The sequence below is a fragment of the Symphodus melops genome (assembly GCF_947650265.1).
Source record: "Symphodus melops genome assembly, chromosome: 5".
Lineage (NCBI taxonomy): Eukaryota > Metazoa > Chordata > Actinopteri > Labriformes > Labridae > Symphodus > Symphodus melops.
The window spans coordinates 12,646,779-12,748,726 of record NC_136695.1 but is presented as its reverse complement, the minus strand read 5'-3'; the positions used below and the strand labels follow the sequence as shown (position 1 = coordinate 12,748,726).

General features: G+C 41.0%; 11 protein-coding genes and 1 long non-coding RNA gene across 17 annotated transcripts; 7 read left to right on the top strand and 5 right to left on the bottom strand.

The window, feature by feature from the left end:
• Positions 1–430: 430 nt before the first annotated feature.
• On the bottom strand, positions 431–7,928 carry sdha (succinate dehydrogenase complex, subunit A, flavoprotein (Fp)). Its single transcript, XM_079343728.1, has 15 exons — positions 7,822–7,928; positions 7,131–7,211; positions 6,787–6,948; positions 6,474–6,617; positions 6,141–6,305; positions 5,878–6,026; positions 5,609–5,733; positions 2,973–3,141; positions 2,647–2,842; positions 2,388–2,559; positions 2,069–2,187; positions 1,824–1,935; positions 1,585–1,715; positions 1,221–1,334; positions 431–1,116 (listed from the first exon to the last, which is right to left on the bottom strand). The coding sequence occupies exons 1-15, from the start codon at positions 7,882–7,884 to the stop codon at positions 1,030–1,032; spliced, it is 1,989 nt and encodes a 662-aa protein (XP_079199854.1). The 5' UTR covers positions 7,885–7,928; the 3' UTR covers positions 431–1,029.
• A 196-nt stretch (positions 7,929–8,124) lies between these two features.
• ccdc127a (coiled-coil domain containing 127a) lies at positions 8,125–11,440 on the top strand. 2 transcript variants are annotated; one of them, XM_079343733.1, is made up of 4 exons: positions 8,125–8,232; positions 8,862–8,999; positions 9,405–9,649; positions 9,738–11,440. In XM_079343733.1, the coding sequence occupies exons 2-4, from the start codon at positions 8,870–8,872 to the stop codon at positions 10,182–10,184; spliced, it is 822 nt and encodes a 273-aa protein (XP_079199859.1). In that variant the 5' UTR covers positions 8,125–8,232; positions 8,862–8,869; the 3' UTR covers positions 10,185–11,440. The 2 variants fall into 2 exon arrangements, with proteins under 2 accessions (XP_079199859.1, XP_079199860.1); XM_079343734.1 differs by having other exon boundaries at positions 8,148–8,232; positions 8,865–8,999.
• LOC306823860 (uncharacterized protein) lies at positions 11,084–13,130 on the bottom strand. Its single transcript, XM_079343737.1, has 2 exons — positions 12,859–13,130; positions 11,084–12,389 (listed from the first exon to the last, which is right to left on the bottom strand). The coding sequence occupies exons 1-2, from the start codon at positions 12,990–12,992 to the stop codon at positions 12,053–12,055; spliced, it is 471 nt and encodes a 156-aa protein (XP_079199863.1). The 5' UTR covers positions 12,993–13,130; the 3' UTR covers positions 11,084–12,052.
• A 1,237-nt stretch (positions 13,131–14,367) lies between these two features.
• On the bottom strand, positions 14,368–15,803 carry mrpl32 (mitochondrial ribosomal protein L32). The gene is made up of 3 exons (XM_079343416.1): positions 15,596–15,803; positions 15,251–15,441; positions 14,368–14,852 (listed from the first exon to the last, which is right to left on the bottom strand). The coding sequence occupies exons 1-3, from the start codon at positions 15,690–15,692 to the stop codon at positions 14,601–14,603; spliced, it is 540 nt and encodes a 179-aa protein (XP_079199542.1). The 5' UTR covers positions 15,693–15,803; the 3' UTR covers positions 14,368–14,600.
• Positions 15,804–16,986: 1,183 nt separating this feature from the next.
• On the top strand, positions 16,987–20,351 carry psma2a (proteasome 20S subunit alpha 2a). The gene is made up of 8 exons (XM_079343736.1): positions 16,987–17,096; positions 17,573–17,649; positions 18,116–18,248; positions 18,526–18,648; positions 18,751–18,832; positions 19,177–19,250; positions 19,459–19,516; positions 19,626–20,351. The coding sequence occupies exons 1-8, from the start codon at positions 17,056–17,058 to the stop codon at positions 19,740–19,742; spliced, it is 705 nt and encodes a 234-aa protein (XP_079199862.1). The 5' UTR covers positions 16,987–17,055; the 3' UTR covers positions 19,743–20,351.
• Positions 20,352–20,641: 290 nt separating this feature from the next.
• On the top strand, positions 20,642–34,623 carry atad2 (ATPase family AAA domain containing 2). 4 transcript variants are annotated; one of them, XM_079343711.1, is made up of 30 exons: positions 20,642–21,206; positions 22,065–22,198; positions 22,712–22,767; positions 22,888–23,059; positions 23,187–23,274; positions 23,390–23,462; positions 23,750–23,929; positions 24,878–24,998; positions 25,221–25,235; positions 26,275–26,376; positions 26,583–26,691; positions 26,917–27,032; positions 27,355–27,529; positions 27,659–27,747; positions 27,923–28,082; positions 28,262–28,352; positions 29,042–29,219; positions 29,326–29,462; positions 29,690–29,798; positions 30,082–30,268; positions 30,751–30,936; positions 31,050–31,185; positions 31,327–31,523; positions 31,676–31,835; positions 31,961–32,083; positions 32,486–32,659; positions 32,759–33,448; positions 33,596–33,732; positions 33,920–34,048; positions 34,419–34,623. In XM_079343711.1, exons 1-30 carry the CDS (start codon positions 20,997–20,999, stop codon positions 34,449–34,451), a joined length of 4,467 nt encoding a protein of 1,488 aa, XP_079199837.1. In that variant the 5' UTR covers positions 20,642–20,996; the 3' UTR covers positions 34,452–34,623. The 4 variants fall into 4 exon arrangements, with proteins under 4 accessions (XP_079199837.1, XP_079199838.1, XP_079199839.1 ...); XM_079343712.1 differs by having other exon boundaries at positions 20,643–21,206; positions 23,753–23,929; XM_079343713.1 differs by lacking the exon at positions 25,221–25,235 and having other exon boundaries at positions 20,643–21,206.
• A 98-nt stretch (positions 34,624–34,721) lies between these two features.
• On the top strand, positions 34,722–47,012 carry zhx1 (zinc fingers and homeoboxes 1). Of its 2 annotated transcripts, none has more exons than XM_079343727.1 (8): positions 34,722–36,291; positions 38,154–38,461; positions 39,376–39,827; positions 39,980–40,177; positions 40,280–40,492; positions 40,942–41,106; positions 41,248–42,450; positions 43,324–47,012. In XM_079343727.1, exons 2-8 carry the CDS (start codon positions 38,269–38,271, stop codon positions 43,576–43,578), a joined length of 2,679 nt encoding a protein of 892 aa, XP_079199853.1. In that variant the 5' UTR covers positions 34,722–36,291; positions 38,154–38,268; the 3' UTR covers positions 43,579–47,012. The 2 variants fall into 2 exon arrangements, with proteins under 2 accessions (XP_079199853.1, XP_079199852.1); XM_079343726.1 differs by having other exon boundaries at positions 41,245–42,450.
• A 2,897-nt stretch (positions 47,013–49,909) lies between these two features.
• Positions 49,910–53,415, top strand: cUnh8orf76 (chromosome Un C8orf76 homolog). Its single transcript, XM_079343732.1, has 8 exons — positions 49,910–50,163; positions 50,536–50,637; positions 50,856–50,999; positions 51,506–51,556; positions 51,671–51,815; positions 51,989–52,115; positions 52,767–52,899; positions 53,014–53,415. The coding sequence occupies exons 1-8, from the start codon at positions 50,053–50,055 to the stop codon at positions 53,188–53,190; spliced, it is 990 nt and encodes a 329-aa protein (XP_079199858.1). The 5' UTR covers positions 49,910–50,052; the 3' UTR covers positions 53,191–53,415.
• Positions 53,416–57,820: 4,405 nt separating this feature from the next.
• On the bottom strand, positions 57,821–63,856 carry LOC306823932 (protein FAM83A-like). The gene is made up of 6 exons (XM_079343869.1): positions 61,875–63,856; positions 61,559–61,693; positions 60,440–60,552; positions 60,117–60,284; positions 59,193–59,317; positions 57,821–59,006 (listed from the first exon to the last, which is right to left on the bottom strand). The coding sequence occupies exons 1-6, from the start codon at positions 62,161–62,163 to the stop codon at positions 57,926–57,928; spliced, it is 1,911 nt and encodes a 636-aa protein (XP_079199995.1). The 5' UTR covers positions 62,164–63,856; the 3' UTR covers positions 57,821–57,925.
• Positions 63,857–67,405: 3,549 nt separating this feature from the next.
• LOC306823697 lies at positions 67,406–68,249 on the top strand. Its single transcript, XR_013779038.1, has 2 exons — positions 67,406–67,695; positions 68,100–68,249. It is a non-coding gene; the product is annotated as an uncharacterized lncRNA (long non-coding RNA).
• Positions 68,250–82,926: 14,677 nt separating this feature from the next.
• tbc1d31 (TBC1 domain family, member 31) lies at positions 82,927–93,583 on the bottom strand. The gene is made up of 23 exons (XM_079343719.1): positions 92,411–93,583; positions 90,072–90,212; positions 89,238–89,353; positions 88,933–89,111; positions 88,605–88,756; positions 88,311–88,470; positions 87,956–88,156; positions 87,567–87,740; positions 87,386–87,465; positions 87,137–87,283; positions 86,871–87,004; positions 86,437–86,570; positions 86,169–86,348; positions 85,839–86,071; positions 85,665–85,737; positions 85,456–85,535; positions 85,226–85,361; positions 84,937–85,029; positions 84,483–84,611; positions 84,156–84,350; positions 83,853–83,922; positions 83,597–83,758; positions 82,927–83,278 (listed from the first exon to the last, which is right to left on the bottom strand). The coding sequence occupies exons 1-23, from the start codon at positions 92,479–92,481 to the stop codon at positions 83,124–83,126; spliced, it is 3,195 nt and encodes a 1,064-aa protein (XP_079199845.1). The 5' UTR covers positions 92,482–93,583; the 3' UTR covers positions 82,927–83,123.
• A 498-nt stretch (positions 93,584–94,081) lies between these two features.
• Positions 94,082–99,856, top strand: derl1 (derlin 1). Its single transcript, XM_079343735.1, has 8 exons — positions 94,082–94,390; positions 95,751–95,862; positions 95,943–96,007; positions 96,573–96,599; positions 97,577–97,672; positions 97,915–97,967; positions 98,225–98,335; positions 98,974–99,856. Exons 1-8 carry the CDS (start codon positions 94,238–94,240, stop codon positions 99,107–99,109), a joined length of 753 nt encoding a protein of 250 aa, XP_079199861.1. The 5' UTR covers positions 94,082–94,237; the 3' UTR covers positions 99,110–99,856.
• Positions 99,857–101,948: the final 2,092 nt, after the last annotated feature.

Here is a 101,948-nt window from a genome sequence, read left to right as displayed (position 1 = left end):
ATGTTCCAGTTTGTGGTGATTTTCCATTTATTACGCCATCACACACACAGCTTTGTTTGTATGGAAACTTCTCTTCAAGGGCACGACTTGGAATAATTCAAAGCTTGCAGAGGAAAAGTCAAAAGTGCTCAGATAGCTTCCATGACTGGAAGTTAACATCTCTGATTAGCATTCAAAGCAATACAGTTAGAATGGATAATAGATACACTCATCACACCGTTATAATTGGAGACATTTCAAAATGAAGACTTCTAAATTGCTGAGGCTTCATCGCGTCTATCAGCTGATTATCCACGGAACATCCTAATGATGATTTATGTGATCGTTTGGACTGCACACATGAAGCATCACAAGAAGCTAAAACCATTCAAGACTGAAGGCAATAGTGAGTGAGAAAAGACTACATCATACATACATCAAGTACATAGAGTACAGTATAACTTGTCATGTTTATTTAACATTTCGGCAATATTTACATACTTATAACTTCTCTCTGTGTCTGTGACGTGTGGTTCAAATTTCAATCTCTTCCTCAACTTCTTCTCTTCTTGGAGTTTGAGCACAGAAGGAATAATTAAAGAAGCTTTGAAGGCTTTGCAAGACAAGACTATGAGACTATGTTGTCACCATGGGACATCAAGCGTGGTGGTACACGTCAACCGCTCTATTTTATTGTCCTTTGTGCGAGAAGCTGACAGTTTCTCACTTGTGTTGCATGCATTACAATATATTTATAAAATCCTCTCACGCAAAGTGAGAGGAAACAAGAACCGTGTCGAAATGCATCTGCGAAAGTTTGAACAAAAAAAAGGCAAAGCACACATGAAAGAGAGGAACAGAAGGGTAAAGACAGGACAGTTTTGTATTGAACTATTCTAGATGGATACATGTGCAGCCATAAGCATAACTTGTCACAAAATGCCATCTCTAAAACAGGAAGAAAAGCTCCATAAATAGTGGAAAATATAAGAAACTGGATGTGCGAGGAGAGCGGGGAGGAGGAAGGAAAGATGGAGTAGGAGGATCTTCTTAGTAGGACCGGATGGCAGGAGGGACGTGGGCACAGTCCTGCTCGTCAAGAGAGTGATCGATGACAGGGCGGTACTCCAGGGTCACCTGTGTTCAGACAAACATCATGTATTAACAATCTAATAACGACTCTACTACCAAAACTCCAAGATTGTGCCTTAAACACTTGAATATCACACAGGAGATCGTACCTTCCCAGTCTTGGGATCAACATAGGACATGGTGTGCTTCCTCCAGTGCTCATCGTACGGCTTCGCCTCCTGACCCTGCAGGGGCTTTGAGTAGTCATACTCATCCACACGTTCCTGGAATATATTTAAGAAAAACAGTCAGAGGAGAAACTGGCTGCAAGACAAAGTGCACGTTTGGTTGTTGTTTTTTTTAAACAATTATATGACACCAAAAAAAAGAGAGAAAGAGAGAGGATGAGGACATTTGAGAGCAAATGGCAGGAACAATTCATCTTGGTTAGGACGGGAATATGAGGAGCAAAAGACACAAGTACTGCAAGAACAACAACCAACCACATTCATGTCAACAACTAAAGTAACTGACCTTGAAGTCCTCTCTGGCGTGGGCCCCTCTGCTCTCCTTCCTCTGCTCAGCAGAGTGGATGGTCTGGACGGCATTCAGCATCAGATTCTGCAGCTCCAGTGTTTCCACCAGGTCTGTGTTCCACACGATGCCTGGGAAGGGAAAGCAGTACCGACACACTGTAAGTCACGGCTCATTGGCAGAAAGCAGAGTGGTCTGACAGAGGACAAAAACAGGCACATAAAAGTGTCATATAGTACCTCTGTCAAAGGTCTTAAGCTCCTCCATGGTCTGGTAAATGGCGTCCATCTTGTCACATCCCTCCTTCAGAACAGAGCCGGTACGGAAGACGGCAGCATGAGCCTGCATGGTCTGTGAAACACAGCATTCGTGTTTGTTAAGGGCGTTTTCTGGGTGTCTTTATAAACAAATCACTGGACCTGAAAGACCAGGTACAGGCTATAGGTGCACAGTGTCATATATAATGAGGTAGGTGTGACCTTACCTTCTGCATGTTGAGCCTGATCTCAGAGGTTCTCATGCTTCCGTTAGCAAACCTCAGCTTGTCCAGGTTGGCCACTGACTCCTCTCCAGCACTGGGCTTCAGAGGGGACAGAGACTCTCCTGAGGAGTAAAAACACAACACCAGAATCATCAGTCACTTCGCAGATAATGTGAACAGGAAAACTGAAGTTAGTTATGCACAGTTTGTAAAGGATTAAAAAAAAAAACCATACGCCATAACAAGAGGCGCTTTCTAATTTGATATCAGATCAAAACTTTTATAGACCTCAGAATTCAAACTGTGCTGTGGTTAAACTCACCAGGCTTGTTCTCCTCTGCGATGGTGAGGGCGCACGCTCTGCCGAACACCACCAGGTCGAGCAGAGAGTTAGCACCCAGCCTGTTAGCACCGTGGACGCTAGCACACGCTGCCTCACCACAGGCGTAGAGTCCAGGAACCACTTTGTCCTCTCCTTTGGTATGAGTGATCACCTGATGCAGAAAATATGCCAGATCTTAAGGGGGGGGGGGATTTTTGATGGAGAATTACCAACAACAGACTCAGAGAGTGGTTGTCACCTGTCCCTTGTAGTTTGTGGGTACTCCCCCCATGTTGTAATGAACCGTGGGCAGGACTGGGATGGGCTCTTTAGTGACGTCCACTCCAGCAAAGATCATGGCTGTCTCGGAGATACCAGGCAGTCTTGCTGCGAGCTGCTGGGGAGGCAGGTGGTGGAGCTGCAGGTACACATGGTCCTTCTCTGGACCTACACCTCTGAAAGAAGAAAGAAAAGAAAAAAAGTTAGCTGCTTCCGTTTCTTTCTTTTTTTTATCTGTGTAAGTTTAAGGGTGTAAATCATTTAATGGCTGTTTTGATAGTTTCATCACAAATGTGTTTTCATTACCTGCCCTCTCTAATCTCGATGGTCATGGAGCGGGACACCACGTCTCTGGAGGCCAGATCTTTGGCGTTTGGTGCATAGCGCTCCATGAAACGCTCTCCCTCACTGTTAATGAGGATCCCTCCCTCACCACGGCAACCCTCCGTGATCAGACAACCAGCTCCATAGATACCTGTAATAGAAAAAAAAAAAAAAAAAAAGATGTGTGGGTTTAAAAGGGACTTAGTGCAAACACTAAATGTTGACACCAAACAGATGTGTTGCCGTTTTCCCAACTCTAATCTCGAAGGAATGCAAACTCAAACCATGTTTTTTCCAAAAATTGGCTTAGGTTTAAAGAAATAAGTTTAAAGCCGTGAGTTCAGTCAGGATGACTGGAATTGCCTTCACGATTGCGTCTCTCTCATCGCTTTCCGCTCGCTCACGTTTCCACCGTTATTCTCAGCCTATAATCGTCCAGCTCCCCTTTTAAGTATCATTCTTTCTCTGCCTTAGTTGCTTCATGCTGATGTTTTGTTGGCCCCTCTACCTCCCCATCACCGCCCATCATTTTTACATTGACGCTCAGAATTTTCATTCTCCAAACACATCGACCACACCATAGAGTCTAAGAGCCAAAGCCTTTCTGTCAAGTCACATTTCCATGTTTTTGCCTGTAATAAAGAATGTTCTTAAAATCACTCGTCTCTCCTGACTCAATCTTATTTCAAACTTTAGTCCCGCATGATTTTTTTCCTCAACAGGATCCATCTTCTACGGGGTCTTTTTTTTTTTTAACACGTTTTGTTTTGTGCCTTTGCCTTTGGTGTCCCTGTCTCAAACATTCTGTTCAGGATCAATTGCTTGGTGGAAATGACATCCTGAAATACACCTGGAAGTGATCCGGATAATTCTGTAGCTCCTCTATCATCAGGTGAATCTGTCCTTGATCTTGTTTTATTTTTCCTTTTTTTAAGGAGTGAAAAAAAAAAAAAACTCAATTGCTAAATAATTCCATGTTGATTTGACTGCAAACTTTTGCAATGAATAGAGACATCAGACTGTGTGCGCATGGCTTCTGTGTGTAACAAAAACAACCAAAATAAAAATTACTGATCTAAAAAGGCATCTGAAATACACAGTCAGCGTGCATGGACCTTTAGCCTGGTTGTCACACTTAAATGACTTTTACCTAGGCCAAATTATTCTTCTGGGTTACCATGGCAACTTGTAATGAATATTTAGACTCTTCTATAAAAGGGCTTTTTATGCCTTTGGCTCTAAATGCTGATGACTGAATAATAGGAATAAAGGGATAGTTCAATAATAAACTATGAGAAAAGAGTAGTTCTCTTTACGATGAAGAACAATATCTCTACTATCAGTAACATAAAATCCACTGAGCTCTACGGTTACGACACTATAAAACACTCACTTGGGGTTTTTATGGACATTATATAAACTGTCCTGTGATAAGTGTGTTGAGTTGTATACTCATTGTTTTACTTTACTCTCCTATTCATCCAATGGATGAGCCAAAAAAAGAAAAAGACTCAATTAAGTTCCATTCATACAGAGCTCGCTGCACTTGCTGCAGGATATAAACAACCATTAAAAAAGTGGAGAATAAACAAAAGACCAAAAAAAATGTTTGGTCTTCTTTTCGGTTTTTGGTATAACGTGATTTATTTAAATAAATCTCTGAACCTTTTCATACTGAATATTCAGGTATTATTTTCTGTGCAAATTGATTGAATGGGATTAACTTAAATCCAGTACTTTAATGTTGTTCTTCTAGTCTGTATTGATTTTTGGAGTGTGTTCATGATGTCCTAGAGGACAGAAAAAAAAGGTTGCATGCCTTCACCTGTGCACATCTTTGGTGACTGTGAATGGTGGTTCAAGGGCACTCGAAGCGCTCCTGTCATCTCTCTTTTACACAAACACGACTTCCTGCTCTCACCGCCCACTGGTCAATGTTTCGAACTCTCGCAGTCATCTCGATAATGATGAAGTTATCGAACTACTGGAGGCGCTTTAACAGGCGAGTATCACAATCCTAATCGTGGAACTTCATTTGTTTTTCAAGGTTTTCTGTGTTCATGTAAACAGATCTTTTCAGAACTTGTCACCCATATATCACTCTAGGTTAGCCTTTGGTGACCTCCCACAGGTCACATGATGCAGCTGTGTTGAGCATAACTGTGGAGTCCGGTGTCAAATGTCCCACAGGGGCGGCGCCTGTAGCTAAGGATGAACACTTTATGCAAGTGAGGTCTATTATTGGAGAATTGGTCCTTCCGACTCTTGCACCAGTCCAAAAACAAACAGCACATCTAGAGAGGTAAGGGACTAACCACGCAGGAATGCAGAAGTTAAATTATCAAGAAATACTTGGTGCTCACATTGCTCAGTTTTTCCTCTTTTTTTTGGAAAGATTATTTATATAAGCTTAATGAGAACATTACTGACCACTGGATAAAAGCAGAATGTGTATAGTGCTAGAAAATCGCTCCTGGTCCTATTTGATAGTAAGTCTCAATATAAACATGCTTTTCAATAATGCATGAAGCTTCAGCAGAGCAGTCGACCACCTGTCTTTGAAAACACATTTATGTTCTACCTTAGGTTTAATAAGTTAATAAGTTTCTTTTCCTCACCAGTGGGATGGAACTGTACAAACTCCAAATCCTGGCAGGGCAGGCCAGCTCTGGTTACCATTGCATTTCCATCTCCTGTACTGGTGTGGGCAGATGTGCAGCTGAAATAGGTTCTTCCATAACCCCTGGAAGGACAGATTCAACCACTTCATCATCATCTCGGTTTCACTTTCAGACTTGAGGAAATGTCCGTGAATCTTTGTAGTTGTTAATTTCTTTGGTGTTTATTTCCTCTGAATTTGCAGGCAGTGAGCGTGTATGTCGCCTACCCGGTTGCGATGACGGTATTCTTGGCTCTGAAACGGTGAATAGAGCCGTCCTCCATACAGAGCGCAATCACTCCTTTACATTCTCCATCCTCCATAAGCAAGTCCAGGGCAAAGTACTCCACGAAGTAACTGGTGTCGTAACGAAGGGACTAAATAAACAGAAGGGGAGAGGGACACGTGAAACACAGTGTGACATGTGGTTTGAAGCTCTGATTTCTTGGTTCGTCTGTGGACTGAAAAAGTAGGATATTGTGTTCACGTACCCTTCCATAAAGTGTATGCAGCAGTGAGTGTCCAGTCCTGTCTGCAACACAACAGCAGCGATGAGCCTGGCCCCCTTTCCCGTACTTGAGACTCTGCCCTCCAAAGGCTCTCTGGTAGATCTTTCCATCTTCAGTGCGGCTGAATGGCATGCCAAAATTCTCCAGCTAGGAAAGAGGCACAGAAAAATGAAGCTGAGGGTTACAGTCGTGTCATACATTTCAGTAATCACCCCAGTGCTCTTTAAATGGTGTCACTATTTGTCTGAAATATAATTGCATTGTGACTAAAAGAAATTCATTTGACAATGATCAAGTGTTAAAAGTTGAGCCTACCTCTACGACGGCTGCAGGAGCCTGCTCAGTCATGTAGTGGATAGCGTCCTGGTCTCCGAGCCAATCAGATCCCTTCACTGTGTCATAGAAATGCCACCTCCAGTCATCCTCTTCCATGTTGCCCAGAGCTGCATTGATCCCACCCTGCGACCCAGGTCAATATAAACAAAGAGCATTCTTAGAAAAAGCATTCATGTCCAGTAAGCCAAACGATGGACTTGTTGTTAAAAATGGCAGTAAGAGTTTAGAAAAAGAACTCGAGGCTGGTTAAATGCTGTTAAGAAACCAAAAAAAAGTAAAAGTGTTGTTATACCTGTGCAGCAACTGTGTGAGATCTGGTGGGGAAGAGTTTGGTGATGCAAGCGGTGTTGAATCCAGCCTCTGACAGGCCAAAGGCTGCCCTAAGTCCGGCTCCTCCGGCTCCAACCACCACTGCATCAAACTCATGATCCACTACAGGGTACTGAGTTGAGATCTGAACAACGCAAAACAGTTACATTCCTGTTAGACTTACAATCAAGTTTTTGAGGCAATTGTTCACATGAAACTTCAAAAATATGCATGTTTACAGATACTGTTCTGTATCCTATGATGCATGTTTTCTGCTAATACAAAAACCTGATATCTACACATGAGAGCAGATATAATTTCACTTACATCATTTGACACGCTGGCATTTTTCTTGCCATAGATCGAGAAGTGAAAGTTCCTGGAGCCCTGAACTGCAGCAGCATGGACCTGGGAACAAAAGAAAAAAACATTATATGATTGAAGAAATTAAACTAATGCTTCACCTTCCTCAGATGAGTTATATTAATCAAGGCTGCTTACCTACAGTGAACACACTTTGATTCTTCTATTTCTGAAGTGATAATATATTTAAACAACGCAATATGTCCTTATTAATTGACCTCGGTGCAAACATTACAGGTCACTTGTGCTTGGTTATTCCTGTGATTACATGTGGTGATATCATAGCAGCATTTATCAGCTCTGTAGATGCTAACATGTAGCAGCTTTTCCACAAGGACAACAGAGGAAACTGATATTAATAAGTCACAAACCACAACTGTGCCCACATTTTACAGAAAACGTTAATCCATATTTTAAAAACCACACACACACAGGGATGGTGTAGCTATATGTTACATGGTGAATACACAGTATATCAATGTGTTCTTGTTGGTGTCACATTGAAACATGCTACATAACACAGGAGATTACGTCACAGTCTGCCAGTTACGAAACCAGCAACTCTTCGTTTTTTACTTTTAAACAGCACACAGACTCACAATACAAGACATCATGCAGATGATATGTGTATTACAATGTAATTATGACAACTCACTGATTTTGTTTTAGATAGGACCCTCTTGGAGAGGAGACGGGAAGCCGCACGGACACTCGCCATGTTGCCAGAAGGAGGAACGATTCTGAGAGGACGGAGGAGGATCACGTTTACCATTTCACTGGACCACACCAACTTACAAAAAATGGGGGTGTCATTTAAATTACACATTATAAAATATTGTAAAAATATTCACAATGGTTATTAATAAGGTAAAGTATGCTTTTATAAATAACAAAGTCAGCAAATAGAACATCATTAATTATAAATAATTGTCATTGTTGGTGTTTTATATAAGACTGTTTTATGAATCACCCTACATCGGCATGGATTGACTGCTGGAGCGTAATAAATTGTGTAAGCTGGGTGTGCAGGAACAAATGTATAAGTGACCTAGACTTTTCATTCAAGGTGAGACATAGCACCATATATTTAACAGATATAGAGGGTCTTGTAGTCGGACCTATGCAGCTCTTTCTTCCCGTCTCATGTTTGTATTAAATACTGTTGCGAGCATTCGCCATCAAGCAAAAACTGTTAGCTAGCATGTTAGCTCATAGCTAGCAGTGTTTGTGGTTAGCTTGACTGTCAAAACTTCAGAGACATGTTTTTTTCCTGCCTGATGCAGGGACTTGATAAATGCATACCATCTGCACACAATAAATAATAATAATAATAAGACTTTATCATCGGGTAATGTGAAACATCTCTTAAGTGAGGATGGTATACTTTTAAAAGGTTTATTTTTAGTTTCCTAATTTAGTAATGATCAGGTGTTCAGACATTTTTGTGTTGCTAAGTACAAATCCACAGAGTCCTAGGACACCCTTTGTGTTCTGAAACAACAGGCTGTGAGCATGACTTACCTACGTGTGTATATAGGCTCTATGGCTGTTATTGTTTATAACATCTAGACTTGTGCTTGCTGCAGTTTCAGTGTTTACAGACTGCTGTTTTCATCTGACTTGTGTGTGTGTGTGTGTGTGTGTGTGTGTGTGTGTGTGTGTGTGTGTGTGTGTGTGTGTGTGTGTGTTTTACAGCAGCCCCTATGAACAACTTGAATGATCCCCCCAGATGGAATATCCAACCAGACCAAAGAGGAAGGGGGGCGGGGGCTGGGGATGGGAACCAATGGAACTACGCCCTTCTGGTCCCCATGCTGGGACTGGCAGCCTTTCGTAAGTTACATAAGGAGATGTGACAGTGTTTGCTGATGAGGTAACGGAGTACACCTGCACATAGGTTTTGCTTATATAGCCAAGGACACCCTACAAACTGTACATGTTGAGTTACAAAATGTACGTTTACTGCAGCAATCATATTTCATTCTCTGATTTGCAGATATTATACATCATCGTTTTGCTCTATAAGAATGAATGCAAGACAAGATAGACACATTTATTTTATATCATACCCTAAATCAAGACATTGGTTTTATTTCATGTGCTGTGTGTCCAAGACTATTAAATACTGCATATTTTTCAAAGCATTTACCCTGCTGAGTGAAGAATAACATGAGTAAATCAAAGTGTAGGTTATAAATGTAATTTTATCCTGTGTCTTGCCTTCCACTCTGATCTTAGGCTGGATCTGGACAAAGGAATCTCAGAGGGAGATCCAAAAGGTGAAAGCCCAGTATGATAGCGATGTGTCCACAATAAAAAACAAGATGGAGGAGAAGTACCGTGAGACGCTGACAGAAAGGCGCAGGGCAGCAGCTTTGCTAGAGTTGGAGCTGGAGAAGGAGAGACAGAGGGTGAAGGGTTACAAGCAGGCACTTGTCTCACAAAGCCAGAACCTGATGGAGGAACGGAAACAGTTACAGCAGGTAAAAGCCTTCGCTCTCATCCACTGTTATTGAGCACGAATAAGCCGTTCTTTATCATACTTTAAAACACTGTCTTCTCCCTTACAAGGAGCGTGAGGCTTTAGAAGAAGAGAAACAAAAGACTGCGAAGTCTGGAGCTGCAGGGGCTTTGCTGCATCAAGCCCTGGAGCGAGAGACCAACTGGTACCATCGAGCCTCAGCCACTCTGAAAGAGCTGGAGGCTCAGCTTTTGGAGCGTCAAAATGCCTACTGCTCCCTGATCCAACCTCGAGATCAACGGCTAGAGATGGAGAAAAACATGCTGCTAAAGGCCATCAAAGACCCCCTCAGTTCAGAATTGGATCTAGAGTCTGATCTGAAGGACATTTTTAAGCGAGATAAGCACTGTGCGGACCTCTTGAATATGGACAAGAGAAAGAACGGAAGCCTGATGTGGGTTTACCTCAAGTACTGGCAGCTGCAGGTCACTGTCCAGAAACACAAGAGAGCCGAGGAAGCTTTATTGGGAGGGAAAATACAGTCTCATACAAAGTAACTAAAAAGACAAATAAAAGCTTTAGTTTTTCCTTTGACTTTGAAGAATGTTTAAGTATGTGGGTTGGGAATGGAAATGCATGTATTATTCACTCTTCATTATCTTTACTCAAAAAGGGATGTTGCTAAAACACAAAAGAGGCGATCTCAACAAAAACAGTCCAGCATCTGAAAGTCCCTGCCTTTATCAGGTTTAAAAAGTAGGGATATTTCAAGCACACTGAAATATCTACTTCCATGAGCTCACAATCCCCTAAACGCCATTAAAATGTACTGTCAATGAGCTGCTTGAAACATGAGGAAAATTCATTGGGATCATCCAGATTATATCCAAATGACATGAATTCAAAGCTAAAGTAAAATACATAAAGGTCCAAATGTTGGATAATGTGTGTTACTTTAACTCACTCTCTCTTACTGCACTAAATTACAGCAGATGTTGTATGCCTACACCTTGGGAAAGAATTTAGGGCTTCAATAACTGATGTTATTGTGATGGGACTCTCATCATCTTCAGAAAACAAACTCCTTCTCATCATAAATGCTACTATGTGGGGAAAAGCCAGGAATACAGTCTATTGTCCGGAATATTTTAGTGGAAAAGTCACTGAAGTCTTTCCACTGAGTATTCTGACCATGTTCATAATGATGTGTTGTTATGTATCGGGATGTCTATGAGGTATTATCCATTTTTACCAGCATGTTTGTCCATTGCTTTCCCTCATCTACAATAACTCTCTGTACAGTGTATGAGTCTGAAGATACTGAGTCTCTGTATTTACATTTGAAGTCTTTGTTTAAGTGTTAGGGCTACCAGGGAAACAGGACTCTGTGAGTGCATGTGATGGGACTTTAGGTGCAGAAGCAGTACCACAATTTAACAACAGAAAAACAGTCAGGTGGTATCAGTCCGTCTTTATTTGTGTAGTGCCAATTCATAACAACTGTTATCTGAAGACACTTTACAAAGCAGAGCAGTAAAGACTTTTTGTGACATTATTTGCAGGGATTCACGTGAATCCCCTGTGAGCACAGCACTTAGCAACATTCAGCAAGGTAACAGTGGTGAGGAATAGCGCCCCTACCCTTTTCCTTCCCACTTCAACTAAAGCTGTAGCATCTGCATAAGGTTACCAGACTGTTATGTTTTTGATTTGATCATACCTTGGTCAATAAATGCTGGATATAAATATTGAAATGTGCTGACGCTGACCACTTAGTAAAACCCTCTCAATAAATGTTTGTTCAAATACTTGATTTCCAGGCTGTGTTTTTACTCCTCTTTGAATCTCGACTGTTTTAACCAACAAGTTAACTAATTGATCTTTTCTCTGTGAGATTCTTTTACACGTAGGAGCAGCCATTGAATTTATGAACTTGAATTGTGTATTTGTTAAATATACCAGCTGTGTGGATGTTTTTAACGCATGCATGCAATATAGGAATACTCAAAGATCTGATGCTATCCATTGTAGTAGTATTATAAACTACAGTGGATGATAATATGAGGGAAGCAAAATAGGTTTGTACACGGTTAAATGAAGCCTTGTTAGGAAATCAATTAACTTGATTTTTCTACTAGTTTGTTTTTATAAATGTTATAGATTCTGCATAATTTCCAGTTTTGTAAGATTTGGAAAAAGATTTTTTTAAAAATAAAGAGATTTTTTTTTTTTGAAAGTGAAAATAGGAAGTCACTGAGCAGAATTTGTAATGCATAAAAACAACACGCATTACGTATATCAACTGGGAATCATTCTCCCCTAAAGCAGTGGTGAAGATAGCTCGTACCACCAGCATGCAAATCAAACTAACAAAGGCTTTTGTCATATTTTCTGAACAGCCGCTCCTATCTCCTCTCTCCTCTCTTCACACCCTCCTCTGCACACGCTCAGAAGATTCCCTCGGTGAGGACATCAGGCTCGAGGCTCTGAAGTTCACCCTCCGTGGCTTGCTGAGATCTTGGTTCGTGGCAGCCTCTTCCTGTTTAGCCTCCTTCCCCCACACGAAGGATTGTTGTTCTGAGCTGCCTAAGGTGCTCGGTCCTCTGCTGGTGTTGAAGAGGGGAAGCTGATGCTCTGTCATGGCTTTGCTGTCGCTGCCCAGCCTCAGAATCTGGCTCGGAGTCCTCTGCACCATGAAGTGGACCACCTGTTGCTGCTTGTAGCTCTCTCTTTGAATGCTGTTGGTTTCTGACAGAGTCAGCCTGGAACACATTACACATTGGATGAATTACCTTTAATCCCCTCTTGAGTGGTAGAGTGGTGCTGTGATCCTTATATCTGTTTCATAAGTATTTTAAACTGCCCATAGACTTGAGGATTGGGTCATAATTTCTGCTTCACTGCTCTCAGTGCACAAGAAAAATACCTGCAATGAGATGAGTGGTCAGTATGAGTCTGTATGTGAATCGCTGTGGTTATACCGACTAATATTACAGCAGTTCAATGTCATGTATGGACAGTAAATACATAACAAGAACATGTGCTGCTTTGTTCTTTTCTCGCTATCCTGTTGCTTCTTTCTGCACCTACCTGCTTACTATGTCATAAATATCTACATATTTTACAATGTTTAATATTACATAATGCAATATTCAGTAGTCTATGTGTGTAGGGGAACATTACATTTTGTAAAAAGAACAACCTATTTGTATTATAATAATTACAACCTACCTGTATTGTGGTCTTGTTTCAAGGACCAGGCTGAGCCAGCATGCTTCATAGCTCTCCTTCTTCCACTGGTTGTCCTCTTGAAGATCACAGTAAGAGTTCACCAGGTAGCAGCCTCCTCTGCTCACACAGTGCATGGTGTAAGTGTGAAAAAGAAAATCTCAGTGTTTTCAATCCACCCTTAAAATCCTTAAAAAAAGAAAGAAGAAGAAGCCCTGTATGAAACTAAAGGGATACGGACTCAAAGATTCATCAAATCCTGTGTACCAAGTAGTCTGAGAGGTGAGTCTTAAATAGTGAGTCTTAAATAGCCAGTCTTGTTTCTATTTATACCCCTCTGCATCACTTTGTTGTGAATGTTGTGAATGTAATCACTCCAGGCATCCTGAAGGTTGGTTTCACTTGAAAATGAGCTTCAGTTATTTTTTTTCCATGACATGAGACATGGACCCAGATGAAAGCGAAATCTGACCGCTCACTTATTTCATTTTTTGAACTTACACGTGTTATCCTGGGTCTCTCGTGGTACAAAGTGAAGCCTCCAGTTACTTGAGTCATATTTGCATAATTGAGTGTTACACCTGACACTGAGTAAGATTTGATTGTGTGCTTGTCTGTCTGAGTTGAGGGGCACTATTAGCTGCCCTTACACTGCAGTTGCCTCTGTGTTGATAGTTATTAAATGACTAATCTGTCTGAATGACATTGATACAGAGTTCACCAAAGAAAAAAAAATCATCCACACTCCTCAGATGTTTCTCACTTAGACCATGTGTCACGGGAGGGAAACAGCTGACAGAATTATCACTGAATTCAATTCAAAATCCAATTCAATCACCCCAAACTGTGCGTGTATCACAGTAAGACACAAAAGTTGTTTGTGACGAATTTTTAAGAAAGAGAAAGAAAGAAATCCCACATCTGCTCAAACTTTGAGGGTCAAACTGGTTCAGAGGGCGTGGGATGATGTGACTGAGGCAGTGGAAGATATGCTGGACTCAACACCAGAAGAAACAGTCTGTTCCTGAAACACAAGAGCCCGTGAACATGACCCCAGTTTGATGAGAAGTCCTGATTAATAGCCATTGCTTTGAAAACACTGAAAAAATGTGTCCTCTCTTTGAAAGCAGAAATGTGTTCATCCTTCACAATTATACAGGACAGTCATGAATTTAGCTGGATGATCAGTTGCAGCCGGGTTTACAATCTTAGACTACTGAGTTTTAAATAAGTGTCAAACAGATAAGTCTGTATTTTGACTTATGTAGTTGTCATGCATTTTATGCATCAGACCAAAACAGGTTTAAAAACAGGAGGAATGTGAAGACACTCGTTACCTTCCCTATAATGCAGATATATTTACAGCACAATACATCACTATGTACTATTGTTTTCTACACCCTATCATGGAAGAACCTTCAACCAAAAAATCCTTCAAAGTTGAAAGAAATAAAGATTCATTTAACGGAAACATTGTCTTTAAGTGTTAACAAAGCAAAGACACAAAGATCCTACTGTCATATAATACATTTATTGTCAAACACTTTAATTAAAGTACATTTCTCTCAGTCAATAATATTACTTGGCTACCTTTAAGTAAATTACAAAAAAATAATCCATGATGTCTGACAGCTACAACTTCAGTGACTTTTGTTGTGTGAGCCATAAATCTTTATGAGGATGAACCACATTGTCTACACAGAGAGAAGTGAAAAAAGTACGCGTCACACTGTATACATGTTACATCAGTAGCTGAACCATGCAGGCCTCTTCCTGGCCCTCTCTACGATCCTCTTGTCTTTGTCCTGTTGGTTTGGCGTCTCGCCCTCATACACTACGACGGTCTCCACACTGGGAGTCCTCAGCGGGCCACCTTCCATCGCATTCATCTGCTGACGAATCAGAGCGGTCTCCCTGCAAACCTTTTCATAACAGAAGCCGCACAGGATGTGCTTCTGCTTCATGTGGCCACATTCTGGACACGGCTCAATGTTGGTCTGCGAGAGAAGACAGAGACTGTGAGTCGGACAGTGTAACTGAAACACTGTCTCTAACAGAGGATTTAAATGATACCATATCACCAATGATTCTACTAAACCATTGATGCGCCTTGTTACTAACAGTTTTATAGCAACCACTTTGTTTTTTATGTAAAAGAGTTGGTAAAGAATCTTTATGACTTGTACAAGAGCAGAAATATGACTACAATCATGACGAGCCATTTCTGCTTGATACTATAAATTAAAGCATTTAATTTTCAAAATGCCATTGAGCTGAAATGTCCCACGGTCAGTTAGAGGTGGGGTCTGCGATCCTTTACAAATCCCTGATATTCAGTGAACACAAACAGGTGGAAATGTTGAACCTGCTCCTTTGTTGACTCTAACCACTGTACCTTGACTTTAATTAGTTTTTCTTCAGCTCTCCTCCTGGTGCGGTTGACTTCTATAGTGCGTCTCTTCTTAGGTGCTGCCATCCACAGGATGCTGTCCAAAAGAGCAGGGTGCTGCTCCTGACTCTCCTCCAGCTCCGCCTCCCTGTCGGGCTGAGGAAGCAGGCTGGGGCCATTCAATGCAAGCGCTGGAGCTACACAAAGGGGATAAAAAAAAAAGTCATCAACGTGTTTAAGCCTCGTTAAAAAGTTGAGAGCGCCCAGACTAAAGAAAAAGGTCAAACAACAAAGATACACCACACACTATCTGTGTTTGTTTATAGAGCTTGTCACGGTGATCAGACTCACCCAGCTGTCTGTCCTGCAGCACCACCTGCAGCAGTCTGCTTTCAATGTGTAGTAAAGAAGATCTCAGACTGTGCACTAAAGCGGATATATTCAACATGTTTGTTATCAGCACGATGCCACTCTCTCCAACATGCCGAACAGCTCACGGTCACAGGGTACCACACGTCATTAAACAGCGACAGAAGAACATGTTTCTTCTTCTGTGTCATTTCCGCCAGACATGACAGCTTTTAACATGTTACTACCATCTACTGGTCAACTTGTCAAACTGCACTTTAACTGGATGGTGCAGCTTGAGACCCAATACATGTAGACGCTATATATGTTTTATCATTGCAGAAAACCACAAATAAATTGTTCTATTTATTATTCTGGAAATCAAACCATTAACTGTTTGTCTCTGCTGGAGTCATTAATGGTATTTCGTTTGGTTAACCACTAGGTGGCACTGGAAACATAGTGACTTACATTGTATTTACATTCGATTTGAATTTAAAGCAGATGCGTTTATAATGTAAACGTTGTATTTATAATAGGCTTTCGGGACACACAGTGAGCGTTCACGTTTGTATTTATTAATAACTTGTAAAACGTTTGTATGTGAGTATGTCTGAAGGCAGGGAGAGATTTTAAAATAACCGAAATTATTGTTCAATTTAACTTCAGGCGATTTGTTATCAGTACTGCAAAAATTATTGCAATTATAAGATGCACAAAATACCGACATAGTTGCTCGCTCTCCGCTGATTCCTATTGACTCTGGTGCAAGAGTGAGGAGACTATACAATATATAACGTACTTAAACTTAAAAGTACTTTGATAAAATAAAATATGAAAAGTAATTACCAATATAAAATAGAATTTTTAAAAAATTCAAATATAAAGAATAATAAAAGAACACAAAATGTACAATGGGTGCATGAAAGAAAATGCATTTAAAGTCCAGTGAGTAAGTGTAGTCAGGTGAAAGTATAACAATAAAAAGATGTTTCAAGTAATAACAAATGTGTAATTTCTCCGTGATTGCCCTCTAGCCTCATCGGGAGTTGGCAGTGCAAGGACAGAGTTTAGAACAAAGGGAAAGGTAGATGTCAGCTTGAGAGTGGTCGGTGGATCAGGATCAGGAAAAATGATTACGTTTGGGGCTTACATAAAATTGTCGTTTAGGAGAAAACTATTAATCTCCTGTGTTTTTCCTATCTTCTCTTCCCTATTATCATTATTATTATTATTACTATATTTTTATATATTAAAAATACATTTTCGCATTGTTTGCTTTCAGCCTCTGATGATTACACATTTTAAATGTACTTTGCATTAAATATAATTCTAATAATAAACAAATAAAGAAGATGCGGTGTTTCAGTTGTCTTTCCGGTGGCGGTCACATGGTGGCGGTATACAGGCTTAACTGTGTTTGTGCGGCTGCAGTTATTACACAGTAGAAGAAGAAGATCAAGATGGCGGAACGAGGCTACAGTTTCTCTCTTACCACATTTAGGTAAACTTTGTCTAATTATGAATAAAACTTGATAAGAGTGTCCTAATATTGTTCCAGGAAGATGATGTGTTAACAATTCCTTTTGAAGGAGTTGATGTAAATGCTATAAATGTCTCAGAATAACCCGGATAAAGGAGCAGATGTGTCTGATGCACTGTCATTGTCGTAACCAGCTAGCTTAGCTTTTAGCATGTCGATTACAGTTTTCTAGTTAAAAGAGTGAACTGATTAATGCTTGATATATGTACACCGCTGTTTTTTAAGAGTAAGCTAATACATTAATAAGACAGAAACAGGCCTGATGATTCACTAACTTTTCCCATCTTGCTAGGCTAGCTACGTTAGCTCCGATGAGTCGGTGGAGTTATCTTTCACTTTCAGTTTCTCATCGGTCAAACAAACAGCCTAAACAATAGCACTTTATTGGAAACGGAGAGTATTTAAAGTTATTTAACATCATGTGTGTCCTCCTGCAGCCCCTCAGGTAAACTGGTCCAGATTGAGTATGCACTGGCAGCTGTAGCAGCAGGAGCTCCGTCAGTCGGTATCAAAGGTAAGTGTGTGTGTGTGTGTGTGTGTGTGTGTGTGCGCGCTTAACAAATGCAAAAACAGGAAAATATACACGCATACAAAAAAGTAGGCATGAGGAAGGGTAATTGATTACAAGAAAGATTGTCTGTACAGGTGAGTTTTTGGATACTTACTGCTTGAACATTTCCAAAGATTCAGCAGATGTGAAGGTTTGTAGGAGCTGTTCTTGATAATAACTGTTATCAGCGTTGTAGATGTTTAGTTTCTTTTAAATAAAATATAAAAGTGTAGTGCAGTCTGAAAAGTTTCACAAGTCTTCTCAAATTTCTGAGCAGTATTTATTCATAATAATGGAGAATTTAATGTAAATGCTGGAGGGAAAAAAGGCATGGTCAGATTTTTTTTGTTCCTTAAGTCGATTGTTTGATGCAGACTATCAAATAATCCTGAGGTTTGAATTTTTAAGAATGATCATCTTGTCTTTTCAGCTTCCAATGGCGTTGTCCTGGCAACAGAGAAGAAACAGAAGTCGATTCTGTATGATGAGCAGAGTGTTCATAAAGTGGAGCCCATCACTAAACATATAGGCATGGTCTACAGCGGCATGGGGCCCGACTACAGGTGAGGCTTCTGTCTTTGTTTTTTTAAAAACAAAATAATGCATCTTTCTGTGTGACCTCTAAATACTTCACATCCAGAAGAGAGGCTCACATGTGAAAGAAACTGTGCTTTGAGAAGTTGTTATTAAATAGCAATATTTCTAACTTAATCCAATCACACATTTGCTTATTATATTTGAAAAGATCATTTATCAAAGAAATCTAGAGCACACAACCAGAGTTTGTAAACACATCGAACTTGAAAAAAAAATAAAAAATGATTTGTGTTATCCTTGCAGGGTTTTGGTCCGACGAGCTCGTAAATTGGCACAGCAGTATTCCCTGGTTTACCAGGAGCCAATCCCCACAGGTCAGCTCGTCCAAAGAGTGGCATCTGTCATGCAGGAGTACACACAGTCTGGGTGAGTGTACGCACACACACACATAAAAACAATCAAATACAGTTTGAAAGCAGCCTATCCTTCTTTTAACTGTCTGAGTTAATTGATTTATCTTTTCTTTAGTGGAGTGCGTCCATTTGGCGTTTCATTGCTGATTGCTGGATGGGATGAGGATCGCCCCTACCTGTTCCAGTCTGACCCCTCAGTAAGTAACAAAGCATTTTTCAAATTATTGGTCTCTTTCAAATTCAACATTTATTCATTGTTTTATGGTCATAAATCTTTAAAAACATACAGATTTCCCCCCTTGCTAATAGTCTTACTGCTTGTTTATTGTCCTACACAACCCATTAATAACGATTTAATATTTGATTAATTGGGCTAGTTACCTTCGTTTATCCACTTGCATGTTTAAAAGTAGAACCTGTTGGTCAGCTCATGACATGTCTCTGTTCATCTGACTGTGTTTCTTGATTTTAGTCTGGTAATGATTCTCTATCAGAGGGATTTTCCTTGCTTCACCTTTGTTCCTCTGTTTCTGATTGGCAGGGTGCATATTTTGCATGGAAAGCCACAGCAATGGGGAAGAACTATGTGAACGGAAAAACATTCCTTGAAAAAAGGTATGATGGTTCAGTTATACAGGCTGCCTTATATAATCTGGGAATTATTCCCCCACAGTATTCTGTTTAAATATATCACATATCAGTCATGCTCTACTGAACACCCTTATAGCATATGGTTGATGTTTGGTATGTTGTGTTGACACTCAGCTCTCTCAGTTAAATTCAACAATAGCTTTTGAATGAGCCCTTTGTTTTTGTTCCGCAGGTATAACAATGACCTGGAACTGGAAGATGCCATCCACACAGCCATCTTGACCTTGAAGGTACACTGGTCCTTGTTAAGATATTTAAGATGTTCATATTTTGTCTCGCTGATGCTGCGTTTCTTTTTTTAATTATAATTGTTCACGTCCTTCTTTGTTCATGTTTCAGGAGAGTTTTGAAGGTCAGATGACAGAAGAAAACATCGAGGTGGGGATCTGTAATGAGGCCGGCTTCAAAAGACTTACCCCAGCGGAGGTGAAAGACTACCTGGCAGCGATTGCTTGAACATGCACTCCCTGATGATGGGGCTTTCCAGCCACATTCAAGAAGACATAACTGCACAGTAGCCCACTGTCTCATGCCACACTTTGTTAAACCACAGTCATTTAGTTTGGCAAACAGTGCTTGCCTTCAAATGTTATTGTGAAATGTGGCAGTTGGCTACTGTGCATATGAAAAGGAATGTGCGCTCTGATGGGTAAAATCTCAAGTCTTTCATTGAACCCTTCTCTGCTAAATCCTTCTGGGGGGGTAAAGGCCTCTGGTCTTTCTAGAGATATGATAGATTAAAATGCATCTTGTTATTTGGGACCAAAAAAGAGCTCTGGTCTCTGGGTGAATTAAATGTATTCATCCTGAACTCCCCCCCCCCCCCCCATTTAATCTCCCAACTGTACTTCAAAAGAAACCGAACATGGAGAATTAGAAGAAATTGAGCTAATAGAGAGGGTTCAATGACAAAAATGGAGATTTTACAGTCTGCTTCTCTTTGCTTGTACAGCAGTTTTTCACAATGTACTTCATGTTTTTTTCCCCCAGACTAGAATCAGTTCTAGAGTTTGTATTTTCTCTTCTGGTATCCATCACCCATTCAAATAAAAGATGGCGAGTTGATGCTGAGTCTGTGGTTTTGAATTTGTATGTTTTTTTTTTGTTTTGTTTTTTGTTTTCATTTATTCAGGAAAAGTCCCATTGAGGTTAAAAACTTTTTTAAGGGGTCCTCCAAAAGTTACTCTCACAACATACATGTAATGGTTTAGTAAGCTTAAATGTGAAGTCATGGTTGGAGTAGGTTGTACAGTTTCAGAATGAGCGCGCGCGGGCTGTTGCTTGTACGCCCCTTTGAGTGGAGCGCGCTCTAACATTAACCGGAACACCTTTCCGCATGTCTTGGTATTCCTTCGCCTGCGTTACGTTTAAATTAACTATATATCCATTGTTTTAAGCTATGTGCGTCTCTACCGTTAGATGTTTCTCTATATATTATTTAATCGAAATCAAGTCGTTCAGATTGTTTGACGTAATTTATCTTACAGCAAAGACCTATTTTTCCTGGCGGTAGCTTTTTAGCGTCTTACCTCACAACCTCCGATGACGTTTATGGCGCCAGAAATCAAGGGTTTAGTGAGGAGCGTGTGTACGTGAGTCAGCTGGTGCGGAGTCTCCGTTATCCGGGCTGTGTTAGCGGTACCGTAAACATTTAATGCAGAACTGTGACGGGTAGTTCGTCGCTCGTTTGAAGGCATACGGCCGGATTGGATGGTCAAGATGGTGATCCTACGCAGCAGCAGCGGCGGAGTCGGAACCGAACCGGCTGCAGCGACTCCGAAGAGGAGGTCCATGGAGTTGAATACCAGCGCTGAGTTTCTGTCGCTTCTTCCCGCGTCGCAGAGAAAGTCTGCCCGCCTGACGCGGTCCTCCCAGGCCCTGGATGACAGCTTCAGCAGCCCCGAACAAACGACGGTGAATGTAAGCAAACACACCGAGAAGGTTTTTAGACACATTTACAATCAGTAGAAAAACTTTCATGAGCTAACTTCACTAGCACGCTAAGCTAACTAGCTGTCTGTCAGCATGACAGATAAACATGAAGACTTTCTTATGAATGAACGCACACTGAAACGCACACACGCACTCTATTTCCTGATATTTACCAGAATCAAGTGCGTCTGATGGAACCAACTTTTTTGCAACTAATGTCTTGAATTCTGGGGAAAACATTACACAATAAATAAATTATATTGATGTTTACTTCAGTGATATGTGCTCGAGCATGTAAACAAGGTTAAGGAGCAACAGGTTCCAAAATGTCTCTTAAGGAGGTATTATATTTGAGTATAGGCTGTTTACTGGATGATCTAAAACCAGCAGCTCAGTTTTACATTTACTCATTCATTGATTAACCTAAACTCGTTAGTTTTTCTAATATGGTTAAGACTGTATGGCTGTTTCATGTTGACAACATTTTTCCCGTTAACTAAAGAGCACCTTGGTGTTTACATCCAGGTTTAAGAGGGTTGTTAATTTATGATGATCATACTCAATATATTCATGGACGAAACTTATAATAATATTTTGACGTCATGTAAACTATATAGTTTGAAACAATATTTTCTTACCCTACATTTTTTTTAAGATTATTTTAAAAAGTCAATATATTGCCCAGCCCTATATGAGACCATTTTTACAAAGAAAGTTGTGTAGTTAAATCTCTGTTTATCTTATTGTAAGTTAACTTCAGAATCAAGTTTTGTAGAAATCAGCAAATCTTCTCAGTCTGTGCCCATGGACTCAAACTAGCTATCCCTCTTCATTTGACTCGACCAGGGACATGCTGATATGAAGCCGGATGAGAGAAGAACCCGAGGACAGAGAGTGAAACTTGAGGTGTCTTTTAGTGAAATGGAAACAAAGACCAGCTCGCCTGTGAATGAAGACAAGATTAGAGGATGCTGCACCAGGTAAAGCAAGCCCTCCTCTTCCTGTAATGTTAGTGGGGTTTTTTAACAGCTGCTCTCTAAGGAGTCAGTTGTTTTAGTTGGATCCCTCAGTTACTTTGATTCAAACTTCCCTGTATTGAGTAAGTGTGCCAGCCTGGCCTCCTGTCCTTGCTGCATGTACCACCGTCTTTCTACAAAATCAATTTTTTCAATTTTAGTTTTTTTCTGGCAGTGAAGAGAGATGAGATGTGTTTAAGGATTGTCTGGTCCTTTTATCTTTCCATCAACATGTTCAAAATCAACCTCAAGTCAATCTCAATGTCAATTAGGAAATAGAATACAAATAATTGTTGGAATAATTTTTTAACCTCCTGTTTGGAACCTGCATGTCTTTACTGTGGTGTCCCTTCATCAGTAATAATACATTTAGGAATAAATTTACTTTTTTTTGTGGAAATAACTTTAAACAATATACACTAAAGCAATGTAAAGTGCAGTAAAGAATTTAATGTTTTTTGTCATTCCTCCTTTAAGAAAATCTTCCAGGCTGCAGCGAGATGGAAAAGCATCACTTGGCCAACAGCAAGCAGGTAAAGTACACAACTCTTCTTTTTCTTTGAGCTGCTCTCTGAAGCTTTTTGTTGAGCTGCATTTGGTCTAAAGAATAAACTATTAAACTTCAAACTGACTTTTTCCAACTGATGCTCCAGATGTCCCAGATGAAGCGGAGGGCTCCTCCACCCCTAAGAGGAGTCGCTTTAACCTTCAGAGCCCTGACGATGAGGAAGAGGAGGATAGCGCCGTGCGACGAAGTTCTCGAATCACAAGATACAGTCTGAACTCCCGGAAGCAGTCAGTGCTCTATGACAGACTCATCACCAAGTACGTTCAGCAATATTTCCTCCACTTTCTCTTTGATTCTGACTCGAGGTTTCAGGTCAATGAAAGCTAACCCAAGCTAGCCTCTCACCTCATGGCTAACAAGATCCCTCCTCTGATTGTCCCTCAGCACTGCTGAAGCTGTTCTGCAGAAGATGGACGACATGCAGAAGATGAGACGCAGACTGAGGAGCAGAGACAGAGACTCCCAAGAAGAGGTGACGGCACACACGAGAGAACCTGCCCTTCACCATGTGCAGCTCTCGGTGTTGTTTAATCCTATTGTTAGCTTTAAGCCAGTTAATTTATCAGCGACCTGTTTTGCCCGAGCAGCTCGGCGTGTACACCAGGGGCAGGATGCTGAGGACCAATGTGGAGAGTAAAGACGAAGAGGAGGAGAACCAAGGTGAGCTGGTTAGGTTTGGGTCAGGAGGTTCAGAAAATGAATGCACTCTTTTAAACACCTGGGGGAACCAGAAGAAACACCCGCATACACCATTATAGTTTCCCCATGTTAGATTGTTTTTCTTGGCAGAGATTCAGCAAAGCAGATGGGAAAAAAAAAAAAAGAATTTATGAATTAAAATCCTTTAAATAGTAGCCGCTTCGGTTTGTGTGCTCCAGAAACTAAAACATGGCTGGACAGCACTGGTGTTTGTTTCTTCATTTTTATTTCTTTTTCCCCCTCTACAACAGGAGGGGATGAGGACGGGGAGGATCATGACGACGATGAGGAGGAGGAGGAGGAAGAGGGAGAAGATGAAGAGGAGGAGGAAGATGATGAAGACGCAGAAGATGAGGAAGAAGACAATCAGAGACGTTATGACTTCAGACAGCGGAAGACTGTGGTTCGCTACCAGGCTCCACAGGATGGTACTGCTAAAGTTGAACTTCATTTGATTTATTTAAAACAAAGATGGCAGAGACGTGGAAACGAATGAATAGCATTTATTGTCATTGTTACAGGTACAAGCAAAACGAAATTACAGCGTACACCGATCCGCAGCGACTGTGTGTGCAGACACTGGTTTCTTCCCAGACATCTCGAAAACTTGGGTAGATGTGTGGGTGGGGTCGGGGGGTGTTACGGTGAGGTTGCAGGGGGGGCATAAAAAACACAACTTCCATTCTATGTCTGCAGAAGGCGGCATAGATTGGATGCAGGGGGAAAAAATACCCTTAACACAAACATGTACGCAGCAGCAGTGAGTGTTCTCATTCGGGATGTCCGGCGAAAACACTGCGTATTGCTGCGGAGACAACCTTGGGTGTCTCTCAAAGTTCGCTGATATCATTGCAATAACCATTGCCCGGGTTCATCCGGCAGATCACCAGGTGTCTGTGTGGAGAGGAGCGGGGCAGGGAGAGGGTAGCGTGAGGAGCGTGTCTTCGTCCTTGTCCATCCGCGGAGGAGAAATTTCATCGGGGGGGGGGGGGGCGAGGGGACATGGTAATGGTTGTCCCCTCTAATGTCCAAGTCTGGCTTTCAACAAATTCAACTCGCTTGCATTGCAGTGAGCTTTCCCTAGATGCCATCCATCCTTCCATCCATCCTGCAGCATATGTACACCTCAACATCTTCCAATGATAGCACTGCCAAGCACATGATTCCCCATGTGTTCCATCAATCCGCCACGTACCCAGCAGGGAAAGTTCCATCCGGCCCAGTGGATCTTGTAGAAAAGATCTTGTCAATTGCGTTGAGAGACCAGCTTATTAGCTTCTTCTTCTTTTTTTTTTTTCCCCAAACACTTTTTAGTTAGAGATTTATTGTCCTGTTTATTAACCTAATAAATCAGAGTTGTTGTTGTTGTTTTTTAGAACCAAGAGAGCCCAGAAAACGCAGCATGTACTTCAAGGATCACTCGTCTCCGACCAGGCGCAGGTTTCGATTCAGCTCCACAGCCCCCAGGAGCCCCTACAACAGAAGAAGAACCAGCATGTGAGTGTGACATTCAGCTCTGCTTTTACTCTCAAACGTCACATCGTTCTTCAGAAACACTTAGACAGTCTGATTCATACATTTGACATTCTTTAAAAAATGACTTTGAAGTCAGCGGCCGGGGTCTGAGACTGATGCTGTATTCAGAACTGGATCACCCACTCACCATGGTTACTTAACGTGTAATGTTTTTCCCCCTGACTCTCTTCTAACCAACCTAAGGAGTAGTTCTGAGAGGTAAGACACTAACTACTTGTCCTTGTCTGTCTCATTGTTAGTCTGTGGTTTGCTTTGGGAGGCTGACACTGTGGTTGTTGATGATTGGCACCTTTGGGAGACACTGGGGTTGAACCAGACCTCACTGGAGTCCTTCTTTAAGACAGATTTTTTTAATTGTTTCAAAGTCTTAGTGAGTATTATCACATTAAAAACAACAAGAGTAGAAAAAGAAGTTTGAGCCTCTGTCCTTTCCATTTTATTTATTTAGAACCAATTCCGTTTTTACAGAGCGAGACCGTACTGTGTGTTGTTATTTACAGAGACCTAACCGTTAGCCCCATGTCCACATAGCGTTTTTCTCCGAGCCAATGAGGAGAGAGCGTTTTCAGCAGCAGCCAGCCAGAGAGCAAGCACGCTCTGGCTTTTTTTTAATGTGCGGCCACTCCGAGCGCTTCTTGTTGAAAATGTTTCAACTTTTGAGACCGATCTTTTTTTTAAAAATATATATGTTTCTCTGCTATGGATCGTCACCTGTACTCGTGTAGGGCAAGCATCCTCCTAGTGAAGGGGAAAAGATTATCTGAGATATGAAATGTGTAGCAAAAAGCAGCGGTGTCGGTCATACAGCAACAGCCCTTTTTAAAGGAACCCCACGCAGCAGAGTGACCATTTTCAAAAAATGCGAGGTGGACTCAGGTCCTTAGAAAGCAAAGGCCAAACTAAAATGAATAGACCTCATAATTAAATAAATATAGATGCATAATTGTATCCAACCAAAAGCTGAAATAAGTGAGGAGAGTCCTGTGTGTTTCTCACCTGGTGTGTCATTCATGCATGGTGGCATTGTCATCTTAAGTTGTTGGATGCATTATCAGTCACAAGCTTTTTTTTTTTTTTGTCTCAGATTACTACTGTATCAGCAACATGTATTTACATAAAACATTCATACCTATAAACTACTGACTGGTCTCGCCAGCATTGAGGGTTAAATAACAACGGATACAAACACTGTCGCTTATAGGAATCACAAACTAAATAGAGCTTTGATTGTTTGCAGGAGGAGACATGCCATCCACAGCAGCGACTCCACCTCCTCATCTTCAGACGAGGAGCAGTTCCAGAGACGGAGAAGTAAGAACAGGAGCAGGCCGGTCAACAGGTGAGAGCGTGAGGGAAACGCGAGGCTGTATTTGTTTACTGACGTGCCTCTGTTAATGTAAAGGTGGAGGAACAGATGACTCCAACAGGCCTTAGTCAAACGCTTTCCTGTTAAACTGATACATTTCATTGAACTCCATGGATAGTGATTTATATTTTTATTTCTTTTGTTATTATAAATATTTTTCTAAAAAAAAATCCCTGCAGGTGTCTGCCTATGAACCTTGTGAAAGAAGACCTGCTGGGGATCCACAAGGACAGGATGAAGATCGGAGCGAGCCTCGCCGATGTGGACCCCATGCAAATAGACAAGACGGTAACTCGACTGGCCTAAATATTTCACTGACAGTACAGCATCCGAGCACTACAGAGAGGTTAAAAAGTCGGTCGACATACTGACATAAATGTGCATATTCACACTTAAAGTACAAAAACTGTTCACTATAAGCCCTCAGATGTTTCTGACTGGGAGTGAAAGAGGAGAGATCTAGTTTGTCTTCCAGTGACAAAACAATCCGAACACGACTCTTCTTTCATCCAGGTGCGATTTGAAAGCATCGGAGGTCTGAGCAGGCACATCTCAGCGCTGAAGGAGATGGTTGTCTTTCCTCTGCTCTACCCAGAAGTCTTTGAGAGATTCAAGATACAACCTCCGAGGTAAATGATGTGTTTGCAAGGATTTAAGATCTCCATCGCTTCTTCTTTCAATTTCCTTCTTATAATGTTATTTAAGGTCAGTGACAATCAGATCTGACAAGAAATATAGCAAGGAACCGGAGAGTAGCTTTTGTGTGTGTGCGTGTGTATATAATATAAATATATATACACGGCCAAACACACAGAATCCTCTCTTGTGAATTTGAGGTTAAAGCTTGAGTCTTCATGTCTTGGTTTACTTCCTGTAACTCTCTGTGACACATTTACACAGACCACTAATACCCACTTTCGGCCTTTGTCATGTTTCCTCTCGTCTCTTTAGGGGTTGTCTGTTTTACGGTCCTCCAGGCACAGGAAAAACTCTTGTAGCCAGAGCGCTGGCTAATGAGTGCAGTCAGGGTGACAGAAAGGTGTCGTTCTTCATGAGGAAAGGAGCCGACTGCCTCAGCAAGTGGGTGGGAGAATCTGAGAGACAGCTACGCCTGCTTTTTGATCAGGTGAATTAAACGAAGCTCCTCATCCAAACTATTCATTTACGTTAAACCGAGTAAGAGTCCTTTCATTTCAAATGTCAGCCGTGCTCGAGGGAATGAAATGTGTTACTGATGCTATTGAACGGTCCATAGGCTTTCCAGATGCGCCCGTCCATCATATTCTTCGATGAGATTGACGGTTTGGCTCCAGTCAGATCCAGCCGTCAGGACCAGATCCACAGGTGAGCTGCACTCTTACTGTGTGTGTGTGTGTGCGTGTGTGTGTGATGTAAGGAGTGGGACAGTAACATCTGCATGGGCAGTATTATTAGAAATGAACCACACTTTGGGCTTCAGTGTGTTGCCCTTAGACGCTTGAAAAGAAGAAGTTAAAACAACATGTTTCTGTTTCTGTAGCTCCATTGTGTCGACACTGCTGGCTCTCATGGATGGACTGGATGGAAGGGGAGAGGTTGTTGTGATCGGAGCTACAAACCGACTGGACTCCATCGACCCGGCTCTGAGGAGACCCGGACGCTTCGACCGAGAGTTCCTCTTCGGCCTGCCGGACAGAGAGGTGAGGACCTGGAGATGCCCTTTCAAGCCAGTCAAAGACAATAAAGCAGACGGACGGGCATGTGGGTCGCCATCCAATCGGAGGGGCAGCCAAATAATCTTATTGGTCTTGACATGTAGAAGGCTTTCATCTTTTAACTTGTCGCCCAAACCAAAAACTGATCTTATTTTGTATGGCAGGCAAGGAAGGACATTCTGAAGATCCATACCAAACAGTGGACTCCATCCCCCTCTGACATTTTTCTGGAAGAGTTAGCGGATAAATGTGTTGGTAAGTTTGTTCACAAAATAAAAACTGTTTCAAATCTTCCTATAAAACATGGACAACTATAGAATTTGATCTGAGCAATTTACAGGTCGTGATAAGCATTGACAAAAAAAAAGAGGGAAACATCTATGTTTTAAAGGATATCTTAAAATGAATTGATCATACAGGCAGATTGTTTGTGAGTGTGTCTCAGAGCACAAGCCAGTCCAGGCTTGTTGTTGTTGTCTGAAGTATTCTGGCTCAGAGTCGTTCTACACGTGTACATTCAGCCTACAAGTCAGTGACAACTATTAGACATTAGAGTGAAGAAACACAAGTGTGAAACCCCTTCTCTATTGCAAACATGCTTAGCACCTTAAATATGACGTTTTTTTTGCAAATCTGTGAGTTATGTTATGATGGTTTCTTTAGTAAAAGCAGAATCTTCCTTTTGTCAATGGTTTTATTGGATATAAGGAATGTGAACACAGCTGCCTAAACATGTTGAATATTAAATTATTCAACTTTTGTAAAGTCGTTTACTGTTCATAAAACACAAGCATGTCCCTAATGAAGTCTCGAGTGTGAAATGGAAAATAGGTGGGGAGCTCTTTTAACCTCCCAGTCCAAATAGAAATAGTAAGTGAAGCACAGACCGATCTCCTCATATGATCACAGTGTAATCACGTCGCGTCCTCCTCTCCTCATGCCAGGTTACTGTGGAGCAGACATTAAGGCAGTGTGTTCAGAGGCTGCTCTGTGTGCACTGCGACGCCGCTACCCACAGATCTACGCCTCATCACAGAAACTGGTGCTCGATGTCAACTCCATCGCTATCACAAACAAAGACTTCATGTGCGCCATGTCCAAGATGGTGCCGGCTGCTCAGAGGTACGAGCAAATAAACGGAAGTCATGTTTTTATTCAGTGACGTCTCTTGATATGGAATGTAACATTTGTCCTACGTTGTAAATACTGTGCTGATTTTGACCCTCAGGGCAGTAGTGTCACCAGCCAAGGCCCTGATACCGGCCATTCGTCCTCTGCTGAGCGCTGCCCTGCAGAACATCCTGAACACTGTCAGCAGATTGTTTCCGCATGCTGAGCAGGGCTTGAAGAGGAAGAGAGAACAAGGTTCAGTCTTCTTTGGTCTGTTAGCTTTCACACATGGCCTCGATCTGTTTTCTTCATGATCATGTTTTTCTTTCATTTAATTTTATGGATAATACTCAATTTTCCAAAGTGTGTGGAAAAGATTAAAATAAAAACGTTTGGGTGTGTTTTGTTTTTTTTTGTTTTTTTTCCTTTTTGGAGCATGAGTCAGCGATCAGGACTAACAGCTGTAATGTGTCTGTGTCCAGATGTGGGCTGCGGTGTGTCCGAGGATGATCTGATGTTCAGTGAGGATGAGGAGTCGGGGCTCCTCCCTGGTGGACAGACATCTGCCAGAGGACTCCTAAACCTCAGCAGGTTGGTGAGACAATCACAAGGGAGTTCTTCCAAACTCTTCATTCTTTGATATTTGATAAATCATAATCTGATCTAAGGCGTAGTTCTGTTTATGAGTAACACTTACCTTTACCTGTGTACTTTACACTTTGTAGTCCTGGTCTTGTAGTTATTAAACGTTGGCCCTCCTAGTCATCCTATGTCCCAGTGACTGATTAATGAGTCCTGAAAAGTTCAATAAAATAGATGTGAATGTTTCCATCACTTCAACTTCCCATGCATCTCTGTCTTTCTCCTTGTGTAGGAGTGTCCTGAGCCATCCAACCTCTTACAGACCCAGACTGCTGTTGCAGGGCAGGCCGGGCTCAGGTCAGAGCTCACACCTGGCTCCGGCTCTCCTTCATGCTCTGGAGAAATTCACTGTGTACACACTGGACATGGCTGTGCTGTTTGGAGCCAGTGCTACTGCACCAGAAGAGACTTGTGCTCAGGTAAACAAGACACAGATTGATTAAAAATTAAACACAGCTACATTATTCACTCATGCACATTTTTTATCCTACATTTCATCTCAGGACTTTATTGCACAGAACTGAGGTGGACTCCTGGAAGTTACTCTTGCAGCCTTGTCAAATTCAGTGTGTTCTCTTTTATGGACCTCACTGGCCAAAACGGCTGCCACAGAAACTGTAGTTCATGGGCCCCACCTCCTTACATTGTGGGGAGTGGGGATAAATATGTACTACAAACACAAATCAGGATTTTTATTTTAAAATGTACTCTGATATTTAAAAAAAATTGTATTTATTAGTTGCTTTAAAAAGACTTAAACCACTCATCAATGTGTGAGGTCAAACAAGTTAGCTCTTTCACTTTAGTTCTCTGCTTTTCTGTGTGTGTGTGTGTGTGTGTGTGTGTGTGTGTAAAATAATTTGATGTATGTTTCATGTTTAAATCTTGAATGTTTTTTCAGATTTTTGTTGAAGCCAAGAGGACGTCCCCCAGCATCCTGTACATCCCTCACATTGGACAGTGGTGGGAAACTGTGGGTCCGGCCTTAAAAGCCACCTTCCTCAGCCTGCTCAGCTCGATCCCTGCCTTTGCACCAATATTGCTTCTGGCTACATGTAGCCTGCAATATGAACAACTCAGTGTGGAGGTATGGAAAAAAGAGTCATACATTGAAGACTACCAACTACGATGTCTTACATTGGCGTATAACAGGGCTCCCTGTGGTACTTGAAAATGTTGTCTTCCTTTTTCTCAACTCAGGTGCAGGAATTGTTTCGAGTAGAGTATGGAGAGGTTTTCCATGTCCAGGTTCCAACCAATAGAGAAAGAAGAAACTTCTTTGAGGATTTGATCCTCAGTCAGACTGCCAAGGCCCCTCCATCGAAAAAGAAAGCTGGTGAGAAATAGCTGAATGCTTCTATAAAATACAGATCCAGGCCAGCGTCTTGGGACCTGTAGATGTAAATGCAGTATATCTTTATTTATATCAACTCCTTCCTCAACTGTGTACATCTACTAACGCTCATATTCGCTTCAGTGCTCAGAGCATTGGAGGTGCTTCCTGTCGCTCCGCCACCTCCCCAACGTCAGCTGACAGAAGAGGAGGCTCAGAGACTGGAGGAGCAGGAGGAAGATACCCTCAGGGAGCTCCGCCTCTTTCTACGCGATGTCACCAACCGCCTGTCGCTCGATAAACGCTTCAAGGCTTTTACGAAGCCTGTGGATTTAGAAGAGGTAGCTGTTACGCTAACTTAAGTAAATGGTGATGTCTCTCTCTGTTTGCTCACCTGAGAATAATGTCTGAATTTAAACTGGTTTCATGTTGTGGGTCAGATTGATCACATAGTTTTACTCACAGCCGCCCCGCCTGTGTCCGTGTGTTTCAGGTGCCAGATTACGCTGAGGTGATCAAGAAGCCGATGGACCTGTCGACAGTCCTCTCCAACGTCGACCTCCATAAGTATGCGACGGTCAAAGAGTTCCATCAGGACGTGGACCTTATCTGGCAGAACGCCCTCGAGTACAACCCAGACAGGGACCCCTCAGGTTTGAACTCCGAGAAACCATGCTCACAGCGAGCGTTTACAGTATTAATACCCATCATTCCTGATCAGTAGAATTAGACGGCGTGAGTAAGTTTCCTGATCTGTGCCCTTGTGCTTCTCCTCCAGACCGTCAGATCCGTCACAGAGCCTGTGCGTTGAAAGACACGGTGCATGCTATCATTAGAGATGAACTGGATGAAGATTTTGAGAAGATTTGTGAGGAGATCAAAGTGTCCCGGAGCACAAGAGGTGAATGTTTGTGTGTATTTGTGCATGCAGTTAGAAGATTGTTTTTAACGTAACACTGACACCCTGTGAATTGTAATATATGAACCAGAGTAGATCATTGTATTTAACAAAAATTAGAAATTTAATAGATCACATTAATTTGAATTTACTAACAATTTTCCTCTTCACTGATTGACCTGCTTTGTTATTCAGATCACATCATATTAGACTGAAGTAATCCAAGCTCATGTCTCCTCATCGACCACGCCATTTTATTAGATAACAAGACTGCACCATTAAACCCCCTTCAACAAAGACTTTCATTGTAAAGTTTGATATTTGTTACTGTGGAATAAAACAGTTTCATGGTGTAGTATGACAATTAAAAAAAAAAACCTTTGCTTTCTCTTTGGGACACCACAGAATGCTCTACTGTCCGGTTTGCTCCGTCCTTTTACCACGTCCTCCCCAAACAGGCCAAACCTGCTGCTGAGGCCAAGATGGATGAAATGACCCCACAAAGAGAGCAGGCCAAACCCACAGCTGCTGTCACTCCAACTACAAGTGCCTCCATTGCTGCAGTTCTTAAAAACTCAGGTAAAGACTACAAGAGTAGACAGAAATGGTAAAAAAAAAAATAATAAAAGATATCTGCAAAGATATACTCATCCCTTTTTCTTTTTTTGGTCTAATTAGTGCAAAAGAAGAAAAGGCGGAGGAGTCGCTGGTCCTCAGGCGTCTACGCTAAGAAGAAGTCTTTGTCCTCTCCTCACACGTCCAGAGAGGATGCACACATGGGGTCTGATGATGAAGAGGAAGATGGGGATGATGAAGAGGAGGTTGAGAAAGGAGTAGAGGTTAAAGAGAGGGATCAGGAGGATCAGATGGTGGTTGATGCCGAGCCCAGGTCTACACCAGCTCAGGAGGGAAGTGAGGAGAGGAGTCAAGCTGCTGAACATGAGGTTTCTGTGTGTGAAACAGGGAAATCAAAAAATGAAGACAAGATGCAGGATGAAAGAGAAAAGCAGGAGGAAACTGTTAGAGATCAACAAAGACAGCCAGAGGAGAACAAAGTGTTGAAAGAGGCCGAAAATGAGAGAAGTGAAACCATTTCAGTGAACACTAACAAGGTCAGGCACACTGAGGCAGAAGGAGATACTCAGGATGAATCCATCACAGAGCAGAGAGCGGAAACTAGTAGCCAAAAGCTGACCAAAGCTGAGACAGACAAATGTATAACTGTAACAGAGACAGATGATGGGAACAACCATGAAGTCACTTTAGAGGAGGTAGAGCTGAGCAGTCCAATGGAAGTGGAGGCAACAGAAACTCCGGCTGGAAAAGACACATCTGCAGCTATCGGAGGAGAGGAGGACACGGGAGCAGGTTTGACATTTAAACTTTGATCAAGACTTACACTTAACATTAAAATGGCAGTTGTTTTTTTTCATCAGATAGTGTCAAATGTACGTCAGCAGATGGTCATTTATTTATCGCAGTTTGAACACTTGGTGTGTGTTTTTTGTGTCTCAGAGCGGAGTGTAAAGCGCATTACTCGGGCCCTAAAAAACACAGTGTTGCAGCAGCAGCAGATGATCGATGAGGACAAAGCTCAGCAGATCCTGGACCAGGAAACTCCTCCTCTGGTGGTGGATAGAGACAAATTAAAGGTGTGTAGGATATCATGGTCGTCAGTCTTATTTTTCAGATTATTGTCATTGTCTTGTCCCTAATTTCTCCGATTTAGATGTACTTTTTATTATCTTATCCTGCACTGAGACTGTTTCTCCACAGGAGAGTCATAATTTAGACAAGCAATAATGTAAGCTGCTCATCTGTTTTCTGCCCGACCTTCAGGAGCTGTTGGAGAAAGTAGTGTCAAAGACTGAAGGCTACGAGGTCTACAAGCTGGAGAAACTCTATGCTCTACTCTGCCAGAGTGTCTATAGACACAGACGAGACTACAACAAAACGGCACTAACACAGGTCGGTATTCGTTTGAACTGGCACAAAGAGGAAGTCTGTTCTTGTATTAATTAGTGTTATTATTAATGTATAACCTGGTTATCACAACGTCAATAAAGTTGTGCTCCTCGTTGGCTGCCTCTAATCAAAGAGGCCTTTAATCATCTAGTTTTACTTTTTAATATTTACATTTTATTTAAAAGTGAAAGACAATGATTATTTAATGCTTTAAAATAAATTACAATATTGGTAGTATTTTTACAATATATAATGTTTTGTTGTAACTACCAGTAACTCAAATGTGTAATACTTTTTGTGTTCATTAACATTAGGTTTGTTTGCTAGAACTGCTTGCATGTATCTAATCTATTGGTCTTCTCGTCTGAATTAGGAGCTGGAACAAGAAATTGAAGACTTCTATTGACCCTTCTTGAGGAAAAAAGTGACCATTTTTAAATGACACTCCTCCCCCTCTTTGGAAATACATAAACACTGGTTCTATTTTCATAGATATCCACAGGCATCTCTATTTGTGCATTAGCTAAAACTTCATATTACCTCTTTACTCTATATTTAATTAAATGTTTTTCTCTGAATATTACCGGGTGTCTTTTTTTTCTTCTTTTTTTTTTTTTTTTTTAGATTAAGACTACAGCTGTTCAAGTCGACATGAGTCCGTGTCAAGTGATATTGTCCAGAGTGTAGGAATCCTTGATTAAATGGACCTCAACAGTGCATGACACTTGTAAATGAAATCTTCATGATAATGTTAATTTCCTGTTGTGTCCCGCAACAAGTTCTCCCCCTCTACTGTACTTGTGTACGTATATATACATGTGTTGTGCTTGACTCTGAAAGACGCGCTTACATGTGCAGAGTTTGATAGTTTGAAGCCTCAACTGTTTGAGAAAACCCTGGTGTGGTGATAAAAGACTGAACATACATCCCTGGACTAGAGCCCATCATTTAGGATTTTGTGAAAAAACTAACTTGTTTCCCAGTTAAGAGTACCTATATTAGGTGTGTAAATAGTATAAAATGAAATGAAATCGAAGTGGCATCTTTTCAGGTCTCTTTTGTGAAGTGACCGCTATTTTTTTTAACAACCTTAACTTTTCTTTTTTTTCTTTTCTTTTTTTTTTATAAATCTGGGCATATTTGGCATCAAATGCTTTCTTTAAATCCTACCAAATCAAGGGACTTATTGTTGGTAAATGTGTATAGCCTGTAGTTTTTGGCCTTTTCAAAATTTGCCCATACACCCCAAATATTTATTATATTTAATAAATACTCATAAATCATAAACTACTCCTTCGTCTACATTATTTCAGTGTTCTTATTAGTGCTGACATTTATACCTAAAAATGTTAAATCATTTTCTGATTTTTGGAAGTGTTACTCAAACTATTGTAACCAGGTGACTGAAATAACTAATTAAAGTCGACCTTCATTTACGGCTTCACGTTTAACTCAGGTCTTAATATATCATGAGACAGAATAAAGTATTACATTTAATAACGATAAAGTATTGACAGTGAGTCTTCACAACATGACTGAACTTCATAAAGTCCGTGTTGTCCTCGTGTAGCCTCTCGCGCTGCCTCGAGAGGTCACGTAAGGACATGTTGGCAGTCGGCCGGCACGTGAAGCACATTAGTTTACAGAACAAAATGACAGCAAAGTTTCAAACTTCATTATTTTTCTGACCAGAGTAGAGTTGTACCTTGTTCATATTGAGCATAACATACCGGTTCAAAATATCTTGCATCTTATTTTACGAAATGTTAGCGCACCGACAGTCGCCGAGGAATGACGTCAGGGCGTAGCACATTGAATGATGTCGCCGTTTGATCATCAAAAAAAAATTGCCGTTAAAAAAAAATAACAGAGAATTAGGTCAGCAACTTATCTGCACCGATTATGAATGTTATTTTAAAACTTTCACAAAGACTGGGCCTAGGAGTGAAATAAACTGCTTCAACGAGGACAGAGATGTCCGGTGATTCCAGCCTCTGCAGACTGGGGCCGTAGCCGTCAGACCGGTCTGTCTGTCTTTCTGTCTGTCTCCCTCCGCCGGCTTCAGGAGACCCGCAAGCCCCAAAAAACATAACTCTACCGTAGTCCCGTCCCGGCTGGGGCTGAATGATGAGCCGGGGGTAAGGAGAGGAAAACGACAGACTCCATAAAACTGAAGCTGAAGGATCATCTGCAGGAAATCACTTCTCGTCTGGGCTGCCTGGTAGCAACACATTTCAATAGTTCCTGTAAGTTTACCGCCATGCATGATCAATAACAAGAACTACTGCGGCTAACACTGGCTAGTAGGGCCACCTCATAAACATGCTAAATGCTAGTTACCCTTTGTTTCAGTTTATGTCTTAAACCTGAACTTGCATTGTGTTAAATAAGATCTCTAACACCCTCCACATCGTTGTTTAGATGCTTTCTGTGATCTCATGATGGCAGTCTAGCAGCACAGCATGCAGATCACCTTATTGTTAATCAACCTGCCAGGGACAGCACAGGAACATTAGCCGGTATGGCTACATCTTACACATCCACATGATGGACCAAATGAGTGTTTACAGTATGTGTTGACCATCTGTAGTTAAACAAAAAACAGTTTGAATGTGTCTCCTGGGTCTCTACTGGCTCCCAGTGTTTGTAGTGTTGCTTTAGACGTGCACATTACAGATGATCATTTGTAACACCTCTATCAGAATGAATGGTCACAAACAGACAGAGCCTGTCCTGGGGGATCAACGTAAAGACACAGGTGAGAGGTGTAGCCAAATGTGTGCTGTGACCAGACAATGTGGGCTCAGTGTAGTTAACAGTCTTAATAGTATCAAGGTCAATCAATCAATCTTTATATGTATAGCTTCAATTCACAACACGTTATATCTCAAGACACTTTACAAAAAGCAGGTGATCTTACTCTTTGTCTGTTAACATTACATAAAGAGCAGGTAAAACGACCATGATCATCGTTATGTTTACAAAAAGCAAGTAAAAGGATCTTACTTATTCAGGTGGGATAATATGACACTTGAACATTGAGTCTATGTGTTTTACTTTTTTTAAACCTCCATTGTATTATATATTAAAGGAAATAAGACATGAGTGAATGAAGGGCTGCTTTACAATTCAGTGTTGTACTTTTATTTGTCGTTAACAATTTTGCAAGGATTTTAAAAATCTAATATTTTGAGTTCAAGCAGGACTAGTTAGCAGAATGTCTGAAAATGACTAAAAAATCACAACTTCCCACAGCTAAATGTATGATCCATCTTCTACTAGTTAGCTGTACCAGAGCAGCAGTCCTTTTTTAATTTAAGTTTTATTAATAATATTATATTCATAATAATAAATACAAAAAGCATGTTTTTGAAAATATGAGTCTAGATTGTATTTATTTAATAATTATAAAAGCACATTTAGTTATGAAGAGGAAAACAAATACTTTCTATAATAAATGACTCCAAACACACTTCACTGTAAAATATGTATCATTGTATAACAATAACCTGTGTATAACTGACCGACAAGTATCATTTTGTTTCTTGTAATTCTGAATGAACTGCAACATTATATTTCCTCTCACGGACCATCTGACGCCGTGCTCACCTGTGTGTGTGGCATCATTATCAACAGGCTTACGCACATTTTTCTATTCAGCTGAGTTCATTTTCTGGAAATGAAAAGAATGCTGAATGGAAATTATACTTAAGAAATTCAAGCAAATACAATTGTAATTGTAACTGAATAATAGTGACTTTACTACTAACTGTTTGTTACTCTGATAAGTACTCTAAGTTACTGTCTAGTCTTGTTGAGGATCTATATCATATATCGATATATTGTTAAACAGCAGAGCTTGAAATGCTTCCTTTGTCTTAGTAACACATTATAAAGGTATCCAGTTCCCACTGAAACAAAGCAGAAGAAGACAAAGTTCTCCTCGGAGGTGTGAAGCTACTTTTTTTTTTAACTTATAAAGATAATGGAGCCACAGAAGGCTAATCGTTGAGAAAAGACTCTTAGAATAAATTATTCTAACAACATTATCACTTTACTCTCTAGTGGCACATCCCTATCATGACATTTCTCATGTGTCATCCTCCAGAAACGCAGCACGGACTCTATCCTGTGAGCACAACCACCTAAGACATGTGAGCCCTGATCCTGCTTTCTAAGATCATCTTTGTCGAAAGCCAAAGTACACAGAGCAGAGTTTGACCATGTCGAGCCGCAGGAAATCAACCACACCTTGCATGGTGCTGCCCTCCAATGTGGTGGAGCAAGAAGAGGGAGAGGAGAAAACCGAGAGGACAGAAGATGAAAAGAAAGAGGATGAGGAGGGCAAGGTGAAGGAGGGCCCAGATGAGGAGCTGGATAAGGCAGTAGTGGTCGTGCCGACACCTCCAGAAACGGGTAAGACTTTTACTTACGCCTTCTATTACATTAAGATAGATGGGTAGATTCATTGACTCAGAGGGGAATATAAAGCATCCAGTAGGAGACACATGACAGGAGACAATTGTAATATCTCAACACTCACTGTCCCGTTAAAGTAACCTCTACACAGGTCAAAACAAAACCTGTCCAATGAAAAATATTCTAAATTTGTACATAACCCATGCAGGCATGAGAATAGAAACCTATGTACAATTTAAAAGAAAATCTGTAAAATGAGACCTGTACACATTCGAGCAGACCTACAGCTTTACAGCAGCATATATGCTGAACTGCACAGCAGTGTGTGAGAGGGCAAAGTGCCCTTTTAAATGAGTCTGTGCATACTTAAAGGGGAAATTTTGTTAATATATTATTTTTCAAGATAAAAATTGAAGTGTCTAGCTTGAAGTCACTATACGCCGTTTTCACATACGCACTCTGGATAAGATCTAGATTATTACAGAAGAACTGCTCCGGAGATTCTCTCGACCGGAGACTCTCCCTGTCAGACGGGAGGGGGAACTTCTGAGGTTTGATGTGATGTAAAAAAAACCACAAAAAAAAACCAACGCAGATTTCCCCCCTCCTATTGGCAAATTTTCCGAAGAATATGCTGCTGCATTCTCACATCGGCCCACTCGGACGTGCTGCGGAAAAAACAGGAAGGGACATGCAGCCCCTGCAGATAATCTCCAGAGTTTTTCAGGAGATTTCTGTATGTGTGAAAAGGGTTACTGTGTGCTTTCCTTCTGCAATAACAGTGAGGGGTTGTCCACTATTATGGCCAGATGACACATGAGACCCATGTATTAAAATGTTCTGTAAATCTGAAATAATGCTAGATAACAAAAGGATTTATCAACCTAAAGGATGTTTTCTTTCAATCATAGATGAGCCCAGTGTGTCTGCTGAAGACCTCGGCCCCTCACTGAAGCACAGCGCTACGAGCTCTCCTGAGGTCCCGAGCAGCGACCAGCCCGCTCAGGAACCACAAAGCGATACACCCGAGGAAGGGGGCTCGGACCCTGCTGCCGTCGCTGCCATCTCTCTCAGCAAGACTCCAATCATGAGGATGAAGACCAAATCTGAGCCCAAGAGGATCGCCGTGTCGCTGAAGGCAGCAGATGAGGGGGTGGAGGGCTTTGGAGGGGGCGGAGAGGGAGAGGTGGGAGGAGAGCAGGAGCCCATCGAAGCTCCTCTGGGGCCGATGACGCCTGTCGAGATGCTGCTGCATGACTCCATGAAGCTCGGGGGAGCCGGCCTGCTGGTCAGCCCAAACTCAGAGCAGCATAGGAAATCATCCACTTTGAACCCCACAGTGCTTTCTGCAGGCCTTGCACAGGTAAAAAGTCGTAACATCTATATTGAGGGTAGAGAACTAATAACACTCCATCCCTGTCTGTAATGGACCGCTGGAGAGCAGAGATTAACCTTGGCCTTGATGCAGCATCGTCTGTTGAGACCTCTCTTTTCTCCTCCCTCTCTTTATTTCAGGTTCTTTCTGCTTTCAACACCCAGCAGAGTGCAGCTCAGCCACAGCTACTGATTCCCCTCAGCAGCATCCCCTCCTACAGTGCAGCTATGGACACCAACCCCCTCCTGGGCAACACATATAAGAGGTTTCCTTACCCATCGATGGCTGAGATCAGCAGCCTGGCAGCACAGACGCAGTTCACCGAGGAGCAGATCAAGGTAGAAGAAAGGCTGTTCCTTTCAGGGTCGGATTACCCCTCATTTAATGCTCTCTTTGCCGTTTGTCGTGATTTGCTCCAAATGTGTTTGATCCACTCCCAGGTTTGGTTCTCGGCACAGCGGCTGAAGCACGGGGTGAGTTGGACTCCAGAGGAGGTTGAGGAGGCCAGGAGGAAACAGTTTAATGGAACGGTGCACACGGTGCCTCAGACTATCACAGTCATACCTGCTCATCAACTGTCAGCTGCAAACGGCCTGCAGTCCATCCTTCAGACTTGCCAGATAGTGGGCCACCCCGGCCTGGTGTTTACACAGGTGGGTAAGGAAGGAAAAGATGCTGTAAGACTCGGCTCTGGCTTCCCCTCGTCTTGAACCCCCTGAGTGGAGGAAAGTACAAGATTTATGTGACTTTTATTTCAATTAATTGTAATTGTTAAAGAATTAGCTGTTCCTTGACAGGACACAGCTTCGACTTCTCCTGCCTGCTACAATATTGAACCAATTTAAATAGGCAGTACTGTTTATTACATTGCACAAGGGAGATACAAATGCCTTGTGACATCATTGATCGATAACATCAATAACAAGCAGATGAGTTCTTTTTGGTTGGTCTTTTGTCCCTTGTCCTTTGCTTCAATAACGATTTTTTCTAAACAGGGTGTGAAACTTTAAAAATCATAAGACACATGGCTGCAAAATCAGAAATCCCCAAACCAGTGTGTATTTCTGTCCTTAAAAAGACTCTTTGTTTGATCTCCGTGTAGGTCGGCCCAGGCGGGAACCTCCCCGTGACCAGTCCCATCACTCTGACAGTGGCAGGTCTGCCTAGCCAGTCTCAGAGCTCCAGCAGGGGTTCCTGCCAGCCCACCCTGACAAACAGCGAGCTGAAACGGGCCACCACGGTGCAGCCCCCCTCTCTTTCTCCACAGGTGGGGATAGAAGTAGTGTGCTTTGTCTGTTTTATATGGAAAATGTGTGTCAAATGCTTTTGGTATTTCTGTGGGTGATGAGAAGAAAAGTACTGATGAAACACGAGTTTGATGTATAACTCTCCTTCTGTGTCCAAGGAGAACTCCGCCCTCAGCGTCGACACTTTCAGTTTGCGACCAAAGAAGTCCAAAGAGCAGCTGGCGGAGTTGAAAGCCAGCTACCTGAAAAACCACTTTGTCACTGATGCAGAAATTGCCCGGCTGATGAAGATCACAAACCTGACTAAGGGAGAGATCAAAAAGTGGTTCAGCGACACCAGGTACAACCAGCGGAACTCCAAAAACAGCCACGTCATCGTCTTCCATGACGGAGGGGGCAGAGGGGGGGGCACCTGTAGCAGCAGCGCTACCACCACCATCATCATCGACTCCAGCGACGAGACTCCCACGTCTCCCGTTCCTCCTCGGACTCCTCCTGTGAAGGAGAAGGAGTCGCGGCCAAAAACGTGGAATCCGTTTCCGGATTTCACCCTCCAGAAGTTTAAGGAGAAGACCCCTGAGCAGCTGGTGGTGCTGGAGGAAAGTTTTGAGAAGAGCAGCACTCCTTCGGATGACGAACTGAGCCGCCTGAGGACAGAGACTAAACTGACGCGGAGGGAGATTGACGCCTGGTTCACTGAGAGACGGAAAATGACGTCCGTCAATACGTCCTCGCCAGAGTCTTCAGAGGGAGGAAAGATGGAGGCGGATGGAGCGAAAGCAGGGGAGGACGCCAGCTCTTCTCCTCCTTCTGCGTCCTCATCTCGCAAAGGGAGTCAAACTCCTCCAGGCAGTCGCAGTAAGCAGCTGCCCACCACCAGCAGCCACAAAGACATGAAAGATAAGACGAAAAAGACTCCAGAGCAGCTCCACATTCTGAAAAGTGCCTTTGTGAGGAGTCAGTGGCCCACATCTGAGGAGTATGACCAGCTGGTGGAGGAGAGTGGCCTCCCTCGCTCCTACATTGTCAGCTGGTTCGGGGACTCCAGGTACTCGTGGAAGAACAGTAACTTGAAATGGTTTTTCCAGTACCAAAGCGGAAACGTTGAAGGGCCGAATGGCGGCGGAAGCAATAAAATGGGAGGCAGAAAAAGACGCGGCCGGAATCGTGGTTGGGGGCGTTCCCGAACTCGAAGGCAGCCGAGGAGGTCGGCCTCCTACAGTGCAGATGTCGACAGATCTCCCCCAGCCAAAAAACCCAAGAGCGGGAGGGAGATCCTGAAGGAATACTACCTGAAGTATCACTTTCTCAACGAGCAAGACTTGGATGACCTCGTCACCAAGACCAATATGAGCTACGAACAGGTAACGCTTTTCTTCGTTGTAGTCATAGGAATTGGGAAAGCTTCAGAATCCTGCTACAGCCATTTTGGGTCCAGGGTCCCTAAAGCTGCGGCTGGCCATGAGATCCAACCTCAGGACATTCTTAATTCAAAAACATGCGAAACAGACCGAATCTGGCCCGACAGCAGGTTTCATCCAGCCCACGAGACGTTTTAGGGTTTTGTCTCTGATGAACCTTAAGGAGTGCAAACGGTGCTGTGGCCTGACACACACACACACACACACACACACACACACACACACACACACACACACACACACACATCGAAGTATCTCTCTCTCTGCCTGACCTGTTTTGTTGCTGTTAACATACAGTTCTCTGAAGTAGCTTATTTAAATTTTTAGAAACCATACAGAAGCTTTTATATTCATGTGTTGGGTTACAGTGATTAGTCCGGCCCCAACTTGAGTTTGACACCCCGCCTCTCAGTCATTTTCTGCTGCCCTCAGAAAACAGCTGATTACCAGGTACTTGAATAATGGAAGTCTTGATTATATTAGACATCATTACATTTTGCTGCATTTTGAAGCGCAGCAGGTAAAAAAAAAAAGAATGACTTGGATAATTTTTGACTTCTTACCCTCCAAGTTCATTTCGAATGCTGTTTATGAAACATGCTCATTATTACCACGAGTAATGAGGTCATACCGTGAGTCAGGTATCTTCAACCACCAATGAATTCATGCTTGATTGATTGGGATTATTTATCAGTATTGGTTCTGTAAAAGATCCCTTTCACTCGCTTTATTCTCTTTATTCTATTCTTTCTAATAACCAGAAATATGACTTGTGACATATCCATGCTGCGTTTCCCTTCCTCTGTCCATCACAAGGTGAGGGAGTGGTTCGCCGAGGTCCAGCGTCGCTTGGAGGCGGGGGCAGATCCTTTCAATGAGCCGACTGCAGGCGGGGGAGAGGAGGCGCGGGGAGAGGCCACCACGTCCACCAAGGGCCAGACCGCCGCTGAGCCGGGAGACGAGGAGGAAGATGAAGGAGATGAGGAGGAGGAGGGCGAGGACACCGACGACAGCGAGGTTTGGGAGCCGTCGCGTAGCGTGAGGAAGTCCTTGTCGGTTTCTGAGGATTGACGATGGTGAGGCGCACGGGGGGAAGCACTACAGAATGTCATTAGAGAAATCTGCATCTGATCGACGCTGGTGGACGCTTAGCTCAGCCAAGTCTTTTTGCCACTGATTTGCATGTTTACAAATGAGCATCAATCATTCACTGTTTTTCAAACTCTTTCTGACTCAAGTCTACGTGAGACTAACTGATGGACTATTAGCTTTAGCCCTTTGACTGTAAATGATCTGTAATAGTATTGACGCGGAATCAGTCATGTAGAAAAAGTTCGAGGCAATCCCTGCTAATCTTACATGACACGGCAAACTTTGAGAAAGCTAAAAACGTTGTGAAGTGCAATCTTCGGAGCTAAGCTGAGGATTGAAATCCCCAAAAAGACGTGTCCACTCATGTTTCTTTAGAAGCAGCGGATCAACTCTGGCTGTCGGAGAGGAGAGAAGTTTAGAGGAGGAGTTTTAACGTCACCTTGCCCTTGTGAAATTTGCACTCCTTGCTGGCTTAAGTTAAGCCATTGTTGGAGATGTTTTAACATGTTTATGCTGCATTGCTTGAGGATTAGTGTTTGTCAAACTGCTGTGAGCACAGGCCTAATATCAAACCTTACATCTCCAGTGTTATGAATGTCCCCCCCCCACTCCCCCTTTTAAAGGACTTGTATTGTTTACAAAGTTGCTCTAAAATGTTTCACAACTGGATGAACCCCTGAGCAATGTCACCAATAACACGAGCCCTCATCATTTCTAGCATCCCTCATTTGTGGGGCTGCTAGAAATAATGACTTTTCTCCCAAACACCTGTAAAGAAAATCACAAGAAGGACCTGCAAGGACCGTGCTTTAATCAGTCAGAGAGAAACGCCAGGAACAATGTGTGGCGGGCACCTTATTGTTGACTGAATGCCAGTGCCATGAATCTTTAAACAAACTTCAAGTCTTCCCTTTAAAGTGGCTTGTTGTTGTATTAGTATTATGGGTTTTGTAGATTTTTAACCGACAGATCTGTTCAAGAATGGCCACCGTATGGGTTTGATATGCACTGTTTTAATGTTTTTAAACTAACTTCTCACCTTTTGATGAAACACATCATTTGCTGTTAGTGACTTTTTATAGACACTATGAGGCTGTCGTCCCAAAGTTGAATGTGCTGTCTCCCGTTTGAGGCGGAGGCACCGTTTATGAAATCCAGAATCAAGTCAGACATGTTGCTCCACTACGATAAGAAAAGAAACAAATGGATGGACTGAATTGGAAGGTGAAGATGCAGATGAAAATAGTTGTTTTGGTTTTTTTTCTCCTAAAACTAGCTGCAGCCCCAGTGCAAACGTTGAGGAAGTCAGTCCACATCTTTACAAGGCTTGCAGTCTCCACCAAATCATCGACCCCTTGCCTTTAGATTCAGGCTCAAAAACGATGCTTAAGAATCATTTTGGGTCTCGACCCGTTCCTTAAAGAAAGACTGTTCGACAGAATTTCAAGAGAAAAACATGAAGCACCTAAACTAAACTTTTTTTTCTTTTTTTTTTTATAAAGTTGCACTTTGTCCACTTGTTATCATAGTGGACTAAATCATGATTAGGCACCTTAATCTCTTATACCATGAAATGGCTCTGAGAGAACAATTCTGTTTTGTATGAATACAAACTAAACCAATATTTTGCCTTTTTTGTCCTCCGTCGAGGAGGAATTAGTGTATCCACCTTCTAATCATATGTGTTGTTTCATAGTGGAATGTTTGTCGGGCTCATCGAAACGAAAGAACATTAACGAACGCTTTCCTTCGCAAAATTGCACAATATGAGCCTCTCTCTTGAAATGCACGAGTTCTACTTGTTATGTTTTGTGTTGTTGCTTTAAATCATGGAGGTTATCTCTATTGCTCCTTTCTCCCCTGTTTGACTCTTTACCCTTCTCCTGCAGTCCATGTTTGTCAAATGAATGCCTATGTTCTTCTCGAGACATGTTTCTGTCAAAGCTAAGACATCTTCAAAACACTGACACTGTTCAGAAAAGCAAAAGAGACATTCTTGGAATATTCACTTTCTCTCATGGAAGGAAGTGTTGTGATGTCTAAAGAAACTGAGCTGCTTTCCCTCTGTGGTGGGAAATCAACCAAATAACCCTCCTCTCTGTGAACGGTTTTCTTCACATTTTACTGCCGAAAAAACTGACCTGATTTCAAACTGGAAACTCTTCACACAGTTCAACACAAACGGGGGAGAGATACCCTGAAGAAGCTTTGCAGACAAACCTCTGTGCCTACATGGCTCGTGTGCTTGTTTTGAACAGAATCTCAGCAACTTTGGACAGAAGAGGACGAGAGCGCGTCTTTGGAAATCACCACACACTGTGGAGAGTTTTCTTATGGAAGACTTGTTCAAACTGAGTTGCGTTGCATGACCGAGCTCTGCTTTCTGCTGACGTTTAAAGATGCCTACTTACTCTGAAGTTCACAGCTTCTGTTGTAAGACCTTAAAGTGATCCCTAGGTGTTGCCAGTTTTGTTGTATTTTTTCCACCAGGCACTTGTCACACTAAATGTTGACACCTTGTGCTTTTTAAAAGCAGTCTTTGAAGCAAACTAATCTGCTAGGGTTAGTGTAAGCTAACTGTGCTAGCGAGCAAGTGAAGGGGAGTAAGCTAACTGTGCTAGCTAGCAAATAAAGGGGAGCTGAAACTGTGAGACATTTTGTCATTACTGTATGTGACAGGTGCTTGGACAAGAGAAAAAAACAAATTCAAACTGTAAAGGTAAACCTTTGTCTGATATTGCATGCAATAACCAAGATGAACAACTTCTCATTTTGTACATACCGTGTTCTGGGTTGGTTTTCTTGACAGAGAATAAGCCTACTCTGATTCTTTGCGTAGCTAGGATAATACCAGTTTCTTTCGCCTGCAGCATGGACCTGTTTTGTTTTTTTTCATTAATGATTTCCAGGAAACATTTTGAATAAGCCTTGTCGCTATTAGCTAACACAGCCTAACATCTACATTTTCTTTCTGCAGAACTTTTTAGCCACTGCGGTTTTTAAGATTTGATGGCGGCCATTTTCTGCTCTTCTTTTAAACCTCTAAATCCTAGTACTTCATGTGCTCATTCCTGCACATGCTACAGACCGGCTGTCAGTAATGAGTTTTATGTTAGTCCCTGGGTTGGATTTACACCCCACCCCAAGTATCCAGCTCACAGTTTTTAACAGTGTGCTCTTTCTTCACGTTAGTCCGTCTGTTTTTCAATGGTTTTATATGTTTTTATTCTATCTATGAAAACTGTGTCATTACAAGTCTTTCCGGACATCAATGGATTGTTTGTTATCAGGACAGACTCATTAAATATGTACAATAGAGTAGTGTTTTTGAAATAGAACCAGTTTTAGAGTTCAGCTAGTGTCGCCTTGAGGGGCTTTTTGGTACTTTGCTAAAAAAAAAAAAAGATATAAAATCAGAACTCATTGAAAAAGACGCTAAGATTAATGTCTTTGAAGCACTTGGGAATCTTTTCCATTATTTTTTTTGCCAATATGTGTGTATTTGATGTTTTGCAAGCAACCTTTTTTTTTCTTTTTACAATACATGAAAACAAATCTAGAAACACAGCCGCCCAATTCCTTTCAAACATGGCGTTTGAAGCTTTTTACACTCCGTCTGTAAAAACCCAGTTGAATCATGTCTGTTTTAACCATGACATGGGAAGAAAGGGACCAAAATGTGTTCCTTTTGTAGGAAATGATGATTCTGGGTTTTTAGAGATTGACTAGTTTTTAATCAATTAATGAACATTTTAATTGTAAATCCGGAGCCTACAATCAGAATGATTTTCTATTCATTTCACTGGTTTAAAATGAGAGGATTATAAGGTGTTTGTAGGTGTACACATGTGCATGTGACAATATAACATGTAATATTTAGAAAAAGATTCAAAGTGATGTTTCAAATATGAATCATGCGTTGATTCATTTTCCCAATTTGCTGAGGTGCTGCGTCCTCTCCTCGAGTTGTGATTTTATATTCCTCACCGTGTATCCCAGTTAACCTCGTGCCGTAGAGCTAAGAGCTAACAGTGTGATCTAAATAGTTAACCTGCTGTCCTGTCGTGCACATCTGTCATATCTGTATCCTGCGCTTTCCTTCTGCTATAGTCCTCACTTTTTCTCTGTCGGTAAGAATATTTCATAAAGCAGTCTTAGATTCAAATGTTTCACAGTGCAACAGAACAGTGTTGTCAGTGTTGTGTTATACTGTACTTGTAAATGGCTTCAAGGTAAAATTTCACCTTCTAGTATTCCCAATCTCATTTTCATCTTTGGACGGTTTTGAACCCATCTTTTTTGACTCATTGCTCTGATATTAAATGTCCAATTAACAGTTTTCTGTTTGTTCCTGCTTCCGTACGTCTCATATTACCAGATCTGTGTTACCGAACGATAACAGTGATTTCACCTTTTGTATTCAATGAATGTTCTGTAGACACAGATACTGAGGGTACAATGATGAAACTGTTTACGCACCAGAAGACAAACTATATGTAAAATAAACTGTTTCTCAGTTCTGTAAAAATCCAACATGACCTGCAACAACTCACTGATCATCCTGACAACTTTTACAAACTCAAAAGAAGTAACCATCTGTGTCTACAGACCTGACACCACCATCTACATTAAGTTATTTCTTCCCCGTCTGTACATGTGAACTGTGTTACAAACTGAGAGTGTCTGTCATAAAGTCTGAAACATACCGTAGTATGTATGGATGTATGTGTGTGTTTGCTTCTGCACGCTGCTATAGAAAGCTTTGTGTTCCCTCATCAGCTCGTAGCTTCTCGCTGTGAGGCAGACACTTTGTGCAATGTTGATTTAAAATCCCAGCTTTTATTGCTTTGGCTCCATTTAGAAAGAGTTCTATTTTACTTGTTTTGAGGACTAAACCCAATAAATTTTGATCAACATTTGGTGTGTTTTGCTTTAAATATTGAGAAATGAAACCGTGTGGACTAAATACAATTACAGTGTGGAAAGTAATGAATAGAGTCCTGTTATTATTGGTGTCCTCCTATTCATCACTATACTGTATGCTCCTACTGACATTGAACTCGTCTTTACATTAGCTACTCATCATTTGTTTCATGAATGATTGAGATGTCTTTTCCAGACACCTACTGCGTACAGGGAGGAATTTATGCACACCATGAACACTATAAATGAAACTATGAGTGGTGCAGTCAGTTGTTGAGAAGATGGGTTAGAATTGCTTTCTTTTCATGCCATGTATGAGTTGATAACACTTGATCTGGAAATAAATCAAACATTACTTGACTGCAGCAGGGAAATAGATTTGAAATGTAGAAATACATTTATTGTCACAACACTTTCAGTCAAAGCAAGGACAGGGAAATCCTTTAGTGTTAAGATCAGAGAGCTTTTCAGTCATTGTGTGACCAAAGATTCAAAGTAGGTTGGTACTATGGCCAAGTGAATGCACACAAAAGACGTCCTCATGGCTTGTAGTTCACAGGGATCTCGGTGGCAAGGCTCCCTATGAATCTTCAAGAAGTCCCCAGAAACACCAATGGACCATTTCATCCTCTACTCACAGACTAAGACCAGGGACAAGCCCCCTCTGTGTACCTCAGCCTTCATACTACTCAAATTCTGCTGTGGAAATCATGTCAGAGGTAAATCAATACAGAAACTGTCCTGCTTGTATTCATGCATATGAGTGTGCCTTTTTTTTCACTTTTAATTTATTTTTAAGATGTCAAAATTGGGTAAACAAAACATGTTGACATAGTTTAGCTCTACTCTGATCTGTGTCTGGAAGCACCATTTGTCCATTTTATTTTTCCAGGCTTGAGTGACCATATATAAATCACTGTTTACTCAAATGTCCTTGTTCTAGTCCTCATAGATGTTTTAAGAGTGAATTTTGACTGAAAATGTTTGTATATGACGATATCATAAACGCAACACCTACTAGGCTAACAGGCTTTTATTATTTTCAAATAAAACATAGATTGGAAAGATTGTGAAAACGTTGAAAAGTAGGATATCGACATAACAAATGAAATGAATCACTAATTTAAACTGCTTTGTAAAGCAGCGTGCAAACCTGCTTCTTCATGGCCTGTACACAAACGGGCATGTGTGTGGTGCTGCTTTTTATCCTTATTGATACGTACATTGATCAACAATAATGCATGTACACCTCTTATTGAGACCTGCTTTTCTGTGTGAAAACACACTGTAACGCCAGGCTCGAGGAGGGAAAACCCCTTCAATTGGGATGAGCATTTATTGAGAGTTTTACGGTCGGAATCTTTCTCGCCGGAACCTTTAAACACTCAGCCGTGTTTTAGTCGTACACTATATAGTAAAGGACCGTGTAACCACGAGGGTGTAACACGTAAACAAACATTTCACGGGCTGCACGAAGCTGCTTTTCGTTGTTATTATTGGTTGATTAACAGTGTTTGATTTGGGCTTCGGATGGAGCTGTTTGGGAGCACGTTCGATGAGTCGATGTTTTGTTGCTCGGAGGTCAAAGAGCGAGTCTCCGTGCCCCTGTCTTCATACAACGCCAAACTGTGTGAGCCTGAGGTCAGAGTTTCTACATGAGATGATCCACACGGTTACATGATCAAACACATCGGTGATAGGTGTGGATGAGGAAGAATGTGCCCGAGGCTTTATTACTGAATAAATCTATCAATCTAAATGCACAGATTACTTTCGCTTGAAATATATATGATGATATATGATATATGAATATTATATGTTTATATATATATATGAATATATGTTTTAATATAACAACAACGTGTACAATGTAACACAAACAAGGCAATACAAACACGGTTAACATGTGTTTATAGCATGTAAAACTTAATCAGTTATCCTACTGCTGTGATCAATGAGTACAATGATGAGGATGGTTTTTAGAAGGTGATCTTTTCTCTTGTGTGTCTGCAGTGGTTTTGTGAGAGTGCTGCTCTCGACACAGATGATCCTCTGGAGACTCAGAAAGTCTTTAAGTTCAGAGGAGACTTGGCTCTGAGAAAGGGGAACTATCAGGTAAATAAATAGTCTCTTTTTTTATTGAGGAAATTAATGTTGATGAGCTATATTTTATATTCCCCAGCTCATAAACAAATGTAATTAGTTATCTAATAGTTACATTTATGGTAATACTGTAAATATTGTAGTGACTTGCTAAGCTTTGTTCCTATGTTGTGTTCATGCTGTCTCTACTTGTCTGGCATTTGCTTTGTACATATGTGTGGTGGGTGTAGAAAGCCTTGGATGCGTACAGTGTTTGCCTAGAGTGGATCGCTGACAACAATATGACCATCAGAAGAGACGTCTTGGAGGGAATGGCCCGATGCTGCACCAAACTGGGACAGAGGGACAGAGCACTGGAATTGGCTGACTTACTGGTAAATCTTCCTCGAGTTTAATTCTGTCCAGAACAGTGTAGCAATGATTCACCGTAGATGGAACAACCTACTGTCTCTGTGTAATTCTTCAGATATCACATGATGTAAAAAAAAAACATACAAAGGCTGCTATAAGTTACCTAGTATTACAGTTACTTTCTTTGGAAATCATTTTGCCATTTAATTGAGCTTTATGATCCAGTGCTCAAGATAAACATGTTCATGCTGTCATGTATTGGTCGGTTACAGTATCAAAAATACCCTGTCTAACAAGTCTGCCTACAAATCTTTATCATTTGCAAAGATAATAATGTGCCATTGTTGTTCAGCGTTGTGGGTGAAATTCTTCACTGTTGTAGCTCATTACTGCTGATGTGTGGACAGATTCTTTCAAAACGTCGATGTGACTATTTTTAAGCTGGAAATAGTTGCGCAACTAAAGCTGAAGTTACTCAAAATCTCTCAGAAATCCGTCTGGTTGTAAAGTGTACCCGATCTTTCCGCAGAGCAAAGACGCCTCTAACACCTGTCACATGACCAGCCTCCTGCTGCTCAAGGTCAGCGTTATCCAGTACACATACTGATATGAAACATGACACATTTTAAAAAAAAATAATTGTATTGAAATGTCTACCAATACAATTTAACTGAAATCTAAACTTCCACTTCAGGTCAGCATCTACCAGCACTTTGGATTCTTGGGCTCGAAGGTGTCGTCCCTGCAGCAGCTGTGCAGCCTGCTGCCCTTTAACCCCTGGCACTGGAACAACCTGGGACAGACGTTTCTGCAGCTACTGGAGAGGAACACAACTACAGGTTCACTGCTCCCTTATACTGGGTCTAACTTTTCACCCAAATTCATTATGCATTACTGCTGATCATTGATTCACTTTACGGGCTAGGATTAAAAAAACAAAAACACGTCACTTTGATGTGAAGTATATCGTTTTCGCTAAAGGTCTGATGTTTTCTGTGTTTATCTTCACCAGGATCGTGTTGCCTTAAGGAGTGTGAACCAGCAGAGCAGGAGCAGAGTCACACAGATTCTGAGGAAGAAGTCGAGTTCAACAAGGACGAAGTCTGGCTGAAAGCTTGCATGTGTTTCATCAGAACGAGGTACAGCATAGTGACGTCAATCACATGCACAAACTATCAGACATACTTCACTACTATTGTAGGTATAAAACATGCTTATAAACATTGTTAATATTTCAAAGTTGGAAGTTCAGTCTGCTGGTAAGGATAAACATGGTAAGAGCAGGGGCCACGTAGGCTAACAATCCTAGATTTTAATAATAAACACATTTTTACAAAGTCAGAAATTTAATCTTGGTAAATTTAAAGTCCCCAAAAAAATGAAAAATAGATTTTCCCTAAATCCAGCAGTATGTTAAATGTTTATTGATCTGCCAATTATATTTCAGTAAAGCCTTATCTGAGTATTTCTACTCATTACTTTAATTTCTCTTCCTGTAAAATTTTTCAGATGTCTGATGACTCATCCTGCACTAAGGGGCATAGATCTATGTTTTGACCTGTTAAAAAGCTTTGTCTAAACTAAAGATCCAATCAAATTTATCCCAACGTTATGTCCCGCCTTCTTTCTTGTGATTGGTTCTATCCCATTTTAATTAAAATATGTCAAAGTATAGTACATACCTAATCTTCTTTTCATGATGACTTTAAAATGACACTTCCACTTTAAATATTTGTTGACATGTTTGAAATAAATGACAGTCCCTGAATGTCACCATTTTTCTCTGTCAGACATCTGTTGTGGATCCTTTGTCAGCAGCAGTCCTCATTTGTTCTGCAGCGTACTAAAAGCACTTTACAGTCAACTGATGAGACGTTACGACGGCTCAATCCTAAAGAAACAACACTGAAAGCTGTCACTGAGGTAAGGACACGTTCCTGGTTCTTTGTATACAGGCCTGAATATCATGACAGAGTTGTTGCAGATGTACCATTTGTCACAGTAACCGACTGTTAGCTGCTCTGTTTGATTTCCTAGGTGATGTCTGAGGACTTGAAGCCGGAGAAGATGAGGGAAGACTACCAGGACGGCGAGAGCCTGCACAGTGTGTGTGTGCAGAGCTTCAGAGAGCGCTGGTGGAACAAGATCTTACTGACTGGAGTGCTCGAGAATGACGGCTGTAAACGTCATACACAGACCAGCATTAAGTCCTGACACTCCAGTGATGCCTTTTCATAGACAAGTTGGAAGAGACGGCAAAAACAGACTGAAAGCCAGGTCCAACTCATAAAAAGGATGATCAACTCAAGCTCACTGACCTGATAAATCCCCTGACATGGGGATATAAACATGTCACAAATACATGATGTGAATGTTAACTTTTCATGTGGATCATTTAAAAAATAAAAAGTTTACAAATAAAATATACTGTAAATGAAACTGTTGAATTGTGATAGAATTCTGAATGTTCACATAGGGAGAACTGGAGAGTGAATAGTTAATCCTTCATTTATGTTTTATCCACTTCCAGTGTTTTACTCATCGAGGGGGGGCAGGGGCCAGTTGCCCCCCTGATACTCGAAAAAAACAAACGGAGAAGGAGCTCTCTTGGATGCCCCCTGTAGTAAACTAAAAATTATAGTGTCCTAAACAATATCCACCAATGGGTATATAGTCATAGAGTTCCCTCTCTGGTGCTTTAACATTGTTACATTTTTGATGAAGTGTAATCTCTTATATTATAACAATATTAAGTTCCCAGTGGCCCTTTGCCACTGTACGAGTTCTGGCTTAAGTTTGGATTTTTAGTTCACACTTAATGCTAACTGAGTTTTGCTACTTAAGTTGTGTTTATTGCATTATTTGGTTCCACCACAGAGACACGAGGTTCATCTCAACAAGCAGAGCGTAACGTCCAAATCAAAATATCGTCTTCATGTGACCAATCAGTGACAACCAATGTTTCATAATACATGGTTTGTTACAGTGTTGCTTTTTCTACCATGTTGCATCCAGAGTATGATAAATGTGCTGTATCTAAGTGCAAGAACGCCTCGAGTCATTTTTTAAAACTTTGGCAGTGTGTGTTGTGACGTTCTCCAAAGTGTAGGACACAATACAAGGATGTGAAAGTTAGAAAGTTATGTGAAAAAAAACTCAAAAATTGGGTAATGAATTTGTATGAATAAGAATAAAGATGACACAAAGAAGACGGACAGAAAGCTGTGAACACTTAAGAGGGCGTCACTTTGTTTAATCTTCCTCATCCAGAACCAACAACACATTATAGGCCTACCTGTTTGGTTTTCTATAACTACACATATCCCAATTCAAAGAGCTCCTTAAATATATACGATTTGGTTCCAGGAAGGTCTTTCATACTTTTTAAAAAGTTCTACATATATGTATGCAGTATGTATATATATGTGTGTGTGTGTGTATGTATATATATATATATATATATATATATATATATATATATATATATATATATATATATATATATACATACATACATACAGTATAATTTTTACTGATACTGTGTGTTCTCCTGTGTTACTGTTTCTGGACTTTTGCATCATGAAGTCATGCTACACCAAGCTCAACTACAAGAAGCTTCATGGCCATTTATTTTATTTAGAAGATAATTGCTGCATGTATGAAGAAAAGTGTTTTTATATTAAGATATTTTGCACATCATTTTTGGTTTTAAAGACTATTACTAAATCCATTACCCTGATTTATGACTCCTCTGAAATGTTTCATTTGTTTTGGATCTTTGTGTGCAATGCAGATAAGAAAAGATTAGTTCAGGTTTCATCAGTGATTCAGATGACTCAGTGTACCTGATTGTTGAAAAGAAACTCCTGGAGGCAATATTTAAAAAAAGTTTAGGCACTACCGGTTTTGTAACACTTTCAACTGATTTACTTTGAAAAAACTTCACATTAACCATATAACCCAATAGTAAAATTAAATCTCCAAATACATGTATCTTTTTAGACTTCTGAGTGTTATATTAAATAAATAAGCAAAATAGCTAAGTTGAGAAGGAGATCAAAACACAGTCTTTGTCTTGTTCGGTTGACATCCAATCACAGGTTATATAAGACACAAAACAAGTCCCGGTGTAGTTCACTGAAACAGATGAGCTCTGCTCTGCAGTTTGTCCTGGGGTTAGCTTTTCATCTTAACTGATCTGGTGTGGAGTAAGCATTCGATTTTCTTGCTCACTTAACCCTGGACTCAATGCAATCTAGGTCTGCAAATAAGTCTGTCAAATAAATGAAGAGAATAAGGGATCAATCCTCAGATTTGTTTTTACATATAAACTGTTTGGAAATGTATGTTGTCATAGAAAAGTTACCATACCTGTCTGTTCGCCAGCTCTTCCTGCAGGTCTGATGTGGGTGTTTTCGTCTTTGTCATCAAGGAAATGGTGAATGTACTGTGTTTTCTGTCCTTCCAAATTCTATTTCCTGGTTTTGACTCACAGAGAACAGAAGCGGCTCAGGTGAGAGAGCCAAGTGAGAACAAATATAAAAATAATGGTCAGAATTATGTTGCTGTTTACAGAAAACCGTGGTTTAACCATGTTTAAAGTAAGTACTGATTCAGAGTCCTGTTCTTGTTTGTGTTGAACACTGTTGGGTCTTCAACAGGTTACAGGTAGCTCGGGAGCTATCAGTAGCTCGCCTATAGGTTGACCGACTGTGTCAAAAAACAGTGAATGCACCTCTTCCCACATTCTTATCTTTGGCCCATAAAAACAAGTGTAAAGCTGTTATGTCTTTTTGGACATTGATGTGAACTTTTAGTAACAAAGTTTAGTATGTGGCAGAATAGGAAGTGTAAAATATTCCCTTTTTTTTTTCTTGGACCTTGATGTGAATTTAAGATTATTGAAAAGCATTGGCTTATTGCAATTTCACATCTGTACAAACCGTAGCTTAATCAAACTTAAGTGTGCTGTGTGAATAAATACAAGCGATGTGGTCACTTTCATTTTTTCAAATTAGATCTAAGAGGATGGTAAGGTTGGAGACCTCTGGTGTTGAACATCAGCAGCTCAGGTGGAGTAAGATGAAAGCAAGAAGAGTAAATAATGGTTAGTTAGACTTATAATTTCTGAATTTGTAAATGAGTGGTATCACACAAGTAAGACACCTTTTTAAGACATTTCAGAAGCTCATACTTCAACAGTCGCCGGAGGGAAATCAGAGGCAGGGTGAGTGTCATCAGGTGCATCATAAGGTAGTGTTATCAGATGCTCTGACTCTGATTCTGACCTGGCAACTCAATGACCACGTATTAAAATGTCTGCACTTCAAGAGTACAACGTTGGGATGGCTGTGATGATGAATAGGAAGACACAGCTGTACTAAACAAATCTTGTAAGTAATGCTCAGTCTGTTGCTATCAAATCCTGAAACGCTACAACCTCTTCACAAAAGACTATGATAAAGGATAGAAGTTCCTCCTTCCTCTGCCTGTGACACAGGTAGCCTGTGAGAGAGATCTCTCTGTTCTCAAAAACACCAAAAGTCAAATATGGCGCACACAGTCACAAGAACACCATCAGAGCATGGAGAAAGACATCCTCTATGTCCCTTGACAATGACTTAAAAAGCCACATATCATCTCTGGTTTGGTTTTTTAAGGTTAGCATTCAACCTTCATGACTTTGAGTATTCAAATTAAGCTGTATATTTGCCGCCTCTTTACACATTCATCATAACTCATAGTATTTGTTTCAGATACCTGTTTTGTATTGATTCAACGTTCAGCCAGAGGAACTGCAGTGTGATAAGATATATTCAAGAAAAACTAGAGTACTGTGCTCTTAACACAACATCTAGTCAACATCAGTGCTATTGCTTCAATTTGGATGGTATAGTGTCATCTGTCATGATTAAAGTATTGTGACACCCGTGCCAGGCGTTGATTACTTTCCGCGTACTGATTGTTGTGGGCCGGCCGAGTCAAAGTCCAGGGCTGTTTGGGGTCCCAGTCCATCCCATTGAATATTACTGTTGTACGTTCTTGTGTGCTCCTGAGCATAACATTGCCAGCTGTAAAGTTTCAGCCACCCTTTAATTGATAACATGAAATAAACTGTCCTGTCAGCTGCCTTTTCCAATTCATGAAATGTGATGGATTAACCCTTGGGTGCCATTACAGTGTTATTATAAAAGGTCATTAAATCCCCACCAGGTGAACATTAACATAGATAAAACTTGATTAAGTGACATCTCAGGTAGCCTATTGAATCAAAAGTGTGTTTTTAAGAAGAAAATATACCTTCTTTTTTTCTTTAAGAATTATTTTGGGGCTTTTTCTGTCTTTATTTTAGAGACAGGACAGTGGATAGAGTCAGAAACCAAGGGCTAAATCTAAAATGTATTTATTTATTTTATTTGATATACTTTATTAATCCCCGAGGGGGAAATTCAGGTTGGCACTCTTTTCGCGACATGCTTCTTACACACACAGGCCTGAATCACACACACATGCACAAGCAGGACCAGGGGACAAACATTAATGGAGAGACGTCATAGTGCGGCAGCTGGCAGCTGCATTTAATGATTACATTTTACTACATTTACTGCAAGTTTTAAAACATTTAGTATGCAAAAGTCCTTGGTTAACTTCTTTTTTTTTGTGTGGAAAAGAACACATAATGTCACTACACACAAATACACATATGGTAGAACTGGAATAGATGCATATCGTTTACAATTTGCAGATTCATTGGACTTGTTCTAAAAAATCTTAAAGTATAATATTTTCAAATCTGTCCAAACTACAAACATATCTCATGTATTGATAACCACACTGGTTGTCATTAACCTGTACAGTTGTTGGTGTAAACGGTTCTGTTCATCCTCAGTCTGCGTTTCTTTCATATCTAGCTCATGTTTTGGTTAAGCCCTGATCCTGTGAACCCTACTTAGCGTCTTTCAAACATGCTGTTGCTCCTTCCTAATCCTGGATTCCTGTTGTTGTGAGATGGCCTCCAGCCCTGCTGTGCGTCTCTGTTCTGTTCTGTCCTGTAGGTGCAGTTAAAGGAGTGTTGGCGAGTGAGACTCCGTTGCATCCAGTTCGATTCAGGAGTAATCTGTATGACTTCTCTAGGTGATATTGGAGGAGAGAGGACTTTGGGATGACCTGGTTGAAAGTCCACATTTGGTTTGAAGTTCAGTGAGCAGTTCCAGTGTCTTCTTTGTGCGTTCAGACCTGCAAAACGTTCTCCTGAAGGTTTAGTGAACCTGTCTCTATTCTGCTGAAAGAAATTACCTTCAGTACCCACATTATGTTGCTGCAGATTCGAAGCTGTTGCCAGAATTGACTGATACCGTGTAGTCCTGTGTTGAGGAGGCCCAAATGCAGTTGAATCAGTTTGCACTGAGTTTGATTCCTGAACCCTCACAGTTCTTGTAGCTGCTGTGGTGGCGGTGAGGCTGTTTTGCTGGGACTGAGCGTTTGTAAATTCAGTCTGTGCCTTGTTTAGATTTTTCTCTGAAGGTTCCACATTTGGTAGTGTATCATGAAGGTTGCTAACAGCTTCCTCCTTTTGCTTTTGCATCCCCACAGCTTCACTCTGTAGTAGTTGCACTGGAGGTGTTGGTTCCTGTTGTGGAGGTATTTCATGCGATTGTGGACCAGTGTCATCTCTGTGTAAAATCGGGGCATCTCCTTTGCTGCTCTCTGATGTGGGGCTTTGGATTTCAGATAAAATTGGCTCTTTTGGTGTTGTAACTGTCTTTGGAACATTCTCATCCAAGGCTATGTTGCACATTGTTTTGGTGTTGCTCACTTTGGACTTGCTAACAAGAGGGTTTTTATCCTGCACTGACAGCAAAGGGCTGTGCGGAGAAAGAGGACAGGGCTGGGTGTTATAATCGATAAAGCCAGGTACGGGTTTGGAGCTGGAGTACAGTCGTTGGAATTCCTGATCAAAACGTTCAACCATGCTGCCTTTCACGAGAACAACCAGAGTACGATGAACGTGCCAAGACAGCCAGGAGAAACTGATGGGCAACACAAACATACACACACACACACACAAACAAATACACACATACACACATACACACAATTAATAGCACTGAAAACAAAACAATGAGGCGTTTGAGTTGATCCGGTTATGTCATTCGTTTAATATTTGTGTGTGTGTGTGTGTGTGTGTGTGTGTGTGTGTGTGTGTGTGTGTGTACCTGTATGAGCCAGTCAGCACTTGAGTCCAGTCAGATATGATAAAACTCTCAGCAATCTGGCCGGTTAGCTTCCGGCCAGTTTTGGCACAGTATGTCTGTCCGTCGATGCTGCGTACGGATAGTTTCTACACACACACACACACACACACACACACAGATTTATTTTGAATGTTGGCAAAGTATTAGATAAATTCCAAGTTTGCAAAATAGCTGCTGAGTGAAACAGCACGTAGAAGACTTTACAATGTTTATGTACTATTTATTTGTGCAGTTTGATGAGGCAACGCCTGCATTTTAGTTCAGGAAGGCAATTTGAGCAACACTGGTTTCACACATGACATGCGTCATTCACCATCACCTAACAATAAGTGGTCTAATAAAGCAGCACGTTTTCTGGTCTCTCCCTGTTGCACTCTCATTGCCAACGCTGAGCTGCACCAGTACTGCTCTCTTGTTCAGCTCCATCATCACCCCATACACCTGAACGCTCTGATCTGAGGCTTACGATCATTTAATCACTTCTAAGATTTCTGCACGTTAGACAAAACTGCAAGGAGTGAGTGGGTCTGAACCTCTATACCAACACAAAATATGTTTTGCTGCTGCGCTAAATATTTCAAACAAAACGTGTTTTTTCTCTGACTAAAAGAAAATTAAAAGGTAGTTATACAGTGATGGAACTTAAGATCGGGATTTATGGGTTCTTTAACAACATACTATAATAAAGGTGAGCTTATTAAAGATAATAAATCTAAAGATTTGAGGAAACTTCTTTTTACGTCAGGGAAATTGTGCATTTAAATCAGCTTACATTTAAACCTTGATGCAGGCTGATTATTATTATTATCATTATGAACCAGGTTTTAGTAAAATCAATGTCGCCGAGCACAAACAGGCAGGTAGTCAGGTATAGAAGACACTCACAGGGAAGTTTTTGCTCTCCAATTTGAGCTCCTGCCACATGTTGATAAACAGGTCGAGGTTGAGATGATCCAACAGCAGGTGAACAGACACGTTCCTCTTCCCGCTTGCCTCCAGGAGATCACACAGCAGCTCTATGTCACTGAAGCTGTCAATCACTATGGCCAGGACCTACACACACAAACATTAGCAGATGTTATTACTTTCTCGCACACACGATCAACTGCCAACTTTTTTTCATAATCCTGCCAACTTTTTTTCATAAGCGTATGTCATGTTCCTGATTGGATAAAAATCACACACGTGCAAGACACACATGAACATACCGTTTCAGCTTTACTGATGAACTCTCTGACCGAATCTTTCATCGCACATGCACTGCCTTCGGACTGGAAATAAAACCTATACCCATCCTGGCCACGAGTAGTCACAGTCACATCTAAAAAGTACAAAAACAGAAGTTTCAAGCCCCGTGTCGACCAAAGGTCCCAGAACTAAAAGGTTAAGGAACTTCTCTTTAAAAGGTTCCTGTGGACCCCTGTCATTGCCTGCCTCAAATTGACGTGACTGCTTGGGAGAATTGTCTGTTTGAATTATACATAATGGAATGTTGTGATGTATAAGGACTGCTTGCCCTGGCATGTTTTGCAACCCCTTTTTGCACCTTGTAACAGGTGACTGTGACAGTAACCCTCCTTGGACCAAATCGAGGATTTCCTCTTTTTGTGGGTGTAGATGATGCCATGATTAGGATTTTATTTAATTTGCCGAACTGTATGTTTCATGTTTTTAAATGTTTTCCTTTTATTTTTATATTATAATTTTTTTCAAATTGTTGACGCTTTGCCTTGAACATTTATACTTGTTGTTTATATAAGCTGTTTACAAAAGCTGTATATAAATATGAATATAGAATAAAAAGTGGTGGTTCAAAAAAAAAAAAAAGGTTCCTGTGGCCCATGGTTTTCTGTTTTGTCTAAAGGTTTGGGAAGTTAATGCACATGAAGTTTGTAAATTACACTTCAATGAAAACCAAACAAGCTGAAGATATAAAAAAAACAGGTTTTAAATCCAGATTAAACCTCTTTTGTTGTTAGCACATTTATTTATCTTTAGTTTAGTTAATGTGTTCTTAAAGTCATACTTTGTCTAATCTAAAATAATGTGCGTTGTACCTTTTAACCTGTAACAGTCAACCTTTGTTGAAAATAAAGGTAGGGCAAAAAACAATGGGCTTTCATCTGCAGTCTTTTAAACCTAAGGCTGGCCAATCAGAGAAATTCAGCACGAAGGGGCTGCGTGTCCTGGTGTCAAAAGTCACTGGACTACATTTCTACCCTGGTAGATTTAGTGGAAAATCATGTTGTTCCTCCATAACACCATAGTTATGGATGATAGATCCAAAAGAAGCACATCAAATGTTCTTCTTCTAACTCGTGTTTTACCTTGAAGGCTGTTTGGGTCCATTCCTGCCTCATCAGGGCTTCCATCAGCAGACATTGAACGATAATGTGGGGAAGAGTGGCTACTAGGAGACAAGGTCTCTGGGTCTTTCGTATCATCTGACGCATCAGGTTCAACTATGTCAAGCACACAACACTGTATAAGCTTACAGATAAATACAAAGAAATCAAACAAGTGATATATTCTTTTTGCATGCATAAATTGGATAGCTATATCTGCTGTAATCAAACACAACATAATCAAAAGAACTGTACAAAGAGTGAAAATAGTAAATAACAATGTAAAAACATTTTTAACCTGTGATGCCATCCTTCCCATTTTCCAGAATGTAACTTTTCTCCACCACTGATAAGAAGTCCACCTCTCCCTCTGCACTTAAAACCTCGAAGTATCCCTCTAAGCCTTGGCTGAGCAGGGAGTCCGCTGCCAGACGAGCAGCCTCGTTGTGGCTGAGGTCCAGTGTCGGTGCGCTGGCTGTGAGTTCATTGTAAGAGGCGGCAGGGATGCGGAGATCCTGCACCCGTCGCTTCACCTTCCCCTGAGGCTTTGACCTCCTGTGCCACAGTGAGACACCGCTGGAATCCATGAGAGATAAATCCAAGTCTTGCAGAGTTGCTTGTTTAGATCAGATGCCTTTCTCTGACACCTATAAAAGACAAACTAGTTGTAGCATGCAGAGAGACTGAGAGGTGTGAAAAAAAGAAGCGAAGACACACCCCCTTTTTATGATAGGACTGTCTTTTTACAAGCAATAAGTGATGACAGGTGAGTGCTGAGAGCAAACAAGTCACGTCATTATACACATATGTAATCCTCCAGGATTGTAGAGACTTTTAAAAACAAGAGAAGTCTAATCATACAAACGTTGATGCCTTTTGCACACAGAGGCACTATTTGTCTATAGGCAAGGCAGGCAACTGTTTGAAGCCCCAGGCCAGTATGAGGCCCTCAAAGGCTGACAAACTTTGAAACCACAGCAATGCCTGAAATTGTGCAAATAGGTTTGCAACAAGAGTAAATAAACATCTGCCTAAGTTAGCCACATCATACAGCACTCGAAGAGGAGTTATCTGTCTGGGAGTGGAGAAAAATTATTGGAAGGGGTCCTCAATGAAACTTTGCCTAAGGCCCCAACAAGCCCCGGAATGGCCCGTTTGCACAGTAAGGTCAGCCCTTATATCTTACCGCTGGTGATCACACTGGAAACTGGAAAGTATTTTAAACAGTAGTTGGAACATGACAAACAAATATTTACACATATTTGCTCTGTGAACGCTGGTTTAGTATAATGTTTCTTCAGGACTCTATACCGTATTGAGAAACCAAAATAGTTCCTTAAATGTTGACAAACAAGGTAGAGAATAACAAACCAGGAAAGGATTAGGCTGTTTTACGTGCAAGTGATTTAGAGCAGGTGAGCAAAGATAAAAGATGGGAGGAGTGAAAGAAAAGAAAAAAAAGAAAAGATTGAGTGACAGGAATGGAGATGGCTGTCAATTCAATTACCGTACAATGAAAACTGCACCTAGATACAAAACCTGAGGGAGAGAGTAAGATAGTAAATGAGGGAGGAAGAGAAAGACGCGACACACCCTGACTTAAAGAAGAAGTCAACTCACAAGTTCTCATGTGAATCAGTGAAGAAACCAAAAGTAAACGCATCGCATGAAAATAAATCAACAGTCCTGACATTTTGTTGAGGCTATAGAAAACAAAAGAAAGCCAGCTAATAAGCCTTAAAACTTTGCAATGACTCCATCCTTTCTTCACGAGTCCTCCAAGACATTTCAGTATTTTAACATAATATTTAATATGTCAATGGTGTCCATAACTCACCATTAAAGGGACAAAGCTAAAGATTCCTAAATTGCACCGTTCACATAATCTGTTCTTTTGGATTTTTTTAAAAATCAATAGTTAAAGGTCATATATTATTCTCCTTTTCAAAAAGTTAAGTCTCAGAGCTCCCCAAAATATATCTGTGAAGTTTGTTGTTCTGAATGCACTCGGAACCTGTATTTTTTCATGCCTATAAATGCCCCTATTCGTGCCCTTTTATTTCAGCCCTGCTCAGAACAGGCTGTTTCTGTGTCTGTAGCTTTAAATGCCAGTGAACTGTGTGACCACGCCCCCTCTTTGAAAGAGCTTGGGTGGCCCTGGCTTTCTGGCACCAGGCCAATGGTTTACGGAGAGCAGACAGACTCAGAGAGCAGAACAAACATCTGAATGTCACCCAACTTGTGGAGAGGTTACTGCGCTTTGTAATGTACAGAAGGGAAAATCCTTCAAGCCAGACCTTAGTCTTAGGGGGGGCATATGAAATGCATTGGGGGGCCGCACAATTATTATCAGCATATTTTAATAATCCAATACTGTATTCTATCAGCACGCAAACATCACGTTAAACATAACCAACAACAATATTACCCGGTACACTAATAAATGATTTTGTAGTCATGTACATTTAACTTAATATATCTCATAAAATGTATTCAATATAAATGCGTCATTAATTTTATGGCAATTATTTAAGTAACTTTCAAACAAAAATGTTTAAGATAGTATCTGATTATTTTGGTTGCATTAAATATAATATTTATGTTTATGTAATTCTAAATTAAGAGAATTTTTAATTAATCCAATTCAATAGAATTAGCCAGTTTTTAGTTGTTATTTTGCGCCTTTTTTCTGCTTTTGAATTCAGCAGCTATCGTCTGTTCACAAGACATAAAGAAAGTGTGAATATTTAACTCAACAATTTCATTTGGTTGACAAAGGTAAGGAGAGTTTTTCTTATACTGTAATGTTAATGACAACCTGTGGGTGTATGCTGCACGTAATATTTACAGTCTATGATACTACATTACAAAACAAAATTAGCAAGCAAAGTAATCCAGAGAGACAGAGACACTGTTGAGGTCAATTATGCATGTTATGTTAATGTAGGCTATAGTGTGACGGTATTGCACCACGATATCAGAAAGATTTCACAAGTATTTGCACTAAGAAAACAATAAGCTTTATTTGAAAGTTGCATTGAAAGCAATTGCTGTTAATCTACGGCCAATTAACAACACTAAAATACTGTTTTGATCTGAAACAGTTAAGAACTGTAGTTAGCCATGCATTGTGACGCTCATCCTGAAGCAAACTGACTGTCATGGATTCTGCTGGAGCTTAATGCTCCTAAGAACCCCGCCTTCCTGCACTCACTCCTCTGCTCATCTTCCATTCAGCACCTGCCAGCCTTTCCCTCCAATTCATAGTCTCCACCCAATCAGCTGTCAGCCTCCTAGACCCTGTCACACACCTGTTGCTCATCAGCTCATTACCCTCAGTATATAAACTTGGTCAATGTCCCATATTGTTTGTGTTGCTCCCTGCCTTGTCTCCAGCCAGTTTATTATTACCCTTTTTGGATTTCTCCTTAATGACTCTAGCCTGGTTCTCCTGGATTTGGTTTTTCATTTTTTGGAATGGACTATATGGTACTCTGCCTAAAAGATTAATTAAATTTTCATATTTTTTTGCCTTACTCCTTCCTCTGCTCTTTAATTCTGCGTGTGGGTCTTCACTGAACTGTAACACTGACAAAGGCCATAAACAGTTTACTGATGTTTTAATTTAATTATTTATTTATTTTTAAAAAGAGGGTGTTGCCTTGAGAACTTAGAGCGTGATCACTAGTGTGGTATGTTAGGTTGTTTGTTTTTTCTTTCTAAAAATATGGTACTGCTTATTTTTCTCAGTTTCCTTTATTAAAATACCCAAAGTCATCAACTCCTGAATGGAGAATCTTTGGAGGATCATTTGAATTGCAGTTTTCAGAGAAGGGAACACATCAACATGCATCAGATTTTAAAACTACAAATTAGACTCTTATTGATATCTTATTTCATTGATATTGCGGAGGGTTGCAGACAGATCCTCAGTAGCTTGTTAGCTTGTCAGGTATTGATTTTAACAAGTAACTTATGAGTGAGGCTTAGATTTACATTGTGTAAAAATATTATTTCTGGGCCGTTTTAGTTGTATTTAGATTAAAAACAATACAGCCAAATTGTGAGATGTCTGTCTGTCTGTGCTTTAACAATATTCTTAAATAGGTACAGTATAAACATTAAGACTTACAGAGATAAAGACAGCCAAAGCTTGGAGCGATGAATTATTATAAATTAATATAACTGATGTGATTAAGTGAAGCCTATTGTAACAGTCCTCCCTACGTGCTTAATATACATAGTTTGACAGTCAGCCAAAATCCATTCAATAGTGAGTGATTCAGGTAGTTAGTTGTTCTTTGACTTATTCACCAGATTGAATAAGGAGTGAAAACTACATGACAAAAGAAAATGCACAGATTACCATCATAAAAAAGGTTGACATAAAAAATATTAGCGGTGGGACTTGATTAAAAAAATGTAACTAATTAACTCAGGGCTTTCTAATTAATTAATCAAAATTAATTGCATTTTAAGTGCATCACAATATTTACCCTAAAAAGCAACACTTTTCAATCAAAATGGATTTTAGTGGATAAATGAATACAATGCATTAGAGCTGAAACGATTCCTCGAATAACTCGAATAATTCGATTACAAAAATTCATCGAGGAATTTTCGCTGCCTCGAAGCTTCGTTAAGTTTTTTTTTTTTTTTTGCGTCATCAAAACTTTGGTATGAGTATAAAACACGTTTAATGTAGCTGCAGCTACCTGCTCCTCTCTCTGACACACAGCGCTAACACGCACACGCGCACACGGACACACACGCGAGCGCGGCGTGCCCCTTTTAATTTTTAGTCAGCACACAGTTGATCCGTGATCCATACGAGCCAGTCAGGAACACGTGATCTGGTCAAACAGTCGGCTTTTCTCCGTTCACTCTCTCCGTGTTTGCAGCTAACATAACGATAGCAACATCCTCACAGTCTCTGTCATAGACGCGTCTATGGTCTCTGTAGTCTGTGAGCGCGCTGAATGCACGCGCTGCAGGAGCAGACAGAGATACACTTTTAACAATATACAGGCTGATTATATGAAATGTCTAATGTCTTCAAAGCTAAATCAAGACAGAACTTGTTTGTGGAATAATAATTTAGCAAATATATATTTAAAGTTTCTCAATTTCCTTATCTGACATAATGATTGATTCTGTGATTGATTCAACAGAACATAATGCTTTCTCAATTAAATGTACTGTAACAGATGTGTAGGCTACACAAAACACTATTTGCTATTTCAGCCATTAAAACGTGTTTGGCCTGTATTTTTCATCTACCTGCCGCCTTGACCAGTGAATCAGAAAGTGAATTTGGGACCCTGTCAGTAATATGGTGAGCATCATCAGCAGCTGTAGAGCAGAGGTGGTTGGCTGTAACAAGCAGGCGTTTCCATGGTAACTGCAAAGAAGCAGGTTTGTAGGGACTACCCAAGACGAGTTAAACCTTAATTAAGCAAAAGTATGATTTATTAGATTACTCGATTAATCGACGGGATATTCGATAGAATACTCGATTACTAAAATATTCGATAGCTGCAGCTCTACAATGCATGCAATTTTACTTGCTTCTCAGTTTCATAAAGCTGTTGGATCTTGTTTGAAATTAGTTTCCCTCCACAGCAGTTGGAAAGTTGGATCACACGTTGCTACCTTTAGCACATTTTCTGACCCCTTATCTCCTACCACTAATAGTGGTCTACCTTCCAGAGCAACCAATTAAGCGAGTGAATTTCTAAGTTTATCAGACGTTGAATTACTAATTTTGGTCCCGAAGCCAGTTATTGGGTCAAGTTTAGGCGGCAAATGCTTCTTGTTTGAACTTGTGGCAAACTGTGATTAAATTATTTTCTTGTAATTAATTAATCGGTCAATTGGTTAAAGTCCCATCCCTAAAAGAAATACAAAGTATTAACTAAATGGTAAATGCTGGCGTACTGCAAATATATAAAAAATAATACGTAGTTGTCACTAATGCTATGCTACCTCAGTTGCATTACTTAAAACATAGCAAGCTCAGAAGAAATGTATGACACAAAACACCCAGACTAATGCTAAAGCTACAGTCACTTAAGTACATGCTCATACTTCTAAGAACTGCTGCAGATAAATGCTAACATGTCTCTGCACAGCCGTTTGTTTATTGACTCTGCTATTTGCAACGCACTACCTCACTTTTTAACTTAATCTGAACTCTGTTTATATTGTTAATACTTTAATTTATCTACATACTGCTTCCATGGTGCAATATTCACAAGTGCCCTTGTCTGCTGATTGTCTGTTGTTCGTTATTTGTTGTCCCAAATGTCTTTAGTTAAGTTATTTGTTTTATAGTATTGCTTTTTTTATTGATATTTTTTTAATAGATATTTTTTATCTAAATTCTTCATGTTTATTGTTATTCTTTAGTGCTCTTTTTATGCACTGCAGGTTTGCACTGCGGGTTGGGGGGATTGTTTTTTCATCTGTGCTGTATGTTGAACATGGAGCATATTTGACAAATAAAGTACCTTGAACCTTGAAGAATGACAAAAGGCTAACCACATTACAAATGCACATGGTAATTGCAATGTTTAAACAGGACAGAACACCTATATTAGACTAGTTTACATGTTGAGCTTTTGGGGACTCAGGTTGTACTTTGATACACATTACACATTGACTATTGTACATCTATTTCCACATCAAATATATCTTGCCAGTCATCTGTTGCTCCACAGATATAATCATTTCTGTTATTGGATAATCTAAATAAAATTCCCCTCTCTCTCCTGATATCCGTATCTATCTGCTTTCTCTCTCTCTCATAATAAAGGCAGAAAAAGCCCGAAAACATAATTTAAAAAAAAGAGAGATTCTGTGAATAGAAACTGTAAAAAAAGGATGGGGATTTTCATCTAAGCTGGCATGTTTCTTATGGTCAGACCCAGAGAGGGACGATGGCCCTTACAGCACAGGTAAGGATTTGTTGTTTTTCATGAAATGTGTTAAAGGGTGGCAGATTGACACACAAATGACTACTTTCTGATGTGTATATTAACATTGTAGAGACTTCCCAGGGAAGACTCGAATTCGTGTAAATATCACATGGTCGGTGTCAATCATATTGGGAACAAAGATGGGAGGGCCCGGACTCTCAAATTAGTCGAGAGCCTAGAAGCTAGGCCTTCACTCCTTGATCGGTAATGAATCATCAAACATATTGGTGAGACATTATTCGGACTGAATTGATTCACACGTGTATGATCTGTTTGACCCTCACATAAATTAATAATGGCAGAAAAAGTGATTGAAAAGTAGGAGGATGGAAAGCCCAGCATGGTGGTGTTGGCATTGCTTACCATATGGCAATCATGGAAACAGGAGTTTGACATGAAAGACAGAGAAAAGGGCAAATTTATTTTGCTCTAAACTTTTAAACCTAAAAAGTAAAGTGTTTTTACACTGTTAAAAAAATAACAAATTATAAGCTATATATTTTTAAATTTAACAGCAATTTTTGCACAGTTAAAAACAAACAAGCTAAATGTCTTTAAATCTTTAAGTTTGTATTCAATATTTTGAAAGCAATGGTTGCACTGTTACAAAACAATTAAAATACCTTTTAAGCTATATATTTTTGTAAAATGAAATGGTTTAGATATTATGCCCCGTTGGAAAAGAGTGTGTTCGTGTTCACAAGCACAAGTGAATACACACTTTTTCAACTGGGCATAATATCTAAACTGTTAAAAAGAAACTAGTAAAATAAAAGGACTGAATATTTGTATGTACCGGTAATATTTTTTCTTCTCTAAATGTTGAAAACTAAAAAGTAAAATATTTGTCAATGTTTATACATATTTTAAAAGCATTTTTTTGCTGTTAAAAAACAATAAAACTATATTTTAAGCTATATATTTTTAAATTTAAAAGCAATTTTTGCACAGTTAAAAACAAACAAACAAAATGTCTTATCTTTGTATTAAATATCTGAAACCAATTGTTGCTGTTAAGAAAACAAAACATATTTTAAGACATATATTTCTAAATGTAAAATTAATTTTTGCATAGTTAAAACCCACAAGTAAAGTGTATTTAAATCTTTGCATTTGTGTTAATATTTTTAAAACAATTTTTTTAACTGTTAACAACAATCTTTCAATCTAGTGTTTATTCAGTGTTTTATCAACAGTTGCAATCTCACTATGATTCAAGAGGTATGTTTAGACTTTCAGACAGTTTATTTTAATAGTTTCTTTGCAAGAGTTTAGATATTATGCCCAGTTGGAAACGTGTGTGTTCACAAGCACAAGTGAATACACACTTTACCAACTGGGCATAATATCTAAACTGTTAAAAAGAAACCAGTAAAATAAAAGTACTAAATATTTGTATGTATTTGACCCCCCATGGGGGGTCGCGGCGACCTCACCCTCCCCCGCCCCCCAGGAGGCATGATGCGGGGTCAGGATAAATAATTTTGCCAGATTGCTGTTGGAGTTTTAGAAACGCTCAACAAGTGTCATCCTTGTCCTCTCAAAGTGTAGTTAGACCACTTTGTTGTTGTATCTGAACTAACATGTCTTGTTGATTTGGTTAAAAGGTTTTCCAAGAAGACAGATGTTATTGTCCAGAAGAAGTCTCCTGCAGCCATGCTACTGAAGAAACCCTCTGACTCTGAATGGGACTTCATACAGGTCAGTCGGCTCTCTTTTATTGGTTTTATTATCTTAATAAGCGTTGCTTTTGAGTATATATATTGAGTATATATTGTTTATTTCTGATTGATTATGAATATAGTTTGACAGAGCGACAGTCACCTATCCTCTCCACACACCCAGACTCTAGCAGTTCACACAGGAACTAAAAACTAAAACAGAGTCCTTCCTTTTTCCTGAAGTCAAACACATGATAATCTGGTACCAGGTCTATTGAAGCTTAGCTTGCAGTGACAATGCACCTACGACACATTTTCTTACCTAAATGTTTTGATCCATATTTCTGAAGAAAATTTGTTTGTTTTGTTTGCTCAGTCATAAAATCAATCAATTTATGAAGAAGAAGATCCTCTTCCCCATACTACACAGTGCACTTCTAGGACATAAAATGTAATGTAATGAAAAATAGCTTTCTCTATTACGTCTGTGTGTTTAATAACTACATTTTCAGTATTATTTCAAAAACTGTTGATATTGCCCATATGTTCTGATATTGACAGCGACAAAGCTAGTCCGTCTCCATCATCTCAGATGTTTTAATGTTTGGTAAGGGTCAGTTATTTAAAATAAATCTAAGAAATTGCATTTATTAAGTTGACCCAGTTTACTGAAAAACTGACTTTTTGAATTGATTGACAAGACGGAACAATTTCAGAAGAAAGATCCAAGATGCAAAAACAGTCTTATAAGGAGAGTGAAGGGACACCAGAGAAAAGGGGAAACACAATACTGAAGAAGATGGTGGATGAGCTCCGTGGACAGTTAGGCCTTGATACATGTGAGCTGAAAGCGACGCCTTCCCCACTGCAGGAGACGTCTGAGGACAGAACAAGAGAGGAAGACGCTTTGGAAGCAAACAAAGATTTACATGAGAATACCCAGACCCAAGAATCACCTGGGACATCCAGAGACATTTCGGACATTTTGTCTGAATCATTCGACAGAGACAAGGAGTGCAGTGTGCAGTGAGGATTGTGTCTTTCATATGAGCAAAACAACACGTACTGTTCATTTAGTACGTTTGCCTTAATTAATATGCAAAACGAGGCGTTTCTGCCCAAGTGCGCAAAATACTGGGAGGAGAACATGCAAAGAAGTTAAGTTAGTACACGCAATGTGATTTACCAAGCCAGGCAAAAATTGCGGTGGTTGTGACGGTGTCTGAATTTAACACCTTTGAAAAGAACGTGCTAATCCAAGAGCCCCAGTGTGACGCACTGCAGGCTGCAGTTAGGAGGAGACATAGGCACAATAAAAGACGTGTTAACATGTTTAAATGACAGAAAAATGAATGGTATGCATTTATTTTGTATCTTGCTTTAATAATAGTTTAAAAGAAACGCCATGATTAAACTGTAACTGAACATTCACAGCGTCTGCATTCTAAAGAATTTCAACATTGACATTATGTCGTCCTATTTTCCTCTGCTCGCCAACATTATATTCTAAACTGGGCATTTAATTTTCTCGGGTTAGATAGATAGATACTTTATTGATCTCGAGGGAAATTCAAGAAATACAAGGTTACGCGTCTCTGGTGCGTTCCGGAGCGCTTCTCCAGAGTGCGCTCGTCTCTTCACTCTACAGCCCCCTCCCCTGCTACTGCACTGTGGGACGCTTGAACGGGGGGCTCACCATGCTTGTACCCCCAACTTCTGTACCTGTTGCCATGAGATTTATGCCCGATCAGACACAGCGCTGACCAGCTTCTGGTGCGCAACGATGGCAGGAGTGGCACACACACACACTGCGCACCAGTGCCAGAGAGGACCATGTTTAATTTAAAAAGGTTTTCTTATAAGCCATTTTTTCCTTTTGTTGTATTCACATTTATATGCTATTACTTGAAAATACTGGACGTTCATTTGCCTCTAACTAATATCTATTTTGCGCCTGCAGTCGTCCAGCTTTCCGTCCAAACTCTCTGTGACGAACGCGCAAAAGCCTGACAAAAATACTACCGCCTCCACAAAGTTTGCACCTGACGTCATTCACGCTAATGTTCTTAGTAAATCACCCGCAAAACGCCCACAACCAAACATGCAAACTTTTGCGGTGAACACGCAATTTAGTACTCTTTAATTGAGATCTTAATAAATCTGGCCCTATGTGAGAGTTTCCTTGAGATGTAAAAGATTGTGGAGAGGACACATTAATGCTGACCAGACTGGTTACTTAAAATAATTTTTTTTGACTTGACAGGTGAAAGTTCGAAGATTTGTGCAAAGTTTAAGATTATTCAATTCTTTCATGGCTTTAAAATAAAATGAAGTTTGTGCTAAAGTAGAGCCACACGGTTGGATTGTCAGAGAAACCTAAATACCATTCCCTGATTCCTTTATGAATTCTCCTTACACCTCTCACCAAATCTTTGAGACCTGGACTCTGTGTCTGGAAAATTACAATAAAAAGTCAGTCAAAAATTCGTTTGGTACATAATTTATGTACAAAACTGAGGGATATGTTATTTCGACGTCACGTTATCAGATGTGTATGCTATCACGGTAAATCAAAAAATAACGTGATCATAATACGAGATCATTGAATGTAGGTCCTGAATCCCTCCATTCGCTGTCGCCGCTGCTGACTTCATTCCAGATCAGTTTCACGAACGTCAAAAAATTAATTATCAGAGTCTGTATCGATAATTAACTCTGTAGCTTCCGCAGCCGAATATCTCCTTGCTGGCGCCGGCATGTTTGTACTGTTCAAGAGCTTTTATCTCATATCTATACGGCTAATGTTTACTTTTTGACGCGCGTCAAACTCACATATAGACTGATCGAACTCCACCCGCTGGAAAATAAGGACGAAGAAGATGTTTGTTTTTTCTTTACTTTCCACGTGGTCTTGTTTGTTGGTTTTTGGCCTCACGGTCCTGTAACTTTTTCACAACATCCGTCAGAGCGCCCCCTATCGTATTACACTGAAAACACCAATTGACGGAAGATCTCGTCAATGGCGGGGAATGAGTTAAATTAGGGCAAAGGTGTGTGCTGTGAGAACAGTCGGCATAGCCTGGATTTATACGGATATCCATGGTGAAATTAAACCGGCAAAAACTCATCGAGCTTTCAAAAATCTACGGTAACATCGAGTGGCTACAGTGACGTAGGGTACATCACGTACCTTCTTTTTAGTCAGTCCGTGATAGGCTGATGCTGTGTAAATTCCCATCAAACACAATCACACCATTGTTCTTTATATTTTTGATGGTTTACTGATAAAGAATGCAACATCAATGCAACATAATTTGCATCTATGATAATGTAGCGATCGTAGAGCCAATCGCGGGGACTGGATGCTGCAAAGCATTATGGGTGTTCGGGACTTTGGTGTAAACCATGAGGGTTTGGGGTAGAACAGTTATTAAAGTCCTGCTGTTGGCAGAGAGGTTCAATGTTTGTGTGTTGTTCTGACAAAATAAAAGTATTTGCTCGGGAGAGTGTGCGCTGAAGGAGACCGAATCTCATTACGTGTGTCATTCTTCCATGCAGCCTGCCACAATAATAAGTTAATACCTGCTTCAGAACTGGTTTGGTGACTTTAACCCTGGGTCTGTAAGCTGGCATTAGCATTACACTGATGTGGTAAGAGTGGCCAATGTGGGGGAGGGGTGAAGCCTTGTAAGCACCTTTAACAGATGTGTAAATCATGTCTAAGGTGTTACCTTCTCTGCGTGTGGCCAGAGGGGGCTTCTGCTGCACTTCAGGACTGCTTTGAAACCACAGACTGGGAGATGTTTAAGCAGGCAGCCACCTACAACAACCACACAGACATTGAGGAGTACTCTGACACTGTTACGTCCTACATTGGCAAATGCATTGATGATGTCACCACCACCAGAACCATCACCACCCGGGCTAACCAGAAGCCATGGCTGACAGGAGAGGTACGCGGGCTACTGAGGGCCAGGAACATCGCATTCAGAGCTGGGGATGCAGTCGGCCTGAGAACAGCGAGGGCCAACCTGTCCCGTGGCATCAAGAAAGCTAAACACAGCTACTCACTTAAAGTAACCAGACACTTCAAGGACAGCAGAGACGCGCAGAGCCTGTGGCGTGGTATCCAGACCATCACGGACTACAAACCCAAGCCACAGACCTGTGACAACAACACCTCTCTTCATGGCCCACATCAAATCCTCCCTTCCCTCCACCCTGGACCCCTACCAGTTTGCATACCGGGGCAACAGATCAACCGAGGATGCAATCTGCTCTGCTCTTCACCCAGCCCTCACCCACCTGGACTCCAAAAACTCATACGTCAGAATGCTGTTCATAGACTTCAGTTCAGCATTCAACACCATCATCCCTCAGCTGCTGATCGGCAAACTGGACCAGCTGGGGCTCAGCACTTCCCTGTGCAACTGGCTGCTGGACTTCCTCAGCGAGAGGCCTCAGACTGTGCGGGTTGGCGGCAACGCATCAAAAACCACCATCCTGAGCACCGGGGCCCCCCAAGGCTGTGTGCTCAGCCCCCTGCTCTTCACGCTGCTGACCCACGACTGCACTCCATCCTTCAGCAGCAACCACATTGTGAAGTTCGCGGACGACACAACAGTGGTCGGTCTCATCTCCAACAACGACGAGACGCACTACAGGATGGAGGTGGGCCAACTGGCCACGTGGTGCAAAGACAACAACCTCTTCCTGAATATCGACAAGACCAAGGAGGTTGTTGTCGACTTCCGGAATGCCCCCACGCCCAAACCCCCCCTGACCATCGACGGTGCTGCTGTGGAGAGAGTGAGCAGCACCAAGTTCCTGGGGGTCCACATCAGTGAGGATCTCTCCTGGACAGCCAACACCACATCACTGGCCATGAAGTCCCAGCAGCGCCTCTACTTCCTCTGAAGCTGAAGATTGCACAAGCACCCCCACCCATCATGTGCTCCTTCTACAGAGGCACCATCGAGGGCATCCTGACCAGCTGCATCACTGTGTGGCTGGGGAGCTGCACTGCTGCCAACCACAAGACCCTGCAGCGCACAGTGAAGGCGGCTGAACGGATCATCGGTGTCCCGCTCCCCTCTCTTCTGGACCTCTACGGCACCCGCCTCACCCGCAAAGCAACCCGCATTGTGAGTGACCCCACCCACCCCTCACACAGCCTCTTTAGCCTCCTGCCATCGGGGAGACGGTACCGCAGCCTGCAGGCCGGCTCTACCAGACTGAGAAACAGCTTCTTCCACCAAGCTGTCAGGAAGCTGAACTCTCTTCCCTCTCCTCCCTCCACCCTGCCCCCATGAACACTGAACATTGGACCCTCCTCCTGTTTGACCATTGAAACAGAACCCTGGTCACTTATTGCACATTGCACGCATGCACAAGTTTCACTTTTCTTATAATTAGTGTGAATGCTTCAAAGCATTCACACTATTGTTATCCAGTTCTTTATACTTATTCTCCCACTTCCGTACGTTTTTTGCTTCGCTTCTACTTTTGCACCGTTTGTGCTACTTTCACCGTTCAACTATCATACTGTTCAGCTTTTTCTGCTCATTATGGCTATGACTTTTCACGTTTTTACTACTTTTACTTTTTAAGTTATTTCACTTTTTCCAGAAAATTCTGCCCCATTGAAATGAATGGGAAACGTTTCAACTTTTCCACTTTTTTCTCAGCCTTATAACTTTTGCTGTGTTCCACGTAGAGACTTCATTTGTACTTTAAAACGTTCACACGTTTCTCCACTACTTTTACTACATTTACATTGTTTTGCTATCTTTTATACTTTTTAAACTATACCTCCAAATGTTTGGTGATGTTTTTTGCCGTCTTCCACGTTTTTGAATGGGTGTGTATGTGGTGGGAGGTTCCCAGCTAGAGTGGGTGACATCATCGTTAGAGTGCGGCTGAGTTGGGAGATTATTTCAAAATCTCCCGAACAAATTGCTCTAGCGACAACAATTTTCACACCACATGACTAAATTTACCCTCAAAACGTAGGAAAACTTGTCCTCTCGCTCACATTAGGATTTCAGGACAAACGGAGCAACGGTTTGGACACTGTGAGCTTCAAAGCGGCAGGTGGTCCAAAAAACTCTCCATTCGAAACCATTAAAACGAAAGCAAACATGTCTGAAGAACACGAAAATTTTCTCAGTTTTTACATCGCTGTAATTCCGACATTTCTTGGATCCCAGACATAAAAATTACATCAACGTGTTCAGCTACTTCTCCTCTTGCTCATAAAATCATCATTCAGCCACCAACTCTTCATTTTAACCCTTAAAATAAGCACTTTTTTTTCCTCACACTTCGAGCACTGCGGCTTCTACTCCGGTGCGGCTTATTTATGGATTTTTTATGGGGGACAATGAGCTTGTGCCGCAAAAACATTTGACTTCGTCACATCGGATCTTAATATCAGTCATTTTGCGCTTCATGCACGCACCCTCATCATGGAAAACACACGGAGAAATACATATGATGCAGCTTTCAAGTTAAAGGCGATCGAGCTGGCTGTCAAAGAAGCTAATAGAGCTGCTGCATGTAAAGTTCACAGCGACAACGAAAAAGAGACTGAGGAAGTGAGTAATGAAGTCATTCTGAGGCAGTGAATGGATGGACTTTTTCTTGTGAAATATATTACGGTAATCTTTTTCATCAGCCGTGTTACAGACACTGTTCGATCAAGGATTTCCACTAGGCTTCGTATTTGCGGATGTTACTGGTAGTACGTATTTAATTAAAAGTTAAACAAATGTTTTTATGTCACGTCTTTCTGTGCAAATAGCTCTGTTATAACGTGGACACCTGCGGCTTATAATCAAGTGCGGCTTATATATGTACTAATAATTTTTTTTACTTATTTTTAGCCGGTGCGGCTTATATCCAGGTGCGCTCAATAGTCTGGAATTTACGGTACTCTTGATTGCAGTTACACACACAAACACCCTCCCCCACACACGCATTGAACTTTATACTGTAAATGCTTTGCTTTCTCATTTACTTCTTCATACTTCTGCTTTTTCTACATTTTCTGCTTCCACGTCTTTTACTACATTTTCTTTATCAGTATTTCTTGTTCTTGTAGAGATACTTTTACTTCTTGTACTAATTTTACTACTGTTTTTTCTGCTAATTTCCTCTTCTTCTACGTCTTCTTATTCTGCTTGTACTTCTTTTTCTGCTTCCACTTCTTTTACTACATTTTCTTATTCTAGCACTATTTCTTGTTCTCGTACAGATACTTGTACTTTTTTCTACTTCTTGTTCTACTTTTACTTCTGTGTGTTTTCCTCTACTTCTGCTAGTTCTTCTTCATTCAGCGGGAAGCCTTCACACGCATTTTCCGCAGGGAAATGCAAATTTTCTAGTCTTGTTTTATACTACATTTTATTTAACTTTGTACTTTTTGCACATTTAGGTTTATTAATGTAAATATTAGTTATCTTTTTTACCTTGTTTTATTTTATTTACCGTACCTTTTTTATCTACATTGCACCGTGGGGAGGGGGGAAACGTAATTTCGATTTCACTGTATGTCTGACATATTTTGGAATTGACAATAAAGAACCTTGGACCTTGAACCTTAAGACTATAAAAGAACCGTATAAAGGCTTGGGCATTTGTTGAAAGGGTTCATTTATTTAGTGACTTTGTAGACAATAGACATGCCGGGGACACATATTAGTCTTACAAAAACATGGTAAAGTGTATTTAGCATCATATTTTTGAAAAACGTGACTCTTTAATAAGTGTTATGGTAAATGTTACTCCATGTGTACTATATGCGTTGTAAGAAGGCCTCATAGAATCTGTCATATAAAATTTATCTGAAATGTCTTAGAATACGACATGCACAGCCTATCAGGTGTTTTGTTTTCCACCATTTCTCTCCCTTTATTCTCTTTCTCAGACTTGGGAGATGGTAAATCATGTCGTCTCTTTTCTCATTGTGCCCTGCCAGGTATGCAGTGGCTCTATGTGGCGTGATGGGGAAGTGCTCTGTGTAGTGTGATGGAAATAAATACGTTTTCATGTTTGCCTTTTCTCTGGGCCTCTTTCTCTCTCCACTGTGTGAGAGAGGGGTCTTTGAATGCTTATCTTGCCTTCGAATAAATGTTCATTGGGACCAGATCGATCTTGGGGTTCTTTTTTGAATAGATCTTCTCACTCTTTATTTTCAGTCTTTGGTAATGGGAAAAATTCCACAACAATTTGGCGTTGTCGGCAGGATCCAGCGAGCTGCTACATGAGGGAAACGGGTGAACGATGCTTGGCCAGCCTGAGGAGAAAAAACTCAGTCCACCTGTTTGAACAGTGGAGCCGGGATCTCGTTTCCTGCATCTACGGCTGCCTGGATCCAAGGGACTTGATCCGAGAGAATACTGGGTGAGATACTATTCAAATTATATTACAGACTCTCCGGGAAAGGGACTGATTGCTGAATAGGTAGTATTCAGTAGGGAGTGCTCTTACAATTTCAAGCACTATAAAATCTGGAAATTAGGACTTTCCAAGGGAAAATTTAAAGTGCTCTTAGTATTTCAAGCACTATAAAAGCAAGAAATGGGGATTTTCCAGAGGGAAAAACAAGTGCTCTTAGTATTTCAAGCACTACAAAATTTGGGAATCGGGAATTTTTCTTGGAGACTCAGTGCCCTTATGATTTCGACACAATAAAAGTAGGAAATCAGGACTTTCCAAGGGAAAATTTAAAGTGTGGGAATTTTCTCGTGGAGAATCAGTGCCCTTAGTATTTCGGCACGATAAAATTAGGAAAGCCAGCAAGAGACGTCTTGACTGTAAGAAGGGGTCCGGATCCACTAAAAGTCATGTGCCTTTCCCCGACAGTCCAGTGTGTAATATTATGGGAAAAAAAGAAAAAACTGGAAAATGGGAAAAAACAAACAAAAAAAAAATACAGTGAAAAGTTTTTCGAACGTCTGAATGAGTGGATGAATGAATATGGATTTCATAGCAAAAGATATGGGAGTCATAGCAAATGCATGAGAATGTGGAAGACTGCAGTGAGGCTCTCGCTGCAAAAGGGAGAGAGAGAAAGAAGGTCATGTAAAAGAATGGCAGAGGGAAGAGTTTAAAGTGGGAATGTAACTGGAAGAAAAAACCAGTTCAGCATACCTCCATATAGGTCTAGTGATACCTCACGCCTGTCTCCTTGTGCCCCTTTGCAGGCCCTCAGGGTGACGGACTCGGACCTGGACTCCTACCCTCCCATGCCGCCGGCCCTGCCACCACTGGAACCAGGCCAGTCGGAACCAGACGACCAGCCTCCTCCCCATGGTCAACAGGGCCTAGCTAACGGTTCTTCAACATCGCAACGTTATGACAGCCCTAACATTGCCAGCTCCAGACCAACGAGCAAAGCATCCAGGTTGGAATAACACAGACACTGGAATACAAAGCTGCTGTTGCTACTCTGACCCGAGACCTGAGAGACAAATTCTTCAGAAAGACTGATACCAGTGCTATCAGCAGTGTTATGCAGCGCCCAGAAAAGCAAGCTGCTGATTTCCTGCATTGCCTGACGGAAGCCTTTAACCGTCACTCAGGCCTCCTCTGCAACCACATTATGGATTATCTGAAGTTGCAGGGCAGACATGGCGTCATGGTGCAAGGTATATGGAGAATTCCAAAGACACGTTTTACACGCTCAGGACGTGGTGAATGAGCGAGAAGGGAACAGAAAGACAAGAGAGACACTGTTGCATAAGGCTACACTCACCATGGACAGTGGATCTGCCCATTTCCAGGGCCTGTCCCAAAGACACGGATGCGAAGGGGGCCGAGCCCTTGACTGACATTCTGACGTGTGCTATTTCTGCCGGCCATAGACTGGTGTAGTTTTGAGTCCTAAAACCAGGAAGTGGGTTAGCATTTTAGCGCCATGGGTTCCTAACTCTAGAAGGGCTTATTAAGTAGCTAACTGAAACTACAGTGGTCGCCACAGACATTAAACGTCATCACGCCGGGAACGCTCTCCCTAATCCTCCTTACAGCCTCTAGTCATGTTTTTCAGTGCTCTTGCAAATATTAGTTAATAAACAACTTATTAAGCTAACGTTTAGCTATCTTGTCAAATCCACTGATTAGATCGATGAAGCATAACGGTCGTGACGTCATTATAAATCGACCGCGGTGTAGTTCGCTAGCGCATAACGTTAGCTTTTTACTTCTCTCGGCTGCATTAGCTCTTCAAACTTCATATAAATGATGTTCATCTGTAAAGATTATCCCGCTAAACAAAACAACAACGCGTCAGAAACGTGTGTTTGACACAGAGCTTATTTTCTGCAATGATCCAAAATCCAATGCAAAAATCCCATAGACAAATTTACGTAGGAACCACCGGTGTCATTTTTTCGGGTTGGCCTACAAAAATACGTCATAACTATACCAGTCTATTGAAGGGACGTTTGCCTGCAGCGAGGAGGAGCTGAAGGAGGAGCCACCGGTGGGGACGGACGGGAGGTTGGGACTCTGGGTGCTACACACTGTTGAAACGGTGCCTGCTTCTACTGATTCACATAGGTTACACACACAGGAAGCATTAACACACTTAGAGTTACAAATACAACCCCTGCCAGAAACATATGTTTATTTACTTATTTTGGGTAACTGTGTTATTTTGATTCTCCCACATTTCAAAACTGTGTTTACGATAGAAATTTTGGGTAAACTGGTGAAATGTATGGTGGATTTTGGGGCTACTCATTCTCTGATCACAGATCACAGATTTATTTTGTCTACCCCAATTAGATACAGTGGCAGATATATCTATTCTATATCTGCCTCTGGGGAAACCATTAGAGAAAGGTTTTCTAATCTAAAGCTTTTCAGCTGTGTCATTCATTTCGTGTTTTTCATCATAGACCTAATGATGATGATCCTGACACGTGTTACAGCTGTACAATGGGCCCCATTTGAACTGAAATATATCTATGAGTTGAGACAACTTACTTACTTACACTGTACCTCTCATGCAACCACACTCAACCGTTTCATTAGAAAAGCAACCACACTCAACCGTTTCAACCACACTCAGCAAGCAAGGACTCAGACTTTGAATCTTACCCTCAGGGTAAGAATGGGACGGAAGTTATTATGTTCTTCGTGATCCTCACACAGTTACTGCACCGACTAATGCTTTTTGTGTTCAATCTCAATCAGTGTACATGTAAAAAAATAAAATAATAATAATGGTCTCAACCTCTTTGTTAACCCTTCTGTCAGTATTACTCGTCAAGACCCCAAAGGCACATATTTGGCTACCATTGCAGGATGTAATATCCCTCTTAATGCCTCCTGCTCTTTCTTTCTTCCTTCTATGATAAAGTTGCTGTTTATTGGAGTTGTGCTACTGATTTTGGTTTTATCTCGTTGTGTTATTCCCTGCACCAGAACTCGGGTTCAGCACCTAGAGAACCAAACTGTTCAATATCAACTCCTTACCATGACTTCCCTTGTTAAAAATTGTGAGAGTCCAGCAGCGACAGTGATGATGAGAAGAATATAGTCCGTAAATATTGATATGCTGTACCTTTATGAAGTTTTGACTTGAAGTGGTTACACATTGTCATTGTAATTACGGATGTTTGGTTTACTGTGACTGCACACACATTTAAGAAAATTTCCCAAGTATCATATTGTGTGATTAACGTGTAATCAAAAGGGAGGATTGTTATGGAAAATTTTACTCCATGTGTATTATATGCGTTGTACGAAGGTCTCATATAATCTGTCATATAAAATGTATCTGAAATGTCTTAGCCTACTACATGCACAGCCTATCAGGTGTTTTTTTCAACTTTTTTGTTGTTGTTGCTTATCCCACTGCAGCGGTAAATGAACATGTATTTCTGTGTCTTCAAAAAGAAAGAAGCTCCATTCAGTACAAAAAGAAAACCGTCTTAGTCCTCGGATTATCTAACATATTAAAGGAACAATTGTCTGTGAAACAGACAAACACCCAGACTCTAACTCTCTAAAATATTCAGTCAAACCAGTCATACCTCTATTCTATTCATTTTATAAGCTTACAGATAAAGGCTGTAAACTGGATTTGCATATTGTATATTGTGCTATAATTCATCTAGTCTATGACTCGTGTCTACAGAGATTGATTAGTGTTAACAAAAGTCCAAGCCTCCATTGAGAACATATTTGAACTGGCAATAAAAAGTCTGGAGAACTGCATTTAATAAAATGACTGCTATGATCACTTACTAAGAATACAGAGATTATTAATGAACGTGCATCTAAAAACCCCAAAAAACAGATTACCGGTACTTTTTTTTTTTACAAACACCTTTATTTAAAAAAGGATTTAAATAAAGCCAGTGAAATAAAATTAATTACAATAAAAAACAGAGCATTGCTGCTATGACAAAAAAAATCACAACAATGAATAAATAGTTTACAAGTGAACATGACTGGAAATACATGAAAATATCCCTCTGCACTATAGAAAAAAAGAGCAGACAAAGATTTGGACACTCAGCCGACACTATGATCCGTTTCTTCTTTGTGACCTTAAATAGAACTGTTGTGTCTTGAGGAGCCTCGTATGCTTGGAGATACCTACCCTAGCTAAACATCCATGTAGCACCAACACAGTCGAAATCGATTTTTTTAGAAATCTGTACCTTTCTAAAAAAAAAAAAAAAAAAAAAAAGGGACCAGGCAAAGTGAAAGAGTCACATCTACATAAGATCTGTTTTTTTTAGTTTTTACCTTGGTTGCATTATTCATCGGTGGTTACAGGAGGAGGTAAGGACAGTCTATAAGCACTTTGGTAACAGTCTGAGTCAGTGTTTCTGTTTTCGTAGCTCACTCGAGACAAGAAGATGTTTTTTTCTGACACAGAGCAGTGTGTGGTCACTGAGAGACAGAGGACACTGTCTGGACAGACTGTGAGGAGGCTGAGCTGCCCTCTCTCGCTCTGGCTGCAAGTTTCAGTCTCAGCTCTCTGATTTCCCTCAGCAGCTCTCTCTCGCTGCTGTCCAGCTTGGCCCGGCCTCGATCCAGAGACACTGACAGGGAAAAAAGGAAAAGACGGAAACATTATTGACACAATACTCTGGCTAATAAGGGTTTTATTATAGCGCTTCAACACTAAGGCCAGTGGACTGTTAGAGAAATTGGCCATGGATTCTTGGTTTAAATACATTCAATAAGCAAGACTGTAGGTAAAAAAATAGGATTTTTCTAGTCTTATATAAATGTAAATTCACCCAACTGCCAGTGATGACACAACAAAGCCTTGAGCAGCCATACTTTCCACCACAAAGAAAACAACCAAACCCATGTGAATGACCTCTTTTACAAAGATCCCGTCTACGATCACTTACAGACGGTGGAGGTGCTCTCTGTAGGTGAACGACTGTTCAGACACGTCATGTTGGTTTCCGTCTGCTTCGGGGAGGCGGGGTTGGGTCTGACTGTTGGACCAGCAGTGTTGGTTCCAACACACACAGTGACACAGGGTCTATGAGGGCCGGGTCTCTGTGCATCTGGCAAAGGCAAACACTGTAACATCAGATTCATGTCCTCATAACGGACCGTTTAACTCAGCAGCCACAGACTGGAACGCTGTGTGTTAGATACCTGTGTGTGCTGAAGACGGGGGCTGTTGCTGCTCCTGTAACTGAGCTCTGCTTCTCATCACGTCCTCCCACTGAAAATTAACATTTTTTTTAGGAATTTTTCTTTGTTCAAAATCGAGCAAATTGTCCTCAGTAATGTTTAATATTTTAGGCACTGAGATTTTGTCATGATGTTTTGTAATGCTGGAAAAATACAATTATACTTTTTTTTAAAGTCTCAGTGCTTTGGTGCACAAACGTATGTGATAGATTGCCTCAGTTCTGTCAGTGAATGTGTTGACAAACATTCTGTTGTTGCTCTCACCTTCCTTCCTGCCACATCTCTCATGGTGTCAGCCAGTCTCTCCTCCTCTGCCAGGGTTTGTCTGTGAAGCTCTGCCAGTCTCTCTCTCTTCTTCTCCTGCTTGGAATCCACCTGCTGCAACCGCTCCGCCACCTCTCTCTGCCAGTCCGAGTCCAAGCCCAGCTGGCACGCCTCCGCCAGGGACTCCTCCAGAGCCTGTTTGTGTGTGCAGAGACAAGGTCAATGGAAACAAGAGGAGACGGTATCTGTGCCCAGCTCAGACGTTGGAGGACTGTGCAGCTTTTTGATGAAATGGACTGTTGGACCAGCGCAAGATGTATGACTAACCTGCATGTTGGTCTCTGTGCTGTGTAGCAGTTCTGTGTAGCTCTCCTCCTCCCTCTCTGCTCCCCTCAGCCTCATCGCCACCTCCTCCTCCACCCTTCGTCCGAGGCGCTCCTGTTCTTTTAAAAGGTTCTGAGGGAAATGGAAGACACAGATAAACGGAAACAGTGGTTACAACCCAACAACGGTGATCACAGCTTAGAAATGCATTGTTTTACATCCAAATGAATAACTTCAGGTTGCGTTTATAAGTTTATAGTTGAACACTATATTTTAATTATGTGCAATTCTCCCTTAGGAATTCCCACTACCCAGAGGTGTACTTATTTGGTTTGCATTAGATGGTGCAATTGGTGTTTAGTTGCAGGTCCTTCTGAGGAATTGTGAGGAAATAAATGAAGCTACAATCAATAAGCAATGAATTAACAAAGGAGGATGATGGTTGAATATTTGTCACCTGTTCAAGTCGCCTCCTCTGAGCCTCCATCTCCATTTGTCTGATTTCTAGATCCTGGACTGCTGCTGCAGTTTCTTGCTCCCGCAGATCCATCTGCAGCAAAGCATGGGGATTATTGCTGAGTCAGCGCTGCAACATGATGGTCACTACAGAGAGCTTTGTCTAAACTGTGACCGGAATTACAGTAACAACATCACGGTATTTCTTTACGAGTAACCCCTCTTTGTGAGAAGTGTCTGAAAATGACCCATCATTGAACATGTGTGAAAGAGCTCCAGGTCGTGTTCACCTTTCTGCTGATCTCCTGCTCTAACCCTTTGATTTGTGAGGCTCTCAGGTCCTGCTGATGTTTGAGGAAACGCCTTCTGGTAGCATCCAGCAGCTGCAACTCCTTCACCTTCAGCTCTCTCTTCATGGCAGCCAACCTGCAGAGGGTGGAGCAGTATCCGTGAACAAGTCTGCCTTATAACAGCTTTATATATCATAACAGGTATTTGTATTCGGTTGGAAGCATCTTACTTTGCCCTCTGCTGCGTTAGTTTTTTCTCCTCTTGTGCCAGAATGTTTCTGCGCTGTTCCTCTGCCTCCCCCAGCAGCTCCTGCGTTTAAAAATCAAGCAGAAGACAATTCAGTTCACTTGGTTTCTTATTTCAGGCGATCTTTTTCCGAAGCCTGCAGAGAACTGCACTTTTAAGAGTTTCTGCTTCGATAGGATTCAGAAGACCTACCTGTTGTGCATAATAGGTCTCCTCTTCAGCGTGTCGACGCACAAAATCGGCACGCAGGGCTGACACCTCCTGCCTGGTGACGCACAAACACACATATCATGACTTGTGTCTGTGAAAAAGGATGAAATGTGCTTTGAGCTCAACAATGTGCTTTTTGTCAAACACTTATCTCACCTCTCGCGGAGATATTCCATCTCCTGCAGCCGTATCTTCTCCCTCTCCCGGCTTTGGTACTCCACTATGAATTCTGGGTACTGGTTGAACACGGGGTACTGGCCTTTGGTCAGAGGTGTAAAGTTAGACAGCAAATGCCTGGGATGGATGTCAGTTGGTGTGCTGTCCATGAGCCTGTACGCCTCCTTTATCATCGCTCCCACATCCAGGTTGTTACGATGGTGGAAAAAATACTAAAGGGGAATAAAACAGGAAAGATGAGACTTTTTTTTTTTTGAACTTATGGGACTTTAATTACAAAGAAGAGGAAAAGGTTGTTGTTTTTTTTACCTCATAGTCCTGTTTCTGAGAGCAGAGCAGCAGGGGCTCACGAGAGCAGGTGACGTAGGCCACACAGGCCAGGAGCAGAAACGACGGGTGATTAGAGAAGACGTTGTCAAAGAGTTTGAGCCACTCGTCGCGTGTCAACACCTCGGAGAAGAGCGTCTCCAGCAGGGGCCACACATAGAGCTGGGACGGATAAAGAAGCGCAAGGTTAAATCTGTACATCAGGATGTGGCCTTTTTTTGGATAGGACATTTTGTGCGCGGCCGCTAACCTGCGAGGTGATCCCACAGTCCACGAGGTGCTGCAGCAGCTCCTTGTCGTGATGAGCCAGGACGTTCTCCGCCATGCTCAGGATGTTCAGAGGAGGGTTGGGAAAGTACTCAAACCAATGCTGACACCAGTTTACTAGAAAACCGAGCAACAGAACAAAAACACTTTCAATTTGCTTCAAAACACACACGCCGAATAGACGTACAAAAAAAAAAAGTGTAACTCTATGCTTAAGAACACATCAGGGCTCTTCCTTGCATGTCAAATTGCACAGAGCAAATGAAGCCACAAAACTTGTAAATCTTTCAAAGACGTGCGTAAACTTTTACCAAAGCTTCCACAGAGCAGCATCATGATGTAGTACAGAAAACCCTGATTGTTCATAATGTGGTATTTCATGGGAAATGGCACTTCATAACAACAACCAATCATCACCTAGGACAGTGGCCACCACCTCGAAGCAGAGCATGGGGTTGTTCTGGAATAGCTTGACAAAAGGAAAGGCCACCAGGGGAAGGTACTCCACCTCTCCAAAGATGGCCGCCCAGTGAGCTAAGGCAGACAAAACCCTGTGGAGAAGCGAGAAGGAACACATGACAGATTTGTTTTCATATATGTGACGGCAAAAATCCTTTAACTTTGGAATTCTGCCATCAAAGTAATTGTGTGGGAAAAAAAAAAAAAAAAAGAGAAGTAGGCACCTCTGCAGCCCCCTCTGTAGCTTGAGACTTTTGATTGGATATTTATCCTGCAGAGAGAGGTAGGCTAAATGAAGGCCTTTATCCGTCAGACTGCTGTATGCCGCAAGGTTCTCTGGGAGACACAACAAAGACCGCCATACAAACATCCTGCAACACAGATACAGGAAACCCTCTCTTATTTCACACAGATGAGGTCTGAAAGTAACCAGCTTTATGGATGAATCCTCCTCCCACAAGACTTATCTTTACCTGTATTTAGCAGGATATTCACCAAACGCTTTGAGCATAGCAACTAATCTCTTCTTATTCAGACCAGCCGGCAGGTCATTCTACCCAGAGACACAAAACACACGCAGTGAAAGTCCTTTATTTTGAACAAAAGGATGAGATGGACCAGATGTGTTTGGAGTTTGGCGTGTGTTGTTCCTACCTCTTTATCCTCGGCTGCAGACCCAGCAGCAGGTCTGAGTATCTTCACCTGCGTCTGCCTTCCGGAACTCTTGGCTGCTCTTTGAATGCCGTCTGACCTGACCTTGACTCTCAGATTAGACATCTCCTGATCAGCTTCAACTCCAGACACCACGGCCAGCTTGGAGGGCGGAGGCTGGGACAGACATGACAAGGGGAAACCAGATACATACACAAACACCAATCAGTCAATCTTTGTTTGTATAGCGTCATAAATCACAACAGCAACGGTTCATTTTAGATGTTCTGCTTTCACATTTCTCTGCTGACCCCCTGCCCAAAGAGGCCATAATGGAACACAACTTTTCCCAGAACGCACTTCAGCACATTGTTTTCACAGCTGACCTTCACCTTGTTCAGTTCCTGTGTCAGACTCTGAATGCTGTACACGTTGATGCTGCCGTTGTCCATGATGGCGACGATGTGTCGGCCGTTGGGACCGACTGCCACTGTGGTGATGGCTTCATCATGAGAACCCATTTGGAAGAGCAGCTTGCAGGTGTGAATGTTGATGAAACGCATCAGGCCGTCCTGACTCAGCACACCAAGCGTCTACAGAGACCAAAAACAAACAAGAAAAAAAACATGAGGAGGGTGCAAATGCTTCCAGAGGAGATGTGGTAACATTTGAAATATACAGAGTTTGGTAAGCAGACGGAAAAAGAGAACGAAAAGGTTCCTGGAAGGAAGGAGGTTGCAGGTGTACCTGACTGGCGCCTCCGTCAAAGCTGTCGGTCAGAAACTCCAGTTGTCTTACGGTTCGGACCTGAGTGGGCATCTGAATAACCCTGATAAGCTGTCTGCTGTCCAAACACCACAGGTGCAGCAGGTTGGAGCGCCCGCCCGCAGCAAGGCTCTTACCATCACTGTCAACAAAAGTCAGGTAAACCATTGTTTGAGAAAGATGTGCTGCAAGTACATGACAGGTTTTGAAAATATAGCAACAACGATTCTACCAATGAAGTTACAGCACTGGTTGGTTTTGACATGCGAGACCCACCGTGTGACAGCGAAGGCCTTGTAGGAGATTTTCGGTCCACTGTCGGGAACAGGGAGCTGATATTTGCAGAAGAGTGTGTCGCTCTCCCAAGCGAAGATGGAGTCATCGCTGAAACAGCTGAGGATGGTGTTACTGAGAGGCAGGAAAAACACCTGCAACACAAACAAACAGTGCAGTGCACTTCAGGACCACAAAGACAATTCAAAGAGAAGAAACCAGCTCACTATTCAGCAAAAAAGAATCCTCCTCGATCCTCAGACGTAAGATAACTTTACTGCTGTGATCCAGCTGATTTTTTGTGAACAGTTTTCTGCGAGTGCATGTTTACCCTCTGAATGCCGACAGACTGCCGGATGTTGAGCTTCCTCTTCCTCTGGAAGGTGTCCAGGTCCCAGAGCTGAGCCGTGTCTGATGACGTGCTGATGGCGTAGCGGCCTGAGCTGTGAACGGAGATGTACGAGATCGCTCCCTCGTGACCTCGCATCCAACTGACCAGCTGCTTCGTGTCTGAGCAAAAGAACCAGAGAGGACTGTTCATAATGTGCTCCAAAAAACAGGGATCTGTTCCACTGAACCACCTCTGTAAACAAAATGACTACTAAAGATATGAAAGGGTGTTTTATTGTGTCCTACCTTTGTCAAAGCACTTGATGGTGTAGTCAGCAAGGGCCACAAGGAACTCTGTGGTCCTGCGGAGGCTGAATGCCAGAGCAGTGCAGGCCTGTCCCGTCTTCTGCAACAGACGAAACCTGCTCAGAGAAAGAAGCAATGAAAACACAACATCAGAAAAATTAGGAAGAATGCTTCGTTAAATAGCTGCTACCTTTAAGGTCAAGTTTTTATCTGAAAAGAAGAACCCTATCAGTTAGTGCGCAGTTATGGCCTTGTAAGTGAAAAAGACAGACTGAGCCAAGGAGGAAAGTTTGCAGCTGTCTTTTTTTTAGCTTTAAAACCATTCCAGGTCAGAGAAGAGATGTGCTAACATGAAGTGGCTACCAGGTCTTTACTATCTGAGAAAACAACGACATCACAGCGTATACTGAAATACTGAAGTGATAATATAATCAGAATCATTTTTTATTGCCAAGTACATTTACATCTCAAAGAAATTTGGGATTATTGGTGCAAAAATAGTTAACGGGAAGTAAGGCTAAAAGTTTCATAAATAAACTTGAATATTATAAACTATAACTCAGTGTTTCACACAGCTGACGTGTTTACAACATGTTTCTCCTGCATCTAGAACATATTCCACCACTAAACTGGCAACAATAAACTACTCATATTGTAAAAATGGTGACCTCAGGATTTATCACACTGACATAATGGCTCCCACAACAATGATTTAGAGATATGGAAACAGTAACGACAGTGAGTGCATCATCAACGTTTGTGAAAATGCCAAAAACATTTTCAGCCAACGGTGAAATTTAAAAGAAGTTGTCAACAAAAAGTTGAATCAGTTACCTGTTCCTACTGATGTCGAAGACATAGATGTTGCCATGGTGATCTCCAGCCAGGAAGGACTCTCCTGTGGTGTCAAAGGCAACATGGAGGAAGCGCACCGTCTTCGTCTGATGAGCAGTTCGGATGATATTCACTAACACACTGAGGAATACAAACAACAGACGCACAGTTAGAAGGTTCCCACATAAACAGTGATACATTACCGGACTCACCGCTGCTCTCTAGTGGTAACAATACACCCTAAGAATGTGGCTTTTCCTGCAACAGCTTCTCTCATGACAACACCAGCAGGATGCAGCAGTAGAGGACCTCCTCAGAAATACTCAGTGTTTGTTGTTCTATGACATTGTCTGCATGAAAGGAAGATCATATACAGTAATGTATACAGTTAATTATTTTAGATCCTCTTCAAAGGGTAGTTAACATATTGACCAATTGATTAATTACGCACAGAGTTCATCATAACAATAATAAAAAAGTCAGTTCTGAACAAGCTGTGAGCTCTGCTGTTGAAACTGCAGTACATGGAGTGCTCACTCTCAAGTCACATACCCACTCATGTTAAAATGCCCATTGCAGCAGATATAGACACGTCGGCCTGTTCAACAGAGGACTTCGGTCTTTGACCCAGGGTTGAATATTTCTATTTCTAGAATATATCTATCAGTGTTGATTCTATGAAGGAGGAGAGTGTTGCATTATGAGTGGTGTGAATGACTGAGGAGGCTTCATGCTGCATTCAGGTGCTCCCTGGGTGGTCTCAGTTTCTGAGTTGGGAAGTCAGTCTTCTCTCTAACGTGTGTTGACATGCTTTCAGTTGGAATGTCGTCACGACAACAAATAACCGCCAGGATGCTTTGAAGAAGACGTGTCGAATGTCACAGTACGGGTTAAGCTGATGCGCATGATTGAATAATAGAAATGATCTTAACATTAACAACACTTGGTTTGCCCCCATGTGACGGCGAATATCACGTCAAGTCATCAAGTCAACCGCCTCAATCTTTTCCGATGTGTCAGACACCAAATGAAGGCTGACATTACCTTCAGTCCACGTGTCAGAAGTGTTTAAAAAAAAAAAAAACTAAATCTAGTCCTGCTCACTTTAACAGTCATTCTCATTTGGAAACTTCAGAAATTGTGAAAAAGGGCTCTTTTGGAAGTGTTAACCACTTCAGTGGTTTCAGGCATATGTAACAACAATATGAAAACAGTGTGTTGTAAAAAGGAATCAGCAAAACTAATAAATAAAGACTTGTATACTTTTAAGAAAAGGGTCTTATTGGAGACAGCTGTTTTTCAGCGTGGGTTATAAACATAGAGCACTGTGTCATTGTTAACAAAGCTTTGATATCGTTTTTAACCTCAAGAAAGACAGAGGAAGCAATACCTTTACATCATGTTTTTATAAAACACTGAGAAAAGTATTTAGTGCCATCCGTTTGAAGAAAACAGGTTTTATAGGACAATGTTTTCAAAGTGTTTGAACATTTAAAGAGTACAATAGTTATTAGTTGTTTACTAGTTTGGTTCTATTTCACATGTAGAGCCGTGCTCTACAGAGATGTAAAGAATCATTGTGAAATTGTCATAAATCGATTTAAAGGTGTCAAGATTCACATCGGTACTCTGTAATATGAATCCCAATAATACCGTGAGCGTCAACAGCTGCAGAGCAAGATTTTAAAATTGAGGATGCACCACCGTCTTTTAAATCAGAGGTTTGGAAGCATTTTGACTTCCTAAAGACAGAAAAGATAATTGACAAGACAAAAACTGTGCAATTATTGCGAGAAGACAGGGAACTACACAAAGAGCACAACAAACATGATGCAGCATTTAATGGACACCACGATGAGAAGCTCCGATCACCTCCCCTTATTGAAACAAAAACAAAACAAAAAAAAGGTTAAACCACTAAGACAGATGGGTTAGCAGCCCCTGAATGAGTTTGTTCACTTAATATTTGTCTACGGTCTCATTTAGTAAAATAAATTGTGAGAGAGTATATCATGAACCCAGTATTGTGAATGAGTTTAGTTACATTTCTAGAGCTCTTCTCTTCGAAGCACATGATCATACTCGTTCTTAGTATTTAGTGTGTGCAACTCTCAGTGGTTTTTCTGTTCTTTAGGACTATGTCGTCTGTCTTGTCCTGCTGTTGTTTTTCTATCACACTATTGGTGGTTGAATGAACAAGGAGTGCAACAAGTGTCAGGGTTTATTAGCAGTTCGTCAGTTCACTTTATAAAGAAAAAGTTTCAAATAAAAATCTTACAGCACTATCCGGATAAATGTGGCAGAAAGTAAACAATCATCTTCATCTTTTGAACTCTTACCCCTTTCCTGCTGATGGTTTTCGATGCCAGACTTTCCCCTCCTCTTTGTTTCCGATGTCTGTCACCTCCATTTTAAAAGAAACTCAGAGGAAGTCAGCGCAGGTATTGAAATATACAGAAAATATATCTGCGATAAAACATAATGTTGACGCTGCTGTCCAGGTTAGCACGGCGTGGCCATGGTTACCGAGCTAGCATGCTAATCCGTTAACAGGCGGAACTAACAGCGCGAAATTTAAAAGAGCAACACTCAGAGGATTTAGTTTAAAGTTACTCGTTTAAACTCTTAAAGTTCACACACGGAGAGTTCAACAATGTTTGAGAAACACTCAATGCTTACAGCTGAATTCAACTTCACACCCAGGGATTGTTTATATTATTTAGAGCATAGGACTATTTTTGTTTTGTCGCCTAAAGTTGACGTCGCAGGTAAATATAGGCGTGCATTGTGGGAGTTGTAGTTTTAAAAGCTTTTTCGAAAGTTTTGATCAAGTCTCATTAGTTCCCTCCAAACTTCAAATTTCTTTTCAAGCTGTAGTAGCTATACGGGTATGGTAAAATGCTAACGCATCACTATAAATACAGACTGTTTTATATATATTCACGTAGAAGCTCCTGACAGGTGCATCTGGATCACTCTGAAATAATGCCTTAATTCTTTGAGTTTATTTTAATATCCTCCTGAGAACTTGAAAGATAAGTGAAATGTCATTAAATTGTACATCATATAATTAACACTTGCAAAACTGTGTTGTCATAACAAAGCCCTACAAAATGTGTTCCTATTTCCATTTATTTTGAATCGGGATGTTTTGAAGTAGCCAAGTAGTTTAAAAATATTTCACAACTCTTTGTTTGTTGTTCTTTAAATACATTTTATGAAAAAAACGGTGGTGGGGGGGGGGTAATTTACATCCCTGCTGTATTAGGAATAGTTCAGGCTGCTGTACAAACATAATTCCAGCTTTTCCAATGAATTCTTCATAATCAGGTTTCTTTCTGCGTTTGGAAAAGTTCACTGCGACATTTGGCCTGCCTCTGCACTTTGCTGTCTGACTCAGGATGTTGAAGTGGTAGCTTTTGCATAATGTTATTGAACAGGAAGTATGGTAATAATTAAGGAGTCCAAACCGTCAAACAATACAAGTACATCCGGTTTGATGTTTTCCTTCAAATTTAGTGCATAGTACAAACATGCAACTTGAAAATATAAAAAGTACGCGATAAGTCAATCACTTCTAATTAAATGCACTCACGTGTCGGCAACTGAAAATAAAAATTAAAAAAACATACCTATTACTGTTGCCTCTACCATCTTTTGAGTTAATGACAGAACAACACATCGACATGATGATGTGATGCTTAAACAAAGTTAACTATCTTTAACAATTAAAATAGTTATCGCTCAAGCTAGATGATGTATATTTTAACAATTTATCTTAGATCTGAAATGAACGGAATTATTTAACTTATAGCAGTGATTTTCAGTGATTTTTTCTGAAAAACACGTTTATTTACCTTTTACTATCAGCATAATCTTTGAAAGTAATATTTCCCATTGTTACCCCTCCTTTTAAATGTAAGTAGTCTTCATTTATTCCATGAGCTGTAATATTAAATAAATATGTAAATAAGTTTACTCTGAAGAGCTGAACCGGATGTGATCTCAGTCACGATGACGTAAAGCTAGCTTTGATTAGCCACGTCATGTAAACTGTCCTGACTCAAACCAAGCGACGAGTGTGCAGTTTTTCCCTCATATTTGTGGTTTTTCTGAGCGTGGTTCTTGTTTTTAGGTTTAAAGCTCGGCAGCCGTCGTGTGGAAAGATGTCAGATCTTGGGGACTGGTTCAGAAGCATCCCCTTCATCACCCGGACCTGGTTCGCTGCCTCCATAGCTGTCCCCTTGGTAGGCAAACTGGGACTGGTTGATTTTAGGAACCTCATGCTGGTCCCGGAGCTGGTCTTAAGCAGATTTCATGTAAGTATCTCAACTCTCTTCACCTCTGTTCGTCGGAGAGGACGATATTGACTTTGTGTTGTTGTGTGGTGGCTCAGTCAGTTTGTTAGCAGGAAGCTAGCAGAGGCCAGAGCGGCGTGACAGCCAATCAGAGGCTGAGACGACCGCTGCCTGACAGCCAATCAGAGGCTGAGACGACTTCTCGAATCTGTCAACACTTTATTTAGCAACACTCAAATAAGGCCTGAGGTTATCACAATCCTTCTAGAAAGAGTGTGATGTAGGCAGCGTTGACTTTTAGGGGTGTTGAAATAAAAGCAGTGATTTACATAACAAACAGTGGAGAGGTTTTTTTTGTTGTTTTGACAAGTTGTGTTGGGTCTTTCCGGTCTGAAAAAAGCTCTTCGGTTATTGATAAACTGAATTTCCCTACAGAAGCTTTCCCCAGCCATCCTCCTGCTTGACGCCGAGATTCACATAGTTAAATGGTGTGGTGTGAAATTTTACTCTGTAATAACATAACAATTTTAATTTCTGACCTAATTCACTTTATTTAAATTCTTGTTTTAGTTGCTGGTTATACTTAGGGGATGATCAGTCGTAATGCAGAAACATGCATAGCCATTCCTTAAACTATGTTGCACATTAATTCAGTTAAGTTTATTTCGGAAGCAAATTAAAAAAAAAAAAAAAAAAAGGCCTCCATACTTTTACAAAGTTCAGATCAGTAAATGTAATGTATTATTTTTATGCTTTACCATATTGCTTCTTTAAAAGTTAGTGCTCTTAAAACTTTACTTAGCACTCTGCATTTGACACCCATAACAGTTACTTCAGTTGTTCTTACAGTTAAAATGTGTTCCTCATGTCTGACACTTACAGCATAGCTGCTCACCTCTGTGTATTAGAGCTGTTGTTGCTTTGCACTCAAATAAGCTATTTCGTCCCAACCTTGTGACTCGAGAAAAATATTAAAACACATTGTGTTAATGTTATTATTATTCAAAGGCGACTAATTACTGACAATATTATAAGCTCCAAAATTACCTTAAGTCATTTCAAGTGTCCTCTTTATCTAAAGATTTTTTTTTATTGATTTCAATTATTTTTCACATTAGTAGCAGAAATCACATCATATCTATATAAGTTGTTGCACTTGAGTATTAAGATAAGAAATGATCCTTCGCCCTCAAGGCTCCACTCCAACACTGCACTGATCCAACGTCTGCTGTCGCCATTCATATCTCTGAAACCACTGATGTGTACCAGACAGTCTGATCTCACTGTAGAAGAACTCAGAAGTTTGATCTGTGAACAAACGCAGCTCTGTGAGTGTCTTACCACATTTCTGTTAGGATAACGTCTCCTCTGTTTGTTTCAGCTCTGGAGACCAGTGACAGCCACCCTGTTTTTCCCCATAACACCTAACACTGGGTTTCTGTATATGGTGAACCTGTATTTCCTCTACCACTACTCCACACGGCTAGAAACAGGTAAGGCCGCTCCCCCTGTCATACATGCAGTCAGTACACTTTATGTAATGTTAACCTTGAGTGTTTATATTGTCTTTCAGGAGCATTTGATGGCAAACCTGCAGACTATATTTTCATGCTGCTGTTTAACTGGATCTGCATTGTTGTATCCTTTTGATGACCACACGCAATATTCAGTTTATACCATAAATATCAATCCATCATCACAACAACATTTAAGGTTATCCCTGTTTGTCCACTTTGACCTTAAATCCGTTCATTCTAGCTGCAGCCTCTCTCTCTCTCTCTCTCTCTCGTTCTCTGCGGCACTGTGCCATCATGTCAGCGTGGCTCTGTGCCAGTGGCCTAGTGTCAGTCTACCCCTGCAGAGCAGAGAAACCTAATCTAGGTCACTCAAAGCACCAGCAATGCAGCCTGACTCGTATCTCCAAACGGTTCTCTCAGGAGTTCAGCCCTGACGTTTCACGCTCACTTTATTATCTGCTTCTATCATATGTCTAAGACAAGTTTGGGCAGTTTTCTATCGAACTGCGGGATGGTTGCCAGGGGTTAGATGTCTTTCTCAGGAAAAGGGAAGTGGCAGATTCCAGTTTGCAGTCAGCACAGGGGTTTGATCTGGTAACCTTCCAGTATCCCACTGGGATAATCTTTACTCTCCAGCAGTATTTTTTAGGGACACATGAAGTTTCTGTCCTTGACTCTCGCTTCAGATAGTTGGGATGCTGATGAACATGCGGGTAAGGCTCCTCCTATGTCTTCTTTTCTCCCAAAGCATATAATTATTATTATGGCCTGTTGGCACATGTCTTTGATAAGAGTGGTATCAACATTCAGTTCACACTTAGCATCTGCTTATCTTTACTCTCAGATAATGGACAAGAGTTTCAGATGAGCAATCTTTATGCAGCACATCTGTTTCCTGAATGTCTTAATGACATTGTCCCTATTAAATCACTTCACACACATGCCTAAATACGATCCTATGGCCATGCACTAATTAAGAGATGAGCAGGTGCAGGTTTTTTTGCCTTGCTCAAGGGGATATTGGTAATGCTGGGGGAGTGAACAGGCTCCTCTCCAGCACCCAGACCAATATCAATACTTCTCACACCGCTTCCCATCCCAAGTCACTACAGTCTGAGCTACTGCAGCCTAAGGTTTAGCTTTAGCTTGTGTTCCCTCTCGCTCTACTGCACAGTGATCCTGTGCATGTTAATGTATAACTTCGACATGCACTTCCCTCGACGTGCATTTCAAATATGACCTCAAGTTTTTCTTTAAAGTATTTGTACAGTATTGCTGTCAGCACTTCATCTTTGAAAGTCACAACCGATAGAGGGAGTAAATGCATATCTTGACCCGTGGCGTTCTAAATGCCTTTTTCACCATTAGTTCTTTTTTTTTTTTTTTAAATGTCAAATTCTCAACGGACAAAAAGATCATGTCATGAAGGTCACTTATAAAATGTTTAAATTCCTCCAGCAGTCCTAAAAGCCCTCTCACTTAGTGTGAGCACAGTGAATGTGAGTTAGCTTCGAGAGATAGCTTAAAGGAACAACCCAACCGCTTTACAATGAGCTCTCCGTTTATGAACAAAACAGAACACCTTATGTCATACTGCGCAGAAAGAGAGTGACTAAAACCTGAACACTAAGCTTTGAAATCATAACGAGGAAGTCTTTTTACACTGCTGTGTTGTTGTTGTTGTTCTCAGCTGCTGATGATCCCTCTGATCATGTCGGTGCTCTATGTGTGGGCTCAGTTCAACAAAGACACCATCGTGTCCTTTTGGTTTGGAACAAGATTCAAGGTACGCGCCAAAGTTTTTATCGCCGCTCGTCACATCACACCCAATAGAATTGGATCTAATCTCATTATAAGTGTCTCATATTTCACTGTCGTATTAAAAATCATGTATTTATGTTACTGGCTGTCATTGTGTGATCTTTATGGCTCATGTTTATTTCCATTGGAAGTGTTCCTATAACTCATCATGGAGGTAATTCAAAGTGTCATATTAATGCCATTCCGTATATTCTGCTCCTTCTCTAGGCACATTATCTACCTTGGGTCATCCTTGCCTTCAACTTCATTATTGGAGGATCGTGAGTAACTTCTTCTCACAGTGACTGTCACAGTCCACTTTTGTAGTTTTTATAGTTATTGTGAGCGCGGCACCATAAATGGGAAATCACTTCAAATGAGGAGCTGGACTGTTTATGTATTCTAAAGTAGGAGATCTGAGACCTGCTAAGCTAACAGTATGATTGAGTATTAAAACTGAATGTGTACTTATTGTTGGAGTTCTGTTTTTATCTTTCAACATTTTATTGAGTCTCTCATTGTTACTGCTGTTCTGCAGGTTTGTAAATGAACTGACGGGGAATCTGGTGGGCCACCTCTACTTCTTCCTCATGTTTAAATACCCCGTGGACCTGGGAGGGCGCTCCTTCCTCTCCACGCCAGAGTTCTTGTAAGTTTTCATCTCCAACTTGTTCTTTCATTTGGAGTTCGTGCCTGCTTTAATTTTCAGTTTCGACAACCAGTGTGTAACCTGCTCCAAATGTTGTCGTTTTTGACTGAATAACTTTTTTTTAACTTAAAAACAAACATCTGTTTTTCCCAAATTGATTCAAGAACAAAATAAGAATTGTACTGTAATTCCCACTTAGGGCCACAGAGGCTGCTGTTCAGCTGAAGCCACTCAGGCTTGATTTGAAAGTCAGCATGAGGACAGTTACAGGACAGGGATTAAACATGCAGTGTGTTTGAGAATACAAAAAAAGCGGGGTAAAAATGATTCTCCCCCCCCAACTTTAGATTTGAAAGATTATTTAAACTAACAGAGGGTATTGTTGACCTTGTATTGTTATTTTTGCACTTTTGCATTCCAATGTGCCTTTGAGTATCAGATTTTGAGTGAAAATTAGTTAACACAGGAGGGAAACTCATTTTGGTCACAGGGAGACATAAACAGACAGATCACAGTTTACAACATAGGAAAATAATTCAGACTAATACACAAAGAGGACATTAAAAAAAATAAAAAAATACCTCACACATCTGTTCTCCTCACCGTGCATGTATGTATTTGTCTTTTCCTCTCTGCAGGTACCGCTTCTTCCCCAATCGGAGGGGAGGGGTGTCAGGCTTTGGAGTCCCTCCCAGCAGACCAGCAGCACAGGCCCCGGCAGGAGGAGGAGGACGATACGTCTGGGGCCAAGGCAACCGTCTGGGGGGGGAATGAGCTGCGGAGAGAGGAGAGCTACACCCTCCAAAACCCCATCCAAGTTTTCTCAAGATCACAAAATGGCTGTGCAGTTGATGTTTCAGGGTTAAATGCTTGCTTTTTCACATTACAACACATGTTTTGTTCACATTTATGTTTAGTCCTAAACAATATTTCAGGAGGTAAATTTATGGGGGGAAAAAAAAGCATTTTAACCGAGACAGCCCTGCACAGAGAGACTTAAGGCTCTGGCGTTAGTTCTTTTACAAACACTGTGGATCTGCTCTGACGAAGCAGGTTGAACAAAAAAAAAAAAAAAAAAAAGATGAATACATTTTTTTTAATGCAATGGTGCACTATCTCTTCTCCCCTTTCTCCTGTCCTCATGTTTTATTTTTTTTTACACCATCTGCCTTTTCTCCTCCCTCAGACTGTCAAGAGTAGAGATGTTGCAGCTGTTCACCAGCACACTGTTGATTTACATTCTTATGTTCCTGTCCCCTCTGTCTGTCACACCATATCAGATTGCATTGTAATTAAAAACACAGCGAGTGTGCTCTCAGCCATCCCTCCTCTGTGGAGGGCAGAGCTATGTGAGAGAGAGAGAACCAGTTTCCAGGTCTGACTAAACACAGGTGTAAGATATTTTTTTTAAGCCTCTGTGGCACAGACTGAATCTTCTGTCTTAAGCTATGATCTTAACCAAAATGTGGTGATGATGGGATTTTGCTCTTTTGTAAATATAAAAGTTGTTTATTGAAAGAACGAGTGAGTCTGAGTGTGTCATTACTGTCCTCCATGTTTCTAAAATGAGCCAATTCTGTTCCAGTTTGGCAATTTGAGATCCAATCATCCATCCATTATATAAACCGCTTATACCCTTCAGGCTTGCGCCCAGCTGCACCCTGGACAGGTCGCCAGTCAATCAGAGGGCTGGCACAAAACAAGACAAGCATTTATACTCCCAATTTAAAGGCAATTATTAACCTAACAAGCATAGTTTTTGATTGTGGGAGGAAGCCCAGAGCATCCACAGGGAGAACATGCAAACTGCACAGAAAGGCTCCAGCTGCGGGAGCTTCTTGTTTTACGAGGCGACAACATTGTATCCACTGCACCATTGTGCAGCCAATCCACGTGGGCAGGGTCGTATTATAAATCTGAAGAAATGCATAATCTCAAAAAAGGAGCTGACCAAAGTAGGAGCTCATCAGTTCTCTGTATCCATTCATGGAAGTATTCAATCTGAATAAACAAATTTGTGTGAGCTCCATTTGCATACACGCAGCATGGAGAAGCATCACAATTGTTTAAAGACGAGGAGGAGAGAGACGAGATGGCTGCAGGAAGTTGTGCTGCTCTAGTTGAAAATGACAGGTGTCCTGCATGAGGCTGCTTTCAAATCCAAACCGTAGTATGAAGAACAATAATATAAACTCCTGTTAAACTGTTCTTTGAGGTTCCTGTAAAACCATATTTCTCACAGTTTGTTGCTAATGCTTTGAACATGCTTTTTGAGCCTCAGGATTCATCCATCCATCATTCCATTGGGTGAGCGATGGGGTCCACCCTCGACTGTTCACCAGTCAATCACAGGGCTGGCATTTAGAGACACAACCAGCCACACTCCTATTCATACCTACAGGCCATTTTAGAGTCACCTGTTTATCTAATGAGCATGTCTTTAGACTGGGAGGAAGCAAGACTACCTGGAGAGAACCCACAGAGGCCCTGTGTGTGTCAAATTTAAGGAGATGTTGATGTCATTCAGTTTCTATGCCTGTGCCTATTTGGTATTTACATTTTATGTGCAAATGTTAAACAGCAGTTTACTCATTGATGGGTTGATGGTGGGAACTGGGTTTTTTGTTTAACGTACATTCACACCTCTGGATTGGCCATGTCTAACTGTTTCTTGTGGTTTTCTTAACAAAACGGTACAAAAAATAAAGCTTTACAGTAGTTTTCAAGTAGAAAGGATTCTCTTGTCCGGAATGCAGACGAGCTAGACAAAAAAAAAAAAAAGAAACAGGCTAATCTAATGGGCAAAAAAAACGAGATGAAGGATGGCAACAATCCAAAAATCTAAACAATAACCCCAGAAAATGGAGAGTGGATAACGTTTCCTGATATATCAGGGGATCATGACAAACAACATTCTCAGATGGAATAATTGGAGTTGTTTCGTGAGTCTGGTAGACCGATGAGTCAGTCCAATAATCCACCAGGGTTAACTAAATCTATACAAATTGACCTGATAGACTCAAGTACAGAAAATAGCTAAAATTGTACCACTTGCAAAACATAGTAAAGAATCATTCACAGGTAAAAATAGTAGAACAGTAGTTTACTCCCCAACTTGAGTAAAATGATGGAGAAAATAGTCTGTGAGAAAAAACATAATTATTTTTCTAAAAACGAATAGAGCACTGGTTACCAGCAAGCATATAAAAAGGGTCACTGAACAACTACAGCATTAACTCAGATGACAGATGATTGGATGAGAGAAATTGATTAGAAAAAAGCAACATTAGATATACTCGATCACAAATTATTATGAAAGAAGTTGAGTTGTTAATATACTGTACATTTTAATGGTAGTTTTTCTGAAGTAAGAGCTATAGGTTGTGGAGTGCCTCATGGCAGTTGTTTAGGACCACTTTTATTTTCACAAATGATTTACCTTTAATTTTAGATCATGCCGCTATGGTGACATATGCAGATGATTCTACAGTACATACATCAGCACAAACACGTAGAACTGACAATCTTGAACAAGGAATTAAAGATACTGTAATTGAAGAATAGGTTAACAAATTGATACAGAAAAAACAAGCTATTGTACTAAGCTCAAAAT

Bases quoted from the DNA above. Each gene is read 5' to 3' on its own strand.
- sdha (XM_079343728.1), bottom strand. From the start codon at position 7,884: ATGGCGAGTGTCCGTGCGGCTTCCCGTCTCCTCTCCAAGAGGGTCCTA. The intron at 5,734-5,877 runs GTAGGCGACATA...CTGTCCTTCCAG, and splicing joins AATACCGTCATCGCAACCGG to GGGTTATGGAAGAACCTATT. The intron at 1,335-1,584 runs GTCAGTTACTTT...AATATATTCCAG, and splicing joins ACGCCAGAGAGGACTTCAAG to GAACGTGTGGATGAGTATGA.
- ccdc127a (XM_079343733.1), top strand. From the start codon at position 8,870: ATGAACAACTTGAATGATCCCCCCAGATGGAATATCCAACCAGACCAA. The intron at 9,000-9,404 runs GTAAGTTACATA...CTCTGATCTTAG, and splicing joins GCTGGGACTGGCAGCCTTTC to GCTGGATCTGGACAAAGGAA. The intron at 9,650-9,737 runs GTAAAAGCCTTC...CTCCCTTACAAG, and splicing joins AACGGAAACAGTTACAGCAG to GAGCGTGAGGCTTTAGAAGA.
- LOC306823860 (XM_079343737.1), bottom strand. From the start codon at position 12,992: ATGCACTGTGTGAGCAGAGGAGGCTGCTACCTGGTGAACTCTTACTGT. The intron at 12,390-12,858 runs GTAGGTTGTAAT...AATGTGTTCCAG, and splicing joins GAAACAAGACCACAATACAG to GCTGACTCTGTCAGAAACCA.
- mrpl32 (XM_079343416.1), bottom strand. From the start codon at position 15,692: ATGTTGAATATATCCGCTTTAGTGCACAGTCTGAGATCTTCTTTACTA. The intron at 15,442-15,595 runs GTGAGTCTGATC...CCCTTTGTGTAG, and splicing joins GCTGCAGGACAGACAGCTGG to CTCCAGCGCTTGCATTGAAT. The intron at 14,853-15,250 runs GTACAGTGGTTA...CTTCTCTCGCAG, and splicing joins AAAAACTAATTAAAGTCAAG to ACCAACATTGAGCCGTGTCC.
- psma2a (XM_079343736.1), top strand. From the start codon at position 17,056: ATGGCGGAACGAGGCTACAGTTTCTCTCTTACCACATTTAG. The intron at 18,249-18,525 runs GTGAGGCTTCTG...TTATCCTTGCAG, and splicing joins GGCATGGGGCCCGACTACAG to GGTTTTGGTCCGACGAGCTC. The intron at 18,649-18,750 runs GTGAGTGTACGC...TCTTTTCTTTAG, and splicing joins CAGGAGTACACACAGTCTGG to TGGAGTGCGTCCATTTGGCG.
- atad2 (XM_079343711.1), top strand. From the start codon at position 20,997: ATGGTCAAGATGGTGATCCTACGCAGCAGCAGCGGCGGAGTCGGAACC. The intron at 26,692-26,916 runs GTAACTCGACTG...TCTTTCATCCAG, and splicing joins CCATGCAAATAGACAAGACG to GTGCGATTTGAAAGCATCGG. The intron at 33,733-33,919 runs GTGTGTAGGATA...CCCGACCTTCAG, and splicing joins TGGATAGAGACAAATTAAAG to GAGCTGTTGGAGAAAGTAGT.
- zhx1 (XM_079343726.1), top strand. From the start codon at position 38,269: ATGTCGAGCCGCAGGAAATCAACCACACCTTGCATGGTGCTGCCCTCC. The intron at 38,462-39,375 runs GTAAGACTTTTA...TTTCAATCATAG, and splicing joins GCCGACACCTCCAGAAACGG to ATGAGCCCAGTGTGTCTGCT. The intron at 40,493-40,941 runs GTGGGTAAGGAA...ATCTCCGTGTAG, and splicing joins CCGGCCTGGTGTTTACACAG to GTCGGCCCAGGCGGGAACCT.
- cUnh8orf76 (XM_079343732.1), top strand. From the start codon at position 50,053: ATGGAGCTGTTTGGGAGCACGTTCGATGAGTCGATGTTTTGTTGCTCG. The intron at 50,164-50,535 runs GTCAGAGTTTCT...GTGTGTCTGCAG, and splicing joins CCAAACTGTGTGAGCCTGAG to TGGTTTTGTGAGAGTGCTGC. The intron at 51,557-51,670 runs GTCAGCGTTATC...CTTCCACTTCAG, and splicing joins CCAGCCTCCTGCTGCTCAAG to GTCAGCATCTACCAGCACTT.
- LOC306823932 (XM_079343869.1), bottom strand. From the start codon at position 62,163: ATGGATTCCAGCGGTGTCTCACTGTGGCACAGGAGGTCAAAGCCTCAG. The intron at 61,694-61,874 runs GTTAAAAATGTT...TGCTTGACATAG, and splicing joins TGGGAAGGATGGCATCACAG to TTGAACCTGATGCGTCAGAT. The intron at 60,285-60,439 runs GTATGTTCATGT...TTGTGTGTGTAG, and splicing joins TCATCAGTAAAGCTGAAACG to GTCCTGGCCATAGTGATTGA.
- tbc1d31 (XM_079343719.1), bottom strand. From the start codon at position 92,481: ATGGAGGTGACAGACATCGGAAACAAAGAGGAGGGGAAAGTCTGGCAT. The intron at 89,112-89,237 runs GTAGGACACAAT...TCTTTTGCTCAG, and splicing joins CATCAAGTGCTTTGACAAAG to ACACGAAGCAGCTGGTCAGT. The intron at 86,072-86,168 runs GTAAAAAAAACA...ATTCCCCTTTAG, and splicing joins CTCAGAAACAGGACTATGAG to TATTTTTTCCACCATCGTAA.
- derl1 (XM_079343735.1), top strand. From the start codon at position 94,238: ATGTCAGATCTTGGGGACTGGTTCAGAAGCATCCCCTTCATCACCCGG. The intron at 97,673-97,914 runs GTACGCGCCAAA...CTCCTTCTCTAG, and splicing joins GGTTTGGAACAAGATTCAAG to GCACATTATCTACCTTGGGT. The intron at 98,336-98,973 runs GTAAGTTTTCAT...TCCTCTCTGCAG, and splicing joins CTCTCCACGCCAGAGTTCTT to GTACCGCTTCTTCCCCAATC.